At 38.3% G+C, this 121,896-nt stretch overlaps 7 protein-coding genes across 12 annotated transcripts in view; 4 read left to right on the forward strand and 3 right to left on the reverse strand.

Moving 5' to 3' along the window:
• The window catches only part of sspn (sarcospan (Kras oncogene-associated gene)), a 7,726-nt gene extending 2,469 nt beyond the window's left edge, over positions 1-5,257 (reverse strand). The window contains exons 1-2 of the mRNA XM_026927130.3: positions 4,787-5,257; positions 1,865-1,951 (exon numbers count right to left, since the gene is read on the reverse strand). Of these exons, the coding sequence (XP_026782931.1) occupies positions 1,865-1,951; positions 4,787-5,020 (321 nt within the window). The 5' untranslated portion in view covers positions 5,021-5,257. The remainder of the gene's footprint in view (positions 1-1,864; positions 1,952-4,786) is intronic.
• A 2,326-nt stretch (positions 5,258-7,583) lies between these two features.
• On the forward strand, positions 7,584-12,035 carry bhlhe41 (basic helix-loop-helix family, member e41). Of its 2 annotated transcripts, none has more exons than XM_026927127.3 (5): positions 7,584-8,074; positions 8,202-8,265; positions 8,451-8,561; positions 8,677-8,788; positions 8,926-12,035. In XM_026927127.3, the coding sequence occupies exons 1-5, from the start codon at positions 8,013-8,015 to the stop codon at positions 9,807-9,809; spliced, it is 1,233 nt and encodes a 410-aa protein (XP_026782928.2). In that variant the 5' UTR covers positions 7,584-8,012; the 3' UTR covers positions 9,810-12,035. The 2 variants fall into 2 exon arrangements, with proteins under 2 accessions (XP_026782928.2, XP_026782929.2); XM_026927128.3 differs by having other exon boundaries at positions 7,587-8,074; positions 8,454-8,561.
• Positions 12,036-18,331: 6,296 nt separating this feature from the next.
• LOC128318538 (trichohyalin-like) lies at positions 18,332-21,337 on the reverse strand. The gene has a single exon (XM_053235022.1). It carries the CDS (start codon positions 21,335-21,337, stop codon positions 18,332-18,334), a length of 3,006 nt encoding a protein of 1,001 aa, XP_053090997.1.
• A 5,316-nt stretch (positions 21,338-26,653) lies between these two features.
• Positions 26,654-33,002, forward strand: ctsd (cathepsin D). The gene is made up of 9 exons (XM_026927318.3): positions 26,654-26,829; positions 27,966-28,122; positions 29,036-29,159; positions 29,294-29,412; positions 30,195-30,394; positions 30,818-30,940; positions 31,456-31,600; positions 31,824-31,922; positions 32,238-33,002. The coding sequence occupies exons 1-9, from the start codon at positions 26,768-26,770 to the stop codon at positions 32,397-32,399; spliced, it is 1,191 nt and encodes a 396-aa protein (XP_026783119.1). The 5' UTR covers positions 26,654-26,767; the 3' UTR covers positions 32,400-33,002.
• A 16-nt stretch (positions 33,003-33,018) lies between these two features.
• Positions 33,019-53,642, reverse strand: slc6a15 (solute carrier family 6 member 15). Of its 3 annotated transcripts, XM_034305156.2 has the most exons (13): positions 51,760-53,459; positions 51,611-51,679; positions 51,004-51,491; positions 45,052-45,209; positions 44,717-44,843; positions 44,391-44,572; positions 40,699-40,809; positions 38,053-38,294; positions 37,581-37,770; positions 35,172-35,364; positions 34,904-35,063; positions 34,327-34,489; positions 33,019-34,190 (listed from the first exon to the last, which is right to left on the reverse strand). In XM_034305156.2, exons 3-13 carry the CDS (start codon positions 51,314-51,316, stop codon positions 33,801-33,803), a joined length of 2,229 nt encoding a protein of 742 aa, XP_034161047.2. In that variant the 5' UTR covers positions 51,317-51,491; positions 51,611-51,679; positions 51,760-53,459; the 3' UTR covers positions 33,019-33,800. The 3 variants fall into 3 exon arrangements, with proteins under 3 accessions (XP_034161047.2, XP_026783109.3, XP_026783107.3); XM_026927308.3 differs by lacking the exons at positions 51,611-51,679; positions 51,760-53,459 and adding an exon at positions 53,484-53,642 and having other exon boundaries at positions 51,004-51,334; XM_026927306.3 differs by lacking the exons at positions 51,611-51,679; positions 51,760-53,459 and adding an exon at positions 53,484-53,642.
• An 11,715-nt stretch (positions 53,643-65,357) lies between these two features.
• Positions 65,358-108,369, forward strand: lrriq1 (leucine-rich repeats and IQ motif containing 1). Of its 2 annotated transcripts, XM_034305051.2 has the most exons (27): positions 65,358-65,715; positions 69,871-69,997; positions 70,212-70,314; positions 70,403-70,500; positions 70,692-70,758; positions 72,813-73,030; positions 73,127-73,201; positions 75,259-77,202; positions 78,072-78,224; positions 78,302-78,452; positions 79,379-79,572; positions 81,132-81,259; positions 81,393-81,466; positions 82,606-82,699; positions 85,025-85,195; positions 89,942-90,301; positions 91,744-91,918; positions 92,500-92,619; positions 95,327-95,416; positions 96,048-96,175; positions 97,253-97,324; positions 97,421-97,512; positions 98,421-98,519; positions 103,738-103,876; positions 104,065-104,125; positions 104,261-104,381; positions 107,657-108,369. In XM_034305051.2, exons 2-27 carry the CDS (start codon positions 69,872-69,874, stop codon positions 107,794-107,796), a joined length of 5,193 nt encoding a protein of 1,730 aa, XP_034160942.2. In that variant the 5' UTR covers positions 65,358-65,715; position 69,871; the 3' UTR covers positions 107,797-108,369. The 2 variants fall into 2 exon arrangements, with proteins under 2 accessions (XP_034160942.2, XP_053091188.1); XM_053235213.1 differs by lacking the exon at positions 98,421-98,519.
• A 3,736-nt stretch (positions 108,370-112,105) lies between these two features.
• alx1 (ALX homeobox 1) lies at positions 112,106-121,374 on the forward strand. Of its 2 annotated transcripts, none has more exons than XM_053234660.1 (4): positions 112,106-112,516; positions 113,998-114,311; positions 115,647-115,775; positions 118,014-121,374. In XM_053234660.1, exons 1-4 carry the CDS (start codon positions 112,312-112,314, stop codon positions 118,350-118,352), a joined length of 987 nt encoding a protein of 328 aa, XP_053090635.1. In that variant the 5' UTR covers positions 112,106-112,311; the 3' UTR covers positions 118,353-121,374. The 2 variants fall into 2 exon arrangements, with proteins under 2 accessions (XP_053090635.1, XP_026783120.1); XM_026927319.3 differs by having other exon boundaries at positions 112,107-112,516; positions 113,995-114,311.
• Positions 121,375-121,896: the final 522 nt, after the last annotated feature.

Consider the following 121,896-nt stretch of genomic DNA (forward strand, 5'->3'; position numbering starts at 1 on the left):
CTTTTGCCACAAAGTTGGAGGCACAGAATTGTCTGGAATGTCTTTGTATGCTGTAGCATTAAGATTTCCCTTCACTGGAACTAAGATGACAATGCCTCTGTGCACAAATTGAGCTCCATAAAGACAAGGTTTTCCTAGGTTGGTTTGAAAGAGCTCACATGGTCTACACAGAGCCCTGACCTCAACCCATCACCACCTTTGGGATGAACTGGAATGCCAACTTCACGCCAAGCCTCCTTGCCCAACATCAGTGCTCAACCTCACTAATGCTGTTGTGGGTGAATGAGTACAAATCCCCAAGCAACATTCCAAAATCTAGTGAAAAGACTTCTCAGAAGAGTGTAGACTGTTATAGCAGCAAGAGAGGGTTGTAACTCCATATTAATGCCATGCCTTTGGAATGGGATGTTCAACAAACGCACGTGTGTCATGATCAGGTGTCCATATACTTTTGGTCATACAGTGTAGCAGTAAATAAACTATAATATATAAGAGGAACCCATCACAGCCTGATAACACCAAGGGTTTCTTCAACAAAGTTTTGAAGTTAAAACTGGAAGTGGACAACACTATGACCTTATATCATTGCAGACAAACAATATAACCTATGAGGACATGCGAAACTATAAGACCATGTGTGTGCAGAACATATCACAATCCTAGATGAAATATGGTCTCTACTTGACCTTTGTCTGAACACCACCTACATTAAGTACAAGTATATTTTCTATAGATAGATGCACGGTTGAACCTTGGTTTCATTATCTCCTGCCTGTAAATGCAAAGACTGAAAAAGAGAGCTCTAAACTCCAAATTCTCTAAAATCTAGTAGGTGCAAAAACCCATACATACATTAAGTGATTGAACATTACATTACAATACATTAACAACACAACATTAATAACACAAGAGAAGGTAACTTGGGTATTAAACAGAAAATGTATTCATACCTACCTATATTGACCTCTTGGTTGCTTCCCTGATTCATGCCCTTCTTATCCGGCCAGTAACTTTTGGTTGACTGCCTCCTCTAGGAGTTGTGATGCCGTATTCTTTCTACTTTTTAATAATGGATTTAATGGATTTGATGTGGAAGGTTCGACATTTGGATTTTTAATTTTTTTTTATAACCAAACCCAGTTTGATACTTTTTCAGAACTTTTTGTTTTGAAAAAACAAGAAGATTTGTTTTGATAGTCCCATGGTCTTCATGATGCTGTTTGTTTAGGTTTAACAAACTCTGGGACCAGAGCTCGACTCCATTCAACCAATTATGCACCAGAACTAATTTAGGGATTTCACAGCAACAGGGGTGAATATTTATGAAATCACAACTTTACTTTTTTTTTTTAGTCTGGAAATTATTTTGCACACTATATTGAACCCCCCCCCCCCCCCCCCCCCAAACACAATTCAACATAAAAAGCTATTTTGTCTACATTCAGAACAAAAACTCTTATTTCATTTCCAGGTTGTAACACCACAAAACATGGAAACATTCGAAGGGGTGAATACTTATGCAAGGCACCATTTATATGAGCAGTAAAGTGTGAAGACTCCTGTCAAGTCCTGTTCCCTTGACTTTCTTATACTGCACAGAAATTACAGTATCATTCATTATCAGGTTCTAATCTAGAAATGCAGTGATGTCTTATGAATTGGCTAAATTTGAGCCTTGATTTTGGGTTAGCCATTACACGGCTGTCCCAGTGGTGCTGTAATTCAGCCCTGCACACGTTTCAGGTGTCTACGGCGGCCAATTATACAATCCATTGCTAATGTGCAAATGGAATAGCTGAGGTGTTCATAATTATATTTTCCCCCATCCTTCTCTTTCTCTCTTTTTCTCTTTTTTCACTCTCACCTTTATGATGAATTGTGTGTAGGTCCTCTCATCAGGCAGATAGGTGATGAAATAGAGCACAAAGCCCAGGACAGATACAACGCACAACTGCAACACATTGCACAGATAATTGTTTTAATACAAAGTTTCTGACAACCAATTCATTTCAACAAATTACTTGTGCCAATTAACACAATTCTAAGATTTTGTGCTCCATGTAAAATCATAACAAGCATGTGTGCCTAACACCCAGAGGTTGAAAAATGTTGTCATTGTGTCCCAAGTTATAAACACATGCCAGCCTTCTTGATTGGACTAATCTTATTTGCCAGTCTATTCATTTCTGTATTTCTGCCAGGCTTTCCATGATTGTTGTAATTAGTATTGTGCAACTCAGCACTCACTTGTCATCTGATAGTATAATCACTGATTTGCCAAATTGAATATCTTTCCCCTTTCTAAGATAACACACTCTTTCCCACTCCTACAGGAGTCTTGTGACCAACGTGTGGTGTCCAATTTAATTGTTTTCCCCAGGTTCTTAAGCAGAGAAATCTTGATGACCTCAGTGTTTTTCTCTAGCAGCAGTGGTCTCGTGAGTGGTGAACTGGGGATATCCAGAGACACTTGTGCATTGTGTGTGTGTGTGAAACCTAGCACCTGGCAATCTACATCTCACATGATAAGACAATAAAAGCATAACTGCAGTACTGGAGCAATGTTGATGGATAACAGGAAATAACTATAAAACGGCTCTCCACTCAGGCTCACAAAACCAATTAAAATGTCGCCAAAAGTGTGTAATTATCAGTGCTATGCCAGTAAGCAAAGCAAAAACAAAAGGAATGATCATACATAGAGTGCCCTCTGGAATTATTGTCACCCTTAATGATATAAAAATAAAAAATGAGCAAAAATTAATATCTAAAAAGAATGCAGTAAGTGGTATTACGAATTTTATTGTATTTTTTTCCCCAACAAAACACTGATTTCAAATTATTGCTGCCCTTACAATTAATATTTTGTGGTGTCTGCCTGAGCATAACAGCACTGAGTCTATTTCTGTAATGTCTAAATAGGTTGGAGACACATGTAGAGGGATCCTGGTTAACTCCTCCAAGCAGAACATTCTAAGCTCATTTGTATTCTTAGGTTTCTGCCTGTGTACTTCCTTCTTTAATTCAGACCACAGGTTTCAAATCATTAGGATTCAAATCTGGAGACTGAGGTGGTCATTGCAAAATGCTGGCAAAATTGATTTTGTGTTTCTTTAACCATTTCTGTGTTTTGGAAGTATGTTAGGCTTTTCATCATATTGAATGCTCCATCTATGGACAAGTCTGAACCTCGTAGGAGGGGCAACAAGATTTTAGCCTGGAATATCCTGGAACTTAGTAGAATTCATTGTGCCATTAATCTTCACAAGAGCCTCTGAACCACTAGCCACAAAACAGCCCCAAAACATCAATAATCCACCTCTACATTATACAGAAAGTTATCAGGCATTTTTCCTTGCATGCAGTCCGCTTTGTCGCCAGACATAATGATGGTGTCCGTGACCAAAAAGTTTGTTTCTTGTCTCATCTAACCACAACACACCATGCCAATTGTAGTTCTAATTAAGCTTGGTGCTCAGGTGCTGCATTCTGTGAGATGCTCTTAGGAAGAGATTTTTTCTTGCAAACAGACTGTTGTGAAAGTGACATTTAACAGTTCATTTTTAAAATGGACAATTACAACAATCAACTAAACTGTGCAATTCTTAAACTGTGACCTTTGCTCACTTCTTCACTCTCCTTCACCCTCCTCCTCATTACGTGGTGGATAGTGTACTCATGGGTCCAATTCCTTGCAAATTTCCAGCTGTTTCATTTTTCTTTTGACCCTAATTGGGTTTAATGGATTTTTTAGCTGCTGAGCTATCTATTTTTTTTTTTAAATATCCATTACCTGATTTGAGCGGGTCAACAACCACCTCTCTCTCTTTTGTTTTTCTTTGATTTTTCCCATAGAAATTCATGACAAATTTTAAATGTGTATATTTATACTCCAGGGAAACAGGACATGGTTAAAGGCAACAACAGAGTTCTTGGGTTTTTGGGGACTGACAGCAAAAACAATTACATAGGTTTTTCAAGAATGACAATTTGTAAAATTATTTTTAAAGGTAATAATAGCATTTTATATAAAAATATGTGCCAAAATGATTGACACCCATAAAACATTCTTTATGGGTGTCAATCATTTTGGCACATATTTTGATATAAAATGCTATTATTACCTTTAAAAATAATTTACCTTGTACTTGATTACTTCTCTATAATGCCAAACTATTTGCACCAAATGGCACATTAAAACCTTTTTCATGTGGTCTGAAGAACATGCACAGAAACTGCATGGAGACAGTAACCCGAGCTCAGGACTGAACCAGGACCATGGAGCTGTGAGGCAGCAACGTTACTCACTGTGCCATTGTGTACTGTTATCTTGATATTCTAGATTTTTCCTCAACAACAGTAAGTTGTTTAGTTAACTGGACAGGACAGAATGGGTCTCTGTACACTGATCACCTATAGTCCAGGATGAAATAAATATTAAACTGGAAATTGGAGAAGGAAAACAACTTTTGCCAAGACCTAGCCCTGAAAATCCAAAATCTGGAACAACCAGAAAAAAACAAGATATCCCATATCATTTATTTCGGGCACAGAAACTAATTTCAATAGTCTCTCAGCATTCTGCTGAAGTATACAGTACAGAAATGCTTAGATATGTAACATGCATACTGAGACAGTTTAATGTAAAATGAGGTTCCAGTACAGCTGCAGTAATGGCGGCGTGGCTACTGGCACAGTAAGTTGGAGTGGAATGCTGGCCTCATGCAGGGCCCTGGCAGTGAGAAAGCATGCTGGGAGCTGAGGAAGAGGATGGTTAGATGCTTACAATGATTCCAGCCCAATGGGGTGTCTCCCTGGCCAGCAGAGAGGGGCTGATGGTGGTCATGAGGAAGGCCACGACCGTGATGGCGATGCCCAGTAACAGCTGCAGCAGGGCGATGAGCAGCGGGAAGCGGCAGCCGCAGCATGTGTGGCTTCCCTCGGAGTCTAGGCCTCCTCGATCAGGCTTGGCCTTCTTCTGCCCTCCACTAGACCCCGCTTGACTCTTCTCTGACCCCATGCTTCCTCCCGTCTTCCTTCCTCAAGCACAGTGGCTTACTCTTCCTTCAAACCTAGAATTTTCTGTTTCTTTACTTCTTACTTCTCTTCACCCCTTTTCCTCTTTTTGTCTCCTGTTTTTCTTCTTCTCTCCTTTCCCTGACTGGCCCAGTGTACTGTTTACCACCCCCCTGCCCTGCCCTACTCCTCCCCTCCCTGCCGGGGGCTCCTCTCCGAGCCAGCCTGCTCGGCTGCAGCTATTTGGAATCAAAGAGGGCTCTGAACTAATATGGAAAACATTTTGAACTGCCTGAGAGCCACATATAGAGCAGTGAGCAGCGGAGGAGAGGAAAAGGAGGGAGGGAGCCAGAGGAGAGAAGATCGAAAGGGGGGACTCCAACACACGACTACAATAACAACAGCAGCAAACTGCCAGCCTCCCAGCAAACAGAGCCGGGAAACGCAATCTTACAGAGAATGAGGAAGAGGTGCTGTGAGTTAATAATTAGCATTAATATCCCACATCACAGTCAAATGTGGGCGAATTCGGACTCCTGCCAAATGTACACAGTTCACAACACCAAACTGTCACATGATACCCATGAAGAAGTAATGTGACCTACAGGCATGTGAGGGGGGATACAATTAATTCTTTATTAATCCTTCATGTTTGTCATAATGTGTTGATAGATGGTATCTATGAGTGGGGTTTAATATATTGTACATGTGTTGTGTACATTCAATACATAATAATGTGTATGATACACACACACACACACACACACACACACATATGTATATATATATATATATATATATATATATATATATATATATATATATATATATATATATATATGTATAAACATACTTATAAGCATGCAATACATGAATAACATGTATATGTAATTATTAATAATATGCATATTATATCTTACACAAATTCTATGTTTACATCAATTTATATTCAATTTAAATTACATATTGTCTTCTTTAAAATGTACGTACACTGGCCACTTTTTTAGACACACATACCTTGTTGATCCACCTTGTAGGAGTCCCGTTATAGTCTATAGATAAGCTTTTTCATGCTTTATCTTTAAAAAAAGATCACACCACTTTTTCATATCTTTACTGAACATTTGATTGAATTTATGGATTCAATTTACTTACAACTTTTACTCAAAACTGCTTGTTTTTGAATGCTATTTGTAGAGCTTAATGTTTATGTGTTATTGTACCAAAAGGGCAGGGAGCTGTTCACACAAGAAAGCTAATCACACATCATCCTTAAGTAAAATTATACCTCTGTTTTATAATATTTATTACATCAACAAATACATGTTGTGTTATATTTGCAGAAATACTGAAGCCAAAAAGCCGGTTTATGTGGGCTCAAACTGTTGCTGGATAACAATATTTACATTTAGGCTGTTATCCAAAACAACATACAGCTGAGCAATTAAAAGTTAAAGGTATTGCTCAAGGGTTGTAAAAATGGCTCTCTGGAAGTCCTGGGATTTGAACTTGCAACCATATTATCACTAGATAAGAACACAAAAGGAAAGATTTTACCCTGAATGACTTATTAATCTTTAATCTACAGCCGTGTCCGATATTTATTTTGTAATTAACTTTTTTAGCTTATACTTCTTTCTTTGACATGTAGGTCTGTTTTGATGGTTTCTTACATTACCCACAATTCTCTTTGACTACCTGCTCTAATAGATAAAGTTCCAAAGCTTTAACCTTCATCCTGTTACAGACATCAACACCATCATGCTTGTCATTTCACAGATCGCTGACTAGCCGAGCCGAGTCTCTGCCGTAACTGTGTCGCAGAGATGCATTGCATTCTGGGAGTTTGAGTTGAGAGTCCTCTACTTCTACGTTGGACGTCTCATTAATATGATGCTTTGTGAGAGAGCGAGAGCGCTCTTTCGCTTTTAGGAGCTAACAGGGAAACACACTGAGTAACACTTATGACACACTGAGTGTTATCACTTATGTCTGAGATCCTTGAAATTGGTTTCTCCTATTAAATGCCATTGTAACTGTGCTAGCAATGTCCCCCTGTGACGTCAGCACAGCACACAACCATTAACTTCTCACAGGATTAATGAAAACACTGCACCAAGAAACTAATTAACACCAGGAGCACTAAGCACATCATAAATATTTTAATGTAAACATATGTAATGTGTTTCAGGGTGGAGTAATTCTTTAACCGCTGACCAATATTTTAAGCATGATGGCAGACATATATATATATATATATATATTTGTGTCATGCTGCACACTAATCCAGAATGGTAAAAAAATCATGTCTTCGAGTATGACTACAGGTTCACACGGGGGCAAGTGAGGTTGCACCTGCACGAAACAGCCTCCATTAGTGCGAGTGCACTACAGGATCCATGGCGCACGTGTTAAAGCACGCAGCGCGAGATCCCTGAGTGCGCGCGCCTCACCAGGTCGGTTGGCTGTTCACGCGACCTGACGGTACGTTTTTTTTTTTTTTTTGGATCGATCACGAAAGGTGGAAATTGGCTTTAGGACCATGTAAGTTTAGTGTTGAAGTTGCAACCCCTCCTTTATCTGAGCGATCTGTTTCTGAATAGCCATGACAGTGTCGTCATCTGTGTGTCAGACAGCTGCCTCTGATTGGTTGCACGGGCTGTAGACGACTTTCTGCGGCGGCGCGGGGTCTCGAGAGGTCGCTAATTAGCGCGCAGACTTTTCGAGCGGGTGCCGTTTACACGTGAGCTCGAAGCAGTTCCGGGCGGTGGCGCGCGCGCGCACGCTCTGGTTCCCGCGCATAGTGGCAGCTCGCGCTGAGCTCGGCGTCATTCTGGAGCGCTGTGCAACCGGACATAACGCACGGCGCGCGCTCTCTTTCTCTCTCGCGCTCTCTCTCTCTCTCTCTCTTTCTCTCTCTCTCCTAGCACTTTGCGTCGGCTCGGAATTACACACACAGCTCTGCCAAAGAAGCGGATGAGAGAAGGTGAAAAGTTATGGATGAAAGAATATCACGACTGCAGGACAGAGCGTTCCTCGATCACGCAGACTTCCTGGGGTAATACTGTCTTCTCTCTCTCTCTTTTTTTCTCCTTTTTATAAACCGTTTTCAGTTGCATGCTTGTGACATGAATGGATTTGCTTTCTAAGAATTGGGACTTTGCTTTTTTTTTTTTTTTTTTTAGGGTTGATTATTCGTCTCTTTATATGTGCAAGTCAAAAAGAGGTATGAAACGAGAGGAAGGAAAGGTAAGTGTGGATCCGAGCCCTTGTTACTGCCAGGTAGACCGTAAATCATGTTTGTATAACGTAGATAGCTCACCATGTTTACTTTTTTCCCTTGTTCTGCAAACCGTGTCGATTAATCGATAATTAATTGTCGATTAATTGACATTTGCAGAACTTTCTGTTGCCTAATTGTGCTTTATTTAAAGCAGGACGCTTATAAGTTACCACACAGACTCATAGAGAAGAAGAGGAGAGACCGGATTAATGAATGTATTGGACAGTTGAAAGACTTATTACCAGAACACCTTAAGTTAACGGTATAAAGTGCACGTTTTTGGCTTTGTTTCTTGCTTGTGTGCGAGCTCTATGATAAGGTTTACCTTATGAGCCGCGTATATTATTATACTCAGGTGAATTTCACTGTATCTGTAGACGCTGGGTCACTTGGAGAAGGCGGTTGTGTTGGAGTTAACTCTGAAACACCTGAACGCTTTGACGGCTGTCACTGAGCAGCAGCACCAAAAGATCCTGGCACTGCAGAACGGTAAATCACATCCCACATACCCAGATAGCAACTGAGCAAAAGTCATGCAAAAAGCATGCAGTGTGCCTGGAAAGTGTGTGCGCATGGGTATGAGCGTGACTCTTCTAAATCGTTGTCCTGTGTGTGTGTGTGATCAGGAGACCGCTCTCTGAAGTCGTCCATCCGAGCAGACCTGGACGCTTTCCACTCGGGATTTCAAGCGTGCGCTAAAGAGGTGCTGAAGTACCTGAGCACGGTGGAGAAGTGGACCAGCTGTGAGCAGAGGTGCACGCAGCTCATCGAGCATTTGCACAAAGTTTTGGCGCGACTCGTCCAGCCGCAGTTAGGCGCGCAGGAGAGGGACAGCCAGGCCAAGTGCGTTCCCGTCATCCAGAGGACTCAGAATCCCGAGGCCAACGAGAACGACACGGACACCGACAGCGGATACGGGGGCGAGGCTGACAAAAGCGACGCTAGAGCCGAGAAAGCATGCGACCCAGTCCGCGTTGGTGGAGTTAAAATAAAGCAGGAGTTCGGGGACGAGCGCGTCGCCAAAAAGCCCAAAGTGAGCTGGAGTGAGAACAGCGGCGCAGGAAGCGCGGAGCAGCCAAACCTCGCGTTTATGAACTCGCTGATGGGAATGGCTGGAGTGGGGCAACAGACTCCGTTCTGCGTGCCGTTTTACTTCATAAACCCGTCGGCAGCTGGGTCCTACATGCCTTTTTTCGATAAGAGCAGTCTGGAGAAGTTAGTATACCCAGCGCTGAGCGGGCCCTTCCCATGGCTGTACCCCGGCATCACCGCGCACTCTTCAGCCGCCGCGGCTGCTGCTGCTGCTGCTGCTTTCCCCGCAGGATCTCTCGAGAAAAGCCTGGGGTTCGGGGCTGCTTCAAAAGAACAAGACTGCCCTTCTCCTCTTAACGAGGCTCTACACTCCAGCAGGGTAGGTGCATCCTCTCCTACCGACGAGGAACAGAACTCAGACCCCGATCTTAACAAGGACCAGCAGACCCAAATGAAGGAAAGCAGCACTACAGGCTAATCTAATCTAAAGGAACACTTGACCTTTTGCGCTCTCTTGTTGGCTTGTGACATTGTGTGTTTATCTATTCCTTAATTTAATCATCATCGAGTACTCTGTGGCCTGTAGTGTTTCTATGGATTTACCGATAAAAGCAGTTATTTGTTATTCTTTATTTTTGAGTTGAAAGTGTGTGCAAAACAGGGTTTTGAAAAGGTCTTTCTGGATAGGGACACTGTAATGGGGGACATTGGAAAAACCTAGTGCCTTTTGCACTGAATGCTGACACTGGAATGGGAATCGACCCTGACTTACAACAGCATACAGTCTGTCTTTATTGGCTATAGTAGAGTTATTTTTAAAAAATAATCGTTTAAACAGACAATTTGCTCTTATTTGCTGAGGAAACGTAGTATATGTGCAATACTATCGAACTGATCGCTGAGTTATAACCTACTGCACCTCTTATCATTGATTTGGATTCATATTGGCATCTTGGATGTATTGTACGACAGTGACCTCAAGCAAGCTGAAACGACTGATGCAGTACTTTTAGGAACAACTTTATTTTTTGGTAGAATTTAGCCTACAGGATTTGCCACTGATAGTGAGATTCTTATTTCACGGTTTAATCTTCAGTGCTTGAAAGAGTTACTTAAATACCTCAAGATACTTTCGCATTGAGAGCCAGATTCATTCCTACAGATGCTCCTCTGGTAGGGGCAGTGCAGTGAGCTGAATAATCTTTGTTAGGATGAAAGTAGTCTTCATTTTTAGTCAGGCAGAACTTGTGAGTAGCCTTGTAAGTCCTTTGACTTACTGTTACGACAGTCCTATCTCTCTCCCTAATAACTCATTTGAACTTGAGTTTAAGTGAGGTGTGAAATTACACCCTGGATATTTTGGCTTAGCATGGGCTTGTCGTTCATGAGCAATCTCTAAAAGTATTTGCGATATGACAACATTGTGACACCGTCTAAAATAATTTGACTTCTTCAGGACAATTTTCTAGCTAGTTTGGCTTAGGGAATCACCATTTCCATGGGGATTCTCTGATGAAAGTCCCATTTAGTCTAGCACATGAATCTGGAGTGGTCCACGTGGCCCCTGTGATAAAACATCTCAGTATGTGGAGAGCTACTGTATATGACATGCATCTCCAGATACGTTAGCACCTTGTGGAACTTTGATATTGAATGTAATCTGTTTTCTGTTGATATGAGCGTTTGTAAATATTCTGATAAAAGTAGATCCATGAGGTAAAGTGCACTTGTTGATGCCTTCTTTGTTCCTCTAAAACTCTTCTCACGCATTATTTATAATCCATTACCCTTTGTATTCTGCCTGTAATTTATATATACAGTATATATTTTCTTAAAGAAATCCTCATGATTAAAAGGCAAGTCTTGGACTAAATGTATAAATACTGAAATATACTATAATAGCTTACTGTATAGCTACAAAAATTTCAGTTGAATTCTTCTGAAAGCTCTGTTATACAGCAAATGCTTCTGCAAATTAATCTTGAAAAGCTTATATAAATTCAGTAGTAGTCTTGCTCAGTGATTAGAGCTAAGACATTTTTTTGTCTAAGTTAATACTGCCATTAATGCCAATATTTTGTAGTAACATTAGTTACTACAGAGGTCCCAATCAAGAATCACTGCACTGGTCCAGATGTTATTATTACAACTTAGGCTTTTGAATAACTACAATCAAATATACAATGTGCATATACCAGGCTGTCTGTTGAAATATTTCAGAGCCGATTAGTGGCACAAGCTCTGACGTGATTGGGAATCTTGTGGAACATGTGTAATGCATGGTGTACTGCACATAATCAGTAAAGAATGCAGAATACCTGGGCACTGGAGGAAAGTATGAAAGAATGAGGGATTTTATTGCAAGGAATGATCAATATTAGATTGACTGCAACCAATACCTTTCCAATGGGCACGAGTACATCTGTATTTAATCAAAATTTGCCATTTACTTTTGCATAGAACACATTTTATAGACCCCTTATAGCCTCTTTGCCTCAACTGTCTTTTTGCCTATGTAGTGGCATGTGTATGTAAATAGTTTGTGAATACGCAAAAATGTCCAATGTTTATGTTGTAGAAGAAATCTTTGGATTTTATAAAGGATAAACCTAAGCAAATGTTGCACATTTCGCTAACGCTTTACACTACTGCTGTTATAAATTATTGCTCACAGTTGTCAAATAAATATAAGCTCAAAGACTAATTGACCATTGCCCTTTTTATTAATTGATTATTTCTATACACCAACTGACACCTTTTCATTTTGTCACTTTTACTACACGGTGTACTTTATTATCCTTTAGGCTAGGGGTAAGTACCTTCAGTCCCGGGAAAGCGCTACCCTGCGCAGTTTAAAGTTTTCCCCAATTCTTAAACACCTGATCCAACTTGCGAAGGCCATGACCATGAGCTGACGAACTGATTCAGATGTGTTAGCCACAGGGACAACAAAAAACTGCAGGGAAGTGACTCCTGAGGTCATCAGTGCAAAAAAATATGTTAGCAAGTGAAAATAGCTTGGATAGTTGCAATATTATCTAATATTTCTTACTATTAGATTACTGCTACTCTAATATAAGATGATTCAACCTGTTTTTAGATGCTTTTACTAATTTTTAAGCTTTTTTTTTTTTTTTTTTTTTTAAATTTGTTTCTTTCTAGAAATGTTTAAAATTAGAAAAATTACCTGTCAATATAACAAGGCTACTTTAGGCTTTTTATAATCTTATAATAAGATATACTAGATAAATTTGACTATATTCGATATATTTTCACTTGCTAAGATGTCATTTTTTTGCAGTGTTGAGAAGCTCTGCTTTAAGGATTACTCAAGAGTTGACTCTAAAACACAGAACTTCAATGACAGTTGCATAATGAGGGTGCAGATATTTCTGAAATGTTAGACCTTTATTATTTGACTCAAAAACATCGTAATAGTGCCCAGTGCTCCTGGGATAGGCTCCGGATCCACTGCACCCCTGATGAGGATAACGCAATTACTGAATATGAATGAACAAATGAATGACCATGTTAATAAAGACAGCGCTCATGACTCACATTCGCTGTTAATACAAGCCTACGCATTCCATACTGTATATTTATTGGGGTTAAGTTTGATGGTAGCTTGATATGTCTATTTCTGAACAAGTCAGGTGACTTGAAAGTCATTGAACTGGAATATACAGTAAGCCACGGCTTAGGTCCAAACATGTGACACGAGATGGAAAGGATTGCTCACTTTTCACTCCAGCAGCAAAACAACAGAAAATAAAAGTGATTTTCCGTGCACTTTACAGCAGCCTTATACAAAATGTTTACATGCTATCACACAAGTACAAGTGGATCACACTGGCCAAAAACATCAGCATAACCATGGAGCCTTTATGTCTCTGAAGGGAAATCTACTAAATTAAACTCTATCTTGGAATTAATTTATCTTAGATAATCTATTAAAGCATTTCGGTAGAAAGCTGCTTTGTTATTTCAATCTGCTTTTGCAGATCAATCTCAAAAAGACTGGTTAAACAGTTAAATACTATTCATTGTAACACACTAGAAATATCCGGTGTAAATGCTCTTACAGATACAGAATTGCTATAAATACATACAATACATAGTCTCTGTTTGCTTGGGGTAAGAGACCTTTTCTCACCAATCTCTCTTTTCCTATGTCTAATTAATTAATTAGAGGAAAAAAATACAGCTTGTCATGTTACGGAGAAAGTCCTCAGTCCTGAAGACTTTTCCTTGTGTAAAAATTTAAAGGAACAGCTGCACCTCTGACTGTTAAAAAGCGCTGACACTGGACACTCCTTCCACAAATTTTAAAGAAACATCTCTGCATTGAAAACTTCACAAAACCAACAATTACATCTGTTTTTTAAAATATGTTTATGTCTACCATTACTAGTCCCTGTGTAAGTTGGTACTATAGAAATTATAACACATTAGAATGAGCACATTAATATAAACCTTGAGGTCAGAACTACTGTCAGGGCTGTTGTTATAGAAAATTAATCAACACCCATCTGACCAATCAGATTTGGGAATTCTACAGTCCTGTGGTGTAATTAAAAAATAATGAACTTCGACAACATCATACTCATTATTCAGTAGTAAATATAGCTGTATTTGCTGTATCACAGTTAGGGATTTGGGATTGCACATATGAATCACAGTGAAAATGAAATTCAGACATAAGCAGAAGATACTAGCACAAAAAATATGAGGTGTCAAACATAAATCAGTCTTTAAGGCAGGGATCAGTAAATAAGTCATTGGCCATTTCCAGTTCTGTTTAAAAGGGGTGCAGTGTGGTTTTGTAGCTGTGACAGATTTTGCTGGCAGGCTGCCTTTTGCAGACCTTTACTCTAAAGCAACAGGCATTGTGTTTTATTACCATTTAATGTAACTGGTAGCTTTTAGAGGCTTGAAAGCCTGTTTATTATGTAAGGAATATAATGCAACGGGGTGTGCTGTAATAGGAAAATAATTACTGGGGTGTGTGAAACAGCCAGACATGAAGCAGAGTTACTATTACCACCCCAAGGTTGATTATTTTCCAGTAACAAGGGTTCCATTCCCCACAGCAATTCGTCTATGATTACAATTTTTTTTTATTAAATAAACAATGACACATCATACTTTTCACTTGTTCATAGTTACATTTTAAGTTAATTCCTGCTATTACTTACATTATAAAAGCTATAAACCGTTGCTCCCTCACCAGCCCCACTTTTTTCTCTTTCTGTTGAAGTTAATAAGACAAAAAACTTCAACTTGTTTTGTTACTAAGAAACTGTAGACCTCTGTTCTAAAGACTTTCCTGAATCTGAAAACTTAAAGGTACAGCTTTACCTCTGACTCATACAAAGTGTGGATATTGAAGACTCCAAAAATGCTAATAAATGTCTCATCAATCAAATATCTTTCACTATATCGACAATGAAACATTTTAAATCAGTTTATGTGGACCGTCCACCATACAAATCCCTGTGGACCGTCCACCATACAAATCCCTGTGCAACTATAGAAAGCATAATGTGTTAGAGCCTATTAATATAAACCTGTGATTTGCCATGCAGCCAGAACTACTGTCAGAGGCATGATGATATAGAAAATTAATCAACGCCTTCTAACCAACAAGAATCAAGCATTCAGTGGCACTGTGGTATAAACGTGCCATTGTGAACAGTTCTGTCTGCACATTTCTCCATATTTCCAATTCTCAAAGCAAAATATGGAAACATCTTTAACCATTATGTGCTCCCCCTTTTAACTTTCCAAGGATATGCTTCTATAATGAATCTTAGTTACTTAGTGAATTATCCAGTTAAAAGAACAGATAGAAGGATAATATAGTGAATAATCCAGTTAAAAGATTCACAAAGAAGAATAGATCTTTTTTTACTGACTGAGAACAGAAAAAATTCACCTGAGATAAACTGAGGGGGTCCATTTTCACTTCATTACCTAGCACACAATCCCACCTAGTGGTTATACTGCAGAAGCACACAAGATTACAGTGTGGATAAAGCCAAGTGCCATCAGACAGGGAGCTCAGATTGGTTCGAGCTTCCAGGAAGGATATAGTAACTCATGTAATCACTCTTTACAACCGTGGTGAGCAGAAAAGCATCTCAACATGCACAAAACATGGAACCTTGAGGTGGATGGGCTACAACAGCAGAAGTCCACATTAGGTTTCATTCCTGTCAGTCAAGAACAAGAACCTGAGGCTATCACGGGCACAGACTCACAGAAACTAGACAGTTGAAGATTAGAAAAAAAAATCACCTTTTCCAGTCTTCAGCTGTCCAGTTTCAGTGAGCCTGTGCTATAAATGACTTATTGTAGTCATTTAAAGAGTTTATATTTTATATTCATATGATTTAAGATCACAGGTTCTAATTTGGACACTGATAATGTTACTGTTATATTAGCTGTCTACCACATTGTATTGGAGTTGAAATGAAATTATGAACATGAGGTCAAAGTGCAGACTTTCAGCTTTAATTTATTTACATCCAAAACAGGTGAACGGTGTAGAAATTGCACGTTTCATATGTGGTCCAAAAGTAACTGGATAATTGGCTGCTCAGCTGTTCCATGGCCAGGTGTGTGTTATTCCCTCTTTATTTCACTTACAAGTAATCGGGTTAAAGGTCTAGAGTTAATTTCAAGTGTGGCATTTGCATTTGGGATCAGTTGCTATTATCTCTCAGTATGAAGTCGAAATTTAATTTAAATATGTGATAATATGCATTATATGCTAAACTTATTTTGGTGAAATAGTCCTAGGATATTTTGGGCAATCTTGACAAAACTGATGTCAAACTACTCATGAATGTGTGAAGCATAATAATTATATTTATATTATAATTATATTATATTTACTTAAAAAATTACTGATTGCTGTTGGCCAATCAGTTTTCAGCAGGCATTTAACACAGCTAGCATTGAACTATCTTCAAAAAACTAGATAAGTATGTTAATCTGTGGTCCCTTTATTGTTCTATGTATCTTGGAAAAAACTGGTCACTAAGGGTGCTATTTGTGAGAAGCACTTGGACCCTGCAGAGCACCACTGGCAGCTATTATTATTATCATTATTGTTATTATTATTAGGGGTTCAACCCTATTGTTTTTGTAAGGATTTTTATTAGTTATTATATATAGTTTAGTTATTAGATAATATATCTATTGATATTCTACCTTTCCTTCTTCTTCTTCTTCTTCTTCTTCTGGCTCGGGTGTCTATAGCAGCCCGTAGAACCGTCTGGTAAAAAGTTGTGAAATTTGGCACTCTGATTGGGGAAGTTTTAAGGAACATTCTGACCAAATTTGGGCCAAGTGCTGCCAATGCTCTAGCGCCACCACTGGGTCAAATTTTGGCCTAATTTGGAAGTATGCTTATGGTCATGACTTTTGAACCGTGTGTCCAAAATTTAAAAGTCAGGCATCCCTGGATTTTCACGTAATTAGATTTTCTGCTAATTTTTCACTACACCTCCTACAAATTATGTCTGATGAACACCAAATTTGGCATACATCATATTCAGACCAAATATCATATCGGACAAATCATATTGGACAAAAGTTATCAAAAGAGTATTGATATTCCATGTGCCAACAAATCTGACAGTGAAGCCGCCAAACAGGAAGTGAGGCTGTATCTAAGCAATGACCTTGCACAAATTTGAAACTAATTGTCCACTAGAGGGCGCTATCAAGTTTTTAATGCACATAAGTGGTTTTATAAACTGCAGTGTTTCACACAAAAATCAGTTAAACAATGTTCAGCAGCTATTAGACAAGGTTAATGAAGGCGGATCAGAAAAAACTTGGTGGGCCTGTTTGACTCTCTGCCCCAGAGTTCAGTGCAAAAATTGGCCACCGGGAGGTGCTATCACGTTCTACATGTGTAAATTGCTGTATATTATGCACACACGGTAGTCATTTCATATGTTAGATCTCCTCATTCTGAACAACTTTGCCTCATGAACCACTGGTGACAGTCAAACTATTCATTAAATAGTTGAGGTTATTTAAAAAAAAACACTTTTGTGAACTAGTCCCAGGTTTTTCACTCAATCACAACAAAACCAGTGTAGTACAATTCTCTTTACAAGACCTATTATCTGCTTCATTTGTCTTGAAGTAAGTACTTTGCATAAAATGGCTGTAATTCCTAAATGGTAAATGCCATATTTTTGTGGAACCTCTTAAAATAAAGCTGAAAGTCTACACTTTGATCACATCTTGATTGTTTTATTTCAAATCCATTGTGGTGGTGTATAAAGGCAAAATCACAAAAACTCTGTCATTGTCCAAATACTTCCAGACCCAACTGTATATATTTCTGCTTTGTGTCCACTGTTAAAAGCGCTATACAAATGAAATTGAATTGAATTGAATTTAGATAGTTATAACAGGGCTATTTACAAAAATGGGTGTGGCTTAGTGTACCCAGAAGTCAATAACTCCTAAAGGAAAACACAACCCTGCATGAAATTAAGTTAGCACATGCAACATATATGATTCTTAAGAAGCATGCAGAATTTAATAGACAGACAATAGATGGTGCTACAACAGTTTAAATTCTTAATTTCTTTAAGCTAAATTACTACATATTTCATAAAATTATCTTGCTTTTTCTCTGATTTAGGTGCTTATAGGCTTGCACAATATTAAGTAATACCTTTTTACGCATGTCCTTAAAGGCCCTAAAGTGCTTGAACCCCGATAACTGCTGCTTGCAGCTATATTATTATTATTATTATTATTATTATTATTATTATTATTATTATTGTTATTATGTCTAACACTTTCATAAAAGAAACAAAAACCACACACAGAGTTCATTCTTAAGATTTTTATTGATCATTTTGAAAGAAAAAAAATCCAGTCATTTTTACACTTCTCCTGCTCCTTTACCTCAGTTGAAGTAAAGAATGGAGTTTTTTTTAATTAATTAATTTATTTTTTTACTTTACCTCATCACTGGCAGGTGAGCACTCGTTCTTCAGGGGTTTCTCCAAGCACTGGCTGCTGTTCTTCTTGCAGGCATCCTGCTTGGTCTTCTGTTCCCTGGTTCCGGTGCTCTTGCTCTGCAATTTTTTTCAATTGCTCGCGGTCTCTCGTCCTCCTTTTGCTCTCCAGCTCTGCCTTATGGTGCTCTCGCTCAGAAGCCAAAGTGGCCTCCGGCTGAGCAACCTGTTTCTCCAGTCGCTCTTGGTCTCTCATCAAGTTCTCTCTCTCCAGCTCTGCAGACTTCTCCCGTTCCTCACAGAGTTTCAGGGAAGCCGGGAGCTCGGTGATGTTCTGGAGGTGTGAGGCTTTCCTTTCCTCCATGTGCAGCTTGATCTTCTCATTTTCCTGCTCCTGTTGCCCTTGCGCTGAAGTCAAAGAGGCTGCCAGTTGTGCAATTTTCTCCAGTTGCTCTCGGGCTTTCATCCTCCTTTCTCTCCCCTGCGCTGCAATCTTCTGTTGTTCCTCACAGATTTTCAGAGAAGCCTGGAGCTTGGACACGTTCTGCAGTAGTACGGTCTTCCTCTCCTTAATGTCTAGATTAGTATTATCTCTTTCCTGTTTTTTCCGCTCAGAAGCCAAACTGGCCTCCAGCTGTACAACATTTTTCTCCAGATGCTCTCGGTCTCTCATCAAGCTCTGTCTCTCCAGCTCTGCAGTCTTCTCCCGTTCCTCACACAGTTTCAGGGAAGCCTGGAGCTCGGTGATGTTCTGGAGGTGTGCAGTGTTCCTCGCTTCCATGTATAGCTTGGCCTTTTCTCTTTCCTGCTCCCGTTTTTTTCGCTCAAAAGTCAAAGTGGCCTCCAGCTGTGCAACATTTTTCTCCAGTCGCTCTCGGTTTCTCATCAAGCTCTCTCTCTCCATCTCTGCAGACTTCTCCCGTTGCTCACAGAGTTTCAGAGAAGTCTGGAGCTCAGTGATTTTCTGGAGGTGTGCAGTGTTCCTCTCCTCTATGTCCAATTTGGCCTTCTTTCTTTCCGGCTCCTGTCTTTTCCGCTCAGAAGCCAAACTGGCCTCCAGTTGTGCAACGTTTTTCAACAGTCGCTCTCGGTCTTTCATCAAGTTCTCTCTCTCCAGCTCTACAGCCTTCTTCCGTTCTTCACAGAGTTTCAGGGAAGCCTGGAGCTCAGTGATGTTCTGGAGGTGTGCAGTGTTCCTCTCCTCCATGTATAGCTTGGCCTTTTCTCTTTCCTGCTCCCGTTTTTTTCGCTCAGAAGTCAAAGTGGTCTCCAGCTGTGCAACATTTTTCTCCAGTCGCTCTCGGTTTCTCATCAAGCTCTCTCTCTCCATCTCTGCAGACTTCTCCCGTTCCTCACAGAGTTTCAGAGAAGTCTGGAGCTCAGTGATTTTCTGGAGGTGTGTAGTGTTCCTCTCCTCTATGTCCAATTTGGCCTTCTTTCTTTCCGGCTCCTGTTTTTTTCGCTCAGAAGCCAAACTGGCCTCCAGCTGTACAACATTTTTCTCCAGATGCTCTCGGTCTCTCATCAAGCTCTGTCTCTCCAGCTCTGCAGTCTTCTCCCGTTCCTCACAGAGTTTCAGGGAAGCCTGGAGCTCGGTGATGTTCTGGAGGTGTGCAGTGTTCCTCTCTTCCATGTATAGCTTGGCCTTTTCTCTTTCCTGCTCCCGTTTTTTTCGCTCAAAAGTCAAAGTGGCCTCCAGCTGCGCAACATTTTTCTCCAGTCGCTCTCGGTTTCTCATCAAGCTCTCTCTCTCCATCTCTGCAGACTTCTCCCGTTCCTCACAGAGTTTCAGAGAAGTCTGGAGCTCAGTGATTTTCTGGAGGTGTGCAGTGTTCCTCTCCTCTATGTCCAATTTGGCCTTCTTTCTTTCCGGCTCCTGTCTTTTCCGCTCAGAAGCCAAACTGGCCTCCAGTTGTGCAACGTTTTTCTCCAGTCGCTCTCGGTCTTTCATCAAGTTCTCTCTCTCCAGCTCTACAGTCTTCTTCCGTTCCTCACAGGGTTTGAGGGAAGCCTGGAGCTCAGTGATGTTCTGGAGGTGTGCAGTGTTCCTCTCCTCCATGTATAGCTTGGCCTTTTCTCTTTCCTGCTCCCGTTTTATTCGCTCAGAAGTCAAAGTGGCCTCCAGCTGTGCAACATTTTTCTCCAGTCGCTCTCGGTTTCTCATCAAGCTCTGTCTCTCCATCTCTGCAGACTTCTCCCGTTGCTCACATAGTTTCAGGGAAGTCTGTAGATCGTTGATTTTCTGGAGGTGTGCAGTGTTCCTCTCCTCCATGTATAGCTTGGTCTTTTCTTTTTCCTGATCTCGGTTTTTTCTCTCAGAAGCCAAACTGGCCTCCAACTGTGCAACATTTTTCTTCAATTGCTCTCGGTCTCTCATCATGTTCTCTCTCTCCAGCTCTGCAGACTTCTTCTGTTCCTCACAGAGTTCCAGGGAAGCCTGGAGCTCAGTGATTTTCTGGAGGTGTGTAGTGTTCTTCTCCTCTATGCCCAATTTATCCTTCTTTCTTTCCTGCTCCTGTTTTTTTTGCTCAGAAGCCAAACTGGCCTCCAGCTGTACAACATGTTTCTCCAGATGCTCTCGGTCTTTCATCAAGCTCTCTCTCTCCAGCTCTACAGTCTTCCCCCGTTCCTCATAGAGTTTCAGGGAAGCCTGGAGATCAACGATTTTCTGGATGTGTGCAGTGTTCCTCTCCTCTATGTATAGCTTGGTCTTCTTTCTTTCCTGCTCCTGTTTTTTTCGCTCAGAAGCCAAACTGGCCTCCAGCTGTGCAACGTTTTTCTCCAGTCGCTCTCGGTCTCTCATCAAGTTCTCTCTCTCCATCTCTGCAGTCTTCTCTTGTTCCTCACAGAGTTTCAGGGAAGGCTGGAGCTCGGTTATGTTCTGGGGGTGTGCAGTGTTCCTCTTCACTATGTCCAGTTTGGCCTTCTCTCTTTCCTGCTCCTGTTTTTTTCGCTCAGAAGCCAAAGTGGCCTCCAGCTGTGCAACATTTTTCAACAGTCGCTCTCTGTCTTTCATCAAGTTCTCTCTCTCCAGCTCTGCAGTCTTCTCCCGTCCCTCACAGAGTTTCAGGGAGGCCTGGAGCTCAGTGATGTTCTGCTGGAGTCTGGCGTTCCTCTCTTCCATGTCCCGCTGGTGCTTTCGCTCAGAAGCTAAAATGGTTTTCAGCTCTGCCACCTTCTTCACCATTATGTCTCTCTCTTCCATTCTCTTTTTCTCCATCTTCTTACATTCCTCCATCTCTCTTGCTGATCTTTCCAACTCCTCCTGCAGTGCCTCCACTTGAGGATCCTCCTTAGATTTCTTCTGGGTTTGACGTCGAAAGTGTTCTCTAATCCTTCTAAACATCTTCGGTATTGTCTTTCTCTTTCCACACTCGGCAAATTCTCACAAATCTGAAACAGTGACAGTGAGACCGCGTTCTTTCTCCTTTTATACGAGTCCAATTGTGACGTCACCCCCACAGTTATCCCAATTGTGACGTCACCCCCCCCCCCCCCCACACACACACACACACACACACACACACACACACAGTTATCCGATTGTGACGTCACCCCCTTTGCGCTCGCTCGCTCGCTCTCTCTCTTTTTCTCTCTCTCGCGCACGCTCTCTTACGAAGGGAACGAGAGCTTTTTTTTTTTTTTTTTGTCCAACTTTTCTTATTTTTCTACACTTTTCTGTCTTTTTCTTTTTTCTCATGAGAGAAGAGCGAAATCACAGTGATAAATAAGAAGTAATAGTAAACTCTGTAAAAAGCGAGTGATTGTGGAGCCACACTGAGCGCAGCTGTAATGCTAACGATGCTAACCGCGGAAACAGTGCGGTGGCGCTGAGTTTAACGCTCACACTGAGACTGGCACTGAGCTGCAGCACAGGACTCGAGCAGAAGAAAAGTGAAGCTGAGAAACTCGGAAAAGAGAAAACCGTGTTAGAGAAGAAAATACGCACAAAGAGCTCGATGGAAACAGCTGACAAAATGGCAGCATTAAAGCCCTTAATATTGTTACTAGGCAACAGTGTTGACACATCTACGTCATTAACGTGTTTTACTGTTTAGTGTATCATTTATATTAATTAATTATTTAGTCTTTTTAGTGTAGTTTATTTTTAAAGTTATTTGACCAGAACCTGTTTCATTTTATAATTTTCTAAAATGTAATTTATGATGCTTAATTTTGCAGAATATTTTATGTAATACTCTGTATGATACTGATTTAACGTAATTACTATTAGCCATTATTAATGTAGCATTATCCATGCTTTTCTCCTTTGGTTATCATCATTTAATTATTATTATTATTATTATTATTATTATTATTATTATTAAATAATTAGAACCTAATTTATTTCAAATAAGACCACAAATCAGAAGTATAAACAAAAGGTTGTAAGAATGGTAATTAATAAGAATGGTATTAAACTTTGTTTTTTCTTTTTGCTTGAATGCAACTTTTGAACTTTTCCCTTAATATTGGAAAGGTTTAGTTTATTCTGAGTAAATAATAAATGAATTGTATTTGTCTTTGAATTTTAATATGTGTAGTTGTGATTTTTTTATGCAACTGCAAAACCAGTACACAGTGCTGTGAATATTTCATGTGTGTGGAACTAGTGTACTATGAAGATGGATTTTTATTCTACAAATACTGTACAACTCTAATTGATGCCATGAGATGGTTATTAATATCAACTTATCAGTGTTTTTTTTTTTTTTTTTTTTTTTACTCCACCATTTCTCAGCTTTTGCAGTAAGAGGCTTTATAAAATAAAGTGTAATATTACTGCAGGTGTGAGCAGAATGAAGTCTCTGCACTAACAGCAGGTGTGTTTTACTGAACAGTACACTAATAATTTCTGATCTCAGAGCACAATCTGACTTTATAGCATACTTTATACTGTGTTTTTATGTATAGCGCATAAGGCAACAATAAAGAACAAAATCAACAATTATTTAGTCTCTACTAGAGGTAATAACACACTCACAGTATAAAGATAAATTATAAATATATATAAAAAATATAAATATAAATATAGATATAAATCACATTTCTAATGACCAGACTTCATTCCATTTATACATTTATACAAAACATTTATACCAAAACAGACAGAATTTGATGTGACTGACTGTGGCACCTTGTGGTCAAGAACTGTAACAACTTTTATTTTTTCCTTTATATCATTTGAAAAGTTTGTGCTAAATTCACAGTTTATATTTCCTATAATTCCCTGGAATATGCTGAACTGAACGTACACCAACATCTGAAATTCAAGTGTACTTCCTGGCGACCATCTTGGATTTTGTTGAAAACTGTTTTTTGACTACTCCTACAAATTTTGTCCAATGATCACCAAATTGGGCATACATCATCATCAGAGTAAGCCTCACAAACGTTATCAAAAGAATTTTGAATGTTCCAAATGGTTTGTCCGTAATGGGCCAACAAATCTGACTGTGAAGCCTCCAAACAGGAAATGAGGCTGTATCTCAGCAACAACTTTGCGCACTGGCACAAAACTTGGTAGACATTTTCGGGACCATGACTTGAAGCTATGCAACAAATTTCCTGCCAGCGTCACCTACTAGTAACAAGTAACAATAAAATGCTAAAAAAAAATGCTTCCATCTAACTGCCATTTTTGCTGCCCCTCCTCCAAATTTGACAGGTAAGTTGCCATACAGGAACAAGCAACAATTTTATATACTGACATTAAACTTGTCGCATATATTTAGCAACATGAACTGAATTTAAGAAACAAATCTTGTTTTCAATCTTGTTTGATTTGACATCATTTGCAACTTAGGAGGGCTACTGAAAACAAGAAGTGGGGTGATATCTCTGCAACAGCTTGATCTTTGGCTTTCAAATTTAGTATATCACCTTCAGAGCAAGCGCTGATGGTCCCTGTGGCTTCTGGTCTTCCTCTGTCACTAAGGGGTGGACACAGAAAGTGCTTGGCCCCCTACACTGCTTGCAGCTATATTTTTTTAAATGTAATGAATAAGTGCACACTGGAACAAAATAAAACTTGAAACTTAGGGGTGAATATGAATAGTGCTTTTTGTCTACATAAAGTTTCTTCAGTTTTTCAGTCAGAGTTAGAGATTTTTAGAGATTACTTCTGTTAACTCTGTTATAGAGTATTGTAAATTGTAATTCACAAACTTCTCTTAACACCTTTAACATTTGACTGATAATTTGTCTTTTACTGCGGTGGTTCCCAGTGTGGGGTCCGGGGACCCCAGGGGTCTAGCCTGGAGTTCTGCAATTTTTTAATTTAGTTAAACTGATGGAAATCCCAACTTATAATTAGCAAATTTATTATAATTATTATTACTTTTTTAGGTATTAAAAAATGGTTAGATCAATCCCTAGAAGTGAATGAGTTTAATCCAAACCTCAATAACTCAGGAAGTAGTCTATAAATAATGCTGAAATTTTAGGAATAAAAAGCTATATGGTCCTAATAAATACATAAAATATTACTGTAGACATTTAAATAATGTTTAATAGTTGTTTGCAATAATAGTTGCATTGCTAGATAAACCCTAAATGCCATCAGGATAAAATCAATTTATGATACAATCAAAACAACTGGAAGCTATGTGGGTGGGTGTAAGTGCCCAGGTATACACTGATCAGCCATAACATTATGACCACCTGCCTAATATTGTGTTGGTCCCCCTTTTGCTGCCAAAACATCCCTGACCCGTTGAGGCATGGCCTCCACTAGATCCCTGAAGGTGTGCTGTGGTATCTGGCACAAAGACGTTAACAGCAGATCCTTTAAGTCCTGTAAGTTGTGAGGTGTGGCCTCCATGGATCGGACTTGATGGCCAGTACACCCCACAGATGTTCAATTGGATTGTTCTGGGGAATTTGGAGGCCAAGTCAAGACCTTGAACTCTTTGTCATGTTCCCTGAACCATTCCTGAACAGTTTTTACAGTGTGGCAGGACGCACTCCCCATGTGCATCAGTGAGCCTTGGTTAACCATGACCCTGTCGCCAGTTCACTGGTTGTCTTTCCTTGGACCATGTTTGGTAGATACTAACCACTGCATACCGGGAACACCCCACAAGGTCTGCTGTTTTAAAGATGCTCTGACCCAGTCGCCTAGCCATCACAATTTGGCCATTGTCAAAGTCTCTCTAATCCTTACGCTTGCCCATTTTTCCTGCTTCCAACACATCAACTTCGAGAACCGACTGGTCACTTGCTGCCTAATATATCTCAACCCTTGACAGGTGCTGTTGTAAAGAGATAATCAATATTATTCACGTCACTTGTCAGTGATCATAATGTTATGGCTGATCAGTGTAAGTAGATGGTTTGCATAATTGTTTTCCTAATGTGCACACTTACACAACCACACATCCATTATAGACATATATATATCAGGAATATGGGAAACGGGGAAGTATAAGTCAGTGGATAAATCTGGTTTATAAGAAGGAACAAGTGAATAACTCCCATGTGGGAAAACAATCCAAATGAACCAGCTAAAAGGGAAGAGATTAAAAGACCTTTCCTGTTTAGTTTTTTGTTTTTTTAATCTTAGCTGTGTGTGTGTGGGAGAGAGAGAGAGAGAGAGAGAGAGAGAGAGCATGGACAGCGGTAAGGGCAGGTGTGAACAGGGCCAGATGTTCCCATGATGATAAGAATGCATGACAAATTTGACCATGTAGGGAGAGTGTTGTCCATGTTGTCTGACAAACCAAAACATTTTCTTTTAATCAGGGGGTTCAGTCTCAGTCTCTCTCTCTCTCTCTGTGGAGGGGGCAATGTTTTTCTATCTGACATTTTTGACCTTGTGATGACTGGTCCTATGTGCAAAACTGCAGTTTTTTATTTATTTATTTTTTTAACTGCGGCTTTTATTTATTCCTTTTGTGAAGGTTAGGGTTAGATTCAGGTGTAGACAGAGCATTAAATAATTGTGTCAGTAGAATATCTTCACAAGGATATTGTGTGTGTGTGTGTGTGTATGTATGTGTATGTGTGTGGTTAATAAAGTGTGCGTATGAGACAAATAGAGAATGACTGAGGGAGCAACAGAGCATAGCGAAATCCCACAACTCCCCCGGGCATAGTCAGAAATTACTTGCAACAATTAATACTACATTATAACCCAGTGACACTGGCTGTGTTGTGTAAAGTGTCTTGTGGTGCTGTGGTGATGCTAGATATATAAAATAAGTGATGAACAGCAAAAAAAAAAATCCCTTTTTTTTAAACACCTTTTAGAGCTGCGCACTTTAATTGCGCAACACTGAAAGCGACGAGCATGAACACACCTCGATCGCGTGCTTGTGGTCACGTGACGGTGGCGTCAACGCAGTCAAGTGACCTGGGCAGTTTGTTTTTAAAGCAGCCTGTTGGGGCAAAAAGACGCTTTAACTGCGGTGTTTCTTTGTGTGTAGTTATTCTCTAGCTAACAAAAATGAAGCCCGCTTGTTTGCTGTTCCTGGTTCTTGTTGCATGGACAGCCGACGCAGTTGTTAGGTAAGCTCAGTGCTGTTTTTATTCAGCTGTGGCTGATGCAGTTATTTGCAAAAGAGCCGTGCTTAGCTCGTTAGCTTGTGACACCGAGACAATGCAAGCTGTAATGTTTGGGAGTGAGAGCCGCTGAATTAATAACGTAAACTGCAGTTTGTTTCCTGCTAGCTAACTAATTTAGCTAAGTTATCGTCTCTATGTTGGCGCGTGACTCAGCAAAACTCTATGTTTAGATAGCAGGGTCCCATTAGAGTTCTCATTACTGGTTTGAAAACAAGAGAGTATGTAAAGTGGTTTGGTAAAAAGGGGGAAAAAAACCAAATGGTGTTATTGTCTTTATAGCTCCAACCTACATAGGAAGTTGAATCTAACCCAGTTTACAACCCCTTTGGCTTCACAGTTGTCAATAATTGACCATGGTTTAGCTGGAACATTCTCTGCATGAAGTCTCTATATGCAGTTATCTTCAGCGTTTCACAAATGGCAGAGAAAAAGAACAGCCGACAGCTTCACGCCTTCATATGTGTTTTCCTGTAGCTGAGCTGCCAGACCACAGAAACACACACACACACACACACACACACACACACACACACAGAGAAAGAGAGAGAGAGAGAGAGAGAGCGGTCAGTGTATAGTATTGACTCGATCAAAACAACTTAATATAAGATATAATATAAGGTCATGAGTTCAAATCCCAGCACCGCCAAGCTGCCAGTTTTTGGCCCTTGAGAAAGGCCCTTAACTGCTCAGATGTATAAATGAGATAAATGTAAGTCCCTCTGGATAAGGGTGTCTGCCAACTGCAATAAATGTTAATGTAGTCCTGCTTTGTATAAGAGTAAAGCTTTTGCTTTTGAGGCTCATGAGAGAATGAGAAATGCTTTTGTTTAATGTCCAGCTTTTGTTCTTAATGCCCGACATTCCCCAAAGAGCTGGATATCAGGAGTATTGCCAGGCAAGAGCTCAATCCCTGTCACGTCTAGATAATTCTAGATAAGAGACATGTTTACTCTCTGTCAGCACTGTGGAATGGATGCTGTTTTTGTTGGTTTGTTTTGAGCTTGGTGTGGTTGTAGTTTTTTAAGCACCTAAAGAATGATGTAAGGTTAACTCTTCAACCTATGTATGTTCTGTTGCAGGATCCCCCTAACGAAGTTTCGCTCCATAAGGCGGTCTATGTCTGATTCAGGCCGAGCTGTGGAGGAACTATTGGCCAACTCTCAGAACACAAAATACAACCTGGGTTTCCCACCCAAATCCGGACCAACCCCTGAAACTCTAAAGAATTACATGGATGTGAGTATGGCCTGTTTTTACCCTTTAAACCAACAAATCGTGGCTGATCAACACTAGCCTTTGGTACCTTTTGCCCTGGTTTACTAATCTTGTTGCGTGTTTGTAAAGTGGGAGGCCCTCTTAATCGGTTTCTGAAGCTCCTTAGTTTGCCCTGATTACTCAGAGAAAGTAGTTTGAAAATAATTGCCATCCAAGTAATGCTCAACATTGCTTGCATATACCATAAAAAATTCTAATACAGTAAATGCTTGGAAAATTTGGTCTGATCTACAGTGCATTGAAATGCTGCAAGTATTGGCTATCTGCAAAATGGCCGCAAAAATAACATAGATGTTTAATCATTAATGGGATGCTCTGTACAATGGTGGTACTACAATTTCGGCTCAGAAGTTATGTTGCAAGAAATGCTGAGCGCGTAGGTCTGAGGAAGTCACGTTTCTGTGGTGCTTTTTTTTTTTTTCACAAGACATACAGGAGGGAAGGAATTCAGAAGTTAAATGCTGAGCATGTCAGAAAATTAAATCATGTGATTAGGCATGCTTTAAGAATATGCCATTTCATGGCTGACGTGCAGAAATGATCTTGAAACTTGTTCTGTCATGATTTTGAAAAGTATGACACCGACATTTAATTGGTCATGGTTGCTTATCATGAGACTGTTAGTCATGTTATCTTAACAAAAGGAGAACTATCGCAATCAGCTTTGGCAACCACCTTTGTATTTTTTTTTTTTTGCCCAATAGTTGCATGGTAAACTACATTTGTTGAAGTTTAATGTCTGTCTTTTTATGTAAAATTCATTTGATTATACTTTTATAATTTTTTTTTATTTTTTTATTTTTGCATAATCTTCAGACAAGCAAAATTTGAGGTTCGGTGTGTATGTGCGTTTTTGTTTTTCCCCCATTCAAAGGCCCAATACTATGGCGAGATAGGTCTTGGCACTCCAGTCCAGACCTTCACTGTGGTGTTTGACACAGGATCCTCCAACTTGTGGGTGCCTTCTATCCACTGCTCCTTTACTGACATTGCATGCTGTAAGTCAACACTTAAACACTGCATAAATATAGTGTGATGTATAGTATTGGTAAATTATTTATGCTATTGTTAAATGTTTGATGTTGGTCGTGAGTCATCTTAGTGCAACTCAGTTGTGTTGCTGATCTTACAGTGCTTCATCACAAGTATAATGGGGCCAAATCCAGCACATATGTCAAGAATGGCACTGCTTTTGCTATCCAGTATGGCACTGGGAGTCTCTCTGGCTATCTCAGCCAGGATGTCTGCACAGTAAGTTTGTTTTGCGCAGTAAATCTATCTATTTATCTGTCTATCTATCTGTCTGTGTATGTATTTATTATTAACAAATTTTTCTATTATACATTGGGAGAAGTTAAATTTTGGTTCTTAATGCTCAAATATACTTCACCTGCACTATGCGTATGTGCAAGCAGCTGCTACACAAGCATCATTGTTTGCATGCTCACTTGGGTATCTTATGTACATCTAGAGGATTAAATATGGTGTCCACTAGATGGCACGTCAGAGCAAAAACATCCCTGTCCATCTGGTTTCCAAGTCAAGTTGTACTGTCTCACGATTTTATGCACAGCAATGTTAAACACACAAGTTCAGAACACAAGTTCTGTTTCTCTTTAAAACTTAACCTTGTCATGATCTGTGACTCAAATCAAAAACCCTCACTGTACATTCAAAAATATTTACTAATCTAGAAAATCCAGAAAGCTAGTACTCAAAACAGACCTTTTGGTAGAGTTTTTATTATTATTATTATTATTATTATTATTATTATTATTATTTTTTACAATTTTAATTCAACCACTAACTGTAAAAGGAAAACCATTAGTGGCGGTATTCCAAAACAGTCTAGAATAATACACAAGTATGTGATTTGAGACACAACACTAGTTTATTTATTCACGAGGCACTAAACAACCACAGGATATGCGTGGTGGCCATCTTCCATATGCGTACACACAGTTAACACCAAGAACAAATCAGCCTTTAGGTGACACTGTTGCTGGTTGAAATTGAGATAAAATTCTTTGCAGGTTGGAGACATTGCTGTAGAGAAGCAGATATTTGGCGAGGCCATCAAGCAGCCTGGAGTTGCCTTCATTGCTGCAAAGTTTGATGGCATCCTGGGCATGGCCTACCCTCGCATTGCTGTAGACGGGGTTCCGCCAGTCTTTGACATGATGATGAGCCAGAAGAAAGTGGAGAAGAATGTCTTCTCTTTCTATCTGAACAGGTTTGTTTTGTGTTTGTCAGCAAATTGTTTGTGCAGTTTGTCATTAGCATGCATGCATCAGTGCTTCTGAAATACAGAGTTTATTTGATGGTGAATAATCAAGTAATCATGTGATTATAAAGGTTGAATGAAGAATGCTGAATGAAGTCAGCAATGGTATATTCAAATGTGCTGAATACAGAGGGAATGTTTCAGGTTCAGTGATAGTGTGTCATGTTCAAAAGGTTTTGCCCCATTAATCTGATTTAGCTAAGAATGATCACATGGCTCCAGTTTTATCATGCCTCGTTTACACTGGGCTAAGTAGAGAGAAGTTAATCACAAGTTGCTTGATTAGATTGTAAAACTTGTTACATTTCTATTTTGTACCACTGATATTTGGTTAAACACATGTCTTGGTTTGTTCGTATGATTCTTTGGTAGGAACCCAGATACTCAGCCTGGTGGTGAACTCCTCCTGGGAGGCACAGATCCAAAGTTCTACACTGGAGATTTTCACTACGTAAACATCACCCGACAGGCTTACTGGCAGATTCACATGGACGGGTGAGAGCTCATCTTTGTCATACTCCAAAGTCATGTGTCTGTCTTCCTTTCTTGAGAGGAAGTTGGTATGTTTGTGCAGACCTCAAGGCATAAACTGTCACTGAAGTTGTTTTTCCTCCTGTTTACTGGTCAATGCAGTGCTCTGTATTCATGTTTGTTTTCCCCAAGATGCTGAGCGGTTAAATGGAAAGCTGCTGTGCTTGGCCAGTGACTCTGGCAGGCTTATGTTTTAAACAGAAGCAATAGAAAAGAACAGCAATAGAAGTGATCTGCCAGACTGACAATAAGATATATAATGATGTTTTATAAATCTAATGATGGATAGAGTTCATCACACAAGGTTTGGCATAGCGTAACCCAGACTGTTATTTTTTACATGAGTCTATTCTATTTAATATCTTTTCTTTACAGAGTGTTCAGGAAGCTTGGTCAAGTTTTGTTTTGCCTTTACATAATCTGTACTACATTATAATGAGAAGTTAGCTGGTCTAACACGAGTCTCTGTTTTTTTCCAGCATGACCATTGGCAGTCAGCTGACCCTTTGTAAGGGAGGCTGTGAGGCCATCGTGGACACTGGCACGTCTCTAATCACTGGACCTGCCGCTGAGGTCAAGGCTCTCCAAAAGGCCATTGGAGCCATTCCCCTGATCCAGGGAGAGGTACACCATCACTGATATTAGGACTTTAGACACTTGTAGTACAATACTAAACTCCTTGCACGCTATTAAAAGACTTATTTAGTCCGACTAATGATTAATTTAGACTTGCTAACTTTAAATTTAGGTGTGGTTGTTGCACTGTAAACTCATGTAAGCATTAAAAACAAGCCTTGCCTGTTTTTTTTTTGGTATTGTTGCTAAAAGTTCATTTGTTTCTTGGTAGTACATGGTTGACTGCAAGAAGGTGCCTTCCCTTCCCACTATCTCCTTCAATTTGGGTGGACAGACCTACACGCTGACTGGAGAACAATACATTCTCAAGGTTAGGCATATGTGAAAATGGTTTGTTGCTCTGTTTTAAAACACTCTGCTCTGTTTTAAGTAATTACATATTTTTGTAGAAAGAAAGATATGTCACATGACATTTTACGTCTTTGTCAAAAACTTTTTTTTTTTTTTTTTTTTAAATCTTTTACGTCAAAGCACTTTCACTTTGAGTCACTGGAATATGAGTTGTGTGGTTTTACCCAACATCAGGACACATACTATGACAACTAGGCCATGGTGTGACTAATTTTCCTCTTGGTAAGTAAACTTGTGTGTGTGTGTGTGTGTGTGTGTGTGTGTGTGTACACAGGAGAGCCAGGCTGGTAGAGAAATCTGTCTGAGTGGATTCATGGCTCTGGATATCCCTCCTCCTGCTGGGCCGCTGTGGATTCTGGGTGATGTGTTCATTGGGCAGTACTACACTGTATTTGACCGTGAGAACAACCAAGTGGGCTTTGCTAAGGCCGTTTAGCCCTATCATACTATAGTCTTTTTTGAGCAAAGGGTAGGAAAGGAATAGGAATGGGTACAGGAAAAAAACTCTAAACTCTCCACTAGAATCATATCAGCTGCTATGACAATACCTGCTTAGCGATATGATAGTATTGTGTTTGCACTGCTTCTTTAGCTCCCTAATACTCCGTTTCAATGAGCTTGAGAAGTCTAAATAAATCAGGGAAAGGCCAAGAAGTACTACACATGCTAGCAAAGTAATGACGCAGTTATTGTTTTTAATTAGCATTAGTCTGTAAAGGATGAGTTGTAATGGATTTTAACAGGTTTTATGTCATTGATTTTATTTAGCTATTGTGATTTTTGGTCTTTATTGAAAATACCTCTGTAAAATTGGATAAAATACATTTTAGAACATTGTTTATCAACCTATCATGTTTTACTACCTGGTCATCTACTGATTTAGTTTCTTTATGTGGGTTTGAGGAAGAGCTCTGCATTTGTCTGCTGTGATTGAAAATTGTGACCTAAGTGTCACATAATTACCCTGGATATTACTGTAATTTATACTTTCTTCCAATAAACAGTTTGGTTAAACAATAAAATGTGTGGACAAATGAAACAGTAACTTGCTTAGATGTTTTTCTTGTTATTTTTAATTGTAATGCTGAAAAAAAGAGGTCAAAGCATTTTCAAGGAATTTTATATTTACAGTTAATAGACTGTCAAATAGCCATAGAGTGCTATTACATGAACATAAAGAGATAGCGTTTGGGGCTTTGAGCATTTTTTTTTTACCAAAAACATTTTGATATCCAAACTATCATCAGATAAATATAATATATATTTACAGAATACCTTAAATTTACAACAGCCGCATTGTATAAACAAATTATTAGGCACACATTATTTGAACAATCATTTTAGGTTGTACATGTCATTCATACGGTGCACATTATAGCCATAATTTGATCAAATAAATGTAATATTGCATGTTTTATTTCACATTTGATGCTTACAGTACATTCTAAATGCTTCTGAAGCTACTAGCTGTTTCTAATCTTGTTAGTGATGGACAGTGACTGTCCTTACTCTGAGACATGATCAGTATTTACAGAATGAAACCCAGAGGTAAAACATCTCCTGTGATCAGAGAGGAGACAGGAAAAGAAATGGAGTGCGCAAAACCTGGGCAATGTTTAGGGCTACAGGTGTGTCTACAATACTGTTTTTCATGACTACATAATGAGGTGGGGAGGGGAGTTAAACTGAAGAGTGGGACTGAAGATCTATGTGGTTATACAGGTGAGATGGAATGTTAACTTGATGCACAGATGCTGTGGAATGGCAAATGAACTGATTTATGTTCACATGTACGCCCTGAACTTGAGCTCTGAGGGAAACATAACATGACTTGCCTTTATAAGTCGGACTCGGGCATATCTGGCATGTCGGCCATGAGATAGCCGATGCTGAAGTGGCCATTGGAGGTGGGATCTGCCTGAGCCGTGGAGCTACTCTGCTTGCGGTACATACTATTAGGCGGCATGGGAGAAGGAGCCTCACTTGGTGTTTTTCCCTGGAGGAGACTGGTGTCATCTCCCTCTTCCTCTTGCCTCGTTCTGTGAACACTCTCTTTAATGATTCGGCCCTTCTTATAGGAGATGGAGGACACGCCGCCGGCATTCTCGTCAATCAAGTTGAAATATCGCAACATCAACACAACAGGGACAGGCAAAATAGCAGCAATCACTAGCGTGATGCAGACAGCCAGGCCCCATGGAGGATAACTGAGTGATTGGTCCTGAGCCTGAAACACACATAGATAACATTGACATTACTCAAAAACCAGATGCCTTAATCCTGAGTTTGAGTTATGCATCATCAATTCAGCACTGTTGTACAGAGAAATACCCCCAAACCCTAAAAATCCCTAAAGGACCAACCAGCTCCTGGTTCCAAGCTCTGTAGCTGGGAGGACTCATGCCCAGCTGAATGGCGCTAGCAGTCAGCAGTGCAAGCAGCAGCAGAGGAGTAACATACTTCCACATGTAGTAATAATATCGGAACGGAGTGAAACCCAACATGTCCTTCAGATCCTCGAAAAACCTAGAGGAAGATGGGCACAACTAAACTTGTCAGTTGAAGAATTGGGTTATTTTGGTTTCATCTGCATGGACAGAGCATTAAATAATTTAGTTGCTTCATATTACATTCTGCTTCTTACAACGCATGTTGACACAGAGCCATGTTTCCAGACTTTTGTAATAGGATGTTACAAATAATGTTAAAACCATTTCCTCAATTATGTTTGTTTTACTTTGACTAGATGCTGAAATGGTCATCATTAACTGCTAGTAACCTTTAACTGTTTTTCTCTGTATTGGAGCCTTTAACTATGTCCACCACTGGATACAACAGCACATGTCAACAGGAAATTCTTCTTAAACAACAGAGGACACATACATCTTTGTACAAGACACGGGGAAACCCCACTTTAATTCTTCCTTGTGTATAACATACTTTTCTGTGCCGTAGACCCAGGCTACAGCCATGTTTTCCAGAACGACTACGATGAGGAGGGGCAGCGTAGCAGAGTAGTCATCAAACATGGCCACAAAGTAGTTGCCTGATCGCTGGACGAAGATTAGACCAATACTGAACGCCAGCAAGCAGCAGCCAACTGTAAGAAGGCCGGAGGAAGAACGCATGACTGACAGTGCATACTACAGCATGAAATGTGTATATGTATGTGATACTGCAGTGTGTGAAGGCTGTGCTTGACTCTGACCTGTCAGGTATTCCTTGCGCACTTTAAAAGTGTCCACGAGGGGTGTGATGATACCCTCGATTGTGCCAAACATGCTGCCCAGCCCCAGGTTCACCAACATTAGGAAGAACATGACTGACCAGAAAGGAGAGGCAGGGAAGTGTGTCATGGCCTCAGTGAAGGCGATGAAGGCGAGGCCTGTGCCCTGTACTGCCTGAGAGAGATGGAGAGAGAAGCAGCATGACTATTTACTAATTGCTTTATGTCATGTTTCAGCATGAATGGAAAAACTTGGAGACCATTAACTAGACAATAAGCTTGGAATAGTTCTCTAAACCTGCTGTGATATGAAAGTGTATGAATGCAACTTTGGATTTTTAGTATCACTACTGTCACAAAAAATAAATGTAAATCAGAAGTGATTCAAAAAGCTACACTTCTCTGATTTTAATAGGTAGTTATTCAAAAAAGGCCACAACTGTTGCTTCAAAAAAATTCTGAACAGAGACAAAAATACTAACTACAACTACAACTGAAAACCAGAATGGTCACTTCCTGGAGTAAAGGTCAAGTAATCGAGTGACTGTGGTTTCGTCTTTGTGTGTCAGCAGGAAATTAAAGCATCACCCTGGCAGACACCAACCACACTATTTTCCACTGGTTCAATCATGTGAGAAGGCCTTTTTAAACTCTCACTGTCTGTCCACACTTCTGCTGCTGCTCAGTCCTGAACAGGAAGTTTTTGATTGAGCTTTGTGGTTTATTCAAACACCTTATAGACCTGCCTTATAGCTCACTCACACACTCACTCACTCAATACCTCACTACTTCACATTAAGGAAAGCCAAAGATTGCTCTCAAAGCCACACTATATAACAGCTCTGCATCACTGTATTGGGAATACAATGAAAAATATTGGGGATGGTCCAGAAAAAAACCCCACAAAGTAGAATTTGATGCCACTGGGGATGCTGTCACTGCCAACAAGTCTAGCCCTTTTTATTTTTTGAATGCGTGACAGCAGACAGACAGAAAACCTGAACACATGAAGCCTCCACCACCTAGTGGCAGATTAAAAAAATGTTGCGATAGATGAAATAATACAATTAAAAAACGCCTCCATAACATCTAGCTGAAACACCCTATTCCTTCCACAGATCCAGACTCGCTTATAAGCTCTCTGTCAGGTGTTTTTAGTCATTTCCACTTGTTGATAATGGCTTTTATAATATTACATCTTGTATTTACAGTACACTGCTTGAAAGTGTCAGGAATTACTTGCTGTTATATTAAAAAGTGATATCAAGTGAAAATATCTTGAATATACTCAAATCTCTCTAGTGTTTCTTATTATAAGATTACAACAAACCAAATGTAAGATAATTAAACCTATTTTTACTAATGTCAAGCTTGAAATAGTCTTCTTCTATAAGTTTGCTCATTTTAAGCATTTATTTCTAGAAAGAAGCAAAATTATCTACCAATAAGAATAATACTATTTCAGGCTTGATATTAGTAAAGCATATCTTGAAATAGGTTTAATAATCTTATAGTTGCTTTATAGTAATCTATAATACTAATAGGGAACTACAGCATATTACTAATAATAGGACATACTAGATACATTTGACTATATTCAAGATATTTTCACTTTTGCTGAAATGTCATTTTTTTCAGTGTAGTTATGGGGTTTCAATAGGAAAATAGCATTAAATAAACACTTCTATCCTGTTTCAGTTTATTGTCATTCTATCTATATGATAAAACCTGATAGGAATAATGAGTTCATGTGTTGCGATTGCAGGCTTGGGTGTACTTGCAGCTTTAATACAAATCAGTCGGTTTGGGTTACAGAATTGATTTGCAGACTTTTGTATGTGGGGTTGGGTTTGGCACTGAACACTGAGAGCTCAGAGTGGTTGTGTGTGTCTAAAATTGGACTTTGTACCAAAGACACCGTCCTTGTTATTATTCATAACATTTTACATTTATTAATTATGTCTACTTAGTGTACATGAATGCAGGTTTCTCATAGATATATGGCTGTTTTATTGACACTTTTTCAGTTTGTGTATAAAATAAAACCTTTTTGGGCCTTATTAAATCTCAGCTAACCTAAGAATATTGAATGGAATTAGCTTTATGACAAAATACTTAAAAAAAAATTCTGTCTATTTCAATTTATAAATGTAAACCTATAACAACTACAGTAAAAACATACAATTGTATGGGGCAGTTTTAGGGGCATGCATATTAATTTAATGTAATTTTCATTCATTCATTCATTCATTCATTCACATTCACAGATAGTAACCGTGATAAATAGGATATTGAATGATAAAAACTGTCATGTTCATGATGTTTAAGGTCCAGTGAATGACTGATATACAGCATGTTATGTGTAGGTATTTTACACTGCTGAAGTCCTACCTTGTTGAGTTCCTCTTTTATATCACAGCTGTCAAGGCCCAGGCGAGGGTAATCGTCCTCCATCACTCCACGGATGATGCTGGTCATCTGCTGGTAGTCTTCTGTGCTCACACGACTTAAGTTGATGTGATGCGGAATTAAGTTAGCACTTACCTCGTTGCCAAGGTATCCAACAATCTTTTTTGTGTTTCTGGGAATTAATAAAACACAGCAGATGTTTGTGGGGTTTTCCAGGTCATAATCTCATTTCCACTATTGTAGAGACTAGAAAACATTGCTAAGATGAAGAATAAGGCTTTATTAAAAAAAAAAGCATTAGATGTAGCTTGTAAAGCATCTGTCCTGTTTCATCGTTATGCTTCTTTAAATGAAATGTGCAGTGTAATTCTGCAGTAATGTTAAATCAATCTAACGTACACTAGGTACACAACAGCTGTGCCCATTTTTTTATTCTGTATGATTGTGGACTTACAGTTCGACACACTTGGCATTCATGATGTTGGCTTTAAAGCCGAGGACGGCGAACACCACCAGCGTGGCCAGCACAGACGTGAAGAAGTTGATGAAGGAGACGAGAACGGCATCAAAGTGGCAGTTGTTGTTGCGCTTGTTGTAACTGGAGAAGGCAATGACGCCACCGAAACCCAGGCCGAGAGCGAAGAACACTTGTGTAGCAGCTTCACGCCACACTTGAGCCTCCAGCATGATCTCCAACTGATGCAGGACACACAAACACACTCATGACAGTCTCATCGACACTACTGAGCCCTCTGCCATATCAGATGACATACAATGGAAAACTGATGCAGTATAAAATGACACACACAGCATAATACTCCTTTTATATTTACTTCTGTATTTGTTAGTTTTGATATTCTTGGACATAACTGACTAATATCAACAGACTACTGCAGTGATTTGCCTACTTAATTTCCATCTATTTTATGTGTAGTGTATGTATGATTACCACAAACAATACTTTTGACATGTTTCCCTGTACTGAGGAAAAAACTGTTTACTCAAACTCACCTATAATAGAACTTTAGGGGCAGTTGTAAAGGTATTTGTAAATTAAAAACCTCTAAATCCATATAATTCATCATTTCACACATGGGATTACCTTTTCAGAGGAAAGAAAATGTGCCTATACATCAGCAACATAATTGTGTGGGTTTGATGGCACGTGGATTACACAAAACATCTGGAATAGTGTAAGTAACCAGTATGAGTTTTACTTTATTGATCCATTGCAGTTGAAAATAATAATAATAAAAAAAGAAAATCTTTAACAGTTTATAGTTAGATTAATTGTTGTGGAGAATCTGAGGAGACAAGTTATTTCCTGTTATCTCTTATGTTATAGCAATGATAAACAGTGGTTCCCTCGCCAGCATTTTCTTTTTCTTTCCTTTTCTCTTTCTCTCTGGGAAACTTTACGCAGCACTGACTGTTACAAAGTGCTGACGGCTGAGACGCCTTCCATAAAGGTTGAATGAATGTCTCCTAAAAAACTTCACCATATCAGTGATTATGTTTTTCCTTGTTAAACAACAACATGTTTATTTTGAATCAGCTTATTATTAGTCTTTGTTTATGTGGACAGTCCATTCTACAAGTCCCTGTGTATGAGCTGTTACTATAGAAACATTAACATATTAGAATGTGTGCATTAATATAAACCTATCATTCATGTTACAGCTGGAACTGCTGTCCGAGCCATGCTGTTATACAAAAATAATGCACATCTTTTGACTAATCAGATTTCAGAACTGAACCGTGCTGTTGTACAAATCTACTACCACTTCACGTCATAGCTTCATTATGATCTATTTGAACTAGAGGAGCAAAAATATACCTAACATTTGGCCATATTGTGTCCGAAATGTCACTTACTTAATATTAATTTCTTGTTATAGAACTGTTGTATAAAAGCAATCACACTCACAATTGTGTGGTTACACTGAATATTGGCACGGCTGTGATTAACTACGGCCGAATCACAGCTGTGCTGATATTCAGTATAACTGCTTGTGTGATATTGCTTAAATAACCGCACGGTCTGTTGTGTGTTACTCCTTACTTATACACACTGTACTGTTGAATTGTGATGGGTAAGATGATGTTGAATAATTTTCTATAACAGCATGGTTCTGACAATAGTGCCCCCTGCAAGGTTTATATTATATTACTGCTCTCCTTCTAATATAGTAGTGTCAACATGCTATAATATACATTATATATATATTATACAGTAGTATATTTAGTAACAACATACATAGAAATAAAGAAAAGTGTGTAATTATTGATATTGTTTTCTGTGAGGAAATGGTATTTAATCATTTTGGAAGGAGGGTCCAGTGTCAGTCACAGGAAAGTCTTCAGAATGGAGGGTTTTACTGTCTCTTGGTAACATGAACCTGCATTTTTTTTTGTCTTATGAAGTTCAAGAGTTTGAGGAACGTGTCATTCTTTAATAAATAAAAAAATGTTAGTGATGGCAAACTGCTGTGGTATAAGAGGAATAAAATGCATCAGGAGACATTGCACCACCCTGTCATTGATTCATTTCCTAGAACAGTATGCCCAAGTGTTTTTTTCCCTTACATAAACAGCTTTTTTAAGGCATTTTCTAATGTTTATCTCATCATCCGTAGTCTTTTACTGTTAAGAGTTTAAAGACTGTAGTCTTAAATTTGCATTACATAAACATAGACATAAGGGAGTTACGAGTAAACACATCAGTGGTAATCACACATACACTACAGAGGCAGTGTGTATAAAAACACTTGTGTATTTCTTTAATATAACATTAATATAACTGTGTCACGTTGCACGGGTGAATGACGAGGGATAAGACAGTAGATTGCCGTTTCCATAGCTACTGTCACTGTTTTCTGGATATTCTGTTAGGCCAAGTAAAGGAGCACATGAAGGAATTGGTGATGAACAATTTGTCTGTGATTGTTGTAAATCAGTGATGTTGTTTGCATTAGAGGATCAGCTTGGTAAATTAATTGCACTTAACCGTTGTCCGTGGCTTTGTGATTCTGCATAAGGCTTACAAATTGTGTGCGTCCGCATATACATACACAGCCAGCTGGGGGTCTCTGGCTCTCACCTTGGGGGTGAACATGTGGATGATGCCGTCCACAGAACCTTTCAGTAGGAGGGATCTCACCAGGAAACAGATTAGCACCACATAGGGGAAGAGGGAGCTGAAGTACATCACCTGCAGCCAATCAGAACATAGCATTTCATTACTCGCAATTAAGCTTCTGGAAAATAAAGTAAGATGTAAGAACTTTTTAACAGAACATTATATGGCTCTGGGAACAGTGATTACAAACTGCTTTTATTTACACTTAATTCAAGTTTGTGTTGTATAAAACCAGCACTTCATGTTCCTACACTTGCACCTGACACAACTGTATTACCAACATTGCCCTGTAGAGGGAATGCCATCCCATGTTTTGTTCACCGGCTGCCTAATATCACCTTTAAAACACACTTCTCTGAGGGACATGTAAAATCACTGCAGCCATAAGGTAAGCATTTTACACAGGTTTAACCCTTAAATGCATGGGTGTTCCACAACTGTTATACACACAGTGGGGACCAAAGTCTGAGACCACACTGATAATCTGGGATTTTTTTTCCTTTTAAAATTGGAGATAAACAGAAGGGTTTAGAATTTTTAATATGTAAAACAAAGAAAGTTCCATATCTTGAATATTTAATATTCAGGATTCTGCACTTTTTCTAGGTCCCTTTTTAAATGTAAGCAAATTTGTGGTACTGACCATGTTAACTGCTTTGTATAAAAGATCAGATTTTCCTCATGCCTAATCTAATCTCTTCTACTGAAGCATGGGTTCAGATGACACTCCAATGGATTTGATCTAAAGTGGATCATAAGTTTTTGCCACAAACTTTTGCAGTCCATGCCAGCTTGAGTGCACACTGTCATTAAAGCAAAAAGGGGACATAGCAAATACTAAGAAACTCTGAAATTCATGTAAATATTTAAAAGATTCTACTTTTCACTCGTTATTGTTATAATTAATAATGAAAAATGTTGTATTACATTAGAAGAGAATGCAAAATAGAAGGGTTTTTCACTAGAGCTCTCAGACTTAGGTTTAAAACACAGTAAAAAAAAAAAAAAAAAAAAGCACTCATACAGCTAGCTAACTTAGTTGGCTTGATATTTAACTGAGCTGGCTAATCCCCAAGCACCAGAAGCCTGTACAATGAACATACTACTTTGCTATTTCACCTAAAACGCTCACCTTTCTTCAAAAATAAACTGTTTATCCCCTTCATTACTCCTTGCCTCTCTTTTTTTCTACCTTTTTTGAAATCCTTATTAATGTGTCCCTACCAAGTGTCAGCCATGCCACAGTCAAAGTCACTGAGATCATATTTTTCCCCATTCTGATGTCTGTTGTGAACATTAACTGAAGCTCTTGACCTGTATCTTCATGACTGACGGATTGGACAATCGCATGAATAAACAGGTGTACAGGTGTACCTAATAAAGTGGACGGCGTGTATTTTGTATCAATTACTTGGTTATACGTATATGGGTATATATGATGTGTATAAATGTACTCACATGGTTCGTAAAGGAATGATTTTATTGATTTCTGACTGATTCTACCTAACGAAGCACAGTTATAATAATATAATGCATTGTTTTCATTTTTATACAGTTTATGCAGTGAGTATGGCATGTCACCAACTCAGGTTAAAGACGAATAAAAAAGGCTTAATATTTATTATAATATTATTATAATATTACTTAATATTTATTCAGTGAAGTGTCTAAAGCAAAACACGTACTGTGGAAATAAAGGACAAAAAAAAAAAAAAAAAAATCAACTCACAACTAATTACATGATAAGGCTTTAACAAGATTTCACGGTTCACCAAAGTTGACTCATACATTTCTGAGGGGAATTTTCATAGCAATCTGCTCAAATAATTACTGTCTCCTAAACCCAAGTTCCCCCCCTCACAACATACTGTACTCGGAAAGTGGCACATTAACTTGCCAATGCATTGTTCACTTTGCTAGGGAGAACAAGGCGCGAAAAACCATGGCAACCTGAGTTTTTTTTGGTTCTCTTTTTAGCACACGCCCTCCACACTTGTACAGAATGTCAAGAGAAAAGTACCTCCATGCTTTTTTTTTTCCTTAAAATACGCTTTGGTGGAAACTCTGAATGGAACATTAATATTCTTTTGTTGTTAATCTTCAAAGACCTCGCTGATCCGATTCAGTTTCCAGCAGAGTCCAGGCACAGTGTTTCACTGCCATGCTGTCAGATTGAGGCCCACACTGAGGTGCCGAGGCCACAGACACGCTGTACTGTAACAAGTGTTTTTGGGTATCAGTTGTGGTTTGTGGTTTTTGATTGAGCTGTGGTTTTTTTGAGACATTAAAAAAAAAGACTGCAGATTTTAACACATGAGACTGGACACTAGACATGAGATAATATTAGTGATGAATTGAAATAATAATTTTTGGTGAAAAACTAAAATTCAGGACACAAAGGGCCCAAAATAATTTTGCATTTTACAAGGTAATATAGATTATACACTGTTAAATAGTGTTAAACACAGTGATGCCATATCTCCACAGCACAGAGACTAAATTCCAAAACAGAACTGCCGAACCTGATGAATACTAGTCTGTCTCTGTTTGCTTTGGTTTGTCTGATGAGGAGCTGAACCTGGACCGGAGATCCAGGCATCACATTTCACTCTGTTATTGTATATTAAAACAAATGACTATTATCTGCCATTTGACGCATGCAGTCCTTTGGTTAATAAATGGAATTCCTTTCATTTAGATTATCCTTTTGCTACTTAATGTCTGTCACAAGACAAGAGAAAACCTAAAAGTGGGAAAAAAGAGGGGTCAGAAGAACACTGACGTCAAACAGCCCAGGGATAAGCCATGCCACACTCACATGGATCATATGAGGGACTGAAGGTTTCGGGCAATACTGAAGTGACCTGCTACAAGCAAAATAAAAGGTCACATTGCTATGACTGAATGTTTCATCATGGTACTGCCATTGCCTTATTAATGAATTTTATTATTATGGCAATTTTCTACAAACAGACTACAAATTTCAATCTAACATCTGCACTCTGGAGTTTCAAATCAAATCCTTTTGATTTTAGTATTTTTTTTTATTTCATATGTGCATAACTTTGCTCCAAGGCTTATCTGTTCTCATTGTTTTTTAATATTGAGTATTAAAAATATTATTAAATTATTACATTTATAAAGTATTTCATTCTTTCTCTTTCTTTCAAAATAAAATTTGAGCTTTTTTTGGGAAGGTGAAGAATGTGTACTATAAAGAACCTTGACCCTGACCAGAATAAAGCAGTTCCTGATGATGAATGAATGAAAGCAGTAAATGAATCACGCAGTTCCATGCAGGACCCATACGCACTCTCATGTTAATGAATGTGGCCTTTCTTTGTCCTTTCTGACCACCGACTCCCACTCACAAGAAAGTAAACCCGGCCCACTCTCACCACATTTTTGCTGGGTCCTGGGGGGACTCAGTCCTGATGCACACCTCTAGTATGAAGCAATGGTAGTAAGGTTTTATCAGTGCACATATGTTTGCAGTCTACCGCTATTCCATTTAATCACTCTAATATTTAACTCCACACATACATCTGGATTGTGCTCATCACTGCCACTGTCCTTGTCATACTGATATGCTGTACTACAAAAGCCACCACTACTGACGTTTCCATTTATGAACACTGTTCTTCATCTCTTACCTTCCCTGAGGACTGAATGCCTTTGATCATGGCCAGACACACCATGGACCACGCAGACAGCAGGCACAACGTCATCTTCCAGTTGAGTCCTCCGCTCTCTGAGATGGAGTCAGAAATATCCAGAGCCTCACGGTACCAGTAATAGGTAGTAGCCGAGCTCTTCTCGCACTCAGGCAACACATCTGAACATAACATGAGAACAGGATGGAAGTTGTTTAGGATTTTTGTCCTCTTTGACCTTATTCTTTGTAGTATTGTTAGAAATATTATTTACTCTATGCATGTATGGATTTAATGAGAATGGGAACATTAAGGTGCTGTCTCACATGTGGTGGTCTTGTTTTTGACTAGAGGACACTCGTGCCAGGGCAGAGGCTCCTGAAATGACTGAGAGAAGTAGAACAGGCTCCACCCGATGATGACATTGTAATAAAGGGCCACAAAGAAGCACACCTGTGAGGACAGAGGACACATGTAAGAGCCATGTAAATCACAAGATGCAGCCATCAAATGCCTCATTAGCCCACTCTGATAATTAGCTTAAGTAGCCCACTGTCTCTCAGTCAATGGCCTTGTCTGCTTTTGCCAATTTTTTTCATACACCTAAAAAAAAAAATGAATGCATACAGGCTATCAGATGGAACCTCTGTGCTGAACTCACCACACAGCTGGCAAAGCCGATGCCACCCAGTCGAGGGCTGATGTAGTTCCAGACGCCGATGCTGCCACGGCGGATGCGCTGGCCCACAGCCAGCTCCAGGAAGAACAGTGGGACCCCAATCACCATAAGCAGGATGAGGTAGGGCACCAGGTAGGCTCCTATAAACACAAAGGAGACTCATCTTATAGACCTAATAGATTATAAGTAAGAAATAACCCACGACAGTGCAAGCTGTTATAAAAAAGGGGGTAGTGGGATATATCCTGCAGTGTTTTATTCCTGTTATTCCAAAGTAATTTGCCAGCAATTATATTATTTCATAATATTTTAAAAAATTTTTAAGTAATGAATGACAAGTCATTATTTATTTGTTTAAAGTTACAGTCAATGTTGTGGATCGTCTGTGAAACAAGTTAGTTTCGGTTATTACTTATTGAATGTTACAGTATCTACAAACTGTCATTCCCTCACCAGACTCTCTTATCTTCTCTGTCATGATGCTATAAACGCAGAAAAAAATGAAGCCTGTTTGTGAAAAAGCACAAATTCTTTTGCCTAAAACACAAAGTGCTATCACCGGAGATTCCTTCCAAAAATGCTAAAAAAAATGTGGTGCGTCCGCCTTACGAGTCCCTGTGTAAGCTGTTACTGTAGACTCGATAACATATTAGAACAAGAACATTAATAGAACCCTGTGCAACTAGTGCCAGAGCCGTACTGTTATAGAAAATTAATCAACACCTTCTGACCAATCAGAATCGAGCATTTAACAACGTTGCGCTATTAAATGCATTAATGAATCAGTTATATTCACCACAACAAAACTGAAGGTTAAGAATCTCCTGAAGTTTGAATCCTTACACTGAAATACATCATGACGTATAATGACGTAAATCTAAATAATGAATGCAATGGTATCATCGCTGTGATAGTAATAATGACAATGTTCTACGTGTTCACTCTGCTTTGCATAGAAAATCTTTTACACCAAAATTAGTTTTTTTTACTCCCTTGATTCAAGATAAGTGTTAATTGCTGGGTATTATCTTCAAAGCAAAACGTTTTCATATTCGTACAAGATATTCCTATAAGATATTTTGATTATATAATTTTTTTATATCTGTATCTATCTATCTATATACAGAACAGAAACAGAGATCTAAAAACTTTAATTTTTAATGATTTAATCAAATTTCCACAATATCAATGTTGAGAACGCATACATGAACAGCACTGTTACCACACTGTTGACTACCATAAAAGAAGTATGGCTTCCCCACTTCATATATCCCAATTTAACCCTTGAAAATAAATAAGTAAGTAAGTAACTAATTAAGTAAGTAAGTAAATAAATAAGAAGTCTGCTGCTGCAATTAAATAGTGATGTTTTTCCAGCTAGTTTAAAAGAAGCAGCATGGGGTACCACAGCAGATACTGTACTATCAAGGCCGGGGGAAAAGAACATTCCTTTTGTAATGCCCTCAGCGAGAGACTGTGAACACACAGTGTGTTAAGATAAATAAAAAGGCTTAGCTGTTTTACTGTCTCTGAGGCTTACATCACATGCTAGGGTTGGGAAGAAGTGACACTCTTTCTTTCTCTCTCGCTCTCTTCCTGTCTTTCAGTGAGTAAAAGCTCTTCGCAGTATCTACACACCTCCCTTACCACTGTCTCACTCAGAAGGTTACCTCTATTTGCATCAGCGCCGGTGTGCTCTGTTTCCGTTTCAGTCTAGCTCTTATCCGTCCCAGTGGGCTTCCGCTGTACTCTTCCTTAACCACAAACCTTACGACAGCTGTAGTGTGGTGCGACCACTTGTAAGCACTTTGGTTAATTTTAGAAAACTTATTCTTGTGTTCATTCATGTGTTCAATCATGTGTTCATTAAAAAAAAAAAAAAGCTCAGCACTTTTGAATGTTGATTCAGATTGGTCAGAAGGTGTTGATTAATTTTTATTATAGCAGCTCTGATAGCAGTTCTGACTCCAAGGATCATATCAACATGCTTGTTCTAATAAACATTTATTCAGTACGAACTTACACAGGGACTTGTATGGTGGACGCTCCACACAAAAAGATGAATTAAAAATGACATGTATAATCATTGATATGGTGAACACTTCTGGAAGGAGAGGTTTATTTATATTTTTTGGAAGGAGTCTCCAGTGTCACCTGAAAGGGCTTTGCAGCTGTGTTTTTGTCTTATTAACTTCAAGAGGGGAAATAAAGAGAGACTAGTGAGGGAATGACTGCTTATAACTGTTATAATGTAAGTACCAGGAACTTGTTTTCTGAACATTCCACAACATTAAAGGTTGTGCTGTTTTTTGTCTAGTAAACAAAACAATTATTAGTATAGGCAAATTGCTGTGGTATAAGAGCAATAAAACACATGACATGCTGTTATTGGAAAACAGGATGTTAAAGGCTTCATCCCGTCGTTGATTATTTTTCTACAACGCCCCAGAGTGTTTCATAGAAACTGTATACAGTGACCAAAGATTCCAGTATTTCAAGACATTAAATACATTTTAAGCACAGATCATTTACACTATAAAAATAGATACCTTTTCAACATTACATATTTCACTTATCTATAAAATTATGTATAGAAATTATTTGCATGCCAACAAAGCCTTTAAAATATATCAGAAATACAGTATATTCAAAATATTCAAATATTCAAGTAATAGTGTCATATTTTTTTAACATAATGAAATGATGCAGTATTTTTTATAAATCAAGTCAGCTCAGGTCAAATGGATATAACTTGTATACACTGGAATGAAATGTCATATTTTAAACCTAAGAGGCTGTGGTACTTTAACCCTAATAGATACGTGGTGTTTATAGCTTTCCAACACAAATAGGGACTAAGACTAGGGACTATAGGGACTAAGTCTAACTATGGGACGCAGTATGTTAGGTAACCATATAAAAAAGCTAAACCAATAAACCTACCAACAAAGAAAGAAAGAAATCCCACTATATATACTATAACCAACATGCATCTAACCAACAAAATCAAACAGTGAATAAATAAAAATCCCAAACTTCAGTGAAATAATTAGTTATAATACAGACCAAAAAAAAAGAAAGGAAAAAAAAAGAAAAACTGATGCTAGGAGTGGATTTGAAGTATTTAAAGTAAGTAAATTTTTGTAAGTTACTGAGCAATATTTAAGATCTTTCATGTTGCAGGTGATAAGAACCACGTTGCAAAACACAATAATGGAGCAGCATGGTATATAGGACCACATAGTTTGCCAATACACGACAGTCAAACCTATATAAGGGTAAACTGAACCTTTATAGAGATTAAATTAACACTGTATTACTCAACAATGTACATTATAAAATTCTAATGAGTGCTTCTCGTTCTTATTACGCATGCATCATGGTTCCAGTAACCATGACACAAAGGGCTATATGACACTCTCTTACTCATGCCAAGCAATTATTCAAACAAATGTGAAAAAATTAATTAAAAATCATCATATTATGTTTCTAATTAATGAGATCATTTTTTACTCTACAAAAGGTGGCCATTAAGTTCTGGAGCTCTGACACCAGGGGTGTGCTAGCCTGTTAGCGGCTACAGCTGTCTGGTGTGACAGTGAGCAGCCGGTGTTTAGGGTAGAGACAGCAAGCACACAGAGAGACAGACAGGCTTAGTCAATGCCACACACACTGCCTGGCCTCTTTAATCTAATTACAGACCAGTGCAGCAGGGCAGCCACACTCACTTATAATGACCTGGAAACCATGACACGGACCCTACGCTGATTACCACTCTGCTGCCTCGAACACCAAAAAATGTCTTTATGGCCAACTATACTTGCATAACCGGGTGGAAATGCATGTGCCTTAATTAAAAAACACTGCAAGCAGCCAGTCAGTGTCTATAAATCCAATGTACACAGAATGGTTCTTAATTCCAGCTAGAGTAGACAGAAGTAGGCATGAGTAAGCATACCGTAACTGCTGTATGTCACTGTCAGAGACACGTACGTAAGCAAAGACACGCCTTGCTTTCTAGACACTTCATCACATGGCACAAGGAAACCTTGTTTCTGAATTTTCCATATTCAGATAACTAATTTAATGCTTTCAGTACACAGAAAAGGCTCATAAAGATCAGTGACGGGAACGTCCCCTTGTGTGCTTGGTACCATCAGAAATAAGTGATTTCACCATTTTATTTGTGAAAGGTAAGAACTTTTTTTTTTTTTTTTCATATACACCAAGGGTGTCCAATCTTATCCAGAAAGGGTCGGCATGGGTGCAGGTTTTCATTCAAACCAGTTCAACTGATTAAAACTGGTGGAATCAGGTGTGGCTCCTGCTTGACTGGGATGAAAACCTGCATCCACACCGGCCGTTTGCGGACAAGACTGAACATCCCTGATAAACACTCACCTGATCAACACTGCACATTCATGCATTTATCCAATCAGACAACCATGTGGCAGCAGTGCAACACACAAAATCTTCAAGAAACAGGTCAAGAGCATCTGTTAATGTTCACATCAAACATCAGAACACGGGAAAATGTGATCTCAATGACTTTGGCCACAGCATGGTTATTGATGCCAGATGAGCTGTTCTGAGCATTTCACACACTACAGTCTATACAGTTTAAACAGAATGGTGTGAAAAACAAAAAACATCCAGTGAGTGGCTCCTGCAAGTGTAAGAGGAGAGTCAGAGGAGAATGGCTGGACTGGTTTAAGTGGACAGGAAGGCTTCAGTAACTCAAATAACCACTCTTTACCACCATAGTGAGCAGAAAAGCATGTCAGGATGCACAACAGATCATACCTTGAGGCAGATGGGCTACAACAACAAGGGCTAAATTTCTGTCAGCAAAGAACAGGAATCTGAGGCTACAGTGGGCACAGGCTCACCAAAGCTGGACAGTTGAAGACTTGAAAAACATCGCCTGGTCTTTTTTCACTCTTCAACTGATCTTCAACTTAATTGGAACCCAGTGTGGTCTAGCCCATTCGCCTCAAGGTATGGTGTGTTGTGCATCTGAGGATGCTTTTCTGCTTACCAAGATTGTAAAGAGTGGTTACTTAAGTTACTGTAGCCTTCCTGTCAGCTCGAGTTGCCTAGTTTTAGAGCAACATCCATTGAGGTGTGATGACACTGGATAGCTCCTACATCCTAACATCTTAAGTTACATACAGTAAACACTAGTATTGCAGGATTTTCATTCATATATCTATCCTAACAACAACTGACACAACTACCACACCATGGTGCAGAAAGATTCCAAAGTGAAAAACAGATTCGATGTTCGATTTCTTCATTGCCAAAGCCTCAGTGATGAATTAACACCTACTGTTCTGCAATAGTGAATCAGCAACGTATAAGCGAATTCAACACTGGATCTGTTAAGTCAATGATGTAAGAACTGATTTAACAGTGTACATAAGATTTAAACACTAATTCAATGGTGCAAGTTAAATGATGTATCGATAAATTTAACTGTTTAAATGAAAATTCAATACTGTAAATGTTAATGGAAAACTCCAAACTGAAACACACTGAATATGTTATACTGAAATACTCGGGATGTGCTTAGAGACTTTTGTGCTAATTTGTTGGTTGGTATTGCACTTTTTTTCATGTTTATTATGATTTATCATCATGATTTCTCCTTTAATTCAACATACTATAAAATGAATTTAACACTGTGGATGGTATTATTCCTCACTGCAGGCATAATTCAACAGTACTGGTATTCATTTAACACTTGATTGATTCATTGATTCATTCATTCATCCATCCATCCATTCATCTTCATCTTTACCCTGTTCAGGGTTGCACCAGTGTTCATTCAATACTTAGGTGTTACTTCAATACTTCAGCAGGTTGTAGACATTAGGCAATTTCAACAATGTAAGAGTTAAACATACAACCCTGCAGATTTGTTGGTCAACTTACCACCTCCGTTTTTCTGGCACATGTATGGGAATCTCCAGACGTTGCCAAGGCCCACTGAGAAACCCACTTGTGCGAGGATGTACTGGAGTTTGCTGCTCCATGCGGGCCTCTCCTCGCCTTCATCTTCCTCCTCTTCGGGATCATCAGAGCCTTCCTCCACGTGCCGCTCCTCACAGCCGGCTGCGTTTCGCACGCTCACTGTGCTCTTCTGAAACGGCTCGTCACATGCATCCTCGTTGGAAAGCAGATCTTTGGCAGACTCAGTGACATCATCGTCAAGCTCTCTCTTGACGGATCTGCTGTTTTTGGGCATTTGATAAGTCAATCGTTCCTAAGGGGAGAAATGTCTTTTTTGGTTTGGGATGAAGGGCAGGGAGTATGCCTGAACAACCTTAAATCTCTTCTTTAAAGTCACGCGCTTCAAATGGAATATTAATGAGATGTCACGGAGCGAGGTGATATTTATGGCCTCATTGTTACGTGGCAGGCTGTTGGGATAAAGAATAAAAAAAGAACAGTGAACTTCTTCTAGACCATAGTGCACACAACCTAATTTACATATTCCTCTCACATTGAGGAAGGGTATAATAAAGGAATTCAACTGTACCTTTCCTTGTCACTTAGGTGTTACCATTAAGGATACATCTTTTGTACAGATTTAGTATATATCTTTTACCTGGAAATGTAAATATAACATACCTTTAAAAACAATTTAGAGTGCATAATTCTACCTTAAGGACCACTGATGTAGGCTACCTTTAAAACTTTACTCTGAAATGGAAGGCTCTACATCAGGCTCCACCGGGTTCTTGTCAGCCAAGAACAGGAATCTGAGGCTACACTGGGCACAGGCTCACCAAAACTGGACACTTGAAGATTGGAAACAGACCTGGTGATGTTTTTCCAATCTTCAAAATGAACTGAAGTGCTTGACCTGTATCTGTATCTTTTTCTGCATAGCTTTGCTGCCACATGATTGGCTGATTAGATAATTGCATAAATGAGCACAGGTGTACAAGTGTTCATTTTAAAGTGGCTGGTGAATAGCCATCACCTACAAAACACATGAACAGACCACAATTCAGTACCAAGAAAACTAATTTTCCAAGTTATGGTTTTACCATACAGTGTTTGATTAAGTCTTCACACCCCCTGCCCAACTTTTATGTGAATTTTGTAGTGTTAGTGAACTGAAATAAACTTAACTGGGGTTGTATGTCAACTTTTTAGCTTGCTAACGAAGAAGTACATATCATTAGCTAGTTTTGTCAGTGGAATATATTGCCTCCTGGTAGAATAACAAAGACTAGCTTTTCCCCAAATCTTTCAGCTCATTTTCTGTCCAAAAAACGATTTTATTTTAAAACACGGATTATAAATTCATTTTCTGGGCTGGGTAATAAGCTTTATAGGGCTGGGTTAGGCTTGACACCCCTGCTTTAAATGCTAATTAAAAGCACACACAACATCCACCTCCTCAGGTAATAAATACACACACAAGGTACAACAAAGGTACAAAAGAGGTAACCTTGATGGTATCACTCCAGCGACAAGGACAAGAACAGTTGTATTTTTTCTTAGAGTGTGTACATTTAATGAAAATAATGAAAATAGCATCCCATCAGTGTTTTAGCCTACTGATACTACTGCTGAATAGTATAGCAGGATTATAAAGCATAGGCTAGTAATAGTCTCGTGCAGCTGGACAATATGGAAATCTAAATAGTCAAAAGGCGTTCCACAATATTCAAATACACCAGGTCGTTTCACTTCCACGCGACGAATATGCTTGTCTGGAGAACATAGCATAATGTACTATTTTATTTTACTGTCAATCCAGGTGGTGTGTATTCGACATTCAGGCTCTTCACAGTATTAGGTTTGCTCGGAAAATGAGCGTATTCAGCCGCGCTTTAATAATTGAGCCTCCCCGGCAATGCACGAGGTCATTTGCATAAGAACCCAAACACGGTCAGTGATTGGTCAATGCTCTCACGGCGGCTACATAAAGGAAATGATGCATTTTTTTAATTGTAATATTTACTATACAATGGAAATGCTTCTTATTATTTTTTAAAAGTCGGATATCAGGTCAGAAATATCACTTCCACATTTTTCAAGTTGAACCATCCAGCGGTATGATGAGGCATGGCACACCAGCCTGGTCTCCATCACGGCTTATATGCGATTATATTATTATAAGCTCTCTTTTCATCTAAATTCACCTCCACTAATACACATTTCCTACATCATAGCATAGATTTATTTGTTTGTTTTTTTTTAACCAAACCTCTGTGTAACTCCGAAATAGAGAATAACCCAGCATTTTATTCTCTGCCTAAAATACCAGTGCCCAGACATGTGGGGTATTTCATCATACACTGCACCGAGTCTGCATGCGCATCCATCCCTATCTGACTGAACAGAAATACATAATACAATCATAATCATAATAAAGAATAAAAAAGAAATACTGTTACCTTTTCTGGATCAAGAACTGCTCAAGGCTATTCCCGTTGTCCTATATAATGAGTGAATTATAATTTATGATGGCTCATGTGCACCTCACACTGCCTCTCCCCTCTCTGATTCGGATGGTACACTGCTGCCGGTGTTGGTGAGAAACCAACTCTCGTGCTTCGCCTTGACTGACAGCTATATCCTCACGACGGTGTAGGGGTGGCTTGGCGTGTTAACCCCCACAACGAAAAAAAAGAGACGTTATTTTTTTAACATGGCTGTATAAATCAAACATCTTCGTATTCGAATGTATTTAAACAAATCATTCTAGTATGTCTTTACAGGTATTTTATTTTGAGAAACGATATTTGAAAATGTATCCCCCCCCCAGATTACTGCGAATGGTTCAGTTTACTACAGAGGGTCGTGTGCAGGAAACAGCGAGCGTTATTGAGATGGAATTAATACTATGGAAAGGGAATGTATGTATTTCTGTGGTTATTGAAACACTGCATGATACAAGCTTAAGGTCTTTTATTTTTTAAAATTTTATTTATTATTATTATTTTTTTTTTATTTTAACCCTTTCCCCCTCCCTTCGCCGTTTTAGCTGCTCCATCGCGCACAAAAGGCGGCGCGCGCATGAGCCAAATGATTAGGACACATAGAGCAGGTTTATTTTATATGAAATGGCGCGTGCATGATGTCTTTAAGAGATGTTTTAATTCATGATCGATCTTCTACTACAGCCCAGTGTTAAATATGTCAATCTGGATATCAGCAATAATCTTAAACAAATGTGCTGATTTTTTTTTTTTTTTTTTTGTGTGTGTGTGTGTGTGTGTGTGTGTGTGTGAGTTGATTCAATGAACCTTACATACTGTATTTCAGAAAGGACAGACATTTCTTTCATGTTATTAGTCATTTCCTGTCACTGATAGCATTTACTTAATATTTCATATGTGTTCAGTGTAAAACAAATAACAGTGTTCAATGATATCAAAACAGTGATACTGCCCCACAGTGCAATATGGTATGGTGCTCTCTTGGGGTCTTAGCTGACAATATTGGTAACTGCTGGGAATTGAATTGAACTCACATTCCAGAAATAGGATTTCATTTAATTTTATCTTCAGAAGCAATTTTACTTTGGTCATAGTTACAGTAAATCCAGAGACTATTCCAGGAATGCTGGGTGCAAGGTGAGAGAAGAGACCCAAAGGACTCCCATCAGTCCATCAGTCCATCACAGCATAGGTTATGGAAAATGTTTAGGTTCAACTTGATGTTCATGCAATCACTTTTTGTCTTATTTATCAGTGTTAAGATACTGTCATTTTGGAATACGGTAAAATAAAATCATACAGGACGATAATAGGTGGCTGCTAAATATATATCAGGTCAGGGATCATGTCATTTTAAAGTGTCGAGTAAAATAGGTTACATGAAGAAATTCTATCATACACTGTATGGCCAAAGGTTTGAGGACACTTGATAATCACACTCATATGTGCTTTTTGAACATCGCATTCCAGATTTATTCCGCCTTTGCTGTTATAAGAGCCTCCATTCTTCTGGGAAGGCTTTCCACTAGATTTTGGAGTGTGGCTGTGGGGATTTGTGCTCATTCAGCCACAAGAGCATTAGTGAGGTCAGCCACTGATGCTGGGTGAGGAGGCCTGGGGTGCAGTCTGTGTTTCAGTTCATCCCAGAGGTGTTCAGTGGGGTTGAGGTCAGGGCTCTGTGCAGAACACTCGAGTTATTACACTCCAAACTTGGCAAAATGTGTCTTCATGGAACTCGCTTTGTGCACAGGGGCTTTTCGTGCTGGAACAGGTTTGGGCCCCTTAGTTCCAGTGAATTGAAATCTTAATGCTACAGCATACAAAGACGTCCTGTACAATTGTGTGCTTCAAACTTTGAGTGTGATGGTCAGGTGTCCACATACTTTTGGCCATCTAGTGTATGAGAAGGCCAGATTTGTTACTGCATGCTGAACTTCTGTTCATTAACCCTTGTAACGTCTATAATGTCTCTTTAAAAAAAATGTTTATTGGCTCTAGCAATGATGGCAAAAATTGAGGATTTATAAAAGTCTGCATGCCAGAAAACAGCTGTCAAAGGTAACTGTTTGTATCCTATTCTGGTCTGCTGACGAACACTGTGTGATGACATGTCACCAGAAGACTGGATACCTATTATTTTCTGGGTTCAGTAGGAGGCCCTTCTGAGGACTGTTTTGAAACATTTCATGATGACAAACACTTGGTGAGTCACAGATGGCAGGTTGCTTTGCTCACCTGTTGAATAGTTAATGCCCTTTCCTGACCCTGATTCTGGTAATCTGATACCCCAGTGCTGTCACAAGTTTTACTCTCACCAACTTTTTCTCAAGATGGTTAGGCTTTGGTTCATATTAAGTGTCAAAATAAAGCAAAGCAAACTGTATTCTGAGGAAAGTTCAACAATATCTATTTTCACTGTGAACACAACTTTCTTTACCCTCATTTTATTAAGCCATTTTGTGCAGGATTTTTATCGAAGCAGAACAAACCCAGTAAGGTACAGACATGCTGTAATGCTGTGCATTTCTGTTTGTGTTATTATATTCAGTAATCTTGTGTTTATATTCAGTAATCTTACAGTAATCTTAAAAAGACAGCCCACTAGAGCTGAAGCATGCTATGTAGGATTTGTCTATTAAAGCAACCATGCAAACTAGTCCTTTTCTAGGAAAATGAGTCCAACCCAGCATAAGCCAACATACAAAGTGAAGCAGGGAAGCAGGATAAACCAGACACTTAAGATCAAAACAACACCCCTTCATAAAAGAAAGATTATTATTAATTACAGAATCAACTGTGAAAAACTGAGCATGCTTTTCAACCACACCTTTACACTAGTGAGCAGAACGTTCTGATATTTTTATTACTCTAATATTCTTTAAAATTCTTTGCAAATTTCAAGCAAATTATAATGGAATATATAATCTATCTAACTTTTATTAATATAGTTGCTGTCAAGCCAGGGCTATGCAGAAAGTAAAGGCAAGAACAGGCCTAACGTATCCCTCACATTCTGTATGTACATTAAATCTGGACATTTTAACCTTCACACTCACAGCCTCAATCTTTACTCTAAACTATTAATCTCACAACAGGCCTTGCTGTCTCACTTTATTTCTCATTCTCCTTTCTCTTTTATTGATTAAAAAAAGTCTTCTTGTTGGAAGTGGTTGACAAAGACAGGCTTTATCACAATGCAGATGTAAAGCTCTCTTTTCTCAAGAAATATGTCTTGTATCACATGATTTCACATGGTTTCAGACATGGGATATTAACAGTTCAGAAGGGTGGAAGTCCTGAAGGGATTCACAGACATGTAACTGTAAACCTAAAGAAAATAGCAAAGCTGGTGCAATACCATAAACATGGGCGATGACAGTACAAAAGATTATTGGGAAAGTGAGGTAAAATTACAGAGCATACTGTGCATGTACAATCTGTCAGATAAAGTAGAAGAGAAATTTGGATGCTGAGGATGAGCAATCTGTACCATGGAACAAATTAATTACATAATTACAAGTACAGGAAAAACAGTATGTTCTTCATTACACCTAATAACATCATTTACCCAACACTGTGAATTAATGCACAATTGATTTTTAGGAAATGATCAGGGTTGATGTGATTTTCATCATAGGATGTAATATACACCGATCAGCCATAACATTAAAACCACCTGCGTCAGATTGTGTAGGTCTCCCTTGTGCTGATAAACAGCTCTGACCCATCGAGGCAAGAACTCCACAAGACCTCTGAAGGTCTGCTGTGGTATCTGGCACCAAGACCATTGTTGGCACTTTCGGCAGTGGACAGGGGTCAGCATGGGCACTCTGACTGGTCAGCAGCTACGCAGCCCCATACACAGCAAGCCGTGATGCACAGTGTGTCCTGACACCTTTCTATCATAGCCAGCATTAACTTTATCAGCAATTTGTGATACAGTAGTTCTTCTGTGGGATCGGACCAGACAGGATAGCCTTCACTCCCCACACGCATCAACTTGCCTTGGGCGCTCATGACCCTGTCGCTGGTTCAGCGGTTGTCCTTCCTTGGACCACTTTTGGTAGGTACTAACCACTGCATAGCAGGAACACCCCACAAGACCTGCTGTTTTGGAGATGCTCTGACCCAGTCGTCTAGCCATCACAATTTGGCCCTTGTCAAAGTCGCTCAGATCCTTACATTTGCCCATTTTTCCTGCTTCCAACACATCAAATTCGACAACTGACTGTTTATTTGCTGCCTAATATATCCCACCTCTTGACTGGTGCCAATGTAACAAGATAATCAATGTTATTCATTTCACCTGTCAGTGGTTTTAATGTTATGGCTGATCGGTGTATATAATAAATTGTATGCCCTTAATTCAGCAGCAACAACAACAACAACAATAATAATAATAATAATAATAATAATATGCAGTTATTATAAAATACAAGCGTAATATACAAGAGATTTGAATGTATTTATTGAATTAAGTAATTGTATTGTTATTTGAATGAAAAATAAATGAATATTAAAATAAATGAATATTGCAGTACAGGCCCAAAAGCATAGTGATCATTATTCTAGCCTAAAGTCTGAATGGAAATAAAGCATCAACCAGATAAAAGCTACAGACCAGTAACAAAAAAACCCTGACAGTGCAAACACAGGGACACTATCCACCTCAGAGCTTGGTTTGTACCCAAGCCTCATTTGACTGCCCTAATCTGCAGTGTAAACCTGCAGCCTTGTCCTGTCTGGGTTCTGTGCTCTTGGACAAAAAGCTCTTAACACCTTCCCCACTGACTCCTAAGCAGACTGGACTAGGGGCTTTTTTGAGCAATTGAACTTTCTTCATGAAACATAAACAATAGCTCCAACAGCTCTAAGTGAAGTTGTTCTGTCACAGAAAAAACATAAGTATTTATTTTTTTTTTTTGCTGATTTCATTATTTTTTGAAGATTTTTATAAATAAAAATGTCATCTGAAAAATCAAGCAGGACTGCATACTACAACTTTGTAAGATCAGGTCAAGATAGGACGTCTTCTATAACAGTTTCTAGGCATTTTTGTTGACTTCATTAAGTATACATTTCCATCAGTGACCTTACACGCCACAGGGAGGATGGCTGTAAGGATGAAAGATCAATAACAGAGAAGAGCCTCTTTTTGGCATGGAGCCCCACACTGTGTGATCTCACTCAGAGTCCTCGTTACATCAGAAAACATTTGCATATTACTTCCTGCATGCCCTATGTACATGGTGAGCAGTGAGCAAAACCAAAAATGTAATGTAAAATAGCTTTAGGTATGGTTATATATATATAGCTATTTAGCAAGAAGTCATGTGAAAATATTTTCCAACAAATCATGCATCATTTACACTTTTACACTTTTCTGTTACCCTAGAAAAATCTCTTTCTCATTCTCACATCAGTTCTTCCTATTGTTTTCTAGGTCACTCTAAGTCTTGTGACCTTTATATTGCAATCAAAATTTGACAGAGTCTGTACTGCTCCTGATGTTTTTAGGCATACTGCCTGAAGTGTGAGAAATCCATTTGATCAGCAGACACGGGACTTGTCTCAGCTCATACTGTGATTCTGGTAACTGAAAATATTCTGAGAATTTCAACTCTGTGAATATCTGTCAGATTCAGTTCAACAGGCTTATTTTCACAGTACTAGTTGATATGGCTTCTTACAGCACTCATTCAGAGCTGCTATTGTGGCTGAAATGAGTGTTACAGAATCAGCCACCAGTCATGTTTCTTTTAACTTCGGATGGTCCACCAGAATCTGGTAATTGGATAATCTGGATAACTCAGTCCTATCATCTGGTAAAATAGTTGTGAATAGTTGTGAAACTGCCCATAGTTGTGAATGTGAGTGTGTGTGTGTGTGTGTGGTGCCCTGCTATGGTCTGGCATCCCATTCAGAGTTTATCAACCATGACCCTGACCAGGGTAAGCAGTTACTGAAGATGAACAAATGAAATGAAATAAACAGTGATGTTTAAAGTTTTCGCATTGCAGCCATCTCTTTCTCATACGCTCAGTACAAGCGTTTAAATGAGTAACTGCTCATTATATCTGACTCTGTCAATGAATAGTGAGTCATCACAAACCCACTGCACTTTATAGAATGAAATGAAGTCTAGCTCATTGTACATCTGTCTGGGCAAACTGTAAGTGCAAGTGAATGAATCTTTTAGCATTGAATCTTTTAGCACCGTGTGATTGATGGAGGCTTGTGTGGGGAGAGACATTATAGGTGGAGGAAAGGTTTGCAAACAGAGTTAAAACAACAGTATATCAGTAAATATCAGAAAAATTGCAAAGATTAATGAACACACCAAGAAAACGGAAGAAAAGTGAGGTGGTTAGACACAACTGAACTGTGACTGGATATGAGATGAAAAGACTAAAGATCCTCCTAAAGATTAAAGACAATGGGTATGGAAGTGGATATAAAGTAGTGGAGGGCAAATGGAATTTACTCATGGTAGCTAGTGGTGGTAGCTCAGTTGGTTAAGATGATAACTGCTTAACAGTGGTCAAAACATTGGACTACTGATTGGAGGGTTGTGAGTTCAAATGCCAAGATACCACTGCTGGGCCCTTGAGCAAGGCCCTTAACCCGCATCTGCTCAGTTGTATAAATGAGATAAATGTAAGTTGCTCTGGATCAGGGATAAATGTTACAAATGTAATGTAGATCTAGGGAATTAGGGGTAAAGGGGAAAAATGGCCAGGGCACTTATGACGTAGACATAGTTCTGCAATGGATGAGGTGGTGTGGGACAGAAGTAAATCTTTATTTAAAATCCTTTTAAAATTTAGTAAAGAGGGTGGAATGAGAACAATGAATTCACTGAAACTTACCAAAAACAAACAAACAGCAGGAGAGGTTTCGCAAGCTATAGTACGCAGAGATGGAAGACTGTTAATATTTTGTAAGAATGTGGCACAAATAGAGAAATCACTGAAAGTTGATCAAATATGAGCTGAATATATGATTCCTCATATACAGGGTGTTCCAAAAGTCTCCATACATAGGGGAAATGAACACTTCTTAGTTACAAAATGTAACTATTCATTATTTTACATTATTTACAAAACTATTTACATTATTAACCATTTACATTATTTACAAAACATCCTCTACAATATTGCCATTTCTATGTAAACACACATGGAATTGTCTCTTCCAATTTTGGCTCCCAGTTTGTCAACAGTGTCGTGTGTGATGTACTTGCCATGCTTCCTGTTAAAGCAAATGAACCCAAGTATTGTAGCTGTGGAGGAAAGCATAACGTAGAATACGGAGGTTGTGAAATAATGAAAAGAAAGGTACAAATGCAGAAGCTTAAAACTAATAATAGGATATCCTATGCTGAGGCAATTAAGAAGGTAAGAGGAGACATACCTAAACCGATCAATATGTCAAGAAAACAAGAAGACACAAATATAGTATATATAGATGTTAGGAATCTGGTTGCATTTATAGCAGAGGTTATCAACAGAACAGAGGGAACCAGACACAAGACAGAAAGGATACAAATAGTAGCTAGTGCTGCTGAGAGAGAGGGCTGACATGGGAAAAGATAAGAAATGATCTAGCTTCTCAGGCAATTCAGCCAAGTCAGGTAACATGTATAAGGTAATAATAATAATGATCACCCTACTTCAGTGGTATGCTAGGAGTTTACTGGCTAATGGGTAGGATTTCAAGTATTTTGTTGAGGGAATATAACAGAAACCAGACATTATATCTGTACAAGAAATATGGCTTAAACCAAAATATAATTTTGAGATATGGAGATTGTGAATATACAAACAACAACCAGGGCTGACACACAACAATACACAAAGATGACAACAACAGAGGCTTGATAAAGAAACACAGAAGCTAGAACATAAATAGGGATGCTGATTAGGGGTAACATAAAACAGGTGTGAGTGCATGGTGAGACGTGACAGGGTCATGTGACATGCTGGGGCTGATGGGTGATGTAGTCCAGTGCTGATTTCAGCATAACCCTGACAGGGATACACGATAATAAGACAAGACAGGGGAAATGAGGTAGGAGGCAGGTGCGGTACACTTATAAAGAAAGGATAACATTTAGAGAGATAGAGAAAGGCAGAGAGCCAGAATATGTAACAGTAGAAATATAGTTAGGGGCAAAGCCACTAAGTATAATCAACTATTACAACCGTTTCAGAAGAATAGAAATGAAAGCAATAAAAAGGATCTTGGAGCAAGGAACTGTCATGTTAATATGGCTGTAGAGATATTAACGTACACAGCACACTGTGAGGAAGAAGGAGGACTGATGGGAATGAGGAGGTAATTGAAGAACTGTTACACAGGAAAGGGCTGGTATATATTGAAGAGGGACAAGGATTAATATAACAACAGGCAACAAATCAGCGCTAGACATGACACTAGCATCAAGCAGTATGGCAAAAATCTGGAAGTGGAACTGGAAGTGACCACTATCTTATTATTTGCTTATATTAAGTAGGCATTAACAAAGAGGTAGAAGGAGGAGAGAAAATAGCAAGATGGATATTTGAAAAAGCCAATTGGGAAAGATGTCATCAAGTATGTGAACAGGAAGCAGATATAATCAATAGAGAAATGGATATAGACAGTCTTAATAAAGAAATAAAGAACACAGTAATAAGAATTCCTAAAAGTAAAATGGAAGGAAAGAAAAACTTAGTAACCTTTAGAGTGGCACGAAGAATGCGCAATTTCAAAAAGTTAATAGAATACAAAAGAGCGCAGGATGTGGTGCGGAGAACGGTGAGGAAGGCAAAAAGGAAGTACTGGAGAGAATTTTGTTCAAGTATAGGAAGAACAACACCTATAGAAGTGGTATGGGGTATGATATGAAAAATGAATGGAGTTGGACAACACTGGGAATATCCTGTTATGATACATGAGGGTATAAAGGCAATTACAGATAATAAAAAGACAGAGTTGCTAGATAAAACATTTGTCAAAATCCATAGCAATGAGAACATATTAGAGGAAGGAAGAAGAGGTAGAGAAAAAAAAGGAGAAATATCAAGAAGCTCTATATAAGGAAGGAAAAGAAGATGTATTAAATGCACCTTTTTCACTAATAGCCTTAAATAATGCACTAGGAAAAATGGGATGAAATATCCCATTTATCAGCTAGGAGATAAAACATTGAATAAAATCCTTGTGTTGTATAACAAAGTACGGAAAGAAGGAAAACTGCACAGTAAATGGAAGGAAGCTACAGTGATGCCAATTAAAAAGCCAGGAAACGATCCATCTCAAACAACTACCTATAGACCATTATAGCATTAACATCCCATACTGGCAAATTAATGGAGAAAATGATCACAGAGAGATTTAACCATGTTTTGGAGAGCAGGGGGTTGTTATCCACCTGGATTCAGGAAGGGTATGAGAACCATGGACCCATCTGTAGGCCTGGAGGGACAAATTAGGAAAGCCCAGGTTAATGAGGAGACAGTGGTAGCGGCATTTATGGATATTGAGAAAGCATATGACATGATGTGGAAAGAAGGTTTACTGATAAAACTTGACTTAATGGGATTAGGAGGAGGGTTGGTCAACTGGATTAAAGACTTTCTAGACAAAAGAACTATAAGGCTCATAATTGAAAAAAAAAAAACAGTTTCAAAAAGTTATATGGTATACAATGGAACACCCCACTGAAGTGAATTAAGTCCCCTAATGTTTTCCATTATGATTAATGATATTTTTCACAGAGATCCAGAGATATAGGAAGGCCACTGTTCTCAGACAATGGGGCTATATGGAAACAAGGGAGAAAGTGTATCCAGTGGGAAAGGTCCAGGAGGCCATCACTTAATAGAAGGGTATGCATTTCAGTGGGGGTTTAGGATTTCTGTGGAAAAGACTAAGACAGTAATATCCATCCATTGTCCATACTGCTTATCCTACACAGGGTCACGGGGGAGCCTGGAGCCTATCCCGGGGAACTCAGGGCACACAAGGCAGGGGATAGCCTGGACAGGGTGCCAACCTATCGCAGGGCACAATCACACACACATTCACTCACTACGGACAATTTGGAAATGCCAGTCAGCCTACAACATGTGTCTTTGGACTGGAGGAGGAAACCCGGAGTACCCGGAGGAAACCCCTGAAGCACAGGGAGAACATGCAAACTCTGAGCACACAGGGCAGAGGCAGGATTCAAACCCACAACCCCAGAGGTGTGAGGCAAATGTGCTAACCATTAAGCCTAACCACTAACCACTAGGGGCTAACCATTAAGCCTCTAAGACAGTAATATTTACTAGGAAAAAGGTAGAGGGAAGGTAAGGGGAGAAGCAAGGTTAAGGTTATACGGAGGACAACTGGAGAGAACTGATTCATTCAAGTTCTTAGGGGTTCATTCTGAAAAAAAAAAATCTAACATGGGCTGTACATATTGGAAAAAATCATACAGAATAAGATGCCTCATATTTATATTGCTATGATTCAATCAGTTATAGACTATGGGGCCACAGTATATAGATCAGCATCTAAGACACTAATTGGAAAAATAGACAGAATTCAAGAAGACGGCAAGTGATTGCAAATCACTGGGCTAATCTTTAAGGTCATTACGAACATCACTCTAAGAGAGTCCTACAGGAATGCTGGGAAAGAGAGAAAGCAAAGAAAGAATGCGTTGGGTGGACAGCTGACAAAATAGCAGCATGATATCTCTAAACACACCACTGAGCTTTAAAGTGCCAGAAATCGATTTCACAGTATTACAGATAAGAAAGAAAACAGAAAATGTATAGTTTAAGATAAAAAAAAAAACATATAGAGTTAAACTATCAAAAAAAACCCCACAAATACAGTTATTTACAGATGGGCCTAAAGATCAACAAGCAGGTCATGTACGAGCAGCATTTGTAATACCAAAGCTGAAAATTAAAGAATAAAAAAAGACAGATCACCTCTCAGTGTACTCTGCAGAAATGATTGCAGTAGCTCTAGCTTTACAGATTATAGAGCGGAGTATGCTAGGGAAAGTAGTCATATGCTCAGACTCTAAATCAGCATTAACCAGCTTACAATAAGAAATAATATTCACAAGATTTCAAATTCACTGTGGTTTAAAATCAGAACTAAAAATGATAGGAAAGCATAATACAGGCAGGTGTGATGAACATCAGGACGAGGAAACAGTGGAACATGTATTGTTAGAATGTATTCAGTATTGAGAGATTGAAGATTAAAAGGAGAGAAATTGAAATGTAGTCTAAGAGAAATAGGAATCGAGCAGCTGAATCTAAACAATCTATTACAGGGAGAATCACACAGACATAGAACAGCAGTATTCACACTTTTAAGGGATGCTTAATTGGCCAAGTGTAGCCGTCTGGTTCCTGCATGATTACAAGCCACGCCCCTTACAAAACACGCCCACTCTCACAAATTACGCCCACAACAAATACGGAAAACATCCGTCAGGATTGCAAACCACGCCTCTTACAAGGCACGCCCATTATTACAAGTTACGCCCACAACAAATACGTAAAACTTTGGGTTAGGGGGCGTGGTAATATTGTGTAGTGTGATTTGCTAGTAGGCGTTCTTTGTAATGGGCGTGGTTTGTAGTCTTGCAGGACGCAGACAGACCCTTCGCGGATTGGCGAATATGATATAAATAAAGAAAATAAAAAGAAAAGCATAATTTAAATATTGACATACGTAAGTACCCACACTCCAGTCCAGTAGGTGGCCTTAACGTTAAATATCAACCGCCTTAATTCGACGAAGAAGAAGAAGAAGAAGAAGAAGACCTGTGCAGTTTCTGTTGCTTACCACATTGTGCATCCAAACACATTGTTTATCTATATATACTCAAATGGTGCTACATGCTAAGTGTGGACGGTGCTAGCAGACGTATCTTAAGGAAACGCAAATTACTCCTTGCGTCCTGTGTTTTGTCCCGAAATAGTACGGAATAATGTGAAAAATCTTTGAGCACGTTGTTTGTCCCTCACACCGCCCTGTACTTTTTGGTTTCTATGGCAACCGCGACTCCGCAGAGCCGCAGACGCTAGTAGCGCACTGGCTCGAGCTGCTCTAGTTAATTAGTGTTAAATAAGAGCAAAACATTCGGATTTCAAGTTTCATCACATCAGGGACCAAGGTTTTTATACGAAAGGTATTTATTTAACGGTTTTGCTGTTTATGTAACACAATGAAACTCAGAAGGCTAGTGAAGTGTGCTTCGTTGTAGCTGAATACCAAATGCGTCCTTACTGGACACTGAGTGCACTACATGTGGTTTAGAAGCCTTTATGACATTAACTCTGAAGTGCACGTATGGAGGGAGTACGAGTTATTTGTAATTCAGCCTTAGCGCCTGATCCTCTGCGTTTTTACAAGATACACCGCACTGAAGCTTGCAGCTAGAGATTTAGAAAAAACAAAACAGCAACAACATAAATAAATAAAATAGTGTAACTTTGTCTTATTACGGAATCTTCTTACAAAATCGTCTTATTATAGAATTCAAACATGATATAAAGTAATTCTAAAATATGTTTAAAATACCAATAACTTGGTAACACCAATACCTTGTGAACAAGCAACCTGCAGGAGAAATATAGTACAAATAAAGTCTAAAATCTTTATTTTTTTGGATGGTTTGAATGATATACGTGTGCTTCAGGAGTGAAAACATTCATTTGCATCATTAACTTATAATATATATATATATATATATATATATATATATATATATATATATATATATATATATAATAATAATAATATAATATAATATATATAATAATATAATATAATATATATATATATATATATATATATATATATATATATATATACAGTACTGTGCAAAAGTCTTACACACCCTATAATTTTTTAGTACAAACTTTGTTATAGATTTTTATTTTATGACTTCTACATTATTGATTCAGTACAAAAACATTTTAGATTCCAAACATTAGTTTTCCAGCACAAAATTAAATGTTACAGAAAAATGTTTGTATGTCAGAAAAGAAAGCAGCAGATTAAATAAGAGACACTTTTCAGACAAAAAAAGCATAATGAAGGCTGCTGGGTTTTGCTGCAAAAATAAGAAACAAGTGTGACAGTCAAAGTCTCCAGAAGAACTGCGACTGCTTCTGTAAGATGCTCAGTAACACTTACAGCTCATTTCCTTATAAAACTGCACAAATTGTACCTGAGACTACTATATATATATATTTTTTGAAAGTGAAGGATCACCACACCAAATATTGACTTTGTTTCATTTATTACTGTTTACTGCTCTTTATAGTATTTTTTTTTAAATCATGAAACATTTAGTTTCATTATTTTTTGAAGGCATCTTTGCTCTACCACATTTCTTTGCCTGTGACTAAGACTTTTGCACAGTACTGTATATGCAAACCTTTTACAGAAAACTATTTGCTCTGTTAAAGTAAGAGGGAAAACATCCTGTAATAAACAGGAAATTACCTCATCATGACCTTTTCAATCATCATATAAAAAGACAAGTCCAATCCTCCAATCCTTGCCTTTTAATTAATTAATTAATAAATAAGTAATTAGTAAGTAATTAATTAACATTTATCTTACGAACTTAACTGTTACCAAGACTATAGCTACAAAGAATATTAATTTCAAAACTTCCTTCTTTTAGTGTGAAAATGTGTGTCATGACCACAGCAAAGACACCCTTTACAGAAAAATGGCTTACTTACTGAGTACCAGAGTGTGATGCGTTTCCTGGAGAGAATAACAGCGCTGAGTCTCTTCCTGTAATATCTAACAAGGTTGGAGACACACATAGAGGGAGCTTGGTTATCTCCTCCATGCAGGACATTTGAATTTCATTTATATTCTTTGGTTTGTGCATTTGGACTTCCCTCTTTAATTCAAACCACAGGTTGTTTATACCCCGGGGAAACAGGATATGGTTAAAGGCAACAGCAGGAGTTCCTGGGGACTGAGAGCAAAATAAAACTGACGTAGATTTTTCAAGAATCACAATTTGCATTTATTTAAAACATTCATTCAGGGCGTCAGTTTTGGCACGTATATTTGGGAGAACATGCTATTATTTAAAAAAAAAAGGGTTTTTTTCATAGAACAAAGATAATTAGTTTCTCCTATAGTTTGAATGAAGAAATTATAGAAATTATATATATTATATTTTAAATTATATATATATATATATATATATATATATATATATATATATGTATATATATATATATATATATATATAAATGAGAAATTATGCTATGAAAGTGTCAGATTAAAAGTGGAAGTATTAAAACAAATGTTTTTGACTGAACAATTTAAGTTAATGTTGTGTTTTCATGTAAAAAGTAACTTTTGTTGCTTATCTAAAACTGTTTTTGTTGATCATTTTTGTTTTAAAGCAACTTCAGTGTTTTGAAGTGAGTCCAAAAGTTTACATACATCTGAGGCTAAAGAAATTCAGTCTCAGTTTTTCACGACTCCATACATTTCATGTTATTATACATCTCTTTTGGCAAGTCAATTGCAGAATCTGTTTACAGATCATTTCAACAGAATCTAGTACAGTCAGATTTATTTCAGCTTTAATTCACTACATCAGAATTCCAGTGAGAAAAGTCAACATACACTGAGCCGACTATCTTTAAACAGTGAGGAAGATTCCAGAAATTGTGTAATGACTTTTAGAAGCTACTGATTGGAGTTAACACAATTAGGAGTTAACTGGGCGTGTACCTGTGGCTGTAAAAGGGCCGAACTTTAGAGTCAATGCCTTTTGCCCTTGATACCATGGAAAAATCAAAGCAACTCAGCCAAGACCTCAGAAAAAGATTGCGTAGTCTGGTTCCTCCTCTGGAGCAATTTCCAAAGAACTGAAAGTACCACAAGCATCTGTACAAATTATATGCAAATATTAAAATCTTGGGACCACACAGATACTGCATCATTCAGGAAGTAAGAGAAAGAACCCCCTAAGATCGCCATAAGAAAGCCAGATTGCTTTTTCAGATTTGCAGGTGATCACCAGTCTTTTGGAGGAGTGTTTTCTGGTCACATGAAACAAAAATTGAACTGTTTGGCTGTAATGATTAGTACTATGTATGGAGGAAAAAGTTTGAGGCTTTTAATCTAAAGAACACCATCCCAACTGTGAAGCATGGGGGTGGCAGCATCATGTTTTGTGGGTGTCCTGCTGGAAAAGGGACTGGTGCACTTCTGAAAATAGATGTCAGGAGGATTATCTAGAAGTATTGAGTTAAAAATTCAGCCAGAAAGTTAAAACTCGTTCGCATTTGGGTCTTCCAGCAGGGCAAGGAAGCTAAGCATTCCTCCGAAGTTGTAACAAAATGGCTTAAAGACAACAAAGTGGAAGTATTGGAGTGGCAATCACGAAGTCACAAAATCTCAGAGAATATTTGTGGACTGAACTGAAAAAGTGTGTCTGAGGAAGGATGCACACAAGCCTGACTAGTACACCAGTTCTGTCAGGAGGAATGGGCAAAAATTCCAGCAAACTCTTGTGAGAAGCTTGTGGAAGGCTACACCAAGCATTTGATTCAAGTTCAAGGCAATGCTACCAAGTACTAACAAGTATAAGTGTAACTGTAACTTTTGACCTACTGAAAATCTGATATGGTAAATAAAACTGAAATAAATCTGTCTCTTAGCTATTATGGAAATAAAGTAGATGCCCTAATTGACTTAACAAAGGAAATGTATGGTAACATGAAATGTGTGCAGTTGTGAGAAACTGAGTTTGAAACTTAACTATACTCAAGTTTGGGTGGCTTATCAATCTTCAAATGCACACAGATAGTTAGAGCACTAACTACATTGTGCAGCATGAGATGATCATGTTAGACAGTGAATTGGTGTGATTCTTGACTCTTACATCGATGAACCTGATTGGATGCTGAATTGAAATGATTAGATGCTAAACTGAGCCCATTCGATTGATATATAGCATATAGCGTTCAGTCACTAGCCGAATGAGAAAAAGATGAGAGAAAAAGAGACCTTTGAGAGTAGTAATGAGTATTTTGAAAGTTTAAATAAAAATGTAAGGTGTAAAAAGTATGTTTTTTTCTTGGAAATGTAATTAAGTAGAGTACAAGTATTCAATTTCAGTTGAACAATTATACTTTACTATTTATAAAGTAAAGTATAAATACACCAAAATAATACTTAAGTATTATAGGAAAGAACAATTACTTGAGTTTTCTCAACCCTGGTGCTGGGCAATCCAAGGTAAGGCTAGATGGTGTTAACTACATAAACAGACTTGAATTAACTTTATTCTGATTAGGATGGATGCAGATGACATTGAAAATGTTATAGAAGAAGAGCTGGACAAGCTGAGTGTGAATCTGTCTGACATGGGCTCTGACAGTGACACAGACATTGAGGAAGATTTCACTGCATCTGTTGAAAAGGTGTGTGTGTGTGTGTGTGTTTCCGTTTGCAACATGTAGCCTAATGTGTAACTACAGTATGTTCAGTAAAAGTTTGATCATCTTTTAGCTAACAAGCTAGCTTCTGTTTGAACTAGACATTTGTTTTGTTATAATGTTGTCTTCTTGTCTGTTTTCCCCCCTCACTTTGTATTTGTGTTGATTTTTTTCTTTATTTGTTCTTTTCAAACTACAGCTAGAGAAGGACCTTCCTGACTCAGTGCTCACCTACTTTAAAGCTTCAAGTAACAGATTGAATACTGTTGAGCAACTCATCCTTGAAGATCTTGATGATCTCGGTGAGGGCAGATTAGATTTTTTTTTTCAGGAAAAAAAACAGTTTTTTAGCTGTTGCCACAGTTTAATTTTAATGTACACTATGTGCAGAGACCATGTGTAACGAGATGTTCGGTCCGAGTCAGCATGCTGATCTTCTGAGTGAACTAGGCTCTAATTTTGAGGATCCATTAAAGCTGAAGGAAAGAGTAAGCCATAGTTTATTGTCTTATTGTGGCTTAGTGGTCTTAGAAGTGGATGTGATTGTAAAAACCTCTGACTCATTTCTGAGGAAGGGAAGGGTGGCTGAATTGTGCCCTTGATGTGTTTTCCTTGATGTGATTTCAAACAAAAGAAATTCTATAAATATATGTATGTATATGTGTTTGTATTTTTACAGATAATGTCTGAAATTGAAGAGCAAGTAGGCCCCCCATGTGAAACTCACGACTTGAATGGAGATTATGGTTGGTTTGCATGATGGAAGTAAGGCGAGAAAGAGAGAGAAAGAGAGAGAGAGAGCACTTCATTATCTCTATGCATCACTGTTGCTTTCTTTGTGTTCCTAAGATAAATTTATAAGTATGTAATTAATTAATGTGGCAAAGACAAAGTGGATGATAGGAGCCAATTGAAGGCTTATAGAAACAGGACAAGATTAAAAATGTTCCAAATTCAGAATAGCATAGTATTGCCAAAGTTACCAAAAGTTTGTGGACACCCATATGTTGGTTCTTCCTCAAACTGTTGCCGCAAAGTTAAAAGCATGTAATTTTCTACAATGTCTTTGTATGTTTTAGCATTACACTTTCCCTACACTAAAACTAAGGGGTCCAAACATGTTCCAGCATGACAATATGCACAAAGCAAGCTCCAGGAAGACATGATTTGCTAAGGCTGGTATGGAAAAATTCAAGTGTCCTGCTCAGAGCCCTGACCTCATCCCCACTGAACACCTTTGGGTTGAAGTGGAACACTGACTACTCCCCAGGCCTCCTCGCCAGACATCATGCTCTTGTGGCTGAATGAGCACAAATCCCCACAGCCACTCTCCAATCTAGTGGAAAGCCTTCGCAGAAGAATGGAGATTATTATAACAGTAAAATGGAACCAACTTTGGATTGGAATGTTCAAAAAGCTCATATGGAATGATGGTCAGGTGTCCACATACTTTTGGCCAGATAGTGTACATAAAGCAAAATTCATTCATTCATCTTCAGTAAGCAGTTTATTCTGATCACCTGATAAGCTCCAGATCCACAATGGCACAAGGCAGAAACACACCCTGAATGGGACACCGGTCTGTTGTAGTGCACTATGCACACACTCTTTCGCACCTTGACAAGATAAGATTCTTTATTAACATTGCACAGGCAATAAAATTTTGATTAGTAGCAATCTGACCAACACACAGTTACAATATAATACAACATACATGCGATTTAGGGGGGAAAACTGTATAAAAATGTATAAATACAAGTGTATAAATACAGTTTTAGTGCAACTAATAGAAGAGATGCCAGGACATATATGATGTTATGCTATGTAAATTATACTGTATAGTGTGTGAGGATGAGGTAGTGCGGTAGGTTGTGGTAGTGCAATTATAGTTAATATAGTACAGTATTTACATGATGTAGAGGCAAATTGTAGTTGCCTTTCAGCATGTTTTTGGGAAGAGTGAAGAAACCAGAGAGCACAGCGGAAACCCACACGGGGAGAACATGTGAAACTCTGGAAAACTTGAACATGTGGAACCGGAAACCCTGGAAGTGTGAGGTGGCACAGCTGCCCACTGAGCCAGCCAACACTGAAACCAACACTGAAACCAAATTCTGCACTCTGGAGCAGCTTGGGCCATCCTGATGTTTCACTTCTGCTTGGGGCTTCCTTCACCTTAGAGAACCATTACTTTGGATGGTCTTATTCGAATAGCCTAAAGATTGCACGTACTGAAGACCGTTTATCCCCAAGTCTTATCTATTATTCAGTGGATAACTTCAATTGGATACTATGGACTTAAGCCTAAAAACTCAAGACCCTGATGCTTGCACTGACGATTCTTTCAACACACTTAGTATTGCTCGACTCTATAACATACAGTAACTTTCCTGATTGAACTAATCAGCTCATAAACCTCTCTTCCAGAGCTGAAGTGGGTGTGTTAGAGGAGGGAAAACACTAAAAGGTATAGGACAGTGGGCTTCTCCAGGATCAGGGTTGGGAAGTAATTAAAGTGTGTGTGTGTGTGTGTGTGTGTGTGTGAGTCAGTACTCGGGTTAAAGCGACCTCTTGGTTCAGATGGTGTTCAGTAGCTGAGGCAATCAAAATGCAGTAATTTGTTACCAAAAGTAAATAAATATGATCTTAAAAAAACAGGTTACTGAAATATATCAGCTGTTATTTGATATTCTACCAGTAGGTATAGAATTTGGCTTTTGGTTGGTTATTTTTGCATGTGGATTTCTTTTTGATGAACTTGTAGTATTCTGAAGCACATGAATGTACCTGTTGATTTCAGATACTGAATATGACACACACAAGGATTCTGAAAGACAGCTCATGTTTGAATGGAGAAGGCTGGAGGAGCGACTGAGGAAAGAGGAGGAGCAGAGACTGGCCGAGCTCGAGGCTGAGAGGGAGCAGTGTATGACGTCAGCGAGAGAAGAGGAGGAGAAGAGGAGGCACAGAAGTGAGCAGTTTGAGGAGGAGCTGATGAGGACTGAAGCAACTAATCAGGTACATGTGTCTGTAAAGGATCTGGAAGAAATCTCTCTTTGGTGAAACAAAGAAAACTCAATCAGTTTCTATTTTTTTTTTGCTATTTATTTACAGTTTGAATATTTGAAAGCTGTAGAAGGAGATGGTGAAATAAGCCAAAGTCTTCAACTTGAAATGGTCGAACAGCAGGTGTGTTTGAACAATGTAGATATACCTGCCCATAAATGTACAGCTATTTCTAGCAGGAAAATATTTTTATTTTATTTTATTGTTAAATGCTTTGCATCGAGTGTATATGTGTAGAGATGTGTATGTGTACAGGAAATGCAGTGCATTTTGGGATCACTCTCCGTGCACCTTCAAAGTGTTTTGTCAGAACGTTAGTTGTTAAATATAATAAAGGAATATTAGTTATTGGAAAATAATCAAAGATGGGGTGGTGTGATCATCTCAATGTGAAGCAGAAGGCCATTACAACACTGAAGTTGATTATTTTCCAATATCACCATGTCCTGAAGTGTTTTATTCCTTTTATACCACAGCAATTTGTCAGTGATAATTTTTATTTATTCATAGTTATGTGTAATGTTGTGGAACAACAGTCTCTGTTGGTGTCTGTCACTCACAGCAGCCATAAATAGTCGTTCTCTCACCAGCCTCTTGTTATTTCTCTCACTTCAAATTAATAAGACAAAAAATCCGCAGCTTGTGATGTTACCGAGAAACCACAAAGTGCAAAGCCCTCTGTCCTGAAGACTTTCCTGTGTTGTAAAACATAAAGAGACAGCTTTACCTCTAATGGTTACAAAGCCCTGACACTGGAGACTCCTTCCAAAAATGTGAAATAAATACCTCTTCTCAGAAACCACATCAATGATTGCATATGTTTTTTAAATCTGGTTATGTGGAGCCTCCATCATGCAAATCCCCATTTAAGTTGTTGCTATAAAAACTATAATGTATTAGTATGAGAGCATTAATATAAACCTGTGATTTGAAATACTGGCAGCACTACTGTCCGAGCTATGCTGTTACAGAAATTAATCAACACCTTCTGACCAATCGGAATTGAGAATTCAACAGCCCTGTTATAGAAATTTAATAAGCTAGTCATGAATAAAATGTAAAATGTTTAACAGGCTGTTTACTAGAGTTTACTGAAGTTAGCCTTTTTGCGTATCCAATAACAGGTCTGTGTCATTCATCTACAAAGTATATTAGCAATATTAGCTGAACAGTTGGTGAGTTGATGCTGATTACCTAGTTAGCTAAAAGGGTGTTATTATTTTAACAAACTATTTTGTTGTCTTCCCTGTTAAAAAAAAAAAACAATAAAGAAAATGTTATATTTTTGCACAAGTTTTGTTACATAAAATCAAAGAGCAAATATACAGAATTTGGCAGTAATAAAGGTCATATATAAATAAAATGTAAAACCAGTAGTTTTTTTTTTTATTAGCTCTACATTTTACAGTAAATTAAAGTTTTTTGCCTGCAGTTACCAGGAAACTATTGTATAATAGCTACAGTAATGGTTACAGTAAATTACTTTTAATTAAGTTAATTAATAAATAATAATTTAAGTAATTCTCTGATTGGTCAGAAGGTGTTAATATTATATATCAGCACAGCTCTGACAGTAGTGTAGCTGCAAGGCAATCTCAGGTTTGTATTAATGCACTCATTCTACTGTGTATTTGTTTCTATAGTAACAGCTCATCCACAGGGACTTGTATGACAGACAGTCCACATAATTTAAGCCTTATAATAAACATATTAAAAATATGTTGTTATCTAACTAAGAAAAATGTCCGCTCACTGATATAGTGAAGCTTTCTGTAAGGAAACATGAATGTATTATTTACGGAAGGAGTCTCCATATTAGTGCTTTATAACAGTCAGTAAGTTTTCCACCACAGTAGAGCCTTCAGGACAGATGACTTTCTGGTTTCCTGGTAACATTACAAAGCTGCTTTTATGTTTTATTAACTTTAAGAGAAAAGAAAAGACAGACTGGTGAGGGAACGACTGTTTTGCAGATGTTCCACAACATTAAATGTAACTATAAACGGATAAAAAAAAACGGATCAGTACATTTAGATTTTTTATGCTCATTCCAGGACTCCTATTCACAATATGATCATGCCAAAAAATTCTATATCCCTTCAACACACTTTAGTATTGAATGTATACACAAACTGCTTGAATAGGTTTTCACAGTATGGTTGTGTATGAATCTGTCTCAGGAGCTGATCAAGAGATTAGAAGAACAGATAGCGGAGGAGAGGCGAGTGTTTGAGGAAGTACAGCGGGAAGAGGGGAGGAGAACTGTGGCACGACGCACTGCAGCAGCCACAAAGTTACAGGCAGCTTTCAGAGGGACACTGGTGCGTCACTGGAGCAAAAAAGAGCTGACCAAGAGGAGAGAAGAGGAGAGGAGGAGACAGGAGGAGAGGAAAGAAATGGAAAGGAGGAGACAGAGGGAGGAAAGGATGAAGATGGAGTGGGAGAAGGAGAGAAGGAGGGTGGAGCAGGAGGTACAGCGTCACAGAGAAGAGGCGGAGAGGAGAAGAGCCGAGTACGAGAGAGCCAAGGAACAGGAGCGCCATCGCCTGGAGAGAGAGCGCAAGCTGGAGGAGCAGAGAAGAAAAAAAAAGGAAGAAGCAAAGAGCAGAGAGGATGAAAGGAAAAGAAAGGAGGAGAAAAAGCAGAAAAGGATGGAAGAGAGGAGCGTAGAAGAGGAAATGAGAAAAGTACAGGAGCAGGAGGAGAAGAAAATTAAAGAGGAGGAAAAAGCCAAAAGATTCGAGGATGAAATAAAAAGAAAAGAGGATGTGGAATCGCCAGAAGGGATGGAAGAGAGGAGAGGGGAGGAGGAAAGTAGAAAAGTACAGGAGGATGAGGAAAACAAAAGTAAAGAAAAGGAAAAGGCAAAAAGAATTGAGGATGAAATAAAAAGAAAAAATGAGGAGGAATCGGTGGAAAAGATAGAAGAGAGGACAGTGGAGGAGGTAAGGAGAAAAGTAAAGGAGGATGAGGAGAAGACAAGAAAAGAAGAAGAAAAAGCAAAGAGGCTTGAGGATGACAGGAAAAGAAAGGATGAGGAGAAGCAGAAAGAGATGGAAGGGAGGAGAGTGGAAGAGGAGAGGAAAAGGAAAGAAGTAGAAGAATCAAAGAGGATTGAGGATGAAAGGAGAAGAAAAGAGAAAGAGAAGCAGAAAAGTATGGAAATCAGGAGAGTGGAGGAGGAAAAGTGGAAAGTACAGGTGGAGGAAGAGAAGGAAAGAAAAAGAGTGGAAGAAGCAAAGAGAGCGGAGGATGAAAGAAAAAGAAAGGATGAAGAGAAGCAGAAACGAATGGAAGAGAGGAGAGTGGAGGAGAACAAGAAAAGAAAAGAAGAGGAAGAAGAAAAGAGGACTGATGCTGAAATAAAAAGGAAAGAGGAAGAGGAAAAGCAAAAGGGGATGAATGAAAAAAGAGTGGTAGAAGAGATTAGATTAAAGGAGAAAGAACAACTTAAAGAGAATGAAACTGAGCAAATGCAGAAAGAGCAAAGAAATAAACTTAAGGAAAAGGACAACAAAGGAGAGGAAATAGTAATGAAGAGAAATGATGATGGACAGAATATGGAGAAAGAAAGAAGAAGAAATATAATTAAGGACAATGTAAAAGGACTTGTTGATCAGAGAGAAAATCCAGAGACTGACAAGGAGAGTGAGAATACTACAAACTGGGGAAAAGATGAGAAATGTGGTGATAATGTATCCCAGCTATGTCTTTCTCACTCAGTCAATATGTCCAGAAGTTTCTTGGCCAGGACTCTGTCCTCTAGAAATGATCAAGACGAGCAGCTCAGCTCTCACCTAGTATCAGCCCTGCCCACTCTGCCTGCTGATAACAGCAGTGTAACACTGACTCCATCTGAAGAGAAAAGTGCAACAGGCACGGGAGGGCCTCAGTGTGCTCCGGATGACTCGAGATCTGCATGTCTGCCTGACAGCACTGAGCAGAAGCGATTAGCCTGGATGATGAGCTGCACTCCCTGGTCCAAGCTCTCCATGCAGAACAAGAGGAAGGGGCTCGGTGCTCCACCCAGGAGGAGGGGACACAGGAGAGCTTCAGGACACAGCCTGCTACCTTTCCCTGTGGACACTGTTCTCAGGTCCGGACCCTGGAGCTCTCTTAAACAGGTAGCAGCGGAAACTGTAAAAGAGTCCTTAGATACGATGGATTATTATTATTATTATTGTTATTATTTTGTAAGAATAACAATCCTAAGCTCTATCCACTGTATTTCGAGTCTATTTGTGATGTGGCCTGACGCAAGGCAGAGTTACAGTTACCACCCCGAAGTTGATTATTTTCCAATAATAGCAAGTAATTTCCCAAGAAATACTATTTTTATTTACTAAAGTACAACTCATCATACTTTTTATTTGTTTATAGTTACATTTAATATAATATTTTCACTTACATTATAGCAGCTCAAAATGTTCCCTCACAAGCCTCTCTTTTTTTTCTTCTTTCTCTCGAAGCTAATAAGACAAAAGATTACTGAGACACTGCAAAGCCGTCTGTCCTGAAGACTTTCTCATATCGAAAAACTTAAAGTTACAGCTTTACCTCTTACCGTTACAAAGCACTGACACTGGAGACTCCTTCCTCCTCACAGATTATTACACACATTTTTTATGTGTTTATTTGAAGCTTTTGGCATTCAAGTCCATGTGTAAGTTATAGGAGTTATATAAATCAAAATGTGTTTGAAAGAGCACATTAATATAAACCAGTGATTTGAAGCTGAACTATTGTCAGAGCTGCTGTTGTAGAAATTTTATCAACACGTTCTGACCAATCAGAATTGAGCATTCAACAGCACTGTGGTGTCAGTACATTTAATTTGGACAGGCCGGATATGCAACCTACTACATGGTGTTAATTCTCTATTTATCTCTGTTATATAAAATGCTTCCTAATGAGAAAGGTATAAGCATATAGTAATATTGTAATTAAGTCCTGAACAGTGGTAAAATGAAATCTCCTTTCAACACCACACCAGGTGACTTCAGTAACTCTGGAGGATTTGTCTGGCTGCAGTCTCTCCACACTGTCTGAGTGTACCAGACTGCAGAGTCTGACGCTCAGGCGATGTAGACTTCAGGCCCTGGATGGACTTAACCAGTGTACTGAACTTCAGCATATTGACTTACAGGTATGCACCAGTGCTCTCGAATGGTTGTTGTGGTTGCACAAGCGTCCTGTCTTTGAAAGCTTCCCGTTCTTTCTAAGGAAAACAATATCACATATGTTGACTGTGGGGGTCTGGCCAGACTTGAGGTCCTGCTGTTGGGAAGGAACCAGCTTATGACCATCCACGGTCTGGACGATGCTGTTAACCTGACTGTGCTTCAGCTTTCTCATAACATCATCTCCCGCATCAGTAAGTGCATTACGAAGGCTGAACATACTTGAAATCATTGCCAACTGTCTAGATTACAAGTGCGCTAGAAAAGTAGTCTCTAGCCTTACCTTACTCACACTTCCTGCTGGGTTTCAGTAAACACCTTGTAATTAACCCCGACACGCTTTTCACTGCTTAACAATAGATGTCCCATTGACCCAGGCCATTTTTTCCAGTTGCAAAATTACAATATTCAATATATCTTATCGTGATTTTGAGCATTTACAGTATTAACCATATTAATGGAAAAAATGACCATGTGCAAATAAGATGGAAGTAATATGATAGGAGTTTTGTTTCAGCTTATCATTTGTTTTACTTTTATTTCACCTTGCTACTTCCAAATTAAAATATAAATAGTGAATATTATATTTTCAATATGACATTATTTTAATGTGTATTGTAGAATTTGAGGTAACAAACTTATGTTGCAAAAACAATTAAAAAAAAATTCTATTTACCTTTTTTAAAAAAAAAAAAAAAAAAAAACACACACACACGCAATTAAAGTCTTCCAAAAGATAAACTGGAGCAGTTGTTTGGCTGCTTTTATCATCTGCAATGATAAAAAACAGCTAAACACTGTAACAAAATGCATTATGTCCTGGATCAAGGTTGTTGCTGAATAGATTTCAGTCCTGATTGCTTGCTGTTTTTGTGTCCCACTAGATGGCATCATTGTCATTACTGTAGCTTCCTCTGTATCCTCTCCAGCTGTGCATTCAAACGGGAGCCATTTGTGACTCTGTATTCAATAGTCATGAATAAATATTCCATAAGCAAAAGGTTAAATGCTCTTAAATCATATTTACTTTCAGTTCTCAAGATTTGAAATCAGATTTCTGTTTGGCTGATATTAAATTTCTTCTTGCTCTCTCCTATATGAATGGTGTTTTTTCTGTCAGGTGGTTTGGGATCTCTGAAAAAGCTTCACCGACTGACAATTGATCATAACCAGTTGATCAGCACGAGAGGACTCAGTGAAGCTTTCACGCTTTTGCATCTGGATTGCTCGTATAACCACCTCAGCCATGTGGAAGGCCTGGAGAACTGTGCACTGCTCAACACACTGGACCTGAGAGGAAACAACCTGACAGAGGTGCACAACCATTAACAATCCTAATCACGCTGAGCTCATCATCAAAACCATAAACAGCTCTCAGAGAGGGAATCTATATTAGAATGATACTGAGGCAACCACATGAACACAAGCACAACATCTCAGATGATGAGATGGTGAGATGATTCCCTAGAAACCTTAGCCTGCTCCTGAAGGAATTCTGACCAATCCCACCCGCTCCCTCAGACTAATGAAACTCTCTCCCATATATATATATATATTTGCAAAATATTTTATAATAAACTAGTTCTTAGTTCTGTTAGTTCTGTTTCCCAAAATAAAAACAAATCTGTTAATGAGAAGGTTGCTAGTTCAAATCCCAGCACTGCAAACTTGCCATGGTTGGGTCCTTGAGCAAGACTCTTGATCCTCAACTGCTCATTTGTATCCTATATCAGTTGTAAGTGGCTTTAGATAAACACAGCAGGCAAATATAATGTTAATATATAATATTTACTGAAGGTAAAGGTATGAACACAACCAGCTGTGTCCAATGTGCTCCCATGTCACATGAGCTTCATATGTGACTGCCTGCTCCAGCATGCGTGAAAATAAAAACTGCCTGCTCTAGTGACTATTTTGTTTGGTCCCACAAGATCTCAGTTCCAATGCATGCAAAGAAGTTCACGCGAAATAGGTTAAATTGCAAACAAAATTAAACCTGAAGAAGGCCAAATAGATTCAAAAATGGAAAATGGAAACATATGACATTCAATACTGTATCCCTCTCTTTTTATACTGAACTTGATTTAACACTATTATGGTCATATTGCAGCCTGTGATGCACATTAAACAATGCTCTGTTTATGTTCTGATGTTAATGCCTCATTCTGGTGTCTCAGAATGGATATTTGGCCCCGTTCACCGTGGGCCTTTAAAAACAAGCCATTTCCCACACACTGTCATGACCTACTAGTGATTAAAACTCTCTTCAGGCCAATGTCAAAAAATAGAGATTGTATTCCTTAAATAATAATGACACATAATCATATAGGGATATATTGTAAATCTCACAATAAGGGGGGAAAATCAGGAACTTCTTTCTCACAAGCAAGTTCAATACACTGAGTAATATTTAGTGACATCTCATTATTCTGAATTGCCTTTTAACTGATGTAATTTTTGTTTCACTGTGCTTTTTTGTGTCTCGGTTAATTAAAATGAGGCGAACAACCACATGAAGGAGCTCTGTTCAGAGTTTTAAGTTTTCCATTCTAAAATAGATGTATATATACGTGATGTCCTTTTAATCACCAGAGTAGGATCTGAGGAAAGACAGAGCCCTACTGATGACAGCTATTGTTTACATCATCCTCACATTAAAAACGGCTCATCCATTCACCTCCTATTAGCGTCTGCCGTCACTTTAATTCAATTTCCACTGCCAGCCTGGCTCAGGGCTCAAAAATGTGGTATTGCGGTTTCATATTTATGGTGAGGCTTATGTTCCTCAGCTCATGGGACATTTAATGCCTGACATGGTCAGGATGGTATTTTGGCAGTTTGGTTTTGCACTTATTTTTCTTTCTATGGCGTAGTTGCCTGTGCTTAAGAACCATGTCCTGTTGAGGGAGCTATATCTGGATGATAACAGCATCTGCTCTCTGCATGGCCTGGAAAGCTGCTGGCTGCCTCTGCTGCACTGCCTGTCTGTGCCTCAGAACAGGTGGGTGCTCTGTACCTGTGGAGTAAATGCTGTCTAGCTTACGTGATTATTTCTGTGTACGTTTTTTTATTTCCACTGTCTCATTTTTTTCAGTTTCATCACGTTGTCTGTGTTGGTTGTATTTCTTTCTCAGTATCACCCAGCTACCTCTGCTAGTGGACTTGGTTTCACTGAAGACACTTAATGTTAGTCACAATTGTCTCTCAGGTAGGAAAACAACTATACAAATTATGTTCTATGTTTATACCACAGCGCTGTTAAACTCTCAAGTCTGACTGCTCGGAAGGTGTTGATTGATGTTCTGTAACAGCGCAACTCCAGTGCCAGGCAACACACTGGTTTATATTAATGTTCATATTCTAATTCATTATCATTTCGACTGTAACAGCTAAAGCATAGATTTGTATAAGCCTAATAATAAATGAATCAAAAACATATCGCTGTTTAAACCAATAAAAATGTGTAATCATTGATATGGTTTCTGAGAGAAGACATTCATTTAGCACATTTTGCAATGTCAGGGCATTGTAACAGTCACAGGTAAAATAACAACAGATAAGGAACAGTGTTCCACCATGGGAAACTCTTCAGAAGAAAGAACTGCATTTTTTTTGTCAAGATGAGAGCCTGGTAAGGGAATGACTGTTTATAGCTGCTACAACGCAAGTTATAAACGTGTTTAGTAGATGTGCCACAACATTGAGTGTAACTATAAATGGACAAAAAGTATGATATGTCATTCTTTAATAATTAAAAATTTAATTGTTGCCAAATTATTGTGGTATAAGAGGAATAAAACACTTTGGGACATGCTGTTATTGGAAAATAATCCTCCACTCACTCATTATTGATTATTTTCCTATAACAGCATGCTTGTGTTTTATCCCTTACATATTGACCTCTATTTTAAAAAGACATTTAAAAATATCCACACTAGTGGATGAGAGCTTTTATTTCTCTTACTCTATAGCTCTAGTTGCTGATGTAAATGATTCCCTGTTGTTGGCATTTTGTCAGATTTTATTGTACATGCTACTTATTGTATCAACAAGTGTTTTAGGAATAATTAAAGTAATACTTTTGTCGGGAAAATATAGCATAACATAGCCTCATTCACCTTCCATTTGATTTATTTTCTCAGATTAATGCTAATCACACAATTTTTTACAGCATATCTTGCTTTGGTGTAAGGAAGTGTTTGATTAAATCCCACAATCTGAGAGTAGCTCAGTTTTATTTCTAAATAAACAAAACATGTCTATAGATTAGATTTGTATCTATAACAGGATTAGGTATCATTATTTCTGCTGTGAGGGAGAATACAAACTCCTTTACCTCTCTTCTAGAGCTGAGGAACATTTGTATGAGTCTTCAGGGATGCACTCGTCTTCAGGAGCTTAGCATAAATGACAATCCTGTACAGCAGGAGAATAACTGGAGGTAAGGTAGACACTGCATGTTATTGACTAACCAATATATTGTGTTCCTAATGTTAACAACCGCCTACACACATCCACTTGACATTATTATGGTGAAGATGAGACCGATCAGAGAGCCCTAGCTCTTTAACAAATGAGAAGGGAAACACCACCTCCTGTTGTAAAGGAAACGTTTGTCTTGGACTGGCAGACACAGCTATGTGTACATTCCAGCAAAAGATACTAACATTTTAAGCGTGTCCCAGAGTGTGAGTGTAATATGAATGCAGCCACACTGCTCGAGATAGATCAGGCAAGGCAAGGAGAATAAACATTCCACTTTAACACGGCGTTTCCGGGCTGGATCACTGGGCTAGCTAGTGTATCAGTGTGTCAGTTATTGGATTACTCGGTGACATCTATCTGCACGTGGACTTAAGTGCTTGTAATTTTTAAAATATTTACTCAGCAGAAGAATATTTGCGAAGCAAATGCCTTGCGGCCCTACACTGGCAGTTATGTTTCACATGAACTTAAACAGAATGATGTGAATGATAAAATTAAAAACTGTGGATTAAGTGGGACATGTAGTTTCGAAGTGGTGGATCACAAAGGTGATAAGTGCAGTTTATTTACCTTAAATGGAAAATCCATAATTAAATCCTATTAATCTGCTGATGTAATTTTGCATAATTAAAAAAAAAAATTAAAGCATTTAAATGTATAGATAGTATTAAACTGTGTTAATGTTGAGTAGGTCAAATTAGTTTTTTTAATAATTTATTTTTCTAAATTTATAATTTCTAAATATCTAAATTTATAATGTATAGTTTGTATATAGCAGTTTGTATTGAATTTCTATCAAATCCCATGAACAATAGATAAAAATGAGATATTTGCAACCAACATATATACTTTTAATCACTCTTTAAACATGTATCTGTTGTACTTCATTTTGGACATCAGGACACAGAGATAAAGATGTCAATCAAAATCCTCTCTACATGTCTTGTGTATGTGGTGTGTGGATGGGGAATTCACTCAGGTCGTGCTCAGTATTGGGATGAACTTTGTCTAACCCTCAGTGCCAACAATGGTATTACACTCTCTGTTTTCACTGCTGTCCTTGGCTTTTTTAATCCCCAGCCAATGATAACAGCAGCAAAATTAAAGCACCAAAGGATATCGCAAGCAGGAGCAGAGAGAGAGGAGAGGAGAGGGATTTTACCTCCATAAATCTCGCTGCTGTATGAGCCTGTGTTTGCAGGGAAGTATTCACTAAGTGATATATGGATGAAGCTGTGAGCTTAAGCACACTCTACTGCACAGAGAGCCTGTTGAATCCTCGATCCATCAATGAAGTTGTGCTGACATCCATATGAGCTGTAGCATTGTGCCTTGTTTCAGTGTTATCCTATATACAGTGACAGAATTCCATTACAGCGTATGTAGCAGACTGTACTATTAAGGTACTATGTGTATTCCAGATTGTAGTATTAATAATTCATCTACTTTACGAAGCATGCTGAAACCAAATCTTACAAAGTTGCAGTTTGCTGTTTAGTAACATGGTGTAAATAATATGTCATTGCAAGTTTTCTAAGTATATATCAATTTCTCTTTTTCATACACACACATACGTGTATATACACAAGCACATCCACACAAATGTTGTCACAGCCCAAACCACTTGAGTCTGACGTTGTGCAATTTTGAGAAGGAAAGGAAAATGGACTCCACTTGATTGGCAGCCTCGTCACTGGACTGAGGCCAGCAGAGCCCTTTTCACTTCTAATTCAAAAGTGTCATCACCGTTTCTCTCTGTGAGGAGCCGACTTTGACTAAAGCTCTTTGCTCTGCACGCAGACGGCCTGCGGACTCTCCTGGGTCTGAAATGTCAAACTCATTAAACATTTCATCTCCATTTCCTAACTGATTTCATGTGCTCAATGTAAATATTCTCCAGTGGAGAGGGGGAAGAGAGAGAGAGAGAGAGAGAGAGAGAGAGAAAGAGAGAGGGTGAGGGAGAAAGAGAGATATGAAAATATATTTTCCCCTGATACAGTTATATTAATCCTCTGGATGCTAAGTGTAGTTACGCTTTATTTTCATAGTTGGAGTCTGCTTTTAAACGCAAAAGAGAAATCTGTCTCCTCATTTTAATTGTGAAATCTTATAGTTAATTCGTTTACATCTTGATTGGGTAATTGATTTCAGTTTTATCCTGTTTCTGTGTGTGGTGACAAAATTCAGTGACATGCAAATCATTTCTCACATGTCCATGTCACTTTTACAGTTTTACAGTGATCATGTGAATGAACTTGGTTAGCTGATTTTTTTTATGCAGGTCTTCTGTTCTGGCAGTAAATCCAAACTTGATAAAGCTGAATGGAGAGCAAACCGGCGCCTCAGGAACACTCTCAGCAGACTCAACACAGCTGTGGAGCTTCCAGGCCCTCTGCCAGGCACACCAAGATCAGATTGACTCAGTCCTACAGAGACACAGTATGGAGATCAGGTAGGAGACTAGCACTAGCAGCAAGAATGTTAATTAAGCTTATTTGGAGTATTTTGGGTTGAAAAATGTAATAATTTCAGTTCGTAAATAATGCCAGAAATATCGCTAATCGCTAATAGTTGACTGTGTTTAATTTAAAGATTATAATAGGTTATATAATAATATATATAATAGATTATAATCATGTTTATATTATGTTTATAATAGTTTCTGGCTGAATCCTATAACTGTTTTGATTTTATTAGAGAATAGGGTTGCCACTAAATGAGTAGACTATAATTTTAGACCAGGGGTTCTTAACTCTAGTAATGGAGACTTCATGCCCAAGTTTTCTTCTAATGTGACACACCCGATTCAACGAAGTAGCTCATTATTAAGCCCTTATTGATCTGGGCCAAGTGTATTGAGGCCAGGGAAACCGTCAAACTGTGCAGGGCAGGGGCTCCCAAGACTGGAGTTAGAAACCCCTCTTTTCAACTGTAAGGACATTTAAGTCAAATTTGTACCTTGTGGTTTCTTCAGTTCAGTGATGACAAAAACTCCCTATTTTACACAACATTTAAGATCACATACTTTATATTCAGGGCATTTGGCAGACACCCTTATCCAGAGCAACTTACAGTTCTCTCTCTCTTTTTTTTTTTTTTTTTTTTTTTAAAATTCACCTGAGCAGTTGAGGGTTAAGGGCCTTGCTCAAGGGCCCAGCAGTGGCAGCCTGGTGGTGCTGGGATTTGAACTCATGACCGTCTGATTAGACATCCAACATCTTAACCACTGAGCTACTACTGCCCTTTGCTGCTGCACGTACTTTATTTACCTCAAGCAAGAGATTTTTATTTGAATAGCTTACTGTGATTGGCCCATGGTGGCCAATCAGCATACAGCACAACTGGCGAACAGGCTATGTCCCAAACTGCAGACTAAATAGTAGGCAACTTTACTATACAAAGTAACACCTGGTGGCGTAGTATTTTCACATATTATTTAGTACACCAGTAGGAGATGAGTGAAATAAAAGAGAAACAAAAAACTCTTTCACTTGTTTTCCAAATGCGGATGTCATCATCACTTTACTCATAGCACAGGTTATTTCTCTCAGGACAGCATTAAGAACACAATCTTCCTGTAATAGTAATGGACAGCCATCGCTGAGTAGGATTTGGCAGGAAAATTTTTAAGTAAATGTTATACACCAGTTGAATGCATCAGACATCATCACGCCCCGATTTCAGGCATGAAAGAATTTCGAATAAATGGTGACTGGCAGGAGATGCAGCCAATCAGAGCAGAGAGAAAGAGTGGAGACACAAACCAAACAGGGTCAGCCAAAAAGTCAGTATGATACTATAGATATCTGTACTTGCTAAACAGGTAAGACATTTATTCGTGTTCTCACAATAGTCAACCTATTTATCCTTGTTGTGGAGTTTGTATTGTTACCCAGCTGTGGAGTTGTTTAACTGGAATACTTATGATAGACAGCTGTTGAAGCATGGAAGATTTCAAACTTGGTTATATTGGGTAAGAAATGGTGTCTGTTTACCTCTGAGTGTACATTTATTGCTCTGTGTATTAGCTTGTGCCAAAACTATCCAATTTGTTACTAATGCTTTTGAGAAGCTGGAGACCAAAATAAACAGAATTACATAATAAAACATAGAGAAAACATATATAATACACACATCGGAAGTGACCATATGTGACCTTTTGGTTTATCTAGATGTATTTCAACTAACTAGCTACAGTCAGTAGGGCTAGTTCTGTCAGCTTTGGAGATATACAATACTCAATAAATGTGACAGTCACACTGATGTGCTCAATAAAGTTGTTTTAATCCTCATTATGCTTCTGTAGTATTGAGGAAACGGCAGCAGATAATTATATTTTCAGAGCTACAAAAACTGCACGATTGGTGTCATTACTATTTAGGCATACTATTAGTGCACATTGTACAGTTTGGGATGCAGTGGTGAATTTTATATTGAGTTGAAGACGTGAGATTAATCGGCACATTGGACAAGAGTGCAGCACAATCCGAATGAAATATCTTACAATAGCTTTTTTAGGTACCAGAGAGGGCAAAATATCAAAAACTTACATCCAGTGGCTTTAAATAATGAATCAGTGCATTTTTAATTTTTGAAACTTTTTTTCAAAAAAAAAAAAAAAACAGTGCATTTGAAATTTTTGACTGATTTTAAAGAACATGTCTGCTTGTATTGCTGTGTAAAATGCTTGTCACTTCCTTATTAGCAGGCAAATGAATATTAATACATATACAGGGTCTGTTTTTTTGAATATTTTTGACTAGTGTGTGGTGTCAGGAAAAACCATCATTGAGTTGGGGAGGCAGAGAAAGGAACTTTACAATGTCTTATTAAAACATGTAGGCATGATTGCCAGAATAAAAAAAATAATCTCTTGAGATGTTTTATAGACACTCAGGAACAATAGAGCAATGCCTGAAAATTATAAGTGATATGAATTATAAATAAACATGAATTATAAATAAATCTACATATCATAGCATTGTGAGATAGTGAGTATGTCTGAAGCTTTTGCAGGAGTAAGTTACAGCGAATGGAATTATAGTAGAATTAAAGACAATTTTCTGTTCATGAGCATGAATGCAGCATGCACAGAGAAAGATGAGTGCAGCTGTTTATTATTTAGAGGCAAATTGTTGTTGAGGGAATGATTAGGCCCAGTGTGTTTGTGTTTGTGTCAGAGCTAATGAAGCATGCTTATAATGTAGTGTACACACATGTCTCACTGGCACAACGTACACTTTTCACTTTTAAACACAAAACCTCCTCAGGCTGGCTAGACCACCTTCAGGCAGAGCAGTGGTCACTGGTCAGCGCTTACGTGTGTGTCTGTGTGTCTGAGACAGGTCTGGCTGATCCTGTGTGGTGATGAGACTCTTTGTCTTTTCTGATTTTATTAAAAAAGTGTCTGCCCTGGATCAAACATATGCCTCTAAATAGCTGCAAAGTCTCGTGGTAGCTACCCAAATCCTTTTGCTTTGCATTCTACATATTGCACAAAGCCTCTTTTTGGCTCTACATGGACCACCACAGCCAATTAACATCTGACCTGACCTGGTGTCAATCCCCAGCTCACCCGGGGGAAGGTGAAGAGTCCACCGTCTGGCTGGGTGACGTTGTAGCACTGGGTTGCCGAGCGGGCACAGAGTGACCAGAGGAAACGCTGTCTAACAGAACGCGCACACTGGGTCACCATTGTGTCCTCTGTACCTTTGATTTGCACACAGACATCTTAAATTCTCCAGCAGTAGCCTCGTGAACGTTCTTCCTGATTTTTGCCTGTGCTTTCCGGAAGCTGTTTCAGGTATCAGTATGTAGAGTGTCTCTATAAAAGTCTGACGATTTATTTGCCTTGGCATATTTTCTAGTACTTACGGCAGTGTTTTGATTATAGCAGGTCCATACCAGATGTCAAATTGAACTGACGTTCATTTGTTTAATGATTGAATCAAATTAGTCACTTTGCTATTTATTTAACAAAGAGCTCACTATGTTTCAAACAGCACTTATGTTTCTGTTAATTTTACTATTCCGGGACTTTTACTACAATAAAGTGAATGTGTGTGTGTGTGTGTGTTCAGATGCCCCTGTGCCCTGTCTGAGGATTGAAATAGCAGGGGTTCTGTATGGCCCGAGAGGATACAGAGAGCTTAGAGGGCAGGATTAGAAGGGGGAGAAGCAGCCGTTGCTAATAGAATAATTAGCGTGAGATTGAGATGCCTTTGTACACATTTAATCCACATCATGAAAAGTCTCATTATATGACAGTGAGACTTTCAGCAACAGCTGCCTTAAAGTATGCAGTCAGATAGATTCTCTCTCTTTCATTTTTCAATTCGTTAAATTAAAACACTTGTAAAACTAGAAAGCTAGCTTTCAATAGTCTCAGACTTAAAATGGTCAGTTTATTGAGCATTTTAAGATGGTTCATATGTGTGGTTAGTTTGTAAAACAGAAAATATTATTGCATTCAGCATTGTAAGCCTGAAAGATGCTTCAACAGATTCTTGTTTCCCCACTCAATAACTAGTTTCAGTTATAAATAAATTAACAACAGCAACAAAAAACAGATGCAAATTTGGGAGTTGCAACTCTTTGATTTTCAGCATAGAAATGCTGAAAAAATCAGTTTAATTAAAATTATAATCTGCTTATTTATTTATTTATTCGGCATTAGGGGTGTTTACACAGTGCCTGTATGTTTTGTGCTTCAAATATATTCTGATTTAAATCTGAAGTGGGTGTGGCCTAAATAAGGAGGTATTTATTATGTATGTATTTATTTATTTATTTATTGAAAAAGAAAATTAAATATATGAACTGCATACACTGGGGAAAAAAAACCCCATATGACATTTTTGTTGCATCCGAGCCACACACCTCGATACAGTGATACACACCTGTACTCTCAACTAGATGCCCTGTGACCCTTTCTTGCAAAAAATGAAAAACATTATTCTACCTCCTATTCATGTCTGTATTTGTATCTGTTTAGAGCACATTATTTGTTCATTCTGAATAATGTATTCATATTTGAATGCATTCCTATTAGGACTCATTTAGTTGCTCACTCTGTTAGCTGTTTTGTTTGTTTTTTGTCAAGTGATGCTTTGTATACAGTCTGTTATTATTGATCTTACTCTCTTCATTATGGCAAAAGTTTCATCTAGTGTGACGTGTGTGTTCATGTGTTGTACAGCTCAGCTCCATCTGCACTGCATGCTCAGCTCCTGGTTGGTAACCACGCTACTGAGCTGTTTCAGTTGGCTGAAGAGCAACGCTACGCTCATGAGTATGGAGACAGCGGTGTCTGTGAGACAGCCATGCAAGAACCTGTGGCCTCCAGCCACCTGCATGAATTATCTGCCTGGGATTTAGCACAGAAGAAAAGCGCTGAGGCCAAAACCCAGCAACCAGCAGAGCACAAAACTCTGAGCTGGCAAGCACCACATGGTTGTCCAGGTAGCTGCATAAGTCCTACTCAGAAATTCAGGGACACACAACCACGTGACAGATACAGCAGATATGCCGTCCAGGCTTCCAGGATGGACCTCAAAACGTATGAGTGATAAGGATTTTCTCAGTGTTCTTGCTTCCTATGCAAACCTTTATTTAAATTAATATGTATCCTTGCTTTTTTATTTGTAGCCAAGTGCATTTCTTATGGTTTACACTTAAAGGAATACTCCAGTTTATTCTCTGTTCACCATATCTGTAGTCTATAAGCATTTACCACAGAAAAGAATTTCCCTGTACTGAAAAAAAACAAAGGAAAAGCAATTCATAAATCTTAGGGCAGATGATGAATTCCATCAATAAAAATATATCTTTGTGCAAAGCATTTATGAATACTTAAGTCAAAGGTACAGTATCTGTAAATTAAGCTTTAAATCTTTATCATTTACCTTTTCTGCTTTTAAAAGATTGCCTTACATTGTCAGAGGGTAGGATTAACATTTATGTGTTTTTTAACTCTATGCTCCATTATTCAATGGGTTGAAAGTTGGATAAAACTCTATTAGATCAGCTTTAGCAAGACATTCTCTCATGTCTGTCTTATCCTAAGATCTTTATTGTTGGAGTGTAAGAGTTGTAATTTAAAATTTTGTGTCGTATAGTCAAAATTCAGCAACTGCCCTTAGACTTCCATTATAAGTGAGTTTTGAGTAACCAGTTTTTTGTTCTTTTCTCAGTACAGGAAACTGTTTTAAAATTATTGTCTCTTGTAATCACATGGTCACTTGTAGTACAGTTTTTTTTTTTTTTTAAAACTGGCATATTCCTTTAGCAAAAATGTTCCATTATCCATCAGCCATCTCTAAATCACTCTCACATGACCTAGAATCTTCAGCCTGTCCTTGTCCCACAGTTGACTGTTGATAAATTCATTTGAAATCGTGACTTAAGAGATATACAGTACTGTGCAAAAGTCTTAGTCACATGCAAAGAAATGCTGTAGAGCAAAGAAGCCTTCAAAAATAATGAAACTAAATGTTTCTACTTAAAAAAAATACTATAAAGAGCAGTAAACAGTAATAAATGAAACAAAGTCAATTTTTGGTGTGATGATCCTTCGCTTTAAAAAAAAATAGTAGTCTCAGGTACAATTTGTGCAGTTTTATAAGGAAATTAGCTGTAAGTGTTACTGAGCATCTTGCAGAAGCAGCCGCAGTTCTTCTGGAGACGTTGACTGTCACATTCGCTTCACACAGCAGCCTTCATTATGTTTTTTTGTCGGAAAAGTGGTTTCTGCTTTTTTTATGCTGCTTTATTTTACTGATGTACAAACATTTTTCTGTAACATTTAATTTTGTGCTGGAAAACTAATGTTTGGAAATCTAAAATGTTTTTGTACTGAATCAATAATGTAGAAGTCATAAAAAAGTTTGTGCTAAAAAAAAAAATAGGGTGCCTAAGACTTTTGCACAGTACTGTACATTTAGTCACCCGTAATCCTTTGGCTTTATATCATCTGTAATGTCTTTCTTTGCTATTATTCAGAGTGGCAGCTATGGTGATCCAGTGCCGCTGGCGTGAACACAGACAGAGGAGACGCACAGGCTATTTAGGGCCACCTGCAAAAGCTCATTCACGATTGAATCCTCAAAGAGAAGTGAAATCCTGCAAAACCTGGCCTGAGCGTCTTAATAAAGACTATGCTGCTACTGTCATTCAGGTACGACTTACTTAGCAAGAAGAGAAGTTGCTCAGGTTCACAAGTGTGTCTGATCAGAAAGAATTTGCACAGTGATACTCTTCTGAAAGGTGTTTTCAATTCCTCATTTTATGAACGCAATAAATAAAGCTGGAATAAAATTAAATCATTTTCATTACACTATTACTGCCACAGGCTTGTTTTGAATAGCGCAGCAGTACTTTTGGAAGCAGGCTGTTCTTTGCTCACATAACTTCTGAGACAGATTTTCCCCATGCTCTTCATGGTTGATGAGTCCCCAAGGGTTTGACAGAGTTAAAAAAAAAAAAGATGAATCAGATTCCAGTGCTTTGGTGAAGTGGGAGAGCTTGGATTCGATCTGCACTGTTCTGAAGTCTTCCACCCCCCAGTCCATGGGGAATATAGAGATTTAAGGGTGTCCCAATGTTCCATTTGTCTTATACTGCTTAAGTCACCAAAAGTTCAAACAGCAGACCGCGGGGCAATTAAACAGAGGTTAACATGTTTTATCTTCCTAATGGGATAACACACAATATTTACGTTTGCGTGTGATTCATGGACCTGTGCGTTTGCCCCTGCAGGCAGTATGGAGGGGCTACTTGCTACGGAAGAGGCTGGCTCGTGCTCTCATGCTCGCCCAGCTATCAGAGGGAGATGAGGCCTTTGAGGAGGTGGACATGGATGAATTCATTTTTGATGAGGTAGGGGCAGAGTCACAGTGTTGTTGTCATAGCTGTGAGATCAGTACACAGATGGACGGCTTGTGCTGTGACACTGACGGCACCCCCTCACTAGCAGCTGCAGCATGGAGGTGGGGAGTTGTCATTAGCAATTAACTGTAGACAAAGAAAAGTCATAATAATCACTGAGCAAGGAAGACAGGAGGCAATGCTTAGCTGCTCCACAGTGTAATATCACTTATATCCTCTGTCATTGTCTTTAATCCAATTTAAACTTTAATCTATGTCATGCATCCATAACAGAGCTACAGAGCAGATGTGCATGATGTAATAAGCCATTGGACCAAAAGTTTGTGGACATCTGACCATCACACCCATATGTGGGTCTTCTCCATTCTGTTGCCACAAAGTTGGAAGCACACAGTTGTACAGGATGTCTTTGTATGCTGTAGCATTAAGATTTCCCTTCACTGGAACTAAGGGGCACAAACTTGTTCCAGCATGACAAAGCCCCTGTGCATAAAGCAAGGTCCATGAAGACATGAATTGCCAAGGATGGTGTGGAAGAACTCGAGTGGCCTGCTCAGAGCCCTGACCCCAAACCCACTGAACACTTTTGGGTTGAACTGGAACACCGACTTCACCCGAGGCCTCCTTGCCAGACATCTGTGCCTGACCGCACTAATGCTCTTGTGGCTGAATGAGCACAATTCCCCACAGCCACACTCCAAAATCTAGTGGAAAGCCTTCCCAGAAGAGTGGAGGTTATTATAACAGCAAAGGGGGACTAAATCTATAATGGGATGTTCAACAAGCATATATGGGTGATGGTGTGATGGTCAGATATCCACAATCTTTTAGCCATATAGTGTACATATTTATACCACAGATCTGTTGAATTCTCCCTGCTAATTAGAATTAGTAGAATGATTCAGTAGAATTATTCAGATCCCTTCTTCCTTGCTCAGATGCATCATGGTTTGTAAAAATAAGAAAAGATATATTAACCCTATGATGCTGGACTTTTGGGACACCCTGTATAGTAACAGCTAATTGACACAGGCGTGTATGGCAGGCGTTCCCCATTAATGGATAAAAAAAAATCATGTGTGATTATTAATATGGTGACGTTTTCTGTGAGTAGACATTTATTTAGCATTTCTGGAAGGAGTCTCCAGTACCAAAGCTTTGTAACAGTCATAGGTAAGCCTGTAACGTTAACAGTTTCTGTGGAACTTTTTGGTCTTTGAGACAAAGAAAAGTGCAGGAGAAAAGTGGGAAACATACTCAGGTCAGTGTGGCAGGGTTTTTTTTGTCCTGAATTACCATCTTTTTTTAAAAGTATTTGTCCTGTGGCAAAGAGACTGTTGAGGGAATGAGTGTTTATAACTGCTATAACGTAAATGATAACAAGAACCAACTAGTTTCATAGATGTTCCACAACATTAAACGTAACTATGAATGGATAAAAAGTATGACTTTTCATTCTTTAATAAATAAGAAATTGTTAGCATTGGCCAATTGCTGTGCTATAAGAGATAGAAAACACTTTGCGCTGTTATTGGAAAATAATCATCTTTGGGGTGATACAAGAAGGTAATAGTTGGGGTAATAGTAACAGTAACCCCCTTGTTGATTATTTTCCTATAACAGCACAGCCCCAGGTGTTTTATTCCTTATGTACAAAGTTTTTAGCTAAACTAAAAATCTTTTTAAAATTTCATAGGAACTTACTTTTTCATTTAGTAAATGCAGGTTAACAATTAGTCATTTGTCATCCTTCTCATAAAGGGCTTTAATGTTTCACTCAGATAACTCAGATAATCAATGTTACACTTTTAGGCTAATATGATTTACTGCTTGCTTTGAAGCAATAAACAAAGTAACAGGATGCACTTTGTCATCAGTACAATTCTCAAGAAGATGCTGCCCCATTCTCTGAGGGATAAGGTTCTACTATATTTCAGTCCTCACATGTGTGGAGATGTGTTCTGAATAGGAAGCCATGGAGAGGGACTGGATTATTCTTCTCTAATATGCTATCATTTCTAGGGTGTCCCATAAGTCCAGCATTATAGAATAAAAATAATAAACAGCAAAAAAAAATTATTTACAGAGCTTGTTCAATATGTCCACTATTTTTTCCACAATAAATAAATTCCTATGAGTAGAATTATTCAGATATGTTCTTCCTTGCTCAGATGCATAATGGTTTGTAAAAATATGAAAAGATACCTTAACTTTATAATGTTGGACTTTTTGGGACACCCTGTATAGCTATAGACCTAATCAACTTTGGGGTGATACAAGAAGGTAATAGTTGGGATTATAGTAACAGTAACCACAGTAACCCCATTGTTGGTTATTTTCCTATAACAGCACAGCCCCAGGTGTTTTATTCCTTATGTGTGAAGTTTTTTTTTTTTTTTAGCTGAACTAAATCTTCTTTAAAATTTCAGGAACTTACTTTATTTTCATTTAGTAAATGCAGTTTAACAATTAGTCATTTGTCATGCTTGTCATAAAGAGCTTTAATGTTTCACTCAGATAACACATCAATGAATGTTATGCTTTTGGGCTAATATGATTTGCTGCTTGCTTTGAAGCAGTAAACAAAGTAACAGGATGCACTTTGTCATCAGTACAATTCTCAAAATGAAGCTGCCCCATTCTCTGAGAAATAAGGTTCTGTTTCAGTCCTCACAAGTTGGATGTGTGTTCTGAATAGGAAGCCATGGAGAAGGACTGGATTACTCTGCATTCTGACATGTCGCCGTCCTCAGTGCTGCCGTATTCAGAACAGCTGCCGCTGCCAAAGGTAACAGGCTTAGAAGCCCTCCCACTGTCTGTGGGCGGGCCCAATCCGAGAACCTCTGGGTGATTAATCATCAAATTTATTACCTCCAAAAACACCATTACGTTCTACGCCGCTTTAAACTTCCTTTGAATCAGCAGATGTCATTTTTCAACCAAGCCATCTGCATCACAGTAGCTGAGCTATGAAGCAGTGCAGCTGCTAGAATGGAGCATCTAAATGCCTAATGTAATAATGTTAAAGCTCAGAAAAAGATGGAGCTCAAAAAATATGGTGCATGAAGACGAAATTTAACTGGCTGTTTAAGCAGCAGATGTTAACATCAGGATGACTTTATCTTTCTTCACTTCATGATTTGTGAATACGCCTTACAAAAAAGAAAGACACATTCCATATGTAGCTGCTAGATTCCCTAGAGTATAAAACTTAATGTAATAACCTTCTGAGGAAATGGTACATGATGATAGGATTTGATTTATTTATTTTTTACCCAGTGATTTGAGAGTAAGGCTTACAAAAAGGATGGTACATTCTGGAATTATGGAGCGGCATTCCTTTTCTTGTCTGTAAAGCAGGATATTACAGTGTCAGATCATAAAGATCATAATAATGATATGCTTTGTTGGGTTTCTAGCCTCTGCTTCCTCTGCCTGAGCTTCATAAGAGTGCATCAGTGCAGCCACGGACACCCAGACAGGCCTGGATTAGCGGTGAGGAAACACCAGTGTTAGAGCAGCGTCAGTCACCTGATCCAAGCACTAGGTAAACACGTCTGTAAGAAAGTGTCACCCCATCTACAAAGAAATTGAATTAAATATTATGTCATTTGTGTTGTATGTGCTAGTCTGAGATGTTATAATGGCTATATTTCAGTTTAATTTAATGGCTGAGAGCGATGTCACGGTGCATTAAACCCCACTTAACTCAAAACCAAACCAAATATCTAACTAAAGTCGTATCATTTGTTTGTGCTGATTTGTGCTGTACATTGTGCCAGTTGTTTTTTTAAACATCAAGCACAAACTAATGGGCTTTTATTTCATTTCCTTTTATGGGGTAGCTTTACAGAGGTCAGGTAATCACAGCACAGACAGTCTATAAAAAGTATGCCTGTTCAGTTTGGTCTATGCTGAGTGCTGTTACCTAAATTTAAGAGAAACCTGAATAAATGAGTGAAAACCGAATAAGTGCAGATTCTTCTAGAACGGTGTATGGCATGATACAGTTAAGTAATTAACATCGTATGAGGAACCTGCAATGCTCTGTGGTTTGTATAAACGTCTGAGCAGGCCCAGTTGACCTCAATTTTGGATCGAGATGACAAGATCTAAGTGGCTCTGAAAGAGGGCTCATTAATAGAAATTTCAGCTGTGTTTCAGTAGAAAGTGCTGAAAGTGACATCTGCATGTAGACCTATGTGTCTACCTGGCATGGCTTTCCTCCACTCGTCCCCTTAGATAGAAAGCTGACTGCAAATCAATACAAAGTTATTCTGACTGATCACCTTTATCCTATGATGAAACATTGCTATCCTGATGGGAGTGGTCTCTTCCAGGACGAACCCGCCCAAATCCACAGTGCACAAGGACTCACTGTTTCAATACGTTCTTCTTTTGTCAAAGGCATTCTTAAAGGCTATCTGAAAAAAATATATAATATATATATATACTAAGTATGAAAAATTTTGGAAGACATTTTGCTAAAAAGTGATCATTTTCCCTATGTATGGAGAATTCTGGGACGCGCTGAAGTATGCTACTACTGAGACAGAATTTATTGTTTAAATACCTTGTGTATTGACAAATTATTGATGAATTATGGGTTTTGTGTGTATTTCAGAATGCGATCTCCAGCATCAACACTAGGAAAATATTCTTTATCAGAAAGATCTGAGAAAATTCTGGAAGAATGGTAATGACTTGTTATTTAGCCTGAGTTCATTAAAAAAAATTTTTTAACTGAAGTGAAGTGAAGAACGTTAGGTTTGGTGTGTTCCTCTCTTTTCAGGGGTCTTAGCAGTGGCTCCACTGCTCGTCTTATGCTAAAAAGGGCTCAGAGGATGAAGGCCAGGAAGCAGCAGCATCAGAAAAAATTACTGGGTAAGCGTAATACTAGCATTTATTTTGGTTCGGTTTGACTTATTTTTCTTTGTTCATGCTATTAAGATAACAGTCGTCCTGTTAATCAAGTAATCATACAGGGCTTTTTAGGGAACAGACAAATGGAGACGAGAAAATTCTGACTACTGTGTATGGTAAAAGAATTGCCAATAATTATTTATACTTATTGCAGCAGTTTTTCTCTCTTTATCTTTGTAGCTATCCTCATGCCACTATTTTCATACATGTATGAAAACTTTCTCACTTTAGAATTTCAGTCTGGTTGAGAAAGATTGTTCTGCATGGTGAACATGTGGACTATAAATGAACAGTTAAATGGAGAAAAAAAAAACACTTTTCAAAACAATGTCTGTCTCTAATAAATTATTATTGTTTTCTCATCTTTGTCTCTGGTTGGTGTTACGCTAGCACGGAGGCTTTCCTTTTAGAGCAATGGAACGCGCAATAACAGCGAGCAGCTCTCCTTCTTTCTGTCATGTTCAATTTGCCTGAATTTCCGAGCACTTGCCGGAATTGACTATTCTGCACTGCGTTGTGTGCCTAAGCTTGGCTATTATTATGAGGAACTACAGAAGAGTTGCTTGTCCTGAGGTTACTTCACGGTGCTATGAGCCTGAGAAGAACCCCAGAGACAGTAGTACTGATCTGTGCCAAGTTCCCAGAGGCCTGGCCTGGAGCTGGATTTGATCAGGGTCAGAAGAGCGTGACTCTTAATGCCACAAATCCAATCATGGGCCCATGAAATGAGGGCCTGTGTGGAGCTCAGAAAGCCTCTGCTCCTGTTGAAGCCTTGTACTGTGCTAATTCAAAGCGATGGTGCGGTTTGGGTCCGTGTCTGAACATGAGCTCACTTTAACTCTGTTTCTGTCTGTGTTCTGGTGTCACAGACCCAGCGGTACGTTTGGCTCTGTTCAGGAAACGCAACATGCGGCCTGTGGCGATGTCAATCCATAGATCCAGACCTGAATTCAGAGAGGAAATTAAAGGTAGGATTGAGACATGGCAGCTCAACTGACATCACCATTGAAAGAAAAAAAAAAAACACAAGGTCTAAAGTCTATAGTATAGTGAGTACTTAATAGTAACATACAGTAACACGGATAATGTTAGCATTTTTTAGGGAACGTTGTCTGAGTTAGAGCTCTTTGGTTCACTGGGAAACCTGGGCACAGCTTACCTTGATCAAATTGAAGGCACATGACATGGCAGTTAATAGCCAGCCATTAAGTTGTTTGGGATGATGGAGAATAAACAAGATGATTGTATTTCAAGAGGACTTGGTTGCAGAGCCGAAGTGTGAAATCGAGTTAAGTGCAGAGGAGGTAGAGCACTGAGGGGTTCCAGACTCCTGAGAGTGATTGAGAGAGAGAGAGAGAGAGAGAGAGATCTGTCTGTAGTTCAGTGTCACTATAGTAAAGAGAGAGAGAGAGTAGCCTTTCAGCTGGAGGGGGCTGTTAGATAGAGGCCGGGGGGGGGGTTATCATTTGAATGGGGTAGCAGGAGAAAGAGGTACTGAGACCAGAGATAGAGGTCTTCTTGCTTAAGCGTTTTCTTTTCAGTGGCAAAGAGTACAAGGAAAGCATTCCCTCTCTTCATGCAAAAGATTTCTCTCTTTCTGTTTTCTCTTCCTCTTCTTCTTCTTCTTCTTCTTTTTGTTGTTGCGATTCCTCCAGCGATCCCCTGGCGCATGTAAGCCGATCCCCATTTTCGAGTGGGTTACTTCATGTCCAGCACATCCACAAAAGAGAGCCTGGATAAAATAAACACGGGCGAGTCAGATATCTCGGAAAGAATCTGTCACGGCTTTGGGGGCTAATCACCTCCAGAAGGGGGTTCGGAGCAGGGGGCTGAAATGCAAGCTGGGGGAGAGCAGGGGAGCGGCGTGCGGCCCGAGGCGTGAGGGCATCCCTGGGGGCGCGGTGTTGGTGCCTTGCACAGGTCAGAGTCGACCATGCACCCCAAAACACATCATCTAGTGAAGGAGCGCTTAAGCTGTCACCCACCCCAAAGACCATTCCTCCTTCAGCGGAAAGTGAACCTGAGTCATGGAACAGATCAGAGTTTATGCCCTAAAGTTGTATTCATTATTATTAAAACAGAGCACATATCTGCCAAGTAGGAAATAATTATGGGAAAGAATAAAATAATGCAATAATATATAACCCAAATGTATTTTTAGCACTTTTTTGGAAACAAGTCCATGTGCACAATGAATGTGCTCCTGAAATGGATCAAATATTAGTAATATCTTACTAAAGAAGTAAATAAGAAATATGTTTTGTCCATATCTATGAGTTATGTGAAAGAAATATACAGTATACAGCTGTAGCCAATACTTGGGCTCCTTCCCTGCAGCTTCTCACTCCAGCTTTTACTCGTCCCTGGGGTTGGATTTAAACAGCCAGTGAAACGCTGTTGTTTTGTGAGCGTGTGTTCAGGGAATGCACATAAATCCTTTGCCCAATATTCTGACCTCATGAATCGTTATCTGCTCAATTTCACACTTCTTGTGTGGAAAACGAGGTTCCTGAAATGATTTACTCCAGAGAACTTACTGAATGATAGACTTGAGGTCGGTTGAGATAAGTTATAACCAGTGAGTAGTGCCATTCATCAGGGTTGCGCTACATGTAAGGTGAATGGATTCATTTGTCTATGTAAGGTAATGTGTTCTGCATATTGCAGTGGAAGTTTTAGGGTTTTTTTTTGTTTGTTTTTGTTTGTTTAAATTTTTTGCAAGCCTTCCTCGGCTGCAGACATCTTGGCTTTGTATCCCGTGTTTCCGTTCCGTAGGTAACATGATTAGTGAGAGGGTCATGCTGTTATAGATAAGTATGATAGATATTCAGTGAGATCATGTTCAGTGCTGAGCAACTCACATAAACAGCAAATTCTAAAATAGTCCAGCGGTGATTTATTATTTTTGTATTTTATATTAATTATTTCTATATTTTTTAAATCTATGGGAATATTCTTTCTGAAGAATACTGTAAAAATACAGTCTACATTAATAAGATTCATATGTAACTCGCTGACGGTATAACGTTGTCTGTTCGGTCATTGGTTCTCATTTTTACTGTCATTTAAAAAGGTTTCTTCTTTGACACTTCTGTAGATAAGGCAATGTTATCGTCTTCCCTAGTAAAGCATATCAGTGTGTAGTCGTTGACCTGAACACATGGAGTTATATTAGTTTAGTTTTATTTGGCATTGATCTCTTGATGACTGTTATAGATCTGCATTTTAGCCAATGTTTCGTACACACTTTGAACGGCATGCGATGTTGTGCGTGCGTGTGTGTGTGTGTGTGTGTGTTGACCGCTGGTTGACCGCCTGTGGTCTGCTCTCTGGAGGTGAAGGCTTGACCTAGGGCAAATGAAAGTAGGAGACAGAACCTCACGATAAAAGACCTGACCTCCTCCTTTGAGTCTGCCAAGAGAACTCCCAAACACTCAAAGCCCCATGGGTATAACATACACACACACTTGCACTCTTATATATGCACACAGACATGCAGAGTATTACATCCTTTCAGCACAAGAGGCCATTTCATGTTTAGTGTGTTTGTGTGTGTGTGTGTGTGTGTGAGTGTGAGAGAGAGAGAGGGAGAGTGTGAGTGTGTGCGTGCTTGTGTGTGTGTATATGTGTGTGTGTGTGTGTGTGTGTGTGTGTGTGTGTGTGTGTGTGTGCTTGCTGACCCATGGCTTCATTGTGGTCAGATAGATCTGCCATCTCCAAAACTGAATTCCAGTTGAATGAGCTAGTCCCAAAAATGCCTCAAAACTTAGTCATCATGCAAGCGAGCATATTCTGTGTCTCATAATCTAGATCACTCCGGACAGTTTTAACAGTCAGGGGTGATCATGTCATTAAACTACATTTTATATATTAACATTTTAATATTTTATTTTTCCTCTTCAAAGCATTAAGGCTTAGTAATTATTTCCTTCACTGGGAAAACATACTACAAAAACACAGTAATTAGAACCATGATTGCAGTTCTTTAGTTCCCTTGTAAGTCTGTAAACTATGTTTGACCTTGTGTTTGTGTTCCGGGCGGACAGGGTGGCCTCAGGTACGCTGCCCACTGCTCTTTGACGGCTTAGCGTGGGGAGGCTGAAAGAGCTGATTCTGTGATATGGTGACATGTCTGCTTCGTTGCTGCCATAGTTAGCTCCATATTACCTAATGTGCTTAAGAGCCCTGCTTAACAGGCGTGACTCCTGGGGCCTCTGATGTCCTGAGGCTGCGGCGATCAGGGGCCATGCGGGGACCTGAGGGGGTCTAATTTCTGCTCAGCCCTACTGGGATCTTGCATTCTAGCTAAACTCTTTATGAATCCTCATTTTTAAATTGCAGTTACTAGTGTTTGCCAGTATACACAGTGACTAAGGGTTGTATATCTAACTATACATTTGTATTAGAGGTTTCTTATTTTAAAATCTGTTTTTCATGATTTTGCAAGTTTCCTGGCTATGTATTATGCATTATAAGGTGAGACACTACATTGAGAAATGATGATTTTGCTTAATAAGTTTTCAGATTTTGGATAAATTGCAGCTATGACATGCTGTCCAACATGGCACAATCACGTCATGCAAGGGTGTTTTCTTGCTATATATGTCAGAGTATATGTTATAATGGATACGGTTTTCTTAATAAGCCTTATAAACCACACTTGCTAGTGTGGAAAAAGCTGAAATAACATTATGTTTTTAAACTGCTTTTCTCAAAACATCTTTTTTATTAAAAATATTTACAACCAAAATTTGTTAAGAACCAAATATCTCAGTATCTAGATGACCTGCATTCATGAAATTTTCCGTTTTAATTCCTGTCCCTTTTTAGAAGACACGTTTTACAGAAGGATTTCTCAAAATGTTGATAAACGATTTTCTTTACAGCAAAATTACTTTAAAAATCATTTTTCACAGCACATGATGGTTTATTGAATAATAAATAAAAAATTATATTGCTATAAAAATATTTCTTCAGAGTGAAATAAATATTATAACTATAATTATAAAATATAATCCAAAAACTTGACTTTTTAAGTTTTATTAAGTATGCAAATCTATGCATATTTAATTAGCCTCATTTGCGTAAATACATGTATTTTATTTAATTCCATAACCATTCCATTAGCAAAGTTTAGCTTTTTTTTTGGCAATGTGCATAAGCAGTAAGGCGTATGTGTAATAGTAATTACAACAAATTAACATTTCTCTTTTTCTTGCTAAATTCACTTTGTCTTTTCATGGACATTCTCACTAGAATGCATTTTATTATCAAGACATATTGGACTTGTATTGACTTTATTATCTATTTAAAAATCTATGAAGGAGCTATTAATTTATAGCTCTATTAAATATCTGACAAGTCTAAATGTTTCCTCTTTGGACAATTTGTGACTTTTCAGCACCATTGCGTGCTACCTATTTCCTCCATTTGAACTCTACGTGAGAAGTTAATCACTTGACATTTTTAGTGGATTTCCAATTAACCCATGACGACTGTACCCCATAAACCCCGGCTGCTCTTTACATCTTGGCAAAACCATGAGAAGGATTTAAATAAGTGTCTCATTAGTTCCAGCACTTGGCTGTCAGAAGTTGTTATCGATTCACACTCCTCCCTGGCTGCGCCGCTCTCCACTGAGAGTTTGTGCTTTTGCTTTGAGTTACAGCTTTCTGGTGGCGCGCTTCGACACTGACTGTAAATCATGTGCTTGCTTCCTCTCTGGATGTTCAGGGTAAATTAATATCACAGCTCAGCAGGTTTAAAAAGAGACCACAAAACCTACTGAAAGCAAACCTCTTTATTTGCCTCAGTGAGCCACCGCTGGAGCGTTATAGTAATTACCCCTCAAAGCTTTCCAAAACAAATGGCCTCCTAAGCTTGAGTGTAAACAGGCCACGCTGCTTGCACTGATCTCTCAAGGCTTGATAAACTCGACATTGTTAACTGTCTGTCAAACATTCAGCTTTTTTTCCCTAGATTTTGAATAGAACTTTATTTTCCACTCTCACTTGTATTGGCTCTTTATCCATAATTCATGCTCCAGGAATATTGTATGATTTTTTTTTCCATGCCTTATATGAAATTCTGTGGTAACTTCAGTGCTGATGGGGCCCAATGTCCGTGCATGACAAAAACAAATTATTCTTATTGGAAACTGACTTTGATGTTTGATGTCAAGTGTAGCTGGCAGAGGAGACGTGAGTGTTCAGGAGGCACTGAGAGGAGAGCCAGAGCAGATGCAGACGCAGACACGCCGCAGAACCTACCAGTGGCTCCAAACACAAGCCGTGCTGAGCCAGAGAAGCTCTGCCCCCTCGGCGAGGTGAGGGTGTCATGCATGATGAGAACTTTCTGATCTACAACTGATGGAATAATACGTAATCAGATTACGATTTACACAGGACAGCATGATTCTATATTTAAAATCGAATTTGCTTTAGGGTAAATTTTTATATAAGCAACATAATTGGTTAGATTACTAGTCCGGTAACTTTACCTGTACGCTTCTAGTGATCATTTCCTCCCGGAGATTGACCCTGAAATTCTGAATGGTGGAAGGGTTCAGCTTGTGGTAAGGACTTTGATTTAACATCAGAAAATCACTGATGCACAAACAATATGTGCAGTGACGTATACAGAAAATGCACTGCGTAGCTTTTGTGATTATGGTAATATCTTTTTGCTGGTGTGGGTGTTGGATTTTCAGGCTTCTACGGGGTACAGAGAAGCTCCAGATTCAGCCGGGAAGCAGTGGATTGATAGCGCTGGTTTCTCTTCACCTCAGAACCACCAGGCTCACACTCGGACACACTCGGCTGGACCTGCAAGTGGGTCTAAAAATTAGTTAACTCAAATAAACAACAAAGGGATCAAATGAATATATATATATATATATATATATATATATATATATATATATATATATATATATATATATATAGTTACTATTTTAATTTAATATTTGAGAAAACTGACTCTAAGATTTGAGATCAGATGACCCATGAATTATTTCTAAAACAATGTGTTGAAATAAAATGAAATAACAGCAAGGAAAATTTTTCCTTTCCTTGTCCATCTGTCCACTGGCCTTCAGCAAAGTTATCTGTGTCACTGGCTCCTATAGTCTATTTATGCTGTAATTTATGATTGGGTAGTAAATAAAAAAATATGTGTCAGCTGTAGGCTTTCAGGTTTAAAGTTCAAGTGGCACAAATAAACCCCTGAGGAATCAGGTGAATGTGTTTATAGCATCAAGTGACATTAGAAAATAATTTGTCATATGTTAGTATTGTCATTTTGTAGCTTTTGAAGCTGTGTGTTTTTGTGTGTGTGTGTGTGTGTGTGTGTTTGTGTTTGTGTGTGTGTGTGTGTGTGTGTGAGTGAGTGTGTGAGCGAAGGGCTAAGCTGGACTGGGAGATGTCAGGGTCAATCAGGTGATGGTCAGGGTGATGTGTCAGTGTCTCAGCAGGAAGCAGGTCTCAGTTCTCCCTGAATAAGTGGCATCTCTGTCATACAGGCTTTAGATTAGTCTCCTAATTGACAAAGATGCTACTCAGGGACACAAGCAGCACTCAGCACATTTAACACAGTGATCCACAGAGCTGAAGGCACAGCACTGTTGCTTCTAACTAAGCTAAATTAGATTCTGATGATTTGGAAATGAAATCCACGAGGATGTGCACTAATACACATGACACTTGTTTTTTGTCACATAGGTACATGAGAATGTTAATGAGGAAATCGGTTTGAATTATAGCCCTTTATTTAGAATGGGCAACATTGATTGTATAAAAGAAACATTACACACTATGATTCAAATTGCCTATAAAAATGTGAAGGAAATTACTAAACTAAATAGATAACTAGTGAACCCTTAAAAAGTCACAATATGATTTCTTTTTTTTTTTTTTTTGAATACTTGTGCTTTCCTTAACAATAATTTTTGTGTTCTCTCACAATAGTTTGGTAGTAGTTTCACAATTTAGGGGGTTCCCTGCAATCCTTGCTTTAATCCACACTGAGCAGTATGCTAAACCATGGTGGATGCACTTAGTGAATTTAACTTTGAAGCTGGATTAAAATATGGAGATTTATTGTCATTGCTTAGTACACATTGGTTATGTAATTAACGAATGAACACTAAAGCGCATTCTGAAATGTAGAGGACGAACTTCTGTAATCTTGATGATGCAGTCAGTTTTATTCATTATCATTTACAGTACTGCTGACAGCTTCACCGGGACAGATGGATGTATTGTAATTGCAGAGAATATGGTGTGAGAAACAAAGTTTGATTATTAAAGTTTGAGATAGAAAACTATTGTGAGAGAATGCAGAACTATTGTGAATGAACACAAAACTATTGCGAGGGAATGCAAAAATTATTTTTTTAAGAAGTATTTTTTAAAAATAAAATCATTTCATGCTGACCCTTTAAAGGCTCAGTCAATATAGTTACACACAATGATTCAAATTTTCCTTTCAATTTTATGGAAAAAACATTCTGATAATAACTTAAAAAATAGTATTTTTCTCCTAGATGTAAAATCTTTACACTTCTAAAAGATCATCTTGGGACATAAAAGAAACAGATGCTTGTTAGCCTGCACAAGTCAGATAATGGATATTGAAAAACTAACATGTATACTATATGCATACACACACACACACATCCAGTGTCCCAAAAGTCACCATACCTATGTATGCCAGCACTACGTCGGTTGTGCCTTAGTCAGTGGATTTTCGTGGATGTCCACTTCTCAGTTGGTCTGCAACACTTTCAGTCTTTTTTGAAGTCTCCCAGCTCAGTCCATTCCAGCCTTCTATCATGTTTCCTGCTAAAGTCCATCGCAACCTTGCGACAGCTTCTTGATCCAGCCATGAAAATGATTTCAATACATTTTTTTTTTGTCAAAGGCATTCTTAAATCTTGGAACATAGATATACTAAAAAGTGTTAATTTCCCCTACATATGGAGACATTTGGGACACCCTGTATATATATATATATATATATATATATATATAGATAGATAGATAGTTTGCTGTATGCGGTAACAGAAATATAGACTGACAGATTCGTTGTGAATGCTTGTCTATATATAAATATATGCATATATAGGATGGGTAGACTGACAGACCCACCATACCAACGTGTTTTATTTTAACTGTAGCCCACCTACCAGGTTGAATATCCCTTTTCTGTAACATTCATGCCACACATTACCCACCACACATTTAGTAGAGTTACAAATATTTTCTTTACTCCACTAGAGGAAATATCCTGAGGTGCGTATTTAACATCTCGATTCTGTCCCTTTCCAAAGCTAACGCAAGCAAAGTGACTGCATACATAGCAGTTAAGCATGTGTGGCAGGACAACATGTATCTTTTTTTAAAAAGCTATTCTCTACAGTTTGTCCTTAATGTGCATTTTAAAAGGCAAGCAAAGTTTAAATCTGGTTTTCTTTCTTTCTTTTTTTAAAAATATGTGCATATTATAGATTTACTTAAACTCGTAAAGTGTAAAATGAGTTATATATTTGCAAATTATTGAATTTTTATTTTTAAAAAAAGAGTGCTCAGCGTCATTTGCTCATTAATGGTAAAGACAGTTGGTCAGTTGATGACAGTTAGTGCTATATCCTCCCTGAGTGTGTAGAAGTGTGTTGAGGTATGTTTTGCAGTACCTACAGTGTGTGTCCAAGTGCTGCGCTACCTGTAGTGTGAATGTGTCCCTGCTCCATCCTCACTGGGGCTGTACACGTGGAACACATCAGCCACAGAAAAGAGCTTGCTTTGTTCCCTGTGTTTAAAAAGATCTGCATTAAACACACACACGGCGATGGAAGCAGCTCTGACATGCTCTGCAGCCGGCAGCCCAGGGGCCTGACGCTCAGCCTCCAGAGAGCTGTGGATCTGCGCTATGACATTGTGGGCATGGAGGTCTTGGCAAGACTGTGGCAAGAGTCCATTAACGCATTAGTGCCTTTGGAGCAAAAGCCTTTGATTTATGTTTTTGCCATGCACTGCAGATGTATAGGAACACTATTTCTGGTTCCAGCTGGCGGTGTTGTGTGACAAATCTGATTCTGTTTTCACAGAAAAAGAAGTGCCGTCTCCTCAAAGAGTCACCTTGGCTCCATCTCGAAAGGAGAGAATCTCGTTCCGAGACAATCCAGTGCAGCTGAGTGGAGGCTGGGGAGGAGGCAAGAAGAGGTCTAACGCAAACAAGTTAAAATAACCTTACTGCAAGAAATAGACAATAATTTTCCAATGCTTTGTGCATTTATTTACACATGTGGGTGTATGCATGTTCTGAGGATGATAGACTTGTGTTTTTTAGCTAAAGTGCTTATGCCCTTTAAACCCTAATAAGCCCTAATAAGCCTTATGATGCACATTCGATCTCCTCTGAAATTCCCTGCAGCTTCTGTTTCATCGCTAAAATTCAGCCTCTTCCGCTGTAAATTAATTAAAAGCAATGGATGAGGTATAACCCAAATATCTGCAGGCAGTCCCAGGATGTGTGTTATTCTCAAATATCAGTGACCATGGCAAACCGTGGAATGTGTGGAAACCATTTTCAAATGACATGCTTAATATGCAAACAACAGCAGGCAATAGGAAGCGGCTCATTCTTCTTCTAAACCAGTTGGGCTTTATTGCATTATTTATACTTTGTTGATTTTTTTATATATATTATATGTATATTTTGAATGTATTTCCTTATGTGTTGCAATTAAGAATCAGATGGTGGGTAAAATCCCTGAAGTACATTTATTGATGAAGGTCAATAAAAAAACTTTTGCACAAATTTCTGCTCCACTAACTAAGCCATTAAAGAAAATAAATCACTCTGGAGTCTTTTTGACATTTTATCATACATAACAAATAGTATCAAATGTATGCATTACCATAGTGATTAGTCTCGCATTTAGTCTTTTATTAATTTCACAATGTGATTTTTCAGTCAGAAATCAGTGAGTGCCTAAACACAGTGGTTCAAGCAGGCACTGTCTGGACAGCAGCCCATACCTGATAAGATAATTCGTGTAAAAACAAACAGCCTGTAGTAGAGAAGTAGGGTCCCGCATTAGTGCACAGCATGTAGGATATTTATGTTCTTCCCTTCACTTTCATGTGCTTTACTTATGTTTTGGCTTTTTGGTCAAATAGAGTTTTGGCTGTGTGTCAAATTCCTGCACACGCTGTGCTAAAACGCCTGGCCACCTATTACACTTCCACCTCCAGTACAGGAGAAGATTTATATATACTGCTTTATACACACTAGCACTTCTAAATCTAAATTAAGATATAAGTTATAGCTGGGTAATTCTGTTCTGTGCTCATACGAACAATTATTGGTAAATAGCCCCATGAAGACTAATTGCTTTTGATAGTCGACTTCTTTCTTCATGTTCTAAAAATGAAGAATGCTGGAAATTCATTTGGGTTCACTAAAGTGAGATTGCTATCTCTGTATGGCTCTGAAAGTTCATGACAGCATAGACTTTGAGGTGAACAGTATACATTTCCATTTGCCCTCATGAAAAAACTCCATTATATGAGACTGGCAGTCTGGGCTAACCCCTGTCACTGGAGAATGATTCACATTACCCGCTGTCCAAGGCCAGTATGAGAGCCAAAACCAAGAGATCTAATCCTTACAATTACTGGAGACAGCACAGGGTGTACAGGTTTAAGGAAGATGCTTTAAAGTAATAAAATCCTCTGTAGCTTTGTTTTCCTTTCTAATGGCTTACATTCATATTTCATTACCCAGAAACACATTACAGGAGAAATAAAAATGTAAAGGGTAAAGGGTTTTTTTTCTAACATAGATGAAGTGTGTTGAAAAGAAGTGCTGGGGGTTTTGCAGGAACTTAACGCATGTCTCAGTGCATGTGTCCGTGGCCAGCCCTGTATATGCAGCTGCTCTGTATAGTTTATTATTGTTTTAATTAGGCCTTCTTAAGCTGAAAGAGTGTGTATACAAACCCGAGTGACACACTTACCCAGATCCCCAGCTTATCCAGCATTAGAGTACAAACCGCTGTAAACGATTCTGTTCTGAGTTTCAGTGCATCAGCAGAATATAATGACTGGACTCAGGTAGCTCTGTGAATGGCATATGTAGGTTTTTTAAATTATTTATATAGTATTATTTATAATAATAATAATAATAATAATAATAATAATTTTATTTATTTATTTATTTTATTAATCACAAGGAAATAACTTTATTTTCAATGCATCAGCAGACTATAATGGCTTGACTCAAGTTTTTAGTTTACTTTAACCAAACTTTTTATTTATTTGATTTGATTTTATTTTCATTTGGAGCTCAATAATATTTTTGTTGCAACATATTAACTTATTTTAATAGTAAATACATGTATTAAAAGTATTTAAGCCTAGTAAATTTTAAAAGAAACGTTAGACTAATTCATTGTCAGTTAAATACTAACCTTTTTCTCATTCTGAATTTAAAGAAGTGCAATAAATACCTTTCATATAATAATAAAAATAATAATAATAATAATAATAATAATAATAATAATAATATCATCATACTGTCTAATGAACTTGAGAGACTGTTTATTTAGAACAGAGAATTGGGTATCTTTATTGTCATGGAATTTGGTGAAATTAGTGAAATATGAAATGAATCTGTCAGGTAACTTTTTCAGTCAATAATCTGGCTGGCCAAAAAAATGTAAACGCACCTCCACGAACTTCTCGCATTTTCTCCTCAGCGTGAGTCCTAACGCCACATCAGAGAGCTCCCTGCTACTTCAGAGCATGCTATTTATTTTGCTTTGCACCCTGTAAGCCTCGGCTTTGTTCAGTGGCTATGACTGGAGTGGCAGGTGGTACGATTTACCGCTAAATGAGAAAGAGCTTCTCGACGTGTGATCTCTTTTATAAAAGCTGCTTATAGGGAATATGCGCTATCAGATATCAGTGTTCCCGCCTCACCTTCAGCTGCCTGGCACCGCGGGCCACCCTGCCCCTGAGCTTCCATGGCAAATCAACACTATAAATACAACACACACCACACCACACCATCTATCCACCTATCCACCTCTCTCTCTCTCTCTCTCTCTCTCTCTCTCTCTCTCTCTCTCTCTCTCTATATATATATATATATATATATATATATATATATACATACACACACACACACAGACACAAGAGAGTCTCCAAACTATATCTATCCACCTATCCACCTCTCTCTCTCTCTCTCTCTCTCTCTCTCTCTCTCTCTCTCTATATATATATATATATACATACACACACACACACACATAGACACAAGAGAGTCTCCAAACTATCTCTCTCTCTCTCTCTCTCTCTCTCTCTCTCTCTATATATATATATATATATATATATATATATATATATATATAGATAGTACAGTATATAAATATTTTTATAAAGCACATGTATATATATATTACAGTTTGAAGACTCTCTTATGTTTATTCCCATATAAATTCATTAATTGTTTGTGTAAAGTTGATCAGAAGCCTCTTTTATTATTACATCTGAAATGTCTGTCTTTCATAGCTATCTCTTTTCCTCATGTGTGTAAATTTTTTTTTGTTTGTTTCTAAAGAGTCTGATACAGTTTGCAGTGCAAAAACAGGCCATTTATCCCATGATTCCTTAGCATGCTTTTTCCCATCCACTGGCTGAATATTGAGTTTAAGTCACTTTTATTAGAAGTGCTCTGTATGAGAATTTTATCCATCTTAACTGATAAATAGCTTATAGCGGATTTTCTCCTATCTTCTGATGATAAGACTGAAGAGTGTGGGTTCGGGTCGGAGGTGTGTGTGTAAACCGCTAAAAAACTGTGTGTGTTTGTGTGTGTGTGTAAAACTCTGCAGGTATTTTTATTGATATCGTTGCTGCGTAGTTCAGTGTGTGATATAAAATAATCACACTAATACAGTAAGGAAGTATAGAGATGAAAAATAATTAGACATAATTAAACCTTTGCTAAAAACTGTTCCTCATATAACATAAGGAGCAAAAATAATAAACCAGAAGAATTCATATGCATAACAACGACGTCAATAATAATAATAATAATAATAATAATAACACCAATAATAATAATAATAATAATAATAATAATAATAATAATAATAATAATAATGTGTTATCAGTATTAATATTATTAAATGGTTAGTGTCTGGAGTATTTGTGCGTAATGTTAATTATAACATAAATAATAATAGGAAGCTGTAGCCTTACTTCCTAATAGTAAGCCTTTGATAATATTATAACCTTACATTCATTTTTATTTGAATTTTTTTTGTTTGTTTCTAAAGAGTCTGATACAGTTTGCAGTGCAAAAACAGGCCATTTATCCCATGATTCCTTAGCATGCTTTTTCCCATCCACTGGCTGAATATTGAGTTTAAGTCCCTTTTACTCAGAAGCTTAGACAGCCAGTAAACACTGCAGATATTAAACACACCATGAGCAGGGTAAGTCGAGCTAATTGTAAGTGTTTCAGAGTTTCCTAAATCTCTGCGCTTGCATGTGGGTCATGGGTGGAGTTTCAAGTTCTCCATATTCAAATGCTGGGAGCTCCTTCTGCTCTGTGATATAAAGAGACACTGAGCCTCTCGGTCACTTTAAAGCAAGACAAATTAACCGTCTGCGCAAACCACTGGCTCCAGTCGTGTTTACTAGTAATAAACCGTCTTTTGCGCGTGCGAAAGAGCTGGAAGCAAAGCGGACCATGATGGACTACATGACGGACAAGTTCCCGCTGAAGTGTGAAGCAGGAAAGGGGACTGACTTTTACCTGGAGCCGCTCATGGAGCCCTTAGAGAGCATGCAGTACTACAGCAAGAGCTCCAGCAAGAGCACTCAGCATTACACACTGCAACCCACCGAGCACCACAGCATTCTGGACAGATCCTCTCCCTGTGACAACCAAACATGTGAGTTAGCACTTTTCACCACTTTCCTACACACTACTACGTTTATTCTGTCGTATTACATCATTAGTCAGGGCCTACGTAAGACTTGTATGGCAGTGAATGGCACGCAGCTGATGGTGCTACACCTTATGTATAAACTTCTTAACAGAACATACAAATGAGCAGTTTGATTATAGGCCTGCAGGCCATTTATAGCAATAAGTCTACACCCTGAAAACAGTTGGTTGGGTTGGGTTGTATTTTCCTTAAATCTTACTCCTGGAAGCTAGTTGCAAAGATTCTTCCTTAAATAATCCTAATTTCAATCCCAGAAATAAAGGTACAGTACTTTTCCTTGTCTCCTGGGTGGCACAATAAAGTGGACATGTTGCGTACCTTTTTTCTTTTACCTGAAAACCTTTACAAATAATTTAAGGTACATAATTGGACTTTAAGGACCTCTACTCTAGCTAATTAAAGCTAATTAAAGATACACCACATACACTGTTAAGAAGGTAGAAAATGAGAAAGGAAAAGTACAAGTTAGGTTCTTTATTTCAGAAAGGGGTGCAACCTTTTTTTTTTTTTTTAGATTAAAAGACTAAAGCTGCTTGCTTGGTAGCACATGGCAAAAAAGTGTTTAACTAACATCTCTTGATTAATCTTTCATTAACACTGATCTTGTGGTGTGTGTGTGTGTGTGTGTGTGTGTGTGTGTGTTTGTTTGTGTGTGTGTGTGTGTGTGTACTTGCAGATTTCGTATAGTTTGGCCCACTGTGCTCTTACACAATTTCGTTTAACAGTTGAAATGGCTGATCTCAGTGTGTTATGGTTTATTGCAATTTCACAAGACTGAATTTTATTTATTTATTAAAAATCCAATATTGCACATAAGTTACACATAGTATGCTATTTTAAACTAGATCTGCACATCTGTCTGCTCAAAAGAAGAAAAAAAAACATGATGCATATAAACCATTTAAACCAAGCAAATCCGCATGAAAACATAGATAACATAAATAACATAAATAACTGCATATAAAGGCGAAATTAGATTTTATTTATTATGTAGTACCTTACTGTTTCATATGCCTACTGTTTGTTGATAAAGCCTACTAATTAATGATTTACTGGTTAGTATTTTTAGACCTGCATGCAATCTAGGTTACTTATAGATACTTATTATATTCATTATATTAGACTGTGTTAATATGCTTTGAAATATTTTAGTAACTTTACTAGCCTACTCTTTACTACTAAAGTCTGCTAATTAGTGGTCTACTAAAACTAAGCTCTGTAGTAGTTCAGTGTGGTCTATTATGTTTTTATATTATATATGATTGATTTCTGGTCATTTGGACACAGGGTTACTGCTGGACGTGTGTTAGTAGCTACCTGTTTATCATTAAAAGCTGTGGTACATTTTATATAGGCCTACTCCGTTAGTGACCTGATGACTTGACAGTATGTATTTGAACATATGCTGTGTTTGTCTCCAGCAGCAGCAGCAGCTCATTACTGCAGCGGGAAGGCGGATGACGGCGGCGGACACGCCGAGCTCTCCGGGCCGCTGGATGAGCGCTGCGGGGTGAGGACATCACCCGGGACAACAGCGCGGGACAAACCCGACTTAGACGACATCGGGGAGAAGTGTGACAGCAACGTGTCCAGCAGCAAAAAGAGACGCCACCGGACCACGTTCACGAGCGCCCAGCTCGAGGAGTTAGAGAAAGTCTTCCAGAAAACGCATTATCCAGATGTGTATGTGAGAGAACAGCTGGCTATGCGTACCGAGCTCACCGAGGCCAGAGTGCAGGTACTGAGACAGATGTGCTCTTCAATCTCATGCATGCATGCCTCACAACTTATTCAAAATAATAATAATAATAATAATAATAATAATAATAATAATAATAATAACAATAACAATAATAATAGTAATAACAACAACAACAACAACAACGACAATAATAATAATAATAATAATAATAATAATAATAATAATCTAACTTATACATGGGCCTAGGATGATTTTATATCTTTATTTATAAATATTTTTATAAAGCACATTCACATTTATGGCATTTGGCAGACGCCCCTGTTGGTTTTGAAATAATAATTTGTGGAGACATTTAAAACAACCTTGACCAAAGAAACAAACATTTCCTTCAGTTAACGCAGTTTTCAGCTCTATGCAGCAACATACGCAGGCATACGCGGTTGAGTGCAAAAGTTTGCACACCCTTGGGACAAAATAAATATATATATATATATATATATATATATATATATATATATATATATTTTGCATTTTTTAGTTTGTTATTTATTATTACAAATAAAAAAGTCAAATAGTGTATATTAAGATATTAATAGCACAATGAAAAAAATATGGTTCCAAAATTTTCATTCCCCTTTATGAATGTTATATAAATGTTGTATAAATATTTTCTAAAAGCTTGTAACTTGCATATAGAACTGCCTTCAACCTGTTTTGCATCCTCTGTTCAGAATTCTGAGTTGTAATTCACTCCAGATCCGCCATTTTTTCCCTACTTTTATAAGCTGCCGTTTCTAACCACAGGACAAGCTTTGCCTGTTCTTCTTAACTTCTGCTCTAATAATAATAACAATGCACTTCTTTAACTCAGGTCTGGAGGTAGAGAGGTTCATGCAACAAACTTCAGTTCAAGCTTAAGTTCTTCTAGATTTTGGATTATTGCCTCGCATGATCCACCCAGGTTTATTATTAGGGAATTCTATTTGTAGATACGCTGTAAAATAGAGGTAAACATGGATGTAAAATACAGATGTGGATGTAGAACTAGGTGTAAAATACACCTACACGCATGCATATATAGTATATAGAGTCCAGAAATGTGTGCATTCAGCTCTTCCCAAAATCTAGGGAATAATGGCATGTTTTGAGCTTGAATTATGAAAGGTGCATGTTTAAAGCATGCAGGAAAGAGGAAAGTCGACCTGCAGTATTAATAATAGTGACGAATTTCTAAAAGGTAAAACAGATTTTGTTGATTTTGCATGAGGATGACAAGAATCGCATTTAAAGCTCACGCGCAGGATTATTAATATTCTACATGCCTAAATAATGATCTGTTGATGTGTGTTTGTTTCCCTTTGACGTGTGAAGGTGTGGTTTCAGAACAGAAGGGCGAAGTGGAGAAAGAGAGAGCGCTATGGACAGATCCAGCAGGCTAAAAGTCATTTCGCAGCCACATATGACATTTCAGTGCTGCCCAGGACAGACAGCTACTCACAGGCAAGTGCAGCTGTTTATTCATTTATTTACATGATTCCTAAAACTGTAGCTTGCACTTTTTTTCCACAGTGCGAAAACCACTGCCTCTTTAGTTAGCCTTTTTCTTTGTGCATGAGGCTCAGTGAGATGCTACACATTTGACAGCGAATTTAAAAAATCCTGTTGTGATGAGAATCTATGGAGGTGATGTGCATAAACAAGTTTCATTATAATGTCTATCTCTTCATTGTATAGGCTACATCTGATTTAAAAAAAAACAATGGGTTGTTGTTTTTAATATACTCAAATTTTAATATGCTGTGTTTTGCACAACACGTTTGAAACTGTAGCTATATTCTATATACTGATATATAAAGAATATAGCTATTCTTTATCTATATACTGACTTTACAGCAGCTCTTCTCCTGATTTCTTTAGCTAAGGCATATTTATAGCACATATTCTGGTGTTTCTCCTGTAAACATCTGTTTCAGCTTCTGCATTTCTAGTATTTCAGGAGGTTTAGGGGCCAAAAAATATCCTAGACTTAAGATTATACTGCTGGGGTGTTCAGTGTGATGGCCATTCACTGAACAGTTCTCTTTGCACTGCACTTTGCACTTTGTTGTCCTGTTTCAGGACAACTGGCCTACAAGAGAAACATTTAAAACTCTCTGTGGGTTTTATTCAGTCAGGAATAGAAGAACAAATCAGCCACCGCTAAAATTATGTAGCCTAGTGATTTGTCCAACAGTAAAATAACACCAAGAAAGAAACTATGACACGCTACAGCATCCAAAACAAACAACTGCTTTTTATTTTATGTGTAAAATATAACAGAAAAGCAGCTGCCTTTGGCTGGATAAAACTCTAACATGGCGCCCAACACAACTAACTGAAAGCACGGAACCCCAGATCCACCAATCAGCAGTCACCAATTAATATGTAACCAATAAAAACAATGCACCTGCAGGACACGTGCAGACTACACGTGCAGACTCCACGTGCAGACTCCGTGCCCTGTGACCTGACTGTACCTTACAGAACATCAGTTGGCTGTATATAAAGCTGGACTATAGGTTAAAATGTATAAAATCTAGGGTTAGAGTGTAACATTGGATTCTTGTCAGAAATAGGACATGATATATAAATCACACTAATTTTGAAATTTGTTGAAATGGGCTATAATAGAATATAATATATAATATCGTTGAGGATACCACAGTAAACCAAGCCGCTAGGTGGCTAGGGGTCAGATATTGATTAGCTCCGTTTTTTAATAAAAAACAAAACATTATGTAACAACCTCAAATGGACTCTTTGGTGATAATAGTATAAATAGTACAAATACACAACTCATTAAAATTCATGCTGAATGTTTGAGAAAATAGGTCTAGAAAAAAACAAAAACAAAGTAGTAAATGCTAATGGCTTTCAATGCTAAAAATGACTCAGTCTTAAGGAACTGTAAAAAAAAAAAAAAGCTCAACACATTTACAGTTTACATGATTTTTGGGTTATAGGCTACATTAATTAATTTATATAAACTATGGTGCATTCCTTAATATTTATTATGCTAATAGTTAATTTACTTTCTTTGAGACTGATTGACTAACTCTGGTGAACAGGTTAGATCTTTAACCGTCTGCTGTATTCACTCAGACATGTTGTTTTCTGACAGGTTCCCTATGGAAAGCTGATAAGCTGTTTTCTGATATCTGGGCCTCATCTTTTGGCCTATCATAGTTTATCTATTTCCCTGAAGTTACTTGAGTAGATCCTAAGAAAATATACTGCCAGTCAAAAGTTTATGAACCCTTGTATTAATTTTTTTTTGGTTAAACTTCAAGAAATGGTTCAAGTTAAATACTCGAGGAATAGGTAGAAGCGAACAGGGAAATTTGTGACTTTTTATTTTATGGGAAAAAACTCAGGTCTACTGGATCACTCTAATTAGGCACTTGTAGCACACAACATATACATATTTGTACCAAATCACGACAACATACAGTTTTACAGTGACTGTGTTTGCCTGTATTAAAGCACTAATTTGTCCCATAACAATTTGCAAGTCTTTAAATATAAAGAAATGGGTGTTTGATGGAACACTTATTTAACTGGTTAAATGGATAAATTGTAATAAAATTCTTCACATTCAAAAACTTTTAACTGGCAGTGGACTGCAGTACAGACTAAAAGAGATATAGTCTCTGTATCACTGAAAATATTTTTGACAAATTCTTTTTTCACTCCAAACAGATACCCAATAACTTGTGGCCGGCTCCAACCCCCGGTGGCTCAGTGGTTTCCTCCTGCATGCTCCCGCGTGGTTCTCCACCATGTGTACCATCTCCGTACCCCCACTCACCGCGAGCCCCTGAACACAATTACATTAGCTTCCCCAACCACCAGCAGAATCAGTTTGGTGTCAATCCTGTCTCCCTCAACAACTTCTTTACTGATTCACTTTTGGCCCCGGCGCCAAACGGGCACGCAGCCTTCGAGAGCAAACCTGAGTTTGAGAGGCGGTCGTCCAGCATCGCTGTCCTCAGGATGAAGGCCAAAGAGCACACAGCCAACATCTCGTGGGCCATGTGATCCCTGTGCTCAGACTCTTTTTCTAAACAGTATTAAATAACTTTAATGTATTGATAGAGACACAGATGTGGACAATTTTTTTTTTATTATTAAGACGGACTCCCTGCTCTTTGAACCGATCAATGACTGAAAAGGTTCCATTGAGGAGCTTCAATTTGAGCCAGCATCACTTTTCAGGCTTACTTTGAACAACTTGACAATACAAAACATTACTTGATTTACATATTGTGTGTAAATGAATGTCAACAAATTTTTGCAATAGTGTGCCTTATTATATGTGACGCACTTATAGTAGTGTGAAAACAGTAACACAGGGAGCTTTACAAGCTGAACTACATTCTGTACTCAGGACTGGGAGTGGATGTGATGTCCTTGACATGCTTACACAAGTCACATGCCTGTGTGCCTTGAAGCAAAGCTGTGTACAACTCATAAATGTGGCTGGCCGTTGCTCTGCCACAATCAGAGGGGCACTTTGCACTCTGTAGGGATTGTATTTCAATAAATTTATTTGGAGATTCCACAATTATTGTGATTTATGTACTGTATCATGCCCCATTTCTGAGAAGAATCAAATGTTATACTCTTATCCTAGATTTTTTTTTTATATAACAAACTTAGATTTTTAAAAATAAATTTTAACCTACATTCAAGCCTATGGTGATTTAATAAAAAAAAAAAAAAAAACAATAATCAAAATTGACATAAAGACCATTTCAGTGTTAAGTTTGTTCATTCATTCATCTTCTTTAACTGCTCCATCCTGGTCAGGGCTGCGGTGAATCTGGAGTCTATCCTGGGAACGCAGGGTGTGAAGTGGGAACATGCAGCAGATGAACCGGCATCATCATACATACATACACACACGCACACGCACACACACACACTCATTTGCACTAACTAGAGGCAATTAATACAGCCAATCTACCTACTAGCATGTTTTTGGGAAGTGGGAAGAAGCCCAAAAACCTGGAGGAAACCCACAAGGACACAGGGAGAACATGCAGAGAAACTCCACACAGACAGGAACACAAGCTCAGGATAGACCCGGGGATCCTGTAGCTGTGATGCGGCAATGCTCCCCACTTGTTGTTCATGTGAAATTTCATCTTGCACCTTTCCTATTCAATAACAATTTTGAGTATATCCTGATATATATCTACACTTCACTCTCACCACGGAAATGGTTCCCCATTTTTATACTACAATATTGAGCAATGTAATGGAACATCATTAAGGGTGCATAATTAAACATTGAAGTCCAGTGTTGTACCTTTGTGAGTACATTTTTACATTGATTGTACCTTATAGAATAATAATGAACCTGTGCTTGTTCTGACAGTGTATATTTTTGCCACATAAATACTGTAACTACAGTAGTTAATAACTTCAACAGGCTATTGGGGCAAAACCTCAGTCTTCTATATTAGATGTAATAGTAATTCCCTGACTGCTGTGTGAATTTTCTTTTATATCAATTAGAATATTTCATTCAGACCTAATGATGGAATTAGATACTGTATTACATATTGTATCATAATGTTTAATATTGTTTAATAATGTTTTAATATTCTATATTCTAAGGTTTTAAAGGACTTTTTAGGCAACAATGAGTTAACGTGATAAATATGTTATTTATATGCCATTAGCTATAAAAGCGAGGAGCTACACCAATATATTTCTTAAAAGTATATAAAAAATAAAGTTACATTTCAGATGGCTCAATATCTTAAAGTTATTACAGAATTGTGAGAATTATGACTGCCAGCCTCTGCCTACAATGTGCCAAATAAAACATTTGCTTCCAAGTGTACATTTCCACCATACAGTGTAGCCAAAAGCAGCATCAATTTCTAACCTTAATATGAAGTTAATCATATTTTCAGGCCCTAAAATCAAGACTTGTAATTTACTGCTGTAGCATCATGACCGGGTGCAATATCAGTAAATATTTACTGACACGATTAATTTGCACTGATAACATTATTACCACTAAATAGCAATTAGCTTTGGGTATGCACAGGCGGAGTTACCAGTTTTTGACTATAACACTTTTAATCGACCAGATTGTGCGTGTGTGTATGTGTGTGTGTGTGTGTGTGGGTGCATATATGTCTGAATTCTTGAGCTCTGTGGCAATCTATCCCCTAATACCCCGTCTCTGCACCACTGTTCACTCTCTGCAGAGTGTCTGAGTGGTCCTCCCTGCTGTAGCACTGCAAGACAGATGAAGCAGGACATGTGAGGAGTGCAGACGAGATCCATCAGCAGGGCTGAATGGGTTTGACCTGGCGAGGTGAGCCTCAGTCATTAATACAGAGGCACACACGTGTGGGGGAGGAGACGAGTCTCCCTGCAGCTCTACACTGCAGCCTAGCTTTCAGGCCAGCAACCGAGCTGCTCAAGCCCATCACATATTTTCATCTGTTTTTCAAGTAAACTATGGGCTGTTATTATGGAAAGCATTTTCTTGCCAGTCCTATGCCTGAATTATCCGTGCTTGGATTCGTTTTTACAATGAAAGTAGGTCCAAATTGTTTTTTTGGCTGGGATTTGTGTCTCATACCCAGATAAGATTCTTGGCATCACTGTGAACAGCTCAGTTATACTAAAGCTGCAGACATATAGACGGCCTTGAATAAATAGCACTGCAAGATTTGAAACCTATAGATGAAATTCTCAATGGGTACGAGTTCTTTGAAAGATATTGCAGATACTTCTTAGCAAATGAGGCAGAAAAGCAACTCCAGGACATTTTTAAGGTCTCTCTATGGACTGGCAAACCATCTGGAGTGAATTGTCTCACCTTGCACCCAGTATTACCGGGATAGGCTCCGGATCCATTCCAGCCCTGAGCAGGATTACTGAAAGTCAGTAAGTCAGTAAGGTCTATCAGTTGAGATCAAATTTCTTCAAAATGCTACATGTTCTATGTACCTTCAAAATAAAAGCATTCAAACATCCTCCGTACAATTTGTGTATTCTGGTAACCTAAGTTTAAATGCCTAAGGGATAATATATGTAAGGAATAAAATACGATGGGGTGTGTTGTTATTGGAAAATAATCAATGCTGGGTTAGTATGATTATAATTGTTTTATTCCACTTATACCATAGCAATAATTAAATTTTTTTATTTATTAATGAGTGATACATGATACTTTTTATCCATTTATAGTTACATTTAATGTTGTGGAACATTCATAACTTACAACAGCTTACAACTTCTTTTTTTTCTCACTCTTGACATGAATAAGAAAAACAAACAAACAAACAAACAAAAACAAAAAACACATATACACACGCGCACACCTTGTCATGTTACAGAGAAACTGGAAAGCATAAGATCCTGAAGTCTTGTCCTGAAGACTTTCCCATGGCAGAAAACATTCTCACTGTGACAAAGCACTGACATTGGAGACTCTTTCCATAAATATTAAATAATAAAGAAGAATTCATCATATCAATGACGATATTTTTTTCTGTGTTAATGTTTGTAACAGCACATTAACTAGAGTGTCTGCCATACAAGTCCTTGTGTAAGT

The sequence above is a fragment of the Pangasianodon hypophthalmus genome, chromosome 6 (assembly GCF_027358585.1).
Source record: "Pangasianodon hypophthalmus isolate fPanHyp1 chromosome 6, fPanHyp1.pri, whole genome shotgun sequence".
In the NCBI taxonomy this organism is placed as follows: domain Eukaryota; kingdom Metazoa; phylum Chordata; class Actinopteri; order Siluriformes; family Pangasiidae; genus Pangasianodon; species Pangasianodon hypophthalmus.

Coding starts and splice junctions, on each gene's coding strand:
- bhlhe41 (XM_026927127.3), top strand. CDS start 8,013: ATGGATGAAAGAATATCACGACTGCAGGACAGAGCGTTCCTCGATCAC. Junction 8,266..8,450: donor TGAAACGAGAGGAAGGAAAG/GTAAGTGTGGAT, acceptor CTTTATTTAAAG/CAGGACGCTTATAAGTTACC. Junction 8,562..8,676: donor CAGAACACCTTAAGTTAACG/GTATAAAGTGCA, acceptor CTGTATCTGTAG/ACGCTGGGTCACTTGGAGAA.
- LOC128318538 (XM_053235022.1), bottom strand. CDS start 21,337: ATGAAAGACAGAGAGCGACTGTTGAAAAATGTTGCACAGCTGGAGGCC.
- ctsd (XM_026927318.3), top strand. CDS start 26,768: ATGAAGCCCGCTTGTTTGCTGTTCCTGGTTCTTGTTGCATGGACAGCC. Junction 30,395..30,817: donor TTCTCTTTCTATCTGAACAG/GTTTGTTTTGTG, acceptor ATTCTTTGGTAG/GAACCCAGATACTCAGCCTG. Junction 30,941..31,455: donor TGGCAGATTCACATGGACGG/GTGAGAGCTCAT, acceptor GTTTTTTTCCAG/CATGACCATTGGCAGTCAGC.
- slc6a15 (XM_026927308.3), bottom strand. CDS start 51,316: ATGCCCAAAAACAGCAGATCCGTCAAGAGAGAGCTTGACGATGATGTC. Junction 44,573..44,716: donor CAAAAACAAGACCACCACAT/GTGAGACAGCAC, acceptor TGTTATGTTCAG/ATGTGTTGCCTGAGTGCGAG. Junction 34,490..34,903: donor TGGGTCTACGGCACAGAAAA/GTATGTTATACA, acceptor ATCTTCCTCTAG/GTTTTTCGAGGATCTGAAGG.
- lrriq1 (XM_034305051.2), top strand. CDS start 69,872: ATGGATGCAGATGACATTGAAAATGTTATAGAAGAAGAGCTGGACAAG. Junction 92,620..95,326: donor ATGAATTCATTTTTGATGAG/GTAGGGGCAGAG, acceptor TGTTCTGAATAG/GAAGCCATGGAGAAGGACTG. Junction 96,176..97,252: donor TCACCTGATCCAAGCACTAG/GTAAACACGTCT, acceptor TGTGTATTTCAG/AATGCGATCTCCAGCATCAA.
- alx1 (XM_026927319.3), top strand. CDS start 112,312: ATGATGGACTACATGACGGACAAGTTCCCGCTGAAGTGTGAAGCAGGA. Junction 112,517..113,994: donor TCCCTGTGACAACCAAACAT/GTGAGTTAGCAC, acceptor GTTTGTCTCCAG/CAGCAGCAGCAGCTCATTAC. Junction 114,312..115,646: donor TCACCGAGGCCAGAGTGCAG/GTACTGAGACAG, acceptor TGACGTGTGAAG/GTGTGGTTTCAGAACAGAAG.